The sequence below is a fragment of the Falco rusticolus genome, chromosome 4, assembly GCF_015220075.1.
Source record: "Falco rusticolus isolate bFalRus1 chromosome 4, bFalRus1.pri, whole genome shotgun sequence".
Taxonomy (NCBI): Eukaryota; Metazoa; Chordata; class Aves; order Falconiformes; family Falconidae; genus Falco; species Falco rusticolus.
The window spans coordinates 100980649-101124827 of NC_051190.1; the positions used below are offsets into that span (position 1 = coordinate 100980649).

Genomic DNA, 144179 nt, shown 5'->3' on the forward strand with positions numbered 1-144179 from the left:
TTTACATTTAAAATGTAAACTATGCTGCTTTAAAATAATCAAAATGGTCTGCAAGCAGGGCTTGGACTTCTTGTGCATTGTGCTGGCAGCAAGGCGTGTTGCCGTAGTGGTTTCTTTCGATATTGCACTTCACAACAGAAGGGCCAGTGCGGGAAGGAGGGAGAGGGGTTAATTCCTTGCAGCACATCTAGGCCATCCCCTGAAATCACAGGAGCAAAACCAGCTAGGCGGTGAATCAGGCCACTCTGCCTCTCCAGGACAGGAATAGCAAGCATCAGAAATCTTGCCCTCAGCTGTGCAGGCGTGCAGAGGAAAGGCACGGGGAATTACTCACCTCTGAGTTTCAGGTCTTTTCCATTACACCCAACCAGTATCTATGGTTTTGCAGTTCCAATACTGAGAGTAAAACATGGTCCCCCATACTTTCAGTCTGAGTTCGAGTAGTTGGCCTCCCAAGATGTATTTCTGGGGCAACACCCCATCTCCCCTTAAATTTTACATCCTAGGTACCGGTTGGTTTTCCATATGGGCAACTCAATTTCATTTCTGTCGTGCCCTCTTTACATTAACCTCTCTCACAACAGAAATGGTGTTCCCCTCGTCTCTGCTCGGTTGCGATGCAGTGCTCATGCCCAGCCCATTCAGACAAGGAAAATCTGGATGTACGTTTCTGTACTGACATGCTTCTTCGGGAGGGGATGGCAGTGATGGGCTGGGACCACCAAATATTTGTTGAAGGGGGAGTGGGGGGGTGGATTACAGCTAATAAAAGTTGGGCTTGGAGGGTTCCAGCGGATTGAGTCACAAACTCAGCAGCACTATTGCATGTCTTTATGATACCTCTCAAAACTGCCTGTCAAGATCTCCCATTAAGGAGCATCACAGATTAGTAATTATGCGCATCTATTAGCTAAGCATCCATTCTTTCTCTCAAAGGCTTTGTGGCAATATCTCTCCAAAGGAGTGCATATCTCATCTAGGTGTCTGCTAGATGGCCGTAACACCTCCCCGAGGGAGAGGCCTCTGATAACACTACATTAAAGGCAGGGCTTGGTTTTGTCTTTTAAACCGCTATCACACAAGCCAGTGCACAAGGAAAGACACCTATTATAATTTTGTAGACAAACGCTAACAAAAGCTGCCTGCACACATGCACCACGGAGAAAAACTCAATGTTAACATTGCAGGAGGCCGTGATGATGACAGGAGTACTTTTATTGTCAGCTCTGCTGAGGAAGAGAGGGAAAAAAAAAAAAAAAAAAAACCAAACCCAAAAAACAACCCACAACTTATTTGTGCAAATAACCCCAGTTTAGCTTCGTTCCCGAGCATCCTGTTTGCACATGTGAGTATGTTTTGTCAGCTATGTCTTTAGGTACAGAGCCTCATCTTTGGGTACTTGTGCTTGTTTGTGTTAAACAAATCACACAAACCCATAGAGACATGAATATTGTATGGTAAGTATCCTAAATACATGGTGGTCTTGGGGTTTTGATGTGAATTTGTTGTTGGTAAAAAAAAAAAAAATACACGCTTAATTGAACTCAAGTTTTTCTGAGTACATTTTGTTCATTAATGGAGAGCAAGTCTGAAAAAGAATTAAGAGCAAAACTGGAGGCGGACGCCAATGAAATCGATTGCTATTAATTAAGCTGAAATCCTCGAACATGCCCCACCTCCAAGTTGTTATCTTCCAGATCCTAGATTACTTCATTTTTTCTGTGACTACTGCTAGACAGACGCATCCTGTTGTGATAAAGGAGACCAGCTGGATTTTGGACTGTAGCTTTGCATTTGTGGTACAACTGACCATATGTGATTCTCTGTCAAGTTTGCAGCTTTAATGGGAAATCTCTGAAGTATTTACACTTTGATTCATGTTTCTTTGCTGGTTTGGTAACAAAAGAGGGGATGGCTTTGTGCAGCTGGCTTGCACTAACATAAGTTGCAGTGTGGTCTTTGTAAAGGAAAGGGAAGCTCTTGCATACTTAGGAGTTGCTTTGAGCTGCTTTTTTGTTTTGGTTTGTTTGGGGATGTTTTAGTTTGGGTGTTTTTATTTTTGGTTGGTTTTATTTTTATTTATTTTTTTTTTAGGAAAAAATAGCTGGAACCAGAAAGTACATTTCATTAGGGATATAATTTTGAATTCTTATGCTGATTGTGGTTTTTATTTGGCTTCAACATAACTGAATAATTCTGTTAATGGTTACTGTCTTCCTGATGGCTTTGAGAAATGTTTCTCTTCAGCCTCTGTAGCATGACACAGCAGATAGAATTTGGAGGAGTTTGGGGTCTTTTTTTTTTCCTAAGAAGGAGCACTGTCAGACCCTTGGTCAACTTTTCTGACATTTCTGATCTCAATTTATTGGAAAGTGTATAAAGAACGTGCTTTCCATCCTTTTATCCATGTAAAGCTCAACCATGTCTAACTCCCTTTTTCCTAAACAACTTGTATTTGTAAAAGTTCATAGACCTGAATTTTTCATTTATGTCTTTTGATGCATATATGTTGTTTTCTTGCTGATACGGTAATGGACAGCTAGTATCTCTGGCTGGAGGGAGAAATGGTATGTTGTGCAAACCTTGCCCACTAAACTCTGCTGGTGTGTGTCTCTCCTGACACACAGAGAACATCCTTGCTGATCTCTGAGGTCCTGTCCCAAATGCTGAGTATCCTTTCCATCCACTGAAGACTGCAGCAGTGTTCCCCTAGGAAAGGTACGCAACACTGAAGAAAATGTCATATTCTTACAGCTTTGTTATACCTTCTGTTAACCTGGTCATCATGTTATGTTAGCTCTCCCTAACCCCAAACTACAAGTTGACCATTAAAGATGTGGTGGACGAGAGCCGAAGATACCTGTGGCATTTGGCTGCAGGCAGAAGGGAGGAACTAGCAATAATACTAGTTTTCAATTTGTTAAAGAAGAGAGATAAGAACCTTCTCTTCAGCCATCGAGATTAAGAAAGTAGATGCAGCCTGCAGAATGGTTTCCATTTGTTGGTCTTACAGACTTGAGAGCGGTACACATAGAAGCAAAGAACAGTGATGGTCACGCAGGTACGGAGGAAATAAGAATAGGAAAATTCCCTTTCTTTTGCACTCTACACAAGTTTTACTCGCAACGTGCAGTGAGTGCATTATCATTTGTAACAGGTTACTTTCAGGTCCATTCTGTCTGCTCCTCTGAGCTCTCTGGGCTTCAGGCAGAATAGTTAAATGCCACAAGAAGATCTCATCTTGTAAGACTTGCGGCCTGAAGGCAGCTGGTGAGGCATCAGAACTTCCAAGTCAGCCAAGTGTCTTGAAGTCCTCTGTTAAGCAGGTGCAGAGCAAAAGCGTAGGTTAACGCTCAGTACTCAGCCTTGGGCTTACCATTTGTCCTTTAGTCAAATACTTACCATGCTTGTATTTTATATTGCCAGTGGCTTGTGGCCGGACTGTATCTTCTCTGCACCTTGTCAAACACTGAACGTTTGAACAGCGCCTTCATTTTAGCCATCAGTGTTTGCAAACAGCATCTTTTAAGAGGAGGACCAGCTCAAATTATTTTTTTTGACATCTCCTCTCCATCTTGGGTTTTTTTGACAAACCCCAAGGACTGAGCAAAGCAGGAAAAGTGGGGAGCAGCTCCTTCCTCCATCAGTGTGGATGACACTTAGCAGTGCTGTGTTACAGAAGATGGGGGAGGTGGGATGCTTCTTACTGAATTGCTGCACCTTTACACTTTGCATCCAGGGCTTCTGTGAGAAGGAGGGGAAGAGAAGAGGCATCTGAAGAGCAACACAGGCATCCGAGCCTCTCCTTACCTCGTGGCTGTGGAAATCTCTGTGCCTGTGGTAAGGGAGGATGCCCTTGGCTGTGGCCAGCAAGGAGGAAGAGGTGAGGGTCTGGGTACCCAAATGCTCTTCCTGAAGTGCCCATCATTTTGGGTTAGGGGCCAGCACTGTCAGCCCAGGGACTGTGCCTCTGTTGTGCAGGGAGTGGGTGAATAGAGGCAGAAAGAATCGAGCTGGTGATTTGTCACTTGGTTTTGCTGGTAATTTCTCTGAACAGCGAACAGGCAATCTGGTAATGGGCCATAGATTTCCCAGATGAAAGCCAGCTCATTATGACATAGATGTATTTTCTGATACAGGGTTTCTAAAATGGATGCGTTGGTATCCTGTTCTTTATGAAAATCGTGTACATACATATCTAAGTGAAGGCTGCGTTATTTAAGTGCACTGAAAGAAAATGGTACACAAGTATTTTGTGCACATTTGAGATCCTTCTTCCTTTGAGGCAAAGCTTTAATTTTTCTAGAGCTAAAAGATACTTGAATTAAAAAGGAGCAGTACAAAATAAAAATGATCAGCCTCTGTCCCTGAAGAGGCTGTACTGCAGCGGAGCATTTAGCAAGGACCATGTTGTTACCTGCTCCAACAGTGGGATGCTGGTGGGCAGAAGGATGCTTCCAGGTCTTCACAGGCCCTGCTGATGCGGCTTTAGTGTTGGCAGTCGGGTAGATAATACCACACTTGCATTTTATTTTAAAGTGCTGTTTTACTTATGCTGTTCTCTATTGCTGTAAATCAGTTTCCTAAAATGTATGGGGGGGGGTGTTTCTCCTCCTCCCAGACATGTACAGTTCAGTACTTCTGAATATTTGAACATACAAGCATTAGGCATTAATCTTCAAGCCTATAAAGCAGGTTGTATGAAGTTCTACCATGTTAGCAGCCCAGTCCTGCTGCTACTCAGGTAATGGGGGGAAAGGCTCCGACTTGTTTCAATATTGCATTCAGCAAGCAAATCTTCCTATTCGTCCTTTAAATCAAAATGGGCAGTGACATACTAGACTAGTACAGTACCTATCAGAAGCATATGTTTCATCTAAACAGGTCTCGGAGACTTATTTATTTTCTCATTGTAAAGAATGTGCTGGCCCAGTATAGATGGCAGTGAGTTTGAGTGCATTTTGTGTGATGAAACAGACATAAAACAGCAGCAAGAGTCAGGCCTGGGACCTAGGAACTGCTGAAGAGCGCTTGCTTTCCCTTCTGCTTTTTTATAAGCATTTGAGTCCCTCTACCCACTAGTTTGAGTCTCTGTTGGCCTCAGAAGGGCAGTAACTTTGCACACTCCTCTTTCCCTGAGAAGAGCAAGAAGTTGTCCTTCATGAAGTGGATAGATGATCTAGCAGGTTGTAGTATGGAGGTTTGGGGTTGTTTTTTAACAAATATTTCCTTAGTCTGAATTTTAAACATTCCTAATACACAGTAAGGAAAAAGTGAATGGGATGTCCTTTATGAGCAGATGTGTTGGTGGGAGGGAGTCTCACGTGTACAAACAGGGCACTGTACAACCATGTGGTGTTCGGTTTTGTTGTCTGCAACCGATAACATTTAGCAAGAGGCAGTAAAGCAGCTGGAAGATGATTTTTAAGTACACGTTTATTGTTTAGGTGAAAAACATCAGAAACAAGTCAGAAAATCCTTTTGAATTTCGCTGTCGTGAAACTAAGTCCCTCTATCAGGACATCTAAAAGCAATCCTGAAGTCCCCGGTGTTAATGATCAACATTGATTGTAGCCTGATTTTTCCAGCAGAAAATCAGCACACTAAAAAAGCATCTTGCTGTGCATATATGGCACGTACCAGCCTTTATAAGGGATCAGCTGATTATTATTCTGCTACCAGCTTTTATTTTCTTCTGCTACTCCCTCTCTTGCAGGAAGGCTGCATACAAATATAGCAATCGATTGAGAGGAGATGTTCTTCCTTTACGAGATTAATTACAAACATAGGGATGCTGTGTCTAGCCCACATGTATAATTGATCTTGTAGGAGGAAATGCAATAGGAAACTAATGCTTCCTTTTATCCAGTAAGCAAAGTTCAGAGATGTTTACATTCTGCTAGGTAAGCACAGCTGTCTAAAGACGTGAAGACGGATGGACTGTCCTGTCAGCACAAATTCATGCCGAGGTAACAGGCTATGCCATCTCTGCAGACCTCTCTCTGGCCAGGAGGCTGTAGGGCCAGAATTGCTAATTTAGCCAACAGCTTAATTGTTTCATGTTTTAATTAGTGGGGAGATTCAGACAGAGCAGATGCGCTACAAGGGGCAGCAAGGGAGAAGGTGTTGGTGGACCATGCTGGTGGGGCTGTGGGGCGAGGAGGAAGGCTCCCGGTGATGCCAAGCATGGGACAGCGGTTGCAAGGCAGCTTTTCAGAAATTGCAAGGTTTTTTTTTCCTTTAAAACCTGGCTGGCATAAGGGGCGATCTGAGTATTCTCTCTCAGTAGCTCACAGCATGTAACTGTAGCTGTGGAAGCATCTGCAAAAAAGTGCAGCGCTTAGCTGCCCTTGTTTCTATTTGTATATAAATATAATCTTACAAGCCCTGGAATTGGCTCAGGGTCCTTCTGAAAAGGTTCATTTCATTCTTGGGCATAGGCTGGCGCTTGTATTTAGGCTGAGAAAGAATGTCAAGAGGTGGCAGATCCAGCTTAGTGACTCAGCCTTCTTCCTCACGGTATTTTAAATAATGGATGTGCTACTGCTGATATTTAACTCCTGCCAGAGCTGCTGAAATATATGGTGTGTTTAAAATACCAATACAACGCTGAATCTCTGCTCAGGCGGAGGAGAAGATCTTCACCTGGAATTGGTTTTCGCAAAAGGAAAAAGAAATCAGATGGATGAAGAGGGGGGAGCCCAAGCTGTAATCTTGTAACAGTGTAAAAATGCCCTTCACCTGTGGCAGTAAAGCAGTCAGCTCTAGCAAGCACATTGACGGAGCATCCTGAAATCGATGCTGCAGTCTGTGTTATATTTATACAAGCATATGCACTGCGCTGATGACGAGGGAGAGAAAGGGCTGTTCCCTGCGTTAAAATAATTAGTGTAATAAATACAGCCTGGCGAGCGCCAGAGGAAGTAGGGATCCCTTTGTTCAGTTCACATCTCGCCACTTAGAGCTGGGTAAGCAGGTCTTGTGGAGTTAAGCGCAGAATTTACCCTTTTATTCTCTGTCTAGAGGTCTGGAGCAGGATGCTCCACTGATGCCAGAATTAACAAGTGATGCTGGATCTCTGCTGTCTTAGAGCAGCATTGAGGATTTTGGGGGTCTTTTCTTTTTCTTCTTTATGTCCATGCAAATCCTGCCTGATAAACATGGATCCGTTTGCTGTTTAGCAGTCAGTTTGCTAGGCTTGACAAAGGTTATTGCAATAATTGATGTTCCTCTTCTAATAATTAATGTTAATGAGTCCACTAAACAGTAAACAAGACAACAAAGAACTGTTAATGAGACAGTCTTTACTCATTTGTTTAATCTTTTAGTAAGATAATGGGCGATAAATATATCGCTATTCAGCCATCTTCAAGTCCTTAATGCATGAAGAGGGTTTTAAAAAGAGATTTGAGCTGATTTTTTACACTTGCATTTAGTAAATTCAGCTGACTGGGTAGGTGGGGCGCCTGGAAGAATTGGGAGACCTATATAATTAAGTGCCTTGACATTCTGCTTCTGAAGGACATTGGCGGATATCCAAATGCTATGTTCTGCTCTCAAACCATTTAATTGAAACCATGCAAGGGGGGGGGGGGGGGGGGGGATTGACACACGCAAAAGAGAGAGATCTTGGCAAAAAACCTTATGTGCAGTTTTTTGCTATTGGATTGACCAGACAGGGCAACAAAGCTGATAAAACAGGATTAGCAAAATTGCATTGTTGGATATTATATGCTGTGTGACATGTACTACAGCAAAGGAATTTGGCAGGATTAACCTGCAGAGGATAAAGATGTACCAGACAAGAGCGCTGAATTAATAAACTGCTGTGACCAAAGCAAGGAAATCTATTTGCATGGGATATTAAGGGTGGTAATAACCTTGTAGGATGGGGTTGGAGTTGATGTCCCGAGTCCTGTGGTGACCCTGCACTCGAGTCCTGCTTACCACCTGGAAACTTGGCATACAAAACCCAGCTTGTTGGCACGGTTCCTCGTTACGCTTTCCTGTTTCTAAATATTAAAAAAAAAAAAAGCTCATTCCTAGGCAAGATTATCTGTGTTACTGTTGGGTGGGGTTTTTCCCCCAAAACTGAGAAGTTTTTTTTCCTATTTCTAGGAGATGAGATTCTTCTCCTAATGCACTAGTGTCATCCTAAAGTAAATATTTGGTTTTGGTGGTTTTCCTCAGGGCTTCTAGATCCTGCCAGCCGGACGGCACGGGGGAGTGCAGTTCCCTAGCTGCTGGTTACTCAGCTGTTTAGGAGATTGTACGCTTACATATGTGTAATCTAGCATCGTAAGAAAGCTTTCAAACCATGTAGCGTTAAAGAACATGAAAGCTATTTCCAATAGATGAATGAATAAAATCATATGAAGTAAAAATGAAAGAATATTAAAATTTCAGCTCAGATGTACTCTAAGACTATGTTGGACTATTTGACTGAGGGGGTATAGAAGCAGAAAACCAGCTTCCATCTCTGGTACATTAAGAGGAGAGAAAGTAGATTAAGTGTTCATTTCTCACTTGTACAACATGTAATACTGTTTTTTACTTGAAAAGGCTTTTAAATTGGCTTCTTCCAGGGAACAGGCAACGCATATACAGTAGCCTGCTTTTTATAAGTAGTCTGATATACTTCAGCACAGATTGCATGGATGGTTTCAGAAAGATTTAAACAACCTTGAAAAAAGCTCATATCGTTTGTTTTTCTTTTCCCACCCACAGTACTAGTGGCAGACTTTAGTGTTCCCAGGGAGCAGAGAACGTACAAGAAGTATTTGGCATTACTCTGTGTGTGACACAATGTGCTTCGTCAAGTGTGCTCAGTGCCATCACACGCAGTGAAAGATCTGCTCAGGGGAGATGATTCACCTTCATCCGGCATTATCATGTCACCATTGATCAGCACCAGCCACAACACAAGTTCAGCTTTCAGGCTCTTCCTTTCAGGATTGAAGGCTGAATAATAGATACACATAAAATATAAATACATTGGGGTTTTTGCAATGTGTTAAAATGCCAGAAACTGCTCTTTAAATAAAAGCTCTGTTAATACAACACGACTGAGACTTTACAAGTGTGCACACATGCACAGGTGTCAAGAAATTTAGCTTCATTTCCAACAGTGACTAAATCGTATAACCTGTCTCTCTTGGGGTATCTTCCGTTTGTGTGTATGTTAATTGCTCTTCTGCCCAGGGACTAAACATGGCCATGTCTCCTTCTCTGCAGGGGAAAGACGACGCATGATGTTTCCTTTGGATTAAATTGGGCGCTGGGCATGGGCTGGGGGGGGGAACGCTTCCTTTGTCAGCAGGGTTGGAAGTTTTTCCTCCACATCTAACCTATTTCAGGAGAACTATTAAAACCCAGCAGTTCCTCCCTGGAGGTTTGCTAGGCTTCACGCAGCTTTCTGTCTGGTTTGCTTAAGGACTCCTGCAATGGGTCCTCATCACAGAGATAGCCCTGAGCCGATTGGCAGAAACTCGGCTTTCTTTTGGGTTTTGTTTGCTGAGGCAAGTCTGTAATACACAGGATGAAGTTTATTATTTTTTGCGTGTGCCTAGACGAGCCCAATAAGGAGCTGTGCATAACCCCTTAAGAACAACCCAACCATGTCAAGCAAGTCATTGTACCACCAGCGCAGCATTTTGAGGGGGGTCGGGGAGAAGCACATGTCTGTTTCCGCCCTGGTTTTTGTCTGCTTGAAAAGCTGCAGGAGCACCTGGCCCCGTGCCCTCTCGGAGGCCATTCCTGCAGTGCTGCAGCATTGCAACACCGCCCCGGTGCCGCCCAAGGGCCAGGCTGCCCGCAGTTTCCACAGCCAGCGTGCTCACCAGCGGCAGCCCCGCGCAGGTGAGGGAGATTCCTTTTCCCTTGAGCGATATGGAAGTCCCAGAATCCATAACTCCTCGTGTGGTTTGAAAAGAAGATCCACTTTCCTGGTCGGCAGTGGGTTGTGTCCTTCAGCTTCCATGAGCTCCTGAGGGATGGGCACTTCAGGGGGGAGCGCTGGGCCTGCAAACTGGGATGTTCCTGGGGCCCAGCAGTAATTATGTGTAGTGGAGGCACCTTCCTGAATACCTCCAACATGCTGAGCAGCTTCTGGGAAGGGCCATGTGCACATTGGCATCTTGCTCACCTCAGAGGAGCAGCTGGGCTACAGGCGTGAGGGTTAATGGCGGCAGCACGCTCAGGAAGCTGCACAGTCCCTACAGCACCGTTCGCCAATTGACAATGTCCTGGGATCTGTGAAAAAGCGGCCCGTTTCTCCTGTGTCTCTGAGGGCTTGGCTGAGTTTCTAGGTTGCTTCCCCTGCCTGCCAGCCTCTGAGCCTCCCCAGAGGAGCGCAGGAAACGAGCAGCAGGAGTGCAGCTGTACGCGTTACTGGCATTGCATTGCAGGGCCACCTCTGTGGCGTGGTAGGTCTTCAGTGCAGAGGCAGTTTGCCACTCTTACTTCTTTCTTTTCTTGGAGACAGACACCCTTCACACTTTCGTATTTTAAGGAGGTAAGAGTATATACCCCGTGGGTTCAACAGACCTAACCCTGTCGCTTTGTTTTCCAGCACACAGCGATGCAGAAGATGGAGCGTGGAGGAGCCCAGCAGTGGGGAGCCCGGCTGGGACCCCCTCGGGTGCCGTGCGGCAGCTGGTGTTGTGAATCAGGCCGTCACCAGTTGGAGAACGGCTACTTCACAACACCAGGGTTGCACCGCACCACAGTTCGACCACCGGCCACAGCGGAGCTTCCATGGGCAGGCAGGGGATGTGGAGCACGTCCCGGCTGCCTCTGCCCAAGCCCAGACCTGCAAAGGTAATCAGGTGCTCAACTCCTATTTAGGTACCGGCCTCCCACTGAAGTCTGAAATAGAAGTTAGGCCCCTAAATATCTCTGTGGGTCTGGCCCCGAGACCCTGGCTTGCTGTGCAGTGCAGAGCAGTGCTTCAGCAGGCACAGGGCAGTGCTGACAGCAGCACGGTCACTGCCTCTTTGCACGCCCTGTGAATGTTAAGGATCGGGTAACTTTTATTAAGTTGTGGCAAACAGGAGAAAAAAAACACCAAAAAACCTTCTGCATGCTCCCTGACAGTCATGTCTGTGGTCCTTGCCTGTGACTAGTCCTGATCCCTTCCCTGTCTGAACACCTGATCACACGTTCTCTGTAAAAGATGCTGCATGTACCAGGAAAGAAGCCAGACCCCTTGGAAATGATACTAAAACAGCCCTAGAAGTGTTGTAATGAATGAAAAAGCACCAAAAATAAACAGTGGCATTATCCAGGGGTGGTGCCAACAGCTGCTGTCCTTACAATAGAGAAAACATTTGATTTTGCGTTGCTTAAGCAACACCTCATAAATTATTAGGTGTAGAGGGATGGCAAAGCACACTCAAATCGACCCTGTCCGCAGTGGCTGTAACACGGGCCATGCGTTTCAGGTCTGCAATTCAGGCTCTTCCCTGCCTCCTCCCTTGTACTGCAGCACCGGCGTGATGTTAGTTTGAGGGGAGTGGGTTACAGCAGAGTGCTTTCCACCCAAAACTGGGTCATGTTCACGGAGGTCAGCACAAAGCTGATGGCCATTATACAATCCCTTAAGTCAAACTGAAATGCTGATCAGTTTTGATCTCTGAAAGCAGCCATCTGCTCTCAGGCTCAGGATGGGCTTTTCTCTGGTGGGTTTTCCCTTCCTCTCCCGCCCTCCAGGATAGACTGTCTATATGCTCTTAGTTGTTGGCTGGCTGATCTCTTGTGTGACGTAAAACACTGGGTATATCTGAAAGCAAAGAGTGAAGATAGGCAGAGGGCAAACAATCAAGGTAATTTAGAGCTGATGAAGTATTTTTTTGAAAGTTTTCTTTGTTATCTTAACTCATTTGATTGAAGTCGGCAGTAAAAATTACTTAAATCCCATCCTGGATGTATGATTGCTAGCAGGGAGATAGACATAGGGGAGAGTCAGGATATACATAAGACCAGAAATAGCATGGGACAGCCTGGAAATATAAATGAAAGGAGACAAAGGTGGCTACATTAGACCCGTCCTAATCTTTGTGTTCAGGTGGGCTTCCTATGGGAGTAACCCTGAATTCCTTTCATAGCAAAAAGCCTACAACTAACACCATGAACAATGAAAGTGATGTATGGGAAGCTCACTCGTAGGTTAGGAGAGAGCAACCTGTTGTTGTAGGCTAGCATTGGCTTTTTTTCATTGATGGGAGGAAAAGCAAGACCATGTTTCTGGTTCAGGCACTATGGCACGGAGGAGTGTGAATTTGTCAACCCAACACGCAAGAAGCCTGTTTTATTAAACGTATCCTCTGCTGACACAAACTGTGTGCTCTGTGTGGTAGTCTTATGGTTCATTATAACCTTGTCTTAAAGCTTGATACCTTTCACTGCGGGGTTTGTTCCGTGGAGTAAAATAACACAATTCTTTAGAAACAGGAGGCAACAATGAAATAGCCCCACCAACGTTTATGCACACACACCGACTTGCATGAGCAGCTATTCATTTATAGAACTAAACACCATTTCGTCTTCTATTGTGAGCCATAAACCTGTTTGACCTATTCGGTTTCTGTCTGTAAATACGCATAACATTTGAAATAGGTTAATCGTAGAATCGTTTAGGTTGGAAAAGACCTTTAAGATCATCGAGTCCGGCCATTAACGCTTAATATTTGCTGCTGGGTGACCCAGTAGACTATCTCCATACTTAGCCAAGTATGATATGTGGAGACAAGTCATTTTCAGTCTCATTGTTAAAGAATTTTTCAGGATCACACTTCAGAGGTACCTTTGGGGCGTGTATTGTACTCCCTGTTTCTAACTTGACTCCATCACAGTTCATGCTCTTCTAAAGTGATTTCCTAGCAAATTAATGCATGCCATAATGTAGCACTGCTGCTGAAAATGAAGCACTCCTGCTGATCATTAAGGAGCCTGATCGTGTCATCTCACGAGGTGGATCACAGGCTGAATAGCCAACTGTCAGCTTCAGGTGATGGAACAATTTCTGTTTGCTCTCTTCAGTAGTTAGAAGTAATTGATGTTAGCATGTGCTGTAGTGAAAGGTGAATGCAAAAAATAAATAGTGGGGTTTATGCGTTTTCAATTTGTTGTGAGTGTTATTCTTAAATAAGCGCCTACAGTTCGTGTTCGTGCCAACCCCATTTCTGTCTGCTGAGTTGGAAAAACAGGGGCTCACCGGGTTTCTGGGTAGCCCCCAGTCTGTGGGTATGCCTGGAGAGCTTTCTGGTGCTTTCCAGATCTGTCCTCCTACTGGTGTGCTATTATAAAAAATGGTAGCTTACCAAAAAAACCAATACCCCCTATGTGAATTATTGAAAGGCCTAATTTTATAATCTTTATAAAACACTGTGCTCGGGGGGGGGGGGGGCGACAGGGGAGAAGAGCGAAGTCTGTCAAAGCTGAAATGCCGGGCTGTATTCTTGTGAATTTTTTTTTTATTTTTAAGGCATTGTTATTCCAAAAGTGCTTTTTGTATTTAAGCAAATAATATTTCATTTCACTCTTTAACTCTTCAAAGTCTAAATCTGATGGGGTTTATGTTCTCAGCACATGCACTTAGTACTATGGCTGTTCTTCAGTTATTTTGAATGGCTGTCTTTGTTTCCTCCCCAGGATCGCCAGCAGTGCACGTAGCACTTCAGAGAGTAGCATCCTTGTAAAATTTGTTCTCTTTTCCCCTGCATGCAAAAGCCAAGCTGACAGGCACAGTAGGGCTCAGCATCTCTCACTTTCCCTGTTCACATGCACGCTGCTTTTTACTGAGGATGTTCCTCATGAAAAGTGCCATTAGCAGGTTTCCTTTTTGTCTGTTTAATTGGGCTGCTTCTTTGGCAAACAACTCACATGAAATTAAAATGGTATTTCAGGCAGTATTGCAAAGCAAACGGTAGGTGGGACTGAATTTTGGTACCCACAAACCTGAGTCAGATTTTATTTCAGTGCTATAAAAGCATCTCAGTAGGAGGAAGAAAACACAGAAACAGGTCTCCAGGTATCTTAACACGGCGAGCAAGAGGTGACACTAAGGAAGAAGAGACAAGGCTTGTTCACAGCTACCATTTTGAAAAACAAAGTAGGATTTTGATAGGAAGGCTAATCAGATTAAATAACATACCCAAACTCCCATCTCTTTATTCTGTGTTCTTTTCTGTGGGCCTTGTGCTTTAACCAGCACATGGCGAAAAGATGGCTGATAGTAAAGAAAGCAGGAAAACAGGAAGAAAAAGGCAAAATGAACAAACAAAAAAGGAGTTGGCAGGGAAGGGGATGGCGTCCCTGCAGCAGACATTGAGGCTGAGCTGCCTCACCACAGCTGCCCACCCCAGCAGCAGCAGCAGCAAGGCAGGCAATGGGAAAACTGCAAGCCAGAGAGCAAGCACTGCTCAGCTGACAGCACCAGCACTGAGTGGACATTACCTCGCTGTGTGTGAAACAGCTGTGAAATGTAGGTCTTGGGCAGCAGAGACATCGTGCTACTTCAGCACTTGACTTCCATAGCCCTGGATGCATTGCTGCAAGGTGATTGCTCTGCAGCACCGTGTGCCTGGTGATGCCCAGCTTTGTCACCCCTGTGGTAAGTGATTGACAGTGATTTTTACAGTTCACAAATGCAAGTGTATATATGATATGCATTTTTAGAAAAATCAAGAGTCCTCACTGTATATGGTCAGGCCCCAAAATGCACATAAAACGCGCCAGAACCTCCCCATTGTGCAGTGAGCTGGCTCCACAAAGAGCATACAAATCACAAAGTAAGGCTATATAACTGTTTCGCTCAAAGGTTGGTGTAAACAACAGAAGAGAGTAAGCAGTCTCTGAAGATCACGTAAACTACAGAGAAGTTTTAAAACCCATCCTCTAAGGAGATTCTCCCTGCTTAAAAGCCAAAGCAGTGGAGACTTTGCTGCGTCATACTCCTTGTCTTCATGTATATGGGAAGTTCCAAGAATAATGATGGTGCTTTGGCAAAGTTGCCTCTGTTCTTTAACAAGAGTCATTACGTGTGCCACAATAAATGTGTTTTTACATTGCATTTGATTAGACCTAGTCCTCCAACCATGCATTAGCAGGAAAGAGCTGCCCACACATGCAAGCTTAATGCACGCAGCTCTCGCCACCACAGGGACCGTTTTGAGAAAGATGTGCAAAACAGCCCAGCCAGCCACTCTCTGATGCCCACTTCACGCCAGGAAAACTCCTCTGCTCTCAGGGAACACGGGTACCATGCTGGGTGCCAGGAGGGAGGCTGGGACCAGGCACCCACCCCAGTGCCACTGCAGCTTTTTATCCCCCTGCTGCTCTGTTGGTAGAGTGTAAGGCAGGGGCTTAGGATGAGCTGGTTCGTTCCTGGGTTGGGACAGCACAAAAAAAGCAGAATTGAGAAGAGACCTGAAGTCTGTATTAGTATTTTGAGTGTGTGGCATCTCCATGATTCAGCTAAAGATTTTGGTGATTTGGGAAGAAAAGCCCAATTCTAGAGAACTCTTTGGCATATGTCAAAAACTCAACATCCAAAGACACCGTCCCATGTGTGCCTTTAAGTGAAGTGGTTATTAAGATGACTAAACTTTGCATAGGGGTCTCGTGCCCTGAACTCTTCCCACCCTGGTCTCCCTGCAGTTTGGGATGTGTAGCCGTGGCAGCGCTTGTGTTCCTGGGCTCTCTACAAGAGCCGGCAGCTCCTCTGTGAATAGCAGCTGTGGACTGAAGTGGCTGCTAACGCTGTAAATCGCGTTTCATTTCCAAATCTCTGGCTGAACTTCACCACCAGATCTGTGGAGGTCTGAGGAGGCAGCACTTTGTGCCGGTTTTACCTCGCCCTGCTGAGGCACGTGTCTGCAGGAGGCGGATAGTGATGGGCACCCACCCACCCAGCTGCTCCCCTCCCCAAAGCCTCCCCTGATGGCTGGAATAGGAGTAGGTGCCCATCGATGGATAAAGAGCAGGACAGTCTTCTGGAAAAGACTGCTTTCCCCATACGCCCGACAGCCCTATTCCTTGCCAAATGGCAAAAGGTTTTAGCACTGACAGCCTACAGGGGTTTTACATGGCTATTTTTTATGATGTAAAAATACTGGTTTCCATAGTGACAGCCACGTGGGCCGGCACTTACCCCAACTCTGGAGATATGTTGCAGAAGACTCTTGGAGAAAAATAATCCCCGTGTGCCCCAGGAACTGCTGCACGTCCCAGGGTGTTTCCAGGAAAGGTACTCCTGCATTCTCCCTTCACTAGATTTCAATGTAACTAGTTGATTATTTTACTGTTCCAAATAAACTTCTGTTGTTCTGCCATAGGGACCTCCAGAGAGACCTGTCACACAATGGCAGCATCTCCCACGTCAGCTGCAGTGTGTGATAACTCTCTGGTGAGAAGCAGCAGTTCTTTTCCTCCAGGAATGGGTTTTGATCTCTTCCCACTTGCAGCTAGTCTAAACCCAGAAGTATTGAGTCGCGTTCTGGCAGCTGTGTTGCTGAAAAAGCCCTTCTAGTTTTATTACTTGAATTAAAAGCGTACTGTCTACAAGCCTCGAATTAAAAATGGCAACGTCTTCGCTGCTTAATGACACGGTAAGGGAAGGGGAGCTGGTGACTGCTTTGAACAGCAGGTGCCCGGGGAACAGCATCAGTCATCCTGTCATGGGGGAGATGTGTCTGCTGTCAGGGAAAAGTAACTTAGAGATGCACCCCACACACACCCCCCACACCCCAGCAATGAGGCCAGGGCGTGCAGGCAGCTGCCGTGCCTGAGGCAAGAATAACCCCAGGGCCAGGTCGGTCACATCAGTGGTGGGCAGCTTTGGGTGGAGTTGGCTTGTTCTGACTGTGTGAAAGACAGCCCGCCTAGGTGGGGTTGGTTTTTCTGCCTTTGTAAACAAAGCAGTTCTATTTGTGATAATAATAATAATAATAATAAAGTAATAATAACGAAAAGGAAGTTGTTCAGCAAAAAGTCTCCCCAGCCCTGCTAGGATGAGCAAGCAAATTTTGAATAGCTAAATACTGTTAACATCGATGCCTCCAGCACGGTGCAGCCAAGCCCCCTGCCCAGCCCCTGTCCTTGGCTGCCCATGTCCCAGGCCTGCCACAAATTCCGGCACCTTCAGTCACAGGAACTTGCTTGCTCCCTCAAAGCCAAGACCTAGAAAAATAGCAGATTGCAAAGCACAGATGTTTGCAGTGACTGAAACACTCGGTGACCAAGAAAACCTTCACATGAGCTTTCTTTTTTAATAAAGCAAACTGCACTGCCTTGTCATGTGAATTAATATCCCCGCAGCATGGCTTTGTGTATTTATTCCTTGCTGATGTTGCTTTTGATCACTACTAGATGAAAATGAAATCTTGGATGCTTCGGGGCTGCTGTTAGGACAGATTCAATGAGATGAAAACACATTTCAGGAAATACCACAGAAGCCAGTTTTTGTTTTAATTTCCGGGGACACGCAGGGCTCCAGTTCCCCAGAGACAGGAGGAATTGCAGTCAGAGAACTGCAATGCTGAAAACACACATCAAAAGTCTGTCCTTCCAACCCACTGAAGCAAATGGCACTCAGAGGCATTGCTGTTAACCTCCTCAATCACAGGACTCTTTTCTTTGGAGGGCAATATTTGGGGAATCCAAATCCCTTTCTTCACAGGCTTTTTGAACATGAAGTGTCCCTGCGCACAGACAGTGGCCAGGGCTGTAGCCCCCTGGCATGCCCTCAGCGTGGCACTCCCACAGCCTCTGGCCATCGGTCCAGCATCTGCCCATCAGTCCTGTATGCACGTTACTCAAAACCCCACTTTGGTGCCTGACTTTCTGCCCGGCTTGTGGCCTCGCAGGCAGGTCCCCAGCTGAAGGCATCACCCTGTACTTGAGGAGCATGGGGACTTTGTCCCCTGTTAAGGTCCTCATCTGACTCTGTTACGGGATAACCTCTTTTCTGTTCTTGAGTTTATATCCCCGAATCTCTGCCTGGGAGGTGGGGAGGTGGTATGAACATCAGGTAACATCCACTTACTCAACACTTGTAATTGCACAACTGGCCTAAGATAAATAGTGCCAGACCAGATGATTTACACTGTGTAAATCACTGCTTTTCACAGTCCACTTGGTTCAAACCCCACACGATTCGGTTTAACCTACATCTGAAGAATCTAGTCTCTTCTAATTTAAGCACATGACTGGAGTCCACCAAGTCTCATAGTTAGATCTGGTCAGGGAAAAAAATTTTACTTTTCCCCATATGTTCATAGAAGGAAAACTCCGTATCTGGAAACAGTTTAATTGGAAAAGTCAGGTGCTCTGTTATTGAACATAACCCAGATTAACAGTGACAAACTGGGATTTTCTCAGAGGGAAAAAAAAATTAAAATGGAATTTTTCCTGTAAAAATTAACATGAAATAGAGGAGAGCAAAACTCCTGCCCACACCGGCCTCCCCCTGCACTGCTGTGGCCAGGGTCTGGGTGCCCTGAGCCTCCTCTGCAGGGCAGGGGTTCAGGGTGGGCGGGCATGGCTCTCTCCTCCTGCCACTCCTGCTGTGCCAAGGAGGCTTAAAAAGCCAAGAAACTTGGCCCCTTTCAGATTTTCTTTCAGCATTTCCCCGGCTTTCTCTGTATATGCATTGCGCACAACACAGTGGGGTTATGACACACAGCAGGGTTTTCTAAACACTCGTACAAGTAATAATAAAAAGTCCTGACCATCCCCATCTGTGTGTCTCACAGAAACAGATGTAAAGACCTCGTGGTCTTTAAATAGTGTGCTAAGGCAGGCAGAGCCTACAAAGAAGCTGACAAAGTCCCACTGCCCTGTTGCAAGGTGGGGAGGAGACCTCTGATGCTCTACAGGCCAAAACTGGCTCTCAGCCAACCCCTTTCACCACTTTAGCCCAGTTTAGATCTTGATACCCTCACCTTTCCAAAGGCTTCCAGATTAGAGAAATGAACAATTGAAGTCTGCTGCTACATCAGCCAAAAAACTTCATAGCAAGGAAACGGACCTTGGACCTGACGCTCTTAGCAAGACCTAGTGAAACCTGCTGCCATGCGTGAGGCTTGCTGGGGCCCTGTTTCTGAACACAGACCAGCATCAGTCATCTGCAGTATGAATATAGAAATGCAAATATACTGGTGAAGTGATTCAAGAATGAAGGCATAAAAAACTTGTACCTTCCTCCTGTCCAAAACTGTAGGCTGGGAGGGGGGGAGATGGTGGATAAGAGTCCCAGTGCCTTTGCAAAGCAAAAGAAGTTACACCGTGTTCATTTTAATTGCCCTGTGAGGGAGCTCAGCAGCCTGGGGGAGTCTCCTGCCATCCCACGGTTGTGTTGGCTCAGCATAGTAAAATACAGCAGAACAAATACCGACCCAGATGGGAGTTTCTAAAACTCCATCAAGTCTTTCCTCTTTCCCCATATAACTCAAGCTCTCTTACATGGCCACGACACAGTAATTTCACCTTTGTTTAGAGCAGAAGACACTGAAATGGAAACTTGGGGGGGAAAAAAACCCTTCCAGATTGAAATCAAAACAAATCAAATTTTTTGCATATTAATAAGGCTCCTGATTGAAAGTATTCTAGCTGTTCACAGAGGAATATCAACAGTAGATGCTGCTAATTTAAGCCTGGCTAATTAAAAGCAAAAAGAAAAAAATCACTCCCCTAGAAACAGCCACACGCAAGACACACTCACCGACCACATTTCATCAAGCTCCACTTATTATATCTGGGTTTAGGGAAACAACCCCGTGGCTTTTCTTTCCCTCACTGGATGGGGTTTTCCCACCGCATGCTGCCTCCAGCAGCCTGCCCCTCTGCAGAGCCGGCGGCAGTGGCCAGCGGGACCTGCAGGGACATCCGTGCCTGCCGCCCCTTTGGGGTTCGGCGAGGCATCACCAGTGGTGCGGGGCATTAGAGGTGGCTGAGCTGGGACCTTGCCCGTGGCACAGCCTGTAAAGACTGACTGCCAGAGTGCCATGAGGAACGTGTCACAGGTGTGCTCTGTCCTCTTGCCCACCTTACCGGTAAAAACACTAAACTGTACCAGCCCCAGGACTGACCCCCTAACAACTAAACCACATCTCACCAGTTTGGCTACGGGGATACTATGGGATATTGTGGCCTTAACCCCACTAAAGTAGGGACAAATGGCATCCACCGCCATCCCCCAGGCCACCAAGGCCCAAGGAGGGCTGTATCCTTGACTGCAGAGCGCTGGTGGTGTCCAGCGGGATTTGGGAGGCCGGGTGGCAGTGAGATGCCACTTCCCCCAAGCAGCAGTTTTGAAGCAGAGCTATTGCAGGAAAGGCTGCTGACGGGCTCTCAAAAAGCTACCATGAGCTTTGCATTAACAGCTCGGAGCCGTATGGGCTGGGCAGCACAGATGCTTATGTTCACTGGTTCGAAAGGGATGAGGGATCTGTAACCATCGGTTCCGCACAGACTGAGAGCACCTGCTGTCGGGCAGTGCCCATCCACAGCTGCTCTGCAAGGCGGCAGCAGACAGACCCATTTTCTCAGTACTCCTTCAGCAAGCATCCCTCTTCTCCCTGCGAGGGGCCTGGGCTCTGCAGCCTGAGTAGAGAGGAGAAATGTCTCTGCAAGCCTGCTGTCAATCAGGAAATTCTCACTGAAATGGGAAACGGGGTTTTGTGCTTTTTTAAAATTTATTTTATGGTTATTTATTGTGCCTCTTTGAATTTGCATCCCAGGGGCTCGCGTATGACAGAACGTAATAGTATTAGTCACCATTTTACACATTAGGGAACAAAATACTTAGCACTCATAACAATTTCTAGCTTCAAAGTGCCACACAAACATTAAAAATACACTGTATTTTCCCCTGTTTTTTTCAGGGATAGCTTGTTCTTGCCTGAAGCCGTACAACTTCTCTTTGTATTAACCCTCATGAGAAATGGGGCTTTTCTGTCACCCTCTCCGTCACCCCAGAGGATGCCAGTTTTCTGCCCTCTCACTCAGAGCAGCTCTGAACAAAGGGGACTTCCCTGGCTTGCCCTTTATCCCCATCCATCTACAGATCTCACCCACATACCATATTCCTGGCTGCAGAAGTCCAAGCCCAGCATTAGACAGCACCAGCAGTGGTCAATCAGTCCTTCCTTCAGCAGCTTGTCCCATTGCTTGTAGGATAAAAACTATAAATTGTTACATTTATTTCTTCTTTTCTGCTGATGCTTTTCTCATGCTGCCAATAAGCTCATTCTCCATACGGGACTAGAGTCATGTGCTGTAACCCACCTCATCACCCCACGGTCTGAGTCTTGACAACAACCCAGATGACTTGCCACAGGCACATTTGAGCAGTGGTGGTCTGCAGAGCCCATGGAGGTAGTGGTGAGGCTGCTCTGTGGTGGCCTGGGGATCAAGAAGACCTTGTCTGGTAAATCTGTACTTTGAGAGACATGCTGAATGCATCTTACAGAAAAGTAGCATCTTTCATGTTTATGTAGGAATATCCAACTTGTGATATATTCTCATAGCTGCCACTTGTGTATTTGTTAGACCAGAAGAAATACCATTTATGTAAACGGTGACATAATGTTTTACATGCTGTGACACATTATGACTTCTTGGTCCCATACAGCAGTATATGAAGTGGGGTTAAGAGTTTAAAATCTGTTCTCTTAACATCAGTGATTTTGCCACTGAACACATGAACATGAACACATGAAGTTCCTTCAAGTTTCCTGCAAAAGACAACTAAGATAAATGAGCTTGCCCGGTATTCAGTACATGTCTGCCTGTATTACATTTCCACTGGGCTCTGCACCTCTGCTGGAAAATACTTGGGATCCCCAAATCAAAAAACACCTCTTAATGTTATGTCTCAAGAAACATTTTCTGATCCTTTGTGTAACAGGTCTTAATCTTGCCTTCAATTTTACTGTGTTTAGACAACTGAGAAAGGAGGATTAAAAATACTGTCTCAGTTGGAGACATCAGACATTATTTGTATTCATTCCCAAACTGTGATTTGTAGTGTGATGAATTCTCAAGAAATGTCTTGGCTTGGCAAGTGTATTCCCGGAAAAGAATGATTCAGGCTGGAAGGGATCTCTCTTGGGTCATCTAGCCCATCGTCCAGTAGTCATGGCTATGCTGCGACACTGGTTGCATCAAAAGGTCTTCAGTGAAAGAGAAAAAAAGCCTGTCACGGTATGTATGTCACACACGCTAGATTTGACAAACAGAAAATCCCAACTCTAAGAACAATGAAGCATATAAATATGCCAATTCAGAAGTCATAACAATCCACAGTTTCCACAAATTGCACGCATTTTTCTTCCACCAGCCCCAGCCTTACACGCTGCACGCATTTTAATGCACACTTGCAATGCAAATGAGTTTCCAGTAACTCCTGTTTGTCAGCTGAACAAAACCCAGAAGTCTCAACCAGAAAAATTTTCTCCAGACTCAACAGATGATCAGCTGTGCTTCCAGCCGCAGCCTCTGCAGGCGAGTCAGTACCTGAGCTTTGGGGAAGAGAGGGCTGGGATGCTAGTCCTCCAGCATGCTGCTTTGGGACAAGGGAAAAACCGTTGGGCGTTTGTTCTCTCAAATTAAATTCCCTGCCTATGTGCAATTGCCAGCTAAAATGAATACTGTAGCCCACTTTAAAAGAGGAATAAAACTTCCTGCCTCTTAAAACCACTACAGAAGCATCCGTAGTTTCTACAGTGCTCAACTGCAAGCCTGTAGACATCTCAGCTGAGCAGGAACTGGGGACCAGGGCTCATTTAAGTCCATGCAGCCCCAGGCCCTCACCTCATTCCTTAGTGCAGGCAGCCAGCAGCCAGTTACTTCCCACATATTTCAGCTGGTTACTTCTACCACTCCCTTAATCTTATTTCACGATGTGTGGGGGAGAAAAAATCAGGGCTTATATTTCACCAGGTGTTTCACACAATCTCTCATTTGCAACAGATGTAAGCATAGGTGGATTTAGCACAACTTCTTAACCACACATAAAAAACTCCCCAGCCTGATCACAGAGGCACCAAGTTTCATGCACTCTTGTGCACATCCCTCCTCTTTTCCTGATTGTCTGCAGGGACAGAGCTCTGCGGTGTGTCATCATAACTCTCCTGCATCTCCAGGGCTCAGCTACTGACCAGCTGTCTGTCACTTGCCCCAGTAAGGCCAGTACCCACTCTCAAACTCTCTTTTCTCCTGTCAGATTTAAGCAGTGTGTTCTCAAACTAATATGTGTATTTGATCACCTGCAAACAGAGAATAAGGATATAGGAAGGAAAGAATACCTCTAGTTAGCTTTCATAGACTAGCATGAAGTGCGTGTCAGTGTGCACTGGTGTAACACATGACAGGAACAGCGTACGGTCCAAACCAGCTGTTTTCTGGGTCTTCATGGGGCTCTGCTTCTGAACCTGCAAAGCTGGAAGCTCTGTTTTGCAGGATGATTGAGCCTACCATCACAGAAGATAAAAACAGTTTGGTGCAAATCATGCCTTGCGTTCTCCCTGTTTAAACTGGTTTTTAGCACATCTACTACAGAGCTGCCTCCAGCCTAACTAGCCAGTGGTCTTTGTTCCCAGGCTGGAGGAGATGTGGCAAAGTCAAGTCTCTGTGCCAGCATCGTTTCCAAACTCCTCCCAAGCTTTGCTCTTTTCTCCAGTCACCCAGGAAGCTCCCAGGAGGCAACGCGATCACCTTGGCTCCAATTCACAACTTCTTCAGCAAAAGGCAAAAGAATGGTGCAAAGCACAGCCACATCCCATCAGTGTGAGAGTACAGAGGATTTCTGTGGAGAGGACCATTGGAGCTTTGATGTGTGGAATAAGATCCATTCATATGTGGGCCATGAAAAGATCAGGTATCTGCACAGTCCTCATCTTGGGCTACATCTACCAAGCCCATGTGGTACGGACTTGACCCTGGGAACCAGAGGCCCATTGCAAGGTCACAGTTTTGAACAGTCTTACCAGCTGGCCTTGCACACTTGTCCCAGAAACCGGTCACGGAGTCCTTAAGGTTTTGAAGAGCTCAGTGTAGCTTACCAATATTTAGCTGGAGATCTTTAATGTATTTATTTATTTGCAACAGGTCAGAACTGAAATAGGGCGGATGATAGATACTGAAACACAAATCTGAGACTTCTCCACTTCGGGGACAGACATTTTCTAAAGACTTATCTGGATGCCTGCACGCACTCAGTACCCAGCACTCTCCATATTAACATTTGTAAATGATGCTTTGAAACCTTCCAGGTTTTTTAGGGCACAGAGATTTCTCTGAAAGGAAAAAGCAAATCAGCTAGGATACAATGCTCTGCCTCTTCCCTCAGCAGCTCTCTGCAGAATCTGGATGTTGCATTGACAGGCAGCTGGTGAACTGCAGGCAGAAGTAACAGCCAGCTTTTAAGCAGCATCAGGTTGCTGATTCTCATATGCAAAAACTGGGTGCATGGAGGCATATGAGGTTAAATTGGGGTCCTAACCTTGCCCAGGCTCACAGCAGAAGCAAGTAATTCAAGGGTTATTGTCAAGAGGCTTTGCTCCAGGCACACACTTACAGAGCAGCTGGGAGAGGGTGAATCTTCCCTGTGCTGCCTCCTCTGCCTAACAGCAACAGGGTTGTCCAGGTTTACACTGCACTTCTTAAAAAGATGGTAGAAACTGCTCAATTTCTGTTCCTCCGCCCAACCCACAAACCTAAAATAGACTGTGGATGAAGCCATGGCCTCGTGACCCCCTCTTGTGCAGACTGAATTAAAGCTATTGCTGAAGGTGCTTTATTGGCAAAGCTAAATGGCTCTACGTACTGCATTTGGACAATGCAAAGAACTTGATAAAAGGCCGTGAAAAGCTTTAGAACTATTGGAAGATGTCACCTTCTTCTCCACCTGAAGAAGGAGGCATTCAACCAGAGCCTGTTCATTCTCTGTGACCCAAAAACCAGATGCAGGGCCACTAACTGAGCAAACCAAGCAGAAGTAGGCAGCAAAGAGAATTTGGAGTGACTGAAGATCAGGATCGGGAGAGAGGTCATAAAATAAGTAATGAGATAAAGAGCCAGACGTGAGGCAGAGACATCATGCAGAGCATCAAAATGAGCAATTGCCAGTGGGCAAAGCATCCATCACAGAGACATAGTACCTCGGAGGAATCTCACAGGTGATGTGGAGAAGCAGAAAAAAGCCCTGCACTGCTACAGGACCCACTCCAGGCAGGGGGCTGTCACTCCTCCAGCAGAAAATAGGAGTATAGGTGAGCAAGAACCTTTTTCTGGGAGACAGTTAATTTAATGCTGCTCACAGCATAACTGCAGAAAGAATGCAGAATTTCAAGTGTCAAGGAAGTAAATTTGTATTAAAGTAACAGCAATTATACACAGCCTGCACTCACTCCCACGGGAGGCTGTGGCAGGTTTGTGATGGACTTCACTGGAAGCAGAATTAGGATGATAATCGATACAAGCACAGCCATCATTTTGCATTTTCTTGTAGCTGCCAAAGCCTACGATAGCAAAAAGCAAAGGGCTTTTTAGATTACAGAGCAAAGGCCTGCAGAAATTTCAGCTACTCTCTGAATAATGGCATGTGATCAAGTCCTTTTGTGAACAAAAAAAAAAAAGAATTTCCCACTACGTGCATGTAATTCCAATGCTGTGATAAGTTATTTGTTTCAGTGCTAGTTAGACCACTGCACAGTGTTCAGTGCCACAGAAGGTTTTGGTCAATCGATGCATTTTTCATCTCTCATATAAATACTGGTTTGTGCCCTAACTGTGTTAGTGGCAAATGGATCTCTGGTCTAACAAAAGCAAAACTAATTTTAGTGCTGTGAATAACCCACTGTGCTCAGAAATTAACCAGTTCCTTCAATTACACACACAATCAGGTAGCTGAAAAAGTCAGTCAATGTATTAGGAGTTTGATTGCTTTTTTTTTTTTTTTTTTGGGGGGGGGGGGGGTGGGAAGGCAATAATGGAAAGAGCAGCAGTTTGCCCATCCAAATGGTGGGAGCCCAGAGGGGATTAATGGGAAGCAACCAGTGCTGCAGGTGGGTACCAGAGGTTGCTCCCTTGGTACATCTGAAGTTAGTTGGGAAGAGAAAGGCTTGCTGAGCACTGCTACCACAGAAAAGCTGAGGACTGTGAGGGTGAAGGTGTGGTTACACCGAGGGGTGGCCAGTTTAAAATATGATCATCCCTTCCAAGATAACTGCAGCTTATTCCATACTTCTGCTCTGAAGATTATGAGGAAAATCCTCATTTGTCTGCTGTGCTCGGCTTACATAAAGGAATAACAAGTTCTCTAAAAGAATTTATTTTCCAAGCAGACACCTTGACCTGCTTCAGGATGAGCCCAGACAATTCCCATGGACTGCATGCAGGGTGGACTGACTCCCCATCTCTTCCAAAAGCCCGCCTGCCTCAGAGCAACCTGATACTCCAAAAGAAACAGATGGGAGAAAGGGAAGAGCTAAGCACCTGCTATTCTTCCCGGGACACTAACCTTCTATTGATGAGACCTCTACATTTCAGAGGGTACCTACAGAAGCGCAGTGTGAACGACTTGCAAGGAGCCAGAAACTCTTCTTTGCATCCCAAAGCAGAAATTCACAGTTCACTTTGCTCTTGTTTGGGGCCAGTGATGTCAGTTGCCAGAAAACCTCAGTGGTTATCACAGAAACAGACTCAGACAAATATGAGACAAGAAAAAGAGGCAGCAGTTCCGCAGATCAGCCAGACCAAAATGATGCAACCATCACACAAGTCACTGCTCAGGGAGCTAGGGCCAAGCTTGGTGTGCACTGCCAGCCCACCGCCACCTCCTGCAATTCCCTTCCGAGCAGGCTTGGGTAGTGCTGCTGGTTTTGGGGGAGGGGAAATACAGGGCACACTTCGGCTTTCAGATGCCAAGAGGAGCTCGAAGACCTGAAGGAGCTTGTAATGGAGAAGAAGCTCTATCCACCGGCTGGGTGTGCAGAGACCTGGTTCCAGGCAGGGTTAAAATCCATTTTGCACAGCACTGGAATTTGAGAAATATATATATGCACGTGCACAAAGTGTCTCTTGTACAGATCGGCCAAGAGCATGTGGAGACAGGGAGAGGACAGGGGACAGATGGTAGGACAGTGGCAGAGTGTAGAGGAATGAAGCTGGGTTAATTAGCATTGATAATATACAGCTGTGGGTTGGCTTCAGGGGCGGCGGGTTGGCTGATGTAGATAAGGTGCAGCTGTGGCTGGTTCTGTTAAGGGGTTGAGAGCCAACGAAGAGAGAGCAGCCGAGGAAGAAGCAAGAGGAGAAAGAGTGGGTGCTGGATGAGACAAGGAGAGAGGGAAAAAAAAAAAAAAAGCAAGAGGAGAAAGCACACGTGCCCTGGACGAGACGAGGAGAGAAGAAGCAAGAGGAGAGAGAACACATGCCCTGGATGAGACGAGGCAAAGGCAGCAGAGGGACTGGCGTGAAGAGTATGCTGGTATGAGATGGTAAAATACCTTGTTGCAGCTTGATAGTTTGGAGAGTGCTGTGACAACAGAGGAAAAACCTTACCTTAAGCTGCCATGTGGAAACTGTTCAAAAAGAAGAGAAAGAAGGTAATGATGATGACATGAGGCCTTAGGCCAGGGAATAGGCAGATTTTTTTACCTCTGCTGTATGCTGAAGCTCATGGGAGCTGCCAGCCTACTCCCTGCTGCCCGTTGGGTGCACACAGGTGAGAAATGGGGGAGCACACCTTCATGGTGGCAGTTTATGGCAAGAGGAAGTGGGAGACAGAACAAGCGGATCCAGCTCCCTGGGTTCTTAACAGTCCCAAGGCAATTACCCTGCCCTCTAACAGCAAAATCCTTTCACTGAGGGCTGGCAGGATTTCTGTGGGTTTCCTATACAGGCTTGGGGAGATCTTTCCTAAATTAACCTCTTCACAGCTGTCTTGGTTTAACCACAGCCAGTAACTCAGCCCCACGCAGCTGCTCACTCACTCCCCCATGTCAGGATGGGGGAGAGAATCAGAAAAGTAAAAGTGAGAAAACTCATGGGCTGAGATAAAGACAGTTTAATAGGCAAAGCAAAAGCCACACACGCAAGCAAAGCAAAACGAGGAATTCATTCACCACTCCCCATGGGCAGGCAGGTGTTCGGCCATAGCCAGGAAGACAGGGCTCCATCATGCATAACGGTTACTTGGGAAGACAAGCTCCATCGCTCCAAACATCCCCCCCACTTCCTTCTTCTTCCCCCGGATTTGGACATTGAGCATGACATTCTATGGTATGGAAAATCTCTTTGGCTAGTTCAGGTCACCTGTCCTGGCTGTGTCCCCTCCCAGTTTCTTGTGCCCCTCCACCCTTCTTGCTGGCAGGGCCTGAGAAAGTGAAAAGTCCTTGACTTGGTATAAATACTACTTAGCAACAGCTAAAATATGTTACCAACATTATTCTCACACCAAATCCAATATACAGCATTGCATCCACTATTAAGAAGAAAATTAACTCTATCCCAGCTGAAACCAGGATGGCTGTAGAGCAAGCCATGTCTCTTTCCTCTGCAGCCCAAGTTAGAGGCAGTTGCTGCCCCCTCAGAACCAGAGGGCAGAAGGGACACGTCCTCCCTGGCTGCTACATCTTCTTGGATTTCTCCTCAGGAAGACTGTGAGCAGCAAGAGTTGTTTGTGCTCACTTCTTCTCTGACCCTGTGAGGGTGCAACAGAGATGCAGGGCTGGCACTTGCAACTTCTCCTAAACGTTGCTCCTCTACACAAAAGATGCCAGAGCCTGGGAGGATGCACTTTTCTCCCCTTCCCATCTGCTTTCACCTGCATGCAGTCAGAAGGAAGGATATATCTGAAAACTGGTTTTACAGTTCTCTTAGTAGCAAGTCCTGATACAACTCAACATGATCACTGGGTTTGAAAGGGTTTCAATTTTCAGCACTTTCATCTGTGTATGCTTTGTTTTGATGACACTATGCCCTATTGCAGCTATTTTGCAAATCTTTTAGCTATCTGGGAGAGAGGTGGATGGACAGATTTGGCTATTGCCTTGTGCCCTCAGACAGGGCACAAGGATAAGGAGAGTCATAGCTGATCTCAGCCTTCCCCCAGTTGCCCTGGGGTCAGCCAGATTTAACATTTGCATTTTGTTTGATTCATTCACCACACTATCAGCGTAACCCAAGACAACATGGGTGACATTTGTTGTGAGCTGGCCCCTTTTTCATTAAGAATTGGCCTAAATCCACACACATTTAATGGTAATTGCTAGGCAGGCAGCACAGAGCAAATACCTTTTATTTCAAATCCAAGACAAGTCAGTGCTGGCTGATAGTTTGTTGGCGCTTTCCTACATTAATTAAGTACCTCTCATCTAATATTACACATGGTCTTTCTGAAAACCTCTAGTGAAAAGTCTATTTGTTAAAAGTGCCAGTTGAAGTCAAAACAACGTCCAACATTGCAAATTAGGATTCCAGATTCCAGGATGAGATCTATTAGTCTTTCCCTGTTTAACTAATTAAAAACATGGAGGGACAGAATTTGTTTTGTCATTCTGTCCGTAGGACTCCTTACAGCAGTTAAGAAAAGAAAACAAAATTCCCTTCATTTATCTTAAGATATTGGCTGGCTTACCCATCTGTGAGCAAAGAATGTTTTTGCTTAGCTTGCTTAACTAAATGAATCTTGGTTCACTTGCTTGCAGCTGAAGACAAATTAGGCTGATTATATACAAAAGGGCATACAGTACATCTAGGAATTAAACTGTGACTGGGTATTTAGGATGAATGAAATGAATAGGCAGCAACAGCTTTGCGTTGCTGTGAACAATCAGCAGTCCCCTTCTCTCACAATCTTTTTAAAGCACTTTCAAAATAATCCTTGGTGTTATTCTTGTGTGTAAGTTGCTGGTTTGCAAGTATGGATTTTTAAAGAAACAAAATCCCCATGCAAACTTTTTCCCCTTTGGTGTGGGAAGCTTTACCAAGCTCAGCAGCTCGCTGCGATGCTGCCTTTCATACTCAGCTGAGAAATTCCTGCTACACCACGCTGCTCCACATACAAATCACAGAGGCAAGCAATAGCATCACATCCTCCAGCACTTTTATTTCCCACATCTCTCTTACTCCATAGGATGCCGCAGAACATATAGTGTATGTACTGCAAGTGCTTGACAGGTGGTATTTCACATTCACTGCTCTTGGTGGTATGGGGAGTAGGCTCAAATACTGAGTTCTTCACGTGTCGATGGTTTTCATTAATGAGCATATTTCAGCCCAAATCACAAACATCCTCCCTTGAAAAGAATGATAATTGGTGACAAAATCCGTGGCATGCAGTTTCATCAAATGCAAATTTGGGCTAATAAGACACTAGGCTGCACTAGCAGAATAAAATGCACCATAATTTTGGTTAAAAAGTAATTTTTGCTAACATTTTGGACATAATGATTTTTGAGAGGACATTTTTTATTTTAGTGTTTACGTGATAAAAGTGGAGATTTGAATACGCTGATAAAAAGTCTTATAGGACTTGCAGCATACCATGGAGCATCCTCTGTACAACTGCATTTCAGTATGACCATGAAAGATCATCTCAGACAAACTGGAGCTTAGGTGTCCAGATCCTCTTTGAAAAACACATCCTCATCTGTGCTATTCCAGGTACTTGCTGAGATGCAGGAATTCCAGTTTTGTGCACTCTTCCCTTGGTATGGATGTAAAAGAGAGGTGGAAGGCTGCCTTTCTGGTTGTTTGAGTCAACACAGGCTTAGGTTGGTGCTAGCTCCTTTGCAGTGCTGGTTTTGCAGCTTCATAACCTGAGCACAGGGTCAGGAAGATGTTTGCTGCTGTGATCAATGTCAATAGAAGAAAGAAAAGCAATCCCTCCAGCAACAGAAAGCATATATTTCTTCAGTAGTGGATGTTGTCCATATACTGCAATCAGATGAACACTGAAAGGCAAATATTTGTGCTTTCTTTTGAAAGCAACACACAGCTTCTGGGAAAGGTGGTAGAGGCTTGAACTGGCCAGAATCCTTCCAGAGAAACTCCCAGGGAAATACCTCTAAACAAAGAACTACACTAAGGTGTTTGAGCTTGTTGTCCCAAAGTCTTTTTACATTTTGATCATCTTAAGGAGAGATGGTCTGGAGGGGCACCTTGATGTGTAACTACATGTAACTCCTCATCCATTTGGTATAGCAGATACACTGCTACCTTGCGGGTACCCAGGCATGACTGAAAGACAGAAATACTGAAGTTGTTTTACCCACCATGACACAAAGAGCCCAAGCCAAAGCGAATACTGAACCCAGGTCCTCAGGGTCTCAGCTCACGAATTCAGCTAAAGCCATTGTTTCTTCCCATCACTTTTTTCTGGAGTCTTCTTCCCATCTGCAGCTGCTTTCCTGAAGCTTGGTCATCCTCTCTCCCTGCTGACCCCTACCTGTACCCCCGTGACCATCCTCCCTCCCTAGTGAGCCATGACTCAAATCGCTACGGATGCAATACCTAGTGCCTACAACGGCTGGTGTGTTTTCTGCATGCCGCTTTAGCAGCACGGATGGTCATGGTAGGCTGACTCTCTGTCTTCTCATTTCAGCTGCTCTAACACATATTCAGGCTATGGAGAAGCAACAGAGCACTTTCTAGACCGCAGGCACAAGCTTTTTTCTCTTACTAAAAATACCCAAACTACTGCAGAATTGCAGACCCAGCCACTCTCTGTTGACCGAAACGTGATTCTCATCTCAGTAAGAAATCTGAAAAAAAGTTTTGTTTCAAAGACTTTGTGACTGCAAAAACATGGGAAGCAAATATAACAAGTCAAATCCCCAGCCTGAGATAACATAGTCGATAGAAGGCAGAATATGGCTTTTGGTCTGAATTGGATGCTGTCTTATTAAATGCTGATAGGTGCTCATGAATATAAGTTAGCAGTTTCCTTTTATCTAATTTTTTTTTCCTCTGATATGACAGGCTCTTGGTTTAGTATATAAACTTGCTTTTGATGTATTGATGCACCAAGAATTTATCAATCATGGGGAAAGCAAGACAAACGATCATAATATTGGGGGTTTTGTAACACAATTGCTGAGCTTTCATGATATAAGCATCATAGTAAAATGATTAACTACATACAGGAGTGCACATCCAGCTTGCTTTTGAAAAATCACATTCCGAGCACACACACATATATTCCTGTAACAGCCATATAAACAGATACTCAGTCATATCCTAACTTACAAAACATACATTAATGGCAATCGGAGAGATAAACCCTTGTCTAACACTGAACAGCTTTGTCTCTTCCCTCGCTACAATTCTCTACCATGTTGAAAACAATTTTGCATCTACTGCTGAATCCAGGCTCTGAAATCTGAAGACTGTTATATCACCATGTTGTACGATCACCAAATGCCAGATTAAAATATACACAGGCTCCATATTATTCCGTTATCGGGAGAGCACAAATACATCTCTTTTCAGGTATTATTTATATGGTTTTAAGAAGCTGCATTTCTTTCCAAAAAAGACTGTTTGAGAATTTCCATCTTTATCATATAGTAACGTTACAGGTATTTAAAGGACAAAATCAAATGCAGCAATTTGTTTTACACATATTTTGATTACAATGATTAGCTCCTTGAAAATAAGGATGAAGTTACACCCGTCAGAGATGTGCATTTCACAAAACAGCAGTGCTTTTCTTGGTGTCATGAAGGATGAAATTTAATTAGAATTTTACATTACTGCTGAAACATTTAATGTAACAAAAAAAATATACTCTTAGTAATGTTAATAGCTAGCTTGCTTTAACAGCCATCAATAACGGATCCTCACAATGACTTCATGGGGCACAGAAAGCTGCAGTATCCCCAGAAGCCTACATGCAGGGAAATTTTAAAAAGCAGTCACACAGTGAGAGATAAACCAGGATCAGAACAAAAGTAACCCCAGAAACTCCATTTTTTTTTCAGCCCTAGAGGCGTGCCAGTCCTTCTCTAATCTGCAGCATCAACATTTCCACGGGGAGCCATGTCAGTGAGATCTCAGGCAGCTCAGGGAGCAGGCACTCCTGGGACTCAGCGTGCGTCAGGCAATTCCTCCTCTTTCCCACTAGCTGGGCTGCAGTTACTGCACCGGCAGTGCAGTCTGGGGAGCAGAGGGGGATGCGCTGCACGGTCTGGGGAGGTGGGGAGCACCTGGGAATAACCCAAGCCACACTGGCCTTCTGCCTCGCAAGCATTTGCAGGAGTTTCTGAGGAAAAAATCCAATTTACAGACAAGCCAGAAAGCATCCTTTTTCTATAGCGTGCAGAATCAGGCTACATGGCATACATGTGAAATTAAACCTGCCTACACGTGATGGAACTGCAGCTTTGATTCAGCTGCATCCTTTCCATTGCTGCTTTATAAAGAATAGCATTTAAAACCTGACATCAGCCCTTTTAGACATACAGGACTTCTCCAGACAGATGACTAAACAAATGGCCAGGTAAGAGGTATTATTAGTATTTTTGGGACTATCTTTGTCTAGAAAAGACCTCTGTGCACAGGTATGAGCTGTGGCCAGAATTTTTAAGCTATTCACAAAAGGCTAATTGTTAATAATCTAAGATTTCTCACGTAAGGTTTTCTTTTCCACCAAAAAAGCAGAGGGATTAATAAATTAAATATTTTTAAAAAGATTGAAAACTGCGGAATTGGCATCCACTAAGATGTGCAGACAAACAGCAGGAAAGGACATGTCATTAACCTGAAAGATTGGCTGCACCAGCTGCTTTCACCAGCCTGACCAGCGTGTAACTGGGAGGCTTCTCTGGGGGACTAGCTCATAGAAACAACAGCAGGTTCGTCATGCAATGCATGGAAGAAGAACAAAGCCAGAGTTCAGCCTTAATTTGAATAAGATTTATCTCCACGATGTGTGTTCAGACATCAGGAGGCACCAAACCTCTCCTGAGCCTAGCATCTGTGTGTCCCTAACACTGAGCATAAACGCTGCTGATGTGTGAGCCACAGCTGGCAGTTTGTACAAGCCCATCACAAGGAACAGCAAGCCATCCTGGAATGAGTCAGTACAAAACTTTTCCCAGGATAAAACTGGTTTTCCTCCATTTAGGTTTCCTACTTTTCCTCAGTACTTCTTGGTTTTACGTGCACTGATATTTCCCAGTTCTGAGTGAAACTGGACATAAATGCCAGCTCTCTCCCACAGAAGCAGGAAAGCACAGACCACTCACAATGCTCCTGACCAAACTTGCAGACTCACTCCTTTCCCAAAGCATCTAAAATATTTGGTTGCTAATGCCAATCTACCCAGAAAAGCCTCCATCCAGGATTTCCTGGAAACGACCAAGCTATTTAGGATACCCAGCAACCCTCTTTTCTGGGAGGTTTAAAAGCTAGGAAAATAAATGTGTCAAATGAGGATTTTAAAGGAATAATTAAGATAGCAGGAAACATGAGCCAAAAACGGAGCCTGTACCTACTATCCTCTAATATTTTCCCTTTCATATTATGAAAAGATCAAGTCCTTAAGCCTGCTGAACTTCAATGGCTATGAAAACCTGAGCTCAAACAGAAGCTGCTAATGAGAGGCATTTCCTAAAGCTGCTTTAGCAGGTGTTTCCTGCTGAAATAGGGAGGGTCACAAATGTAAATCTCATTTGGAAAGTTTCTAACCCTGGGGATAATATTCAGTGGTGCTGCCACTCTCACTGCCATCTGCACTAGAAAGTGGTTCAAACTGAACTAGATAGCAGTTGATCCCACTGAGTGAGCCCAATTGTTTGCATTCTTGCACAAATGTGTGAATGGCAGCCTTCCGGCGAAGCAAATGCTGGGTCTGCTCCCTTCAAAGGCTTTGCCAGTGATCCTTGCCCTGCTGGCTTCATCCTTAATTGGCCTACACGGTGGGGAGCAATTAAAAATAAATGGTAGCTTGCTGAGATGCTGTAAGGGGAAGTTTTGCGACTCCAGGCATGAGTGCAGCTACCTTAGTCGATTGCATATGCCATGCACGGGGAACTGCAAGAGGGAAAGGAGAAAGACCTGGCTATCCTGCGTAAGCGCCAGGGGAAAAAAATCACATTGTAGGCTGCAACGAATCATCATTAGCCTTGGGATTAAAGGTTTGAAGATGGTATGAAAAATCCCATTTCTGGACTACAGCATCTCCTGTTACGCATGTAGTCCAAAAATGGGATTTTTCATACCATCTTCACAAGGCAGTATGCGTCCCCTTCCATACAGTCTCAACAGAGAGGGCAGAATGGCTCTTATCCACATGGAAAATTGAGGTTTCTTCAAATGAAATATCCAATACCAGAAGCTGTAAAACTGGTCTTTAACGAAAGACTAATCTCAAAGAAAATCGGTATCCCGTAACTGTGTCATCAGGCTTTCTGAAACTTTAATCATAGGAGGGGGAATTTTGAACCAGCAATTAACTCACCATAATGATCTGTATCAAGCAATGGAGTTTCTCGCAAAATTTCCTACAACTTTTTACTGAAAGTCCGCTATAAGGATGAACTGAAAATCCTGATCATTTATTAAAACTGAATTAAAATACAAACTTTTGCTACAGACCAACCCATATTTCTATTGCATTCAGAAGTGGATTAAAGCACAAAAAAAAAAAAGAAAGACCTGAGAGTCACTTGATTTTCCTTTGTTCCCTGAGGATATCTGACACTGAAGGTGTTCAGCTTCACTCAGGAACCAACCAGGTAACGCACATCAGCCACTGCCATTTTATAAACACCACGTGTATGTCATCTCCTAATGACAGGGTTGCACATCATTTTTTGCATATTGCTGTTTTACTATAAAGCATCACAATGCTTCCTGTGCCAGAGATGTGTGGTACCTTCAGGGCACTTTCTTCATTTCATGGTGGAATAAAAATGGATGAAGACTGCACTGGAGAATCTCCAGGACATCCTTTTCTCGTCTCTCTTTGTTGATACTAAACTGAGCTAACAAAAGACTTTACTGTGATGATATCCTAAACAGTCTGTGCAGTTTTTAGAGCTCACCGTCTCTGAAAAAAAGCTACCACTTTTAAAGCAGATTCAGTGAGCATGGGATAGAGCTAGTACATGGGCATGCGCTTCTTGCTGCACTCATTTTTATGCCCAGTGTTTGGAATGCAAATCTAGACGTACCTCTAAAAATTACTTCTCCTGTAGCTGATGTGTGGTGTTCCAGTGTCTGCAACATATGTTCGGAGTGGGCCAGAAAGGTGTATTGGTTATGTACCAGCCCAGTTCAACTTCTGTGATTATAGACAGCTCCCCTCTCCCAGGAAATTACCTACAAGAAGCAGTAAAGAAAGATTTTTGGCAGTAGATTTCATCTTCAGAGGGGAAATAGGTTATATAAATTGGATCTCTGCGTAGAAATATCTTGTGTCTTGCGCTGTAGTGTAGCAAACTATCTGAATTGCATTGACAGCAATTGAATTACTCAACTGCTGAACTAGAACATTTACGTGCAAGCACGTACATTTGATACACTGTTTGTAGGCACCTCCACAATTCACCTTCTCCAAAACCACAAGATTTCAACAGCAGTAGGATGCTGTGGGGGCTGTGGAGACGCTTTTCATGTTCTCATCATAGAGAGCTGGAGAAGATAATGTTATTCACAATTCTTCAACAAAGAACTGTCACTCATCCAAGGCACTTTCCTTTTAGTCCATTAATTTGTGATACAGTTTCTAGAAAAGAGAAAGTTTGAAATGATGCAAATCTCTCTAAACCAGTTCTGAGCAGAGAAACAGTGAGGGGCCAGTTGCTTAGTGATAATCACAAAGGCAAGGAAGAAAATACTGCAAGCTCTGCTATATCTGCACAGTCGACGTGATGAAAAGGCCATGGCCTTGCAAGGGAAACAACATTAAACTGCTTTGTTGTGTTGCTTGTGAAGATTTCTTACACGCTCATTCTACTTGATTACACTCAAGTTTGATAATCAGGTGTTTTGAATTCAGGGTTAAAAATTTCCTACTAAATAATGCTAAGGGTTCCAATATACTGTTACTATGACTTTTGTAATAAGGTCTTTAAAAATCAGGTGATATTTCAAAACACAGGGTAATCCATAGCATTTTGCATATACTTTGTGCTCTTCCCACATACTTACAGCACTACGAAATACACTTATGTGAGGCACAAAATACGCCAATGATACCAAGGCTGCCCTAAAAAGTTTCCTCAGATGATTAGACAAATTCTGAGGGAAGAATTCGATATTAAAAAGTTACTAATGCTAGGGCTGGCCTTATCAGCCATGAGGTCACTTATGGGGTCCCTTCCTCCTTGCTCAGGTACCTTGATCCCCTATTAGTCATTCCATGGGCCACAGGCAGTCTGTCCTCCATAAGGCAGGGGGACATCAGCAAAATAATTTCTGACAGCTGCCAGTGTCTTCCTGTTCAGGAAATACAAGCCAGAGCTTAGTGAACACTCACATTTTTTAGTGTCAGTTCCTGGGTACAGTGCCGGTGATTACAACAGCAAAAATCTGATTTTATAAAACAAACATAAAAATCGCAGTCTTGCTTACCTAACTGCTAAGTGTTTTTCACAGTTACAAATCACTGCAAAATAGTAGAATATGAGGTGATCCAAAGACTTTTTTTTACCAAACAGGTCAATAATTCTTTAATTAAGAATGAAAGGGTAGCACTGCCCTGGCCCATTTGAAAGGACTAATGAAATGAGGATGCACATTATTTCTAGCCTCAGAAGTATGCTGTATATTTATACAAATGATGCAAACCTTGAGGCAATACAATACGAAGCCAAAAGTACAAATGAACTAAAGATTAATGCAAACATAATGAAACACCACAAGGGGAAATTCAGATTGCACAGCACCTATGCATAGCTGCAAACAGACGGCTTCCACATTGTACGATGGCAATTTCCAGTGTCCTCAGGATCCCTTTGCCTCTACAAACTTTGCATCTCAAGTTGCACATCACAAAGTGCTGGACAAAAGCTGGTACCTAGGGGCAGTCCTAGGCACATACCTCTCTCATGGCCACCAGCGCAGCACCATCTGCTGGGAACACACACAATCTGGACAAATCTTTCCAGCACCAGTGTTTGTCAGCACCCATCTTCCTAAACATAAGACACACTGAAAATTTCCATTTCCCTGGTTCTTCGCTCTTCTTTTCAGCAAAGATGAAGCAACTAATCTCTGCAAGTTAATCAGATTGTTACTTGAGCAATTGGCAGCCCGGAGGGCTTGGCAAAAAGCACAGTACAGCCTGCAGAAAGTTTGCATTTTAAGGTCCTATCCAAGAAGTCATTTCCGTACAGTGGCCTCTAATCTCTGCAGGCTAACTTCACAGGCAGGCATTTCCAAAAGACTGGTACAGGCTAGTGATGCCAAAATGAAGCTGGGAACCTGAGGCAGGGCCCCTTAGACTGAGCAATGTTTCTGGATGTTCATCCCTTCCTAGGAGACAGGTTTCAGACATTCAAAAGTGAGACAGAAAAGGCAAGAGTTAATTCATCAGAAAGTGCTGGTAGGTGAGAGATCTAAGCTAGTGAACATAGCACTGACTATGTTATTTTGCTAGCATTAAATCTGTGGAAGAATTAGTCACATTTTAACAGTCTAAACTAAGCTTCATTATAAAGGAGGACATCAGCATCTTTATTAGCTATGAAAAACACCATGTATCCTCCCCACATCAACAGCAAGGTCCAGCTGAAAAATTTTAGCAGGCTTTTTTTTCTGGCTCAGAAATGTTTTTCTGCTCAGAAAGACATCCGCTGGAGGAGCTGGAACCTTTGATGAAAATCAGAAAGCTTGCACCCTGAAAGGGTACTCCAGGACAGAATTTCTGCAACCTCAGAAGGGCTGGTCAGTGGTATGGACAACACGCTGAGACAACTGTACTGCTGCTACTGTGGGAAATACCTCTATTTGTCCTTCCTCAGGGATCTCCTCACCCCATCCCATTGTGTGGCACAGGCTAGGCCAGAAAGGCATTACTGAAAAATGTCCAAATGTTTTGTTTGCAGAAGGAAATGCTCCATTCAGCAATACTACTGAGGGTTTTGCGGTGGGGCTGTTTTAGCAAAACCTTAATTCTTTGATCTCCTTTAAAAGCAACACCGAGCCTCCAAGAACTAAGGATCCTTAGTAAGATGTAGGTAAAAGTGAGTTGAACTAAATGATACTATTTTAAGGTATAAACTTTACATTGAGTAAGAGATATAGGAAAGACGCCCAGGAACTCCTGACGGAGTTGTAGGCATTATTCCGTATTAGCTAACCAGTTGTGCATGCTGTAAAGTGGTTCAAGATGACAAAACATATCAGAGATTTAGAAACCAGCTGCACTTAGGAGAGCAAATTCATCGAGTTTGTTAAAGAAACTCTTTTCTTATTTGTAATCCCAGTGGCCCGAGTTAGCACAAGTAATCCACTTGTGTATTCAGACTTTCAGTGAGAACTAACTTTTTATTCACCAAACAAGAAAGGGTCATCCATTATGTTTTTCAAATAAACGCTTTCTGTTTACAGTTAATAACATATCAAAATATTACTAGGTTTTCATCACTATCTGTCCACAGCTTTGCAAATTCACTACACCACTCTGTCATTTGCCACACGATGGTATTTGCAAGCACTTCTGAAAAATCCAATCTACTACCCACAATCTATATTTCTCCTAAAACATTTTATGAGTCTGGAAAACAATTTCTATCATGAGAATTTCATAAAATAGCAGGGAAAATTGAGCATATAAATCTACATAAATATCTAACCGTAACAACCTCTGGCACTTTAATTCAACATAGCTTAGTTTCCTCCTCATAAAAATGGTTTCATTTCATAAAAGATACATTTTAACGTAAAGATTACTATAGTTCGAATAATCTGAATGACATTCCTGATTAATTCTTTTTTCCAATTATTTTTAGTAATAAAAATTTAACAGGAGGGAAGGTCACTGTGACCAACAATGTTCTCTGAATCCAGCTGGAGACTGCTAGCAGTAGCTGCTTACAGTTTTAGTAGGCAAATCCACAAGCCCCAAATATTTTTCAAGTGCTAAATCAATTAGTCAATATTAAAAGGCCATATATAATAAAATTCTTCCTTCAGTTGCCCCTGTAAACGTCATTGCTGTTATCTCACATGTACAGGGCACAGTGGCAACTTGCAGGCTCCACTAGTTGGTGCCTCACCATGCAAGTCAGAGATGCCCAAAATAACGGTCCCTGACCCAAAAGCCTGCAGTTTAAATGGCAAGTCTCCTCAAAAGGATGGCATAAATGAGGGGTTATATGAGAGAGGATTTTTATTAAACGTATAGGTTGTGCATTCTAGTGAATACTATTGCAGTGCATATAATTCCTTTTCAGAACAGTATCTCTGAATCTCCACCAGACTAATGAGGCATGCTCTTTTAGTTTGCTTTTATTTCAGATAGGCTACATACTAATTCATACTATATAGCTTGAAGCCTTCATGCATGATGGAGCAACAGCCAGAGGAGGGAAATGAAATGGCAGTCTCCTCACAGAGCATGCCACTATTTCTCTCTCCTGCTTCTCCTTTTTCTTCTGCTCCCAAAATGCAGAGGTTTGTATGTGTGTGAGGTCTGGCCGTGGTGGCAGAGCACAAACTCCAGCTCACGGGGCCAGCTCACGCTGGTCGAGGAGGTTAGTTGTCACTCTGAAAGAGCACAACAGATACAAAACCCGAGGTGAGGGTTTAAGCGTACTGGGGTCTGGATGGAGGGATGAATACTAGTTTTTATTCAGCCCAGGGTATGCCCTTAGCATCCACTTGCATATAAAAGAGGAAGATGTAGGTGTCAGGGAAATTGTTTGCTGGCCATTGATTTCAAACAGCTTTCAGGCCATCTTTAAATCCTTACATCACTGTATTGAAACCAAAACATGATCACATGCCAGGAACATGGGCAGTCACTCAAACTGAAGGGTCAGCTAAAGGATCGGCTAAGGCTTCAAAGCCCAAGGCCAGAGCTCTGCAGCAGCGAGAGCAGAGCTTCCTAGCAGCCCCCAGGCTAGCACGGGAGGGCAGTGCCTGCCAGAAACAGATGCTGGAGGGTCCTGCCTCATTTTCATGTTTTAGCAACACTTACATTGTTTTTTGTCCTGCTAGTATCTGCTTGAATCCAACTGAAATTACAGTCGCTGCCTAGCACTCGCTGCTCAGGACTGCTGGGTACAAAAGGGCATATCGGTGTGCAAAGGTGTTTTACTAAGAGATCAAGCAGTAACTTGCACAGGACCATCTCATTACTATTTTGCTGGAGTTAAGCAATACCAAAACCCGCGGTGGTAGCCTCTCAGCAGTGCAGTATGTCCAGCTGCACTGACAAGTTCCAAAGAGAACGTAAGGACTCAGCACAGCCCCTGAACTACTTACAATAACCTCCATTCCACCTTAATTCACAGAAAACATTTATTTAGGCAAAGAGATGATGAGGAGGAAGGTATCAGAAAACAGGTCTCTGAAAAAGCAGCGGCAAAAATAAATGCTGTACATAGTGCCTGACTTTTTAAATGAGGGAACAATTTGTTAATTCATCTTTGGTTTTAATAAATACAGCCTATAAAGTGAGGGAGCATAATGTATTCACAAAAGTCTGTAACTACACCAAAGGAAAGACACTAGTTAAAAAATATCCAAACAGATTCCTGATTAGAAATAATTATTTGTCTTTGGTTACATCTTTTTGTTTCCTCAATGGCCAGGAACAAGAAGATAACACCCCCAAGGAAGACCACAACGTAGATTTACGTGATGAATGACTACTAAAGATGAAATGTAAATGTTATAGGATGATGGGAAAAAGACAAGGTACCAAGTAAATCCTGCGCCACAGGCAGAGGTTTCAGTTCAGCATTTGTCTGGCCCTGATCATCTAAATCCCTGAAGGTATCATTCTTAGCCCACATAAGGCAACAGATTTCACTTGTCTCTTTTCAGACTGAGCACGCAAAATGAATATAAATTATTACCTGGTTCCTTTCAAGGTTCAAAACAGAATAGAAAACTCAGACTCAAATAACTATTTGCATATTTACAAAAGCAACTTATATACTTTTAATGTAAATAAATATATTGTTTATTTACATTTATTTATAGTTCTATTACACAACATAAAGTATATATTAAAATCATTTTGCTGTAAATTCACATGGGCCAAGGAAGAGGCTTATGTATTGGAACAGTCCTGAAAAATCATTCAGATGCGTCACACATGGAAGCATTAATCCACATATGGATTAATACTGCTTTGTAGCTACTAGTCTGTGTGCCCTAACTTTAGGAAACCCTCAAGAACAACATTTAGGGCCTTCTGGTCATGAAGCTCTGCCAGCAAGTGTAATTCCTGTGGAAGCTCTCTCCCTTCCAGCACGTCTTCTCATAAGCAAGATGTCCCCTGACAGCAAGTCCTGCCCAAAACCCTGTTCAAGAGCTTATAATCATCAGCAGTGTAAGCAGTTGGAAAGGACCTGGTATCTGACATCTCTTTTTCCTGTGGATTCTCTGATGTTTGATAAAGGGTGAGCCTTTCTTTCTATGGATTACTTCTCATCTACATGGATGTCCATCTTCATGAAATATGCAGGAACTTAATAGCTCTGTGGTCTCGATTCCACCACAGTCAAATTCAGACAAAATTGCCCAATGTTGGATACTTACTCAGAGGCCAGGAATGACTGACATAAGCAGGCACACAAACAACAAGTGCAACGCCACCATTGCAGCCAAGAAGGAAATAGACTACCTTGCTGTTCTGACTTGTCTGTTGAACAGTGACAACCACATTGCTATTAATTGAGAATTATCACTTACTGCCAGCCTTATTACAGGTGAGTAAGTTTTTGAAAGAGAGGCTCCTGAAGTGCAAGGAAGGTACTTCTGCATATATACAGTAACATCAGAGAAGATCTCTTCCTGATTTCTGTACCCTATGCTATGCAAATGTGTAACTTCACTCCTCACCTGATTGTCACAATATGATTAATGCAAAGCACTCCAATTCTCACGCTGAGCAACATGGCAAATAAGCAGAGAAACTACAGTTTTAATTACCAGCATGAACAAAAGTTCTTAAACCATCCATGTATAGTCTGTGTTCAGAAACTCTTTATGAAACTAGCACTTGAGATGGCTCATTCAACCGTTCTCAGCTGACTGGCCTGGGCACCAGGAACATAAATACTCACTTTAGGATTCTACCAATATAATAGTAATAGTAGTATTATGCAGAAAGCCTACAGTGGAGTCATGACTCAACAGGATTCCAGAGCTGTTGTGAGCATTGTATCATTAAAGGAGGTTTTTGTTATTTGGAGTCAAAGGAGATGGTCTAGAAAGCAGCAAGGCTGAAAGGCAGTCCAGCAAGTAATTCCTCCTTTAACAGTGAAACATCTAATTTCTTCAGTAATTACATATTTGTCTACAGCTGACAGGTACAGAAACATTCTGATCAGCTCTCTGCAGTCACAGAGTTGCAACGACTCCAGAAATAACACTTTCCTTAATTACTTGGGTGCTCAGTCTGACCACTGGATGACAGCCAAGCAGAACAGTGGACACGCAGTTAACACAGTATGGAACCTGGGCCATCACAAACAGATCAACTATCAACAATCCTCTTGCTGATTAGGAAAATATTTATCTAGGTGAAGAGATGAAAAAGAAATTATCCATCCCCAAATGCTGGTTAAGGAGCAGAGCATACAGGCAAGGAGTATTTAGATTTTAAATGGACCTGTCTTCTTAGGCAGAATACAAATAGCTGAGACAACACTTAGACATTATGACCCAGACACTCAGCTCATCAAAGTATGAAGATATGCAAGTGATGTTGATATTAACTGAAGAATTTATGCTGGATGCAACTCCCAGCTGAATGGTTGCCTTGCTTTGACTTAGCATCAATGAATTTTACCTCAGACCCTCACTACAGCCCCCTAGTATGTGCCTGGTTTATCCGAAGATCATTTTCTGTTGCTTTCAAATACCCAAATTAATTACATATGAGGAAGTAAGCAGATGAATGCAAAAGTAGGTAAATGTCTGGTGTCATCTTCCCTTTCCTACACAGCAAGTTGTTGCACACATGCACCAGTACTATCAACTTTCATGCAGTTCTTCCCGTAGATTATCCTGGATATACCAGTGGGAAAATGTTCAATGGTAAAGTCAGCAAATGTTTAAAATGCTTGTATGCTGCTTTAGCCAGAGGAAGCTTTATAGTCAGTCCATTGCTCAATACAGTCAGCATGTCTGAAACACTTATGCTTCATCAACTGTAAAAGGTACTTCCATTGCTAGAGAGTAATCACACAGAATCACAGAATGGTCAGGTTTGGAAAGGACCTCTGGAGATCATCTAGTCCAACCCCCTGCTAAAGCAGGTTCGCCCAGAGCAGGTTGCACAGAATTGTATCCAGGTGGGTTTTGAACGTCTCCACAACCTCTCTGGGCAGCCTGTGCCAGTGCTGCATCACCCTCAAGGTAAAGAAGTTCTTCCTCACATTCAGAAGGAATTTCCCGTGTTGCAGTTTGTGTCTGTTGCCCCTTGTCCTGTCACTGGGCACCACTGAAAAGAATCTGCCCCATCCTTTTGGCACTCGCCCTTAAGATATTTGTATACATTGATAAGATCCTGTCTCAAAAAAAAGAAAAAAAGAAGAAAAAAAAAAGAGGTAAGCAGCAGCCATTTCCTAGGTCTGCAGTCAAAAAAACTCACATTCAAGTTCTGAAAACATACACTAACTGCAAATACACTCCTCAGGTTCAAAACTATATACACAAACTATATAATATATTGGAGGATGTGGAGTGATCTGATGCTTATGGATGAATCACCCAGGGAAGAAAAGACATGGCAAGTTATTCTGAGGCTCCACACATTCTGTCATCCACCCTGAAACTATAAAGCAGAGATATAAGGCCTTAATGGATGACCACAGCACAAGAAATTGAACCTAGGAGCCAGTCACTGTTCAATGCCCAACAGCAGGATAAATTGGGATTCAGATTGGGATTCTAGTTTGCAATTGATCACTGTCACCATTCAAAGTTCAAGGCTCTCCTTACTTTTCCTGGGAGCACTGCTGAAGGTGATCCTCCACTGTTTCTTCAGTCAGTCTGAACCAAAAAGAAGTTTCCCATTACTGTGTTTTGTCTTCACATCTCCTTCCTTTTTTTTCAAGGGTGATTTTCTGAAGCAATTTGCCAATTTTTTTGTTTGATTCCTGTCTAGCACTGTTTTCCCTGTTTATCTACTGTTTTATTACACTCTGTCTATACCTTAACCGACCCCTACTGTTTCTAATCCTATGCCTTTTTTAGCTCCGATTTACTGAACTTCCATTTCCTCTTTTCCTTTCTTTTTTAATTTTCTCATTTAGAAATCACATTTCGTAATCCTTTTTGGCAGCAAGATAGAGGTGTCATGTACTTGCTGGTGTGCAGATGCTTTCCTCATAAGCCCAAGATCTTTTTCATCCAGATACTAAAAGAAGTTGATTCTAAAGGCAGACTTAGAGGTAGGTACATGGTTATGTACTACCTAGTTAAAGCAACGATACGCTTTATTTAGAGAATTTTGAAATAAATTGAGACTGAATGGGTAGTCTCCTATCTGACTACTTAATCCTCTACTGCATCTGTATTTTTTGAATCTCAAATTCCAGCTAGCTAGTTATATTATTTCTTAAAGTCCTGGCAGTGGAAGTTCAAAAAAAGCCATAAGTGAAAGGGAATAAAACAGAATATGAACCCAACACAGGAGTTCCCTTGTGGAACCTTAAAACTGATTAGTGCCACTTTCTGTAAGGTTCAGATCAGATGCGATCATCTGTAAAGTCAGTCTTCCAGAATAAATGTCAAACAGCATGATTACCAGAAAAAGGCCAAATGGTATAAGACTTTCAAGCTTTGCAAAGCTCAGTGTGAGAGGCCCTTATCCCTCCAATGACTATCCATTGACAGAAACTGAAGGAGCACAAAATGTGCCAGAGGGAAACACTGATTCCACACAATCAATAATTTTGATTTTCATGCTGTCACAATTCAGTAGTAAATTAGGAATCAGAGGATCTACCAAGAAATGCCAGATGGTTCATTATGAAATACACCAGCTGTCCTTTTTCCTCCAATGTCTCATTTTAAACTGGTGGAAAATTAAGTTACTTTAATCTACAATAAAAACAGACACCAAAATAAAGGTTCAAAAGGATTCACCTAGTCTGCCAGCATGATGCCATGTAGTGTAATCACTCAGCCATTTCACAAAACAGATCACATATTTCCACTGAGGTACCTCTGCTTTCAACACCATACTGGCCCTTGTGTAACAGAGATCATAGTGTCAGGCTAGAAAAACTGACAAACAGCTGTTAGTGTAAACTGGATGAACACCTATACAGTTAAGCTACCAAGGACGAGTCAAATGCATACATCATACCTGAAGTCTTAACAGGGCAGTTAGCACGATTCTCATTAGATGTCATGTCAAAGGTGGCTCCTGCAGTAAGTCCCTGGGAATAGAAAGCAAAGGCAGTTTTAGAGGGATATACATGAATGGCTTGAGATGAAACTTCCTAGTTCAACAGCAATACACTTATTTCCAAAACACCCGTGTATTTGAACGGAAGGCAGGGGGTAAAGAAGTTACTTAAAAATCATATCTACATTCACTATATTTGGGTGCTACCTTTGCAAAACCAGTAACTCAGAACTGTTAATAAATAAATCCTTGGGGTTATAAAAGGATACCTTCTCAGACATACTGGACTAAAACTCTCCTATTTCATTTTAGTTGTATTACTTAAGGGATTAATTTGGCATGTTTTAAGAATATAACAGACTATGCATATTCTTCAGAGCTCAGTCCCAGTTATTACAGCACAGCCAAACTCTTTCCACTAAGGTTTGCTAGATAACAAATCTATCCTTCAGCCAAGCATGAAGATGTAAGCCATGCAAAAAGAAGTGGTCCAGGGGGACATTTTTCACATTGCCTCACAAAAAAACCAATTAATTTTCAAGTTAATTCTTCTCAGCTCCCTAGCTAAAAAAGACGACTTAATTTCTGTTGCTAACGTGAGTGTTAGCAAAGTCTAAATTACAGCCCAGTGAAAAATGTGTATGATTTGCTCACCTACGTAGCTGGTTTATGTGTTTATAAATTTCAATCCTTCAAAAACTTTTGGAAGGTTACTCAAATGTATCATTGTTAGACCTGCAGCCACAATTCCTCCACACTAGTAATGCAAACTACAGTAGTTGGGGGGGTTAAGTACACACAGTTACTCCTCTGAGAGAAGAAATAAAAAATTATTTCATGGACTTTACATAAATGTAGTCACACAAGTTCCTTTTTCTTTCTTGGAAATTGCCAGGCATCTCTGAGTATACTGGTTATTCTAGGAAAAAATGGGTTTAGGCACCAGGATTCCCTTTATACTTTCAGATACTTGGTACCTCATACTTCTATGACTAAGTGTCTAGGATGAACAAGAAACAGTGAAACAAAGTGAAAGATCAGCAAAAGATGAACCAGTTCTAAAATTTAGATATGGCATTGAGATACAGCGCTTAAAAAACTCAAGAGAAACAAACATTTATCTTTATTTCCAAACAAGATAGAATTTTAAAATAAAGTTTAAACATTTCCTTGTAGTATTACTAATACAAATATTGTTGGAATGTGAAAAGAACTTGTTTTCCCCCCTTAAGCTGCTTACGTGATTTTTTTAAAGTTATTTCTCCTTTAATAACCAACAGTTTTAATAAGCACTTGACACATAATTTTTTTTAAATAATACATCTATGTATTAAAAGTCTCTCCTCTTTCAAGTGTTTTTAAAAGATAAATTGATCCACTTTGGAAGACAATGTTTATACTACCTCTTTTTAGCAGTATTGTAAACAATGCAATCTGTTTTTTAACATAATCCACAGCTTCTTCAAAGTGTCCTTTTGGAGGCTGTAGCCCTTTTTTCAAAGGACCTTCAAGAAGAATGTCTTTAATCAGTATTCATTTCAAGTAGATTTTTTAGTAATTTCATAAAAAATCCAGTCTGAGAAGTGTTCTCATAATTGTAAATAACTAAATACTCAAATTGTAAAAACTATACTAGAGAGCAGTTAGATAATTCATACGCTGTTCTTCCAGATTTCCTTTACTACTGCTTTTGGCATATCTTTTTCTTTCTTGTCTTGCTATCAAAAGATTACGTTACATACTGGAGAAGGTTAAATTTTGCCAGAACGGAATGTTTTATGTAATACTAGCCTTGTGCTGAACACTGACAATGATAAATGCTGTGCAGTTAACTTCCTATTATTGCGTCCTTTATGTCCCAAGGACCTGAAGCGCAATACCGAGCCAGGGGAGAAACTGCCTAAGAAATCTGTATTTTCTGCTTTGATTAGCTTTAGCTAGCCACTTGCTGACTTTTTTGTTGTGCTTAAGCACCTACATGCAATCTAAGAGGTTGATAAGCAAAAGAAAATTAATGGCTTCCCAGCCTGCCTGTGCTTCCCTCACCTATGGAGAGGTTTTGCCAAAAATCCAGTGTTCTCTGTCTTTCTTTGGACAGCAAGGTATTACCTCTGCCTATAGATGGAGAAACAGAGATAAAGTGAGTAATGTGAGCTGAAGTCACGCAGCGAGCCAACATCAGTTAGTAAAATATAATTTTATTCTTAAACCACCCTTTTACATCCATAGTATCGCACTTCTGGAAAGTAACGACACAAAACCCATTATTTCTGTGCACGGGTCTGAAACTATGATGTGTGAAATGTGACCACCACCAAACACTGAGCCAGGGTGAAATTAATTTGAATAAAGGGCTTCAGCCCTCAGGAACCACCTGCGAGCGGAAAGGGACCACGGGCAGGACACAGCTATTTACCAACCACGTCTGGTTTTGCTGATGGCATTGCTAGCACTACCAGCGTAAGTATCTACCAGTGAGCATCACCTTATTAAATTTAATCATTTGTGATTTTCATAGCACTCTCCACTTAGATTCAATCTTTGTACAATGCTGTTTTTGTAAGCTAACTTCTACGTGTTCACGTTACCACACAGTGAGTGTTCCTGAGGCTTTGGTGTCCCCCATTTGTGTTGAAACTATCACCACATTTGAAGCCCAAACACCAATTTCGGCTGTTTTCTGACTACATAGCCTAACCGTTCAAGCTGTTTTTCCTAACTCCTGAGAAACTACTTTATTTGAAATACGAAGTTTCCATAAGCCATGGTTATGGAAACAAGCGTATTGCCCCTCTATTTTAGGGAGCTTCCGAAGTGCTGTGGGCAAAGGAAGCAACGCTGCTTCATGGAGGTGGATAACACCTGAGGGGAGCAGGGCAGCTGGGCTGTTCTGTACCCGACTCAGCCCTGGGCGAGCCGAACGGCTGCCACCACTCGGCGCGGAGCGGGGTCCGGTAGCTCCACGCCGGGCCCCACCACCTCGGGCCGCGCCCGCCGCCGCCTGGCCGCCCCTCGGGCCGCAGCCGCTGCAGCACGGGGCTCAGCCACGGGGGCGGCACGACGGCTCCGCAGCCGAAACCAGCGCCCGGCCGAGCTCCGCCGCCCGGGGCAGCAGCGTTTGCCACCCCGGTGCTCGGCCCCGCCTCAGGAGAGGAGCTTCCATGCGGCAGAAGGACGAGGGCGGCGAGCCGGTAGCGGCGCTGCCCCGCTGCTCCCCGAGCCTCGCCCCGCGCCCCGCCTCGGAGACACCCTCACGCCGCCGCCCACCGCCGCCTCCCGCCCTTGCGCCTGCCCCGGCCACGCCGCCATTACCGGCCGCAGCGGGCGCTCGTCCGTCGCAGTGAGCGGCGCGTTGCAGGCAGGCGGCGCTGGCGGGGCTCCGGCGAACCGTCGAGGGACAGATCGGTGGACGACAGAAGCGGGGAGCGGGCTTGGCTTGGGCGGCTGCTGCGGCCGCAGGGGTGGCGAGGGAGGCGGCGGGCGGCGCGGCACGGGAGGCCGCGGCGCGGCCCGTGAGGCGGGAGGGGTGCGGGGCCGCTGCTTCCACCCCGCGCTGCCGTGAGGGGTTGCTCCAGGCTGTGGGGGCGTGGGCTTTCCCCAGGCGGCCCGTGCATGCTTTCTGTCAGGCTGGTGCCCCCCGGGTGACCCCTGAGGCAGTTGCCTGAGCGAGGTTGTGCTCCCTGCCTGGCCTGGCCTGTGCCTGTCTTGGGTGCTGGGCTAGCTGCGGTGCTATTAAACATGCTCTAGTGAGTGGATTTGGTGGATTTTATTGCTTTCTCAAGGCTGCTATGATGCCACAGTTAAGATCAGGGAAGGTGGTAACAGCTAGCAAGGGGAAGTCAGCCGACAGAATGGTCACCAGCTCGGGCTCTCTGGGTGCGGGGGTAGGACATGAGCCGGCGAAAAAATCAGTAGTCAAGCAGAGTCCTTGCCTGGCACCAAAGGGAAAACCTGAGCAGCTCTTGTCATCCCATCTGCAACCTGCCCTGCTCTCCAGCATTTCCTGTGAGCAGTTTGCTTGTCTTGTGCCCGTGCAAAAGAAGCAAGGCAGGAGTAGCCAGAGATTCCCAGGTAAAAGCAAGGGAATACAGTGCAGGAGGGCTGCCAGAAGCAGCAAGGATGTAGCTTTGGCAATTTCAGATGCTCTATGTGAAGATGGGCAGGCAGTGACCACAGCTGCAGCAGCGTGTTGGGAAGAGCCTGTAAGGAGTGAGACAGGACAGGGTCAACAGGTTTTTTTCTTAGGAACTACTTTGCAAAATAAATTCTCAGCAGGGATTGGAGGGAAAGAACATAGTTCAGAAGGAGTGAACCTCTCAGGTTTTCAGGAGAGTTCAGGGAAAAATGACAAATATTCCTTTATGGAAATAAAACCACAAATTCCACCCTCAGAGGAGGAAATTAAGGGCACAGAGAGACATGGTGTTTCCTATTTGCCAGTACCAGAGGTGTTGCAACCCAGCAAGGGCACATGTAGTACTGAAATGAAAAGCCCTGACTCCATGATGATACCGAAGGTGCAAATCCCAGATCATCATCAGAGTTTGGCGACTCGGGAATCCTTGCCTGAACCAAAACCCCATGAAGAGGTAGATATGCCAGAGAAGTTGGGTGGGTGTTCTTTAATTGGATCAAGAAAGCCAGGGACACAGCAGAAACAAAAGAGATGCTTGAGGAAGAAAGAAGGGGCATCTTTGGTGAAACCAAAACAACAAGGTTCCAGAGGGAGTGGCACATCTGCCTTGCTAGAACTGTATACACAGTGTTCAGAGTGCAAGAAAGGAGCTGGGAGCCTGAGGAAGAGGGCACTGGTGTCACAGCAGCTACAGCATCTAAGTGGCCAAGAGCAACCAACACCCCAAGGAAAGATGCACGAGCATTGCATGAAGGAGGAACAGCAGAGCTCAAACCCTCAGAAAGGAGCAGGCAGCCTTGGAGAGAGTGGTGAGTACTTGTGCCCCATTGTAGAAGTACAGGTGCAGAATTTGGGCTCCCAGGTCAAGGGACTGGTGCTGCATTAAGACCCCATTAAAAAGTGGAAAAACAGGAGGTAATTTTTTCTTTTGCAGGTGTGTCTGTGTGGGACAAAGTCATGGGGGCAGGAAAGAGTGGCCTCTACATAAGTCAAAGTGGCTGCTAACTTAGCTCAAGAAGTGTAGACGTAAGAGCTAAGGTCTGCTTTACAGTACTGTACAGTACAAGAAGACAGACTTTAGGAAGAGGAAGAGCTTTTCTTGAAGGAGAAAAGCAGTACTATAGCGCAAAGGAGAGGAAACCACATACCCTTTGGGAGGTGGGGAGAGGAAGGGATATTGGCAGCAGCAGGCTCCAAGTGAGAAATTATTTTCTTTTTCCCTCAAAAATGATCAGTTCATTTATGTGTAGAAGGTCAGGCACAAACAGGAAAGGAGGCAGTAGTTTCAGCAAAGCCAACATAAAAACAGTCAATTCTTCATCCATCTGTGTATTTGATTATGTTTTAATATGTATCATGCTATTTTGTTTTAGTGCTTGCCTTTATAGGATGCTGGGTTTTGTTTCCAGAACTTTTTGCCTTTTAGTTACTATTCTCTGCAAAATCCTAAAAGATGTAGCAACAAAGATTGTATTTTGGTGTATTAAGAGAGCATTGTATCAAACTGGAACAATTTTGAAAGGATGTTTGTAAAAGTCTCATTTTCATGAAAGTTGTCTAAAAGGCATTCTTTTTACTTTCAAAATGGGTACATTCAAATGAAAAATACTTGCTGTAGGCTGTTATTAAGAAATATTATATCTAGGAACCATATTCTGAGAAAGTTTGGTATTAAAATTGTATCTTATTTACTTTGAAAACTAAGATCTTAAAAAAATCCATCATTCTACCAGTACATTCTTTAGTCCATTTCCAGAAAAAAAATTCAGAGGTACAGTTTTTCACATAATCTGTATTTGCTTTTAATTAAAAAATTAAAAAAAAAAAACCTTTATAAAAATGCAAGCCCTGCAGTTTTCCTAATCTTCTTCAACAGTCTGATGCATTTGGTTGGACTATATATCTGGAATAAATTACTACATTCTTATGAACAAGCTTTCCTGTTACAGAGCACCTACTGTGTAAACAAAAGATTTTAAGACCAAGTGTGCAAACAGCACCTGCATGGTTTTTTGCCAGACTTGCTCTAATTTGTTTTCCACCTATGTTTTAAATCTACAACTTCCTATGTCCTTGTTACACCTTAAAGTTTTGTTCATCTTCACATTTGTTTCTGAAGACAAAATATCATTTGTTACTGCAAGTCTGCTAATAGTGGTCGCTTAAAAAAAAGCAGCTGCTAAAACTACAGAAACGTTTTAGCCTTGTACACTATCTTGTTCTTTGATAGCCTTGAATGTTTTTTGTTCTCGTTATAAAATAATGTAGTACTAGGATGGTCATTCTCCCTTAGCATATTCTTTAATGACATTCTTTATTTTTTAATCAGCAAAGGAAAAATGGAAAGCAATTGAGCAGGAGTTCGGTACACGAGCTGTGAAGAAGCTTAAGACAAATCAAAACAAATCAGAAGATTCTGAGCAAAAGGAACCTCACTACTATGAATTTCCTACGGTTACTACTTCAGGTGGGACTCGAAGCAAGAGCTTTCGATGTCATCCTGTAACAAAATCTGGCATCCAGCGTAAAAAAAGGAAACCCAGAACTGATCAAATTGGGTGCTTGCAAAGTGTTAGTGTGACTGCAGCTGAAAATGTGAGAAATGTATCTGCAAAATGTGATGCTGAACATTGCAAAAATGTCCTAAACCACAGTAATGGCTTGCTCTGTGCAACAGAAAAGAATCCTTTTGTGAGGCTAGAGGTCTGTAGTTATATCAATACATTTGTGAAGTCTTCAGCTAGTGAAAGTAGCAGCCATTATAAATTAAGTGGGTTCTTCCATGTAGCCCAGGATAAAAGCAAGCATGTTTTTCCTGACAGTGGTGTAGAACAGAGTGATATGAATTGCAGTGCTAGTAGAATGCGAAGTGAGAGATCACCTATAAAATGTAGTTTATTGTTTAATAAAGAAACACCTCAAAATGTAGAAGGGTGTTGTTCATGCTGTCAGAGTGAAAACGCTAAGTGTTTAAGGGGAAAAAGGTGGAGTATTGGTAGAAGGCATAGAAAAAAGATGAAAATCACTGAAAAATCGGCAGTGCAGAATGTTTTCACAGCCATAGCTCATGAATGCAGTGAGTGTGAGCTACAAACAGAAGCACCAGTTGCCACATCAAGCTCCCTTGCCGTTTTAGGAATAAATCATAAGGAAACTACTCTTTCAGCTTCATATGATCATACATCAAATCTTCATATAAGAAGACCTACTCATGAAGTACAAAATATATCAGTCTGGAGAAAGGATAGTACCAAACCACTTGCATTTGAAGATGGCTTTAAGACATCTGAGCTCTCCATGATAGCAGTAGGAGAAAACTCAAACAGTATGGCACATCGTTCTGCTGCCTCAGGTAGCCTGAGAGTGCTAGCTCAGGTCCGTGATGTTCCCAGTTGTCACAAAAGCAAGACAGATGAAAAATTGAGTAAAGTTAATAAGAAACTGCAGCAGTTTACCTGTCAAAGAACAATACCTATGACTGGTAAAAAAGTTTGGCCTTTCGAATCATGTGCCAGGACTTACAAGTGGGTTCAAAAAAATCATGGATCCATCTCGGAAGGAAAAAAGCTTTCAAGGGCTGCTTTCCAGGAGTCCTCTAGTAAAAGTAGTGTTGAAGCTGTAGGAAGCAGTGCTGTGACTGGGAATTTGAGGCTGTTGGAGTTGCATATGTCATCAGCAGAAATTAACAAAGCATCTACACATAAAATAAAGGATCCAAATACTGAATGTCTGACTTCACTTGAAACACCAGAATCCTCTTCCGTGAATATTTATGAGGCTTTGAGAAGGAGCAGTGAAAATGTGGAATCAGCAGTTAGTATGGACAGAAGTGCTGTGGCTTTTAACCATGATGATGTGCAAAAAGTTAAAACAACCTTGAATTTTACAACAAAACAGAAAGGTAAAAATAAAGAAGCTGTAACAAAGAGAGACCTGTCTGTGACAGTCCAGACAGGTAACACACACAGAGCAAACTTCAGCCATAAAGCATCAGTAGTGAACCAGACATTTTCTGATTTAAAGGGAATGAAAGGATTAAGCACTGGAAACTTGACAAAGTTCAAAATTCCTTTATGCAGAAATAAAACTGAATTCAGAAAATTGAAATCTGTCCATTCATTTGAAAGAAAAACATGTAGTCCAGTAGAAGTTCTTGACAGCATTAGTGTTTCGAGGAGGCAGCAATCAGGTGAACAGACTTTTCTGCTTAATTCTGAGGAGCAGTCTCTTACTGTCACAAGTGATGCTATGTCTACAGCTTCCATGAAGAAAGAAGTAGGTGAGATCAACAGTAAGGACTTTCAGAACGATGGCTCTGAAAACCTTTCAAATGAGATGTCTGTGCTCCCTGAGCAGTTTTCTTTATATCCACATCCTTTTCTCAATGGGCAACTAGCAGCATCTGTGCCTGATTTCCATGATACTAAATGCATACTAAAATCTAATTTTCCCAATCATTCTTGGAAAACCATTGACTGCTCTGTTTCATTAGAAATAAATGATGATAGAAAATCAAGAGAGAATCTTTCACAACACGAAAGTCAACATTTTCCAGATATTCTTGAAGCTTACGAAAAAGATGTTCTTGTCATTGATGTGATTCAAGATGACCCTGACCTTTTTGGAACAAATAATGAAAAGGAATTTGCACTTGCAGAGTGTGAAAATTGTCCTGTGAAGGCGTCCTGTACTAGCAGATGCATTGAAGACAAAAAGCAGGATGTTAAGCCTGTTATCTCAGAAAATAGAGACTCAGTAGATGATAATTTTAGGTATGCATATAATTCTTTTTATTATAGTAATTCTAAGTAATTTGTTCTCATATCAGTATACTTTGGTTGTAGTGGTCAGTCTTCCTTACAGAATTTCAGTAATTTCTGGGTTGATTTTAAATGTCAAAATTTGATTGAGGTAAGGCAGTATTCTGAATGCAAATACATTAATTGGTTCTTCGTAAGAACTAAGATAAACTCTGAATCAAAGGAAATCATGGTCCTAAAGAATTGGTTTAAACCAAGTGAAGTGGAATGTGAAAGTATAAACAAATTAAGAATATTATTTTTAATAAATAATATATTTAAATATCTGACTTGATTTGAGATAGCATGTATCCCTTTGATGGGAGATTTTTAGTTGTAAAGTTGTATAATACAGAGAAATATTTTTTACTTTCTAGGTGCAGCTTATTTTTCTGCTGGATCTGTATGAGTAAATGGTTGTCTGTACAGTAACATTCCATTCTGTCATCCTCTTTCCCTGCTTTTCTCCTATCCCCAGACATGTAAATCGTTTTCAAATCTGTAATTTGGCTGACACAATATAGATGTTTATGATTCTGCATCTTCATTCAGCAAGTTCCTGGTGTAAATTATGGGTATTAATTTTTTATGGGTTTTGAGATGATAATGAAAGTCACTGAAAGGGGAAGAGAGGTTTAAAGTAGAAACAAACTTTTGTAAAAGAGGTAGTAGTCCTTTGAGGGATAGAGGAACTAGTTAACTGTCTAGTCTGTTTTCTCTCTTAAGCTTTGATACTTGTGTTTAATTAAGGAGTTTTAAGATTAATTTTTTCATCTTACAAAGTAAACCATAAAGCTTAGATAGAAATAGTACAAGATTTTCCACTGAAGATTAGGGTTGTTTTATTGGGAGGAGTGTTTTAATTTTCTTCCTGTGCTCTTTCTGGGAGGTGTTATGTTATCCTTATTTTAAATAATGTTTTAATTATTTTCAACGTTGTACCTCCTTATAACTGCATTCACTTTTTTTACTCTTTACTCTCCTTATTCTTTCTCCTTCACTAAGCCCATGTGCCAAAGAGGAAAGGAATCTTCTTTGAGGTGCTAAACAAGTTTTTTAGACATGAGAATATAAAACTTGCAGATGTTAATAGAATAAAATTTCTACCAAAACAAGCCTCTCAAGAACAGGGCAAGTCTTTAGTAGGAGCATGCAGCTTAAGAAGCAACTAGGCTGCCTCACAGTAAATTTTTTAGTATGAGTATTCATGTTGTGTACATTTCTGTATATTATATACACTGTATAACAGAATTGAGTATTTGCTTTGTATTACCCAGGGTAATAATGGCTGTTCAGAGATGGTTTCCCACAGACTGTCCTGACAGCTCTTTCACAGAATGGAAGGCCAGAACATCTGAGCCCTTTACACTCGTGTATTAGTTATGATAGTAAAGTTTGCTATTTATATGAATACTAACTGAAAATTACTGGCTTTTGTAAGTGCTTTGTAGGGAGGACAAATATTCCCTTTAATTAGTAATGACATTGAGTTAGAGTAACATTATCACAACCATTAGATGAAAACTGAACTTGTTTGAAGTCGTATTTCAGCTTTCTTCCTGGTACCTGCTGAATTTGCTTGTCATCAGCCAAGACAAATAAAAATGCATGGTTCCTATTTCTTAAAATTTCCACTTAATCTGGTAAAGAAGCAAGCAAAATTGTCTGGTTTTGCTTTTTACCTTCCATAGTTTGATGCAAAGATCATTAGACAGTGACTGATTATAGTTGGTAACAGTCAGGAACATATTCATGTAATGACTACAAGAATATTAAAGTAGGGCAATAGACTATACCACAGCGTTATCAGGTGGCTTATGGTATAACCAGATAATGGCCATTTCATGCTATTGATTTTTTATTTTGTTGTTATTTACCAGATACAACTGGGACTTCAGCTTTGTTTGGCCAACCAAAAAAGTGATTATGCTGGTAGAGTTAGGCTCACATTGTACTACATATTTTGAAATAAAATACTGTTTTTGTTAATGTCCTTTGTTTTGTTTTGGGGTTTTTTTTTGTGTGTGGTTTGTTGGGGTTTTTTTCTTTCTTTCCAGGTGTTCTAGACTATTGTCTATATTTTCTTGTCTGGCTTCTGATTTTATACATGCTCGGTTTTGCTTCATTGCAGTATTAGTTTGTAACACCACTTCAGCCTGTCCATGTGGAACAATGAGTCAGAACTGCACTGTTGTAAACCAACTCTAATTAGTTTGTATGCATGTTTTGTTTAACCTTTGGTTACTGTTAGCCATTATACTCTAGATGAATGTAATCTAGGTAGAAGAGCAATGCAAGCACTTAATGGCTGCACAAGGTGGTTTTTGCTGAATGTTTTCGTTAACTGTATCAATACATAGCTTTTATTATCATTTTTTCAGATTAATGTTTCAGATTAGCAAGAACAGGCAGATGATGACAGAAAGAATCAGGATCTTTGCTAATACAGTTTTAGTGCATGTATGCATGGGGATAGACTTCAGAACATTACTTCTTGTGTACTGATATTTTAGTCTGGCATTGGTACAGAGCAGTAAGAACTGTATTTCTGCTAGCAGCAGGTTATTCTGAAAGTGTAGCTGGGTTGTTAAAAAGCTTTTTAAAATGTGTTCAGTGTTACTTATGAGTTCAATAGCATTTAAATTGTAATTGTAAAGGAAACGATTGGTGCCTTAATTTGTAGTTTTCTTCCAACTACAAAAATCTGAGATCTAGCAGCTTGTCAAAATGACAGTTGCTGTAATGAAGTAATACTTTTTATTGACATTTCATAGTGAAACAGTGTGAAGGATGTACCAGCTTGATTCAGGAACTGACAAGTGTTCAGTGGCAACTATTAGCCACTGTGGGTTTGTAGCTATTAGCGTGGATCCATGTTTTTGTTTGAGTTTTGAATTTAAACACCAAGACATGTTTAGCCAATGACACTTTTTATCTTTGACTGTTTGTGACCTTAAAAGCCATAGGGGTATTTTTAGTTATGAAAATTCAAGGATAGTAATTTTTGGCTTCCAAATTTCAGATAATGTGGGCACCTGTTCTTCAAAAGCAGAACATAATGGTCACAACAGTGATTGAGATACAAAATTCAAATAAGTCTTGGGGGGTTGCTATTGGTTGATTAGTTGGATTTTTTTAAGCGAACTAACCAAGCAGCCAGCAACCACAGATGCATCTAATATTGCTACACATCTGTGACCTAAAGTTTCCTACTTAACTAATTGTGCTTGTTCATGCGCCCAGAACTGATGTCTCTGACCAAGTAGTTTTAAGTAGGACAAGCAGGTTGTGTTCTTTAGTCCAGGAAGATTCAGAAAAGGCTCTGCTTGTGAATGTCATGAATGGTTTGATTCAGTTAGCATGCTCTGCCTTTTAGGGTAAGGTTATTCCTCTGGTGGTTGCATTTTAAGAAGAGAATAGTGAGTGCTGGTCACTTCCAGGCATTAGTTGCTAGTCATCAGGAAAGGATTCTGGATCTGCAGCCTGAATGGGGCTGTGAAAACTCAGGTTTCGCATATAGTTATGTTTGCCATTTTCTATTGCATACCCCCGAGTGACTCCCAACAGTGCAGGTTTTTGAATCAATCATCTGAGGTGTTTCTTTTCTCTAATGTAGGGATTTTAACTCTTAAGTGGCATCCAGTATATCTCTTCATCCCAACAGAACTAGGATGATACCTTTGAAAGCACATCAGCAGCCATTCTTGCTCTTAGGAGACTTCTGCATTTTACTCTTTTGAATAAAAAGCCTAAACTTGAATCCATTTTTCATATGCAAAATAGCAAAGTGAACACTGTGGGTTCTGTAACTTGTGCTGTAAAGAGAGATTTGCTTAAACTTAATCAGCATCATGCAAGAGCATCCCACATTCTGACATGGTCTAGTCTCTCTCCATTTCTAGATCTCTAAAAGGTGTTGACTACTTCTGATTCTGTCAGTGCTCCTAGATTTGTCAGGTTGGTGAGCAAATGCCAAGTACGGTAATAAATGTAGTTTTCTGTATGTGTTTTAGGCACCTTCTTTATGAGGGCTTACAAGGCGCTTCTGTAAATATTTCACACTACACAATTGGCAGAATCTGGTAAAGATTTGGAAGTGGGTTTTGACCTGAACATGAAGACTTTGGTCTCTTGATGCTGCTAAATATTTTCAGTTTTCAGCAATGTTTATGAAAATGACAGCTTTCTGGAACTGTCTGCACTGCAATTTTACAAAAAAGAAAGTCTGTTGTTGTTGTAGGCAAAATCACTCAAACTTTGCATTTCACATAAAATTGGGGGGGGGGGGGAGAGCCTGCAGAGAGCCTGCCTCTAATAAAAATCACTCTCATCACTGCAAAATTGCTGTAACTTATTTAACTCTGCTTCGTAATGAATCTCATGCATATACATAGGTATCTGTGCCTGAATGTTTGTGTAGTTCCAAGTTATGTGTATTGGGAAGCTTTCATTTCCACTAGGTTGTTGCAAATTTTCATTATTCCATTTTGCTAGGCAGCTTGCTGTCACTATACTTGGTGTCATTCTCCAGGTACGAGCTTCCAAAAAATCTGTGATGATGAAGTTGTTTTATGTAGTCTATATATAATGTTTTAATATCAGTGCATATAAATATCTTAAGGGGGGGGTGGCAGGAGGACGGGGCCAGGCTAGTTTCAGTGATGCCCACTGACAGGACAAGGGGCCATGGATACAAACTGCAACACAGGAACTTCCATCTGAATATGAGGAAAAACTTGTTTACTTTGAGAGCAACAGAGCCCTGGCACAGGCTGCCCGGAGAGGTTGTGGAGTCTCCTTCTCTGGAGATAGTAAAAAAAACCCTGGATGTAATTCTGTGCAACCTGCTGTAGGTGAACCGGCTATAGCAGAGGGTTGGACCAGATAATCTCCAGAGGTCCCTTCCAACCCTGACCATTCTGCGAGTCTGACTTTTCTAAAGAGGACTACTTACTTTTTAACCAATTTATCTTCAAAATAGGTGAAGTTAGTGTCTTTCTGTGAACAAATGTTTTTGTTAATCTCTTTGAGATTCATTATTATGCAAATTGTCTCAAATATAAAATTACTATAAATCATCTTTTGTAGAAACTGATGAATTGGCTTGTTAGCACAGTATTTCCATAATTTGCTATACAGAGAATCATAAAAGATTTCCCTTCTCAGTATTCTAGGCAAAAGTGAAGTGAGATAATGAGCTTTTACTGACAGATATTGGGACTTGAAATGTCTTGGTTTTACTTAGCATGTTTAGGTGTGTATCTGTAAGGATGGGCATAAGAAAGCCAAAAGAGAAGAGTTAATAACAGTCTTACAACAGTGTATTTTACGGAAGGATTCTGTCAATAGCTAAAAGTATTACTGAGATCTTTAATTTTACATAACTGGTTAGATTAATTCTGCTTTTGTGCAAGATGGAAATCTTAAATATGCGTTTTGTTCCAAACAGACACATTACCATAAAAGAATCTGGAATGTCAAATGATACTGAAAATTCCTGTGGTTGGATGCTAAAAGGTAAGAGTCTTTGGAGATTTTTTAATGCATAATCAAGAGGAGAAAGTAACCACAAAGATGTTCAGTGGCAAAACCTAGGCTTTCTACTTTCCCATAAAGTAAGAACTTGTCAGTTCAGTAGTATCTTTTTATTCTAACAGCAGCTTGTTTCCTAATGCGTATAAAATGGATGTCTTTTGAAATGGTACCAACCTGAGCCTTACAGTGAGCATCTATTTCTCTGTAGTGCTTGTCTGTTGGTAGTACTAGGTTGGGTTTTTGTTTGGTTTTGATTGTGGGTGTTTTTCCATCTCTGGTACTTTAGGCAAGGAATTCTGTTGATAAGATGATAGTAACACACCGAGTACTGTGGTAGTGCTTTGGGAGTCAGTTGGTTGTTCTCTTGTGTTCATCAGAAGACAAAATTTTATAATAAGTTTTTTTTTCCAGGTTGTACGTTTGGTTTTTCTGGATGCTATGCCCCTCTTCTGACAAACTTGGTTTTTAAGGGTGCTTATTTTTTTTAGAGAAAGATAACTTCTGACTTAACGTTTTTTTCTTCCTATTTTAAGTAGAACAGTCCAGCTAGGTAGCATGTGAATGTGATTTGTTTTGTTTTCTACAGCTTGCATACAGACCTACTACGCATGTGTCTGATGTGAAAAGTATTTCTTAGGCTGGAGGACCAGGATTTTGACTTTTAACAGAATCCCATTACTGACACTGCAGAAAGCACAGAGTGCTGAGACTGGTTTTGAAAGTTCTTGGTGTTTCTCTTTCTGGAGGCAGTTTGCTGTTAATGTAGCACTCTGCCATTATGTGTTGATTTTGCTGCAGGCTTGAAAAGTGTCTGTGACAGTACCTCTTGTGGGTTTTTTTCATATTAATGTGTTATATTTAGGTAGAAAAAGTGAGTGATTTGGGCAGTGATTTGTAGCCTCCTGGAGAAAAAGGAGTGAATAGTGACTGACTGGGGGAGAGTTACAGGCTTCAGTGATTAGAAGGCAAAATAAAAGGTAATGAGGATTTAAGAGCTCAGACACCAAGAAATAGATGCAAGTTCCCTCCCTGAGGTGTTCGGGGGCAGTACACAGTGAGGCCACTGGTGTGTAAGGAGCGAGAGGGGCCTGTGCCATGGCATCTGCAGTGCTGAGGTAATTGAAACCAAATGTGGGAGCAAGTCTTGTACTATTTAGTAACTTCTGCATTTTCTTAGACTGCTTGTTGTTTTACTTCATGCTGTAATGAAGTTTGAGGCTAAAAGTCATTTGAGTCTGTGGTGCTCGAAATAAAGAAAAAGGCTTAAGTCAGTCCTTCCCAGATAAGAGGAATTTAGGATCACATCACACTCTTAGATTAATATGCACATGGTAACTTATGTTTGGTATATGACTTTTTAAAAAGACCTGTACAGAACACAAGAAACATGCCAGGTTTTGGTAATTACTGACAATTTATGTATTTATTTAGAAATACATGTTACTGCTTTGATGTCTTGTGTTATGTAGTGAAGTCATGGCTGCTTGTCTCAGTGGCTTCAGTCTTAAGGGGCAGCAAATGCTATAGTTAAGGTATTCTAGATTACGTCAATCCTCTTCATCTTTCAAATGGAAGTGTTATGTACATTGACTTCAAGTAGATGTGTCTTGTACTGATGGTCATACAGAGACCAGTGACTGTAAGATAAAAGCCTTTCCAATAATTGATCTTTCTTCCTGTATCTGGACAATGCAGTGCAGTTGAAATTCATTCATGTGATCCGATGAAATAGCAAATTTATTTTCTATTCAGAACACTTCTATTGTACATAAACAGCTGCTTCAGAAAACCTCAGTCAGGTGTGCTGTTCATTTCCTGTGGCATCTGCAAAAGATGCTGAAGTTTCCAGACACTGAATTAATTCTCATTGCGTTTACTGTTTTACAGGAATTTGGAGTTTCTCAGAACTATCTATATTTAGTTCAGGTTTGCATCATGTCATTATGATTAACTTATCCCTTTCTCCAGCAAAGACTAACTTTCTACCTGCTTAGCAAATTACCGTACATATCTTTGGCTGTGTTTTAATAACAAAGCTTGACTGAGTTAATTTCTAAAATATTGAATTCAGTATTGTATAAATAAACCTGTTGTACTGTTCCACAGGGACTATTACAGAACATACAGCTTGGATAGAATTTTAATTGCAGATTCAGTTTAATACTTATTTGCAATGGTTGTGCTTTAAAGGTGAAATAATTTTACCTATAAATTTCACATTTAGGAAGTCCTAGGAGTTCTTAAATGTCATTAGTATTAAGGCTTTGTAATATTTAGGAAATAAAAGCTTTGTTGTCTTGTAGCATGGGAAGCATATAAAGTAATATGTTTATACATTTTCAGCTGAAGATATTAAAACCCGCAACTCCTCCAGAGGAAGTAGTCCTTTGGGAGGCATTACTGAGGACTGTCTTGAAGATGGGCAACCAAGAAAACTAGATGAACTTTTAAAGAGTTTTGACATGGGTGAAAAGGTACTGAGCAAGCATGCTTCTGTCACTAAATAGTTTAAGAAATGATAGTCCATGTAGTTGGATAATTTTAATTACTAATGCTGTTTTATCAACAAAATTCTTAATTTCCTGTAATAAAAAGAATATTAGTGTTTCATAGAATGCTGTGCTGACAGTGTAGGCTTTGCTTGACAGAACTTGATTTTTTTGTGTTGTCACTAATAATTCATCTTCAAATTTGAAATGAAACAAGGTATTGTTATATCAGTTGTTACAATAATTCTGTATTACCAATTGTATGAAAATTACTGTTCCTGGTGAACACCGAAGAGTACTACTGCGCATATGTGACATTTTTACATAACATACCTAGATTTAAAAGTCTCAGTCTCAGAAGGACAGGATGGTGTTGGAAATCTGGGAAGCTGCACAGCCATTGTGCGTCCATGGAAGATCAGTCTGTGGCTCATTACTCGGGCAGAAGGGCCATTACATTAACATACTGACTTCCTGGCTGTTCAGAGGGAAGTTAAGCCATTTTCATGCTCACAGACTTTATCTGACCTTCATACTCTCTCTGTCCTTCCTCTAGATAGTAAGTCTAGGTCTTTAAAGACTTGCTGAAGTATTCTACTATTTACTTTGATAATGGCTTGGAATTTACGACTCTCTGCCACAGAGGCATAGGTGCTGATAACATTTACTGTTTTCCACTACTTCAAGAGTGGATAATGGTTTTAACTGGGTAAGTTAAACTGTAAAATATACATGGCTAAAAACTGGTAAGTAATTGCTAAGGTAATCAAACAGCAGGGAATCAGTTTCCCTGGCAAAATCATTATTTAAAAGCAGAATAGAAACATATCCTTCAGCAAATGGAATTGGGGCTGTTAACATCTGATTCACAAAGTGAACAGCACCATTTTGTTCCCTGACCTCTTGGAGAGGGTAAAAGGGTCTGTCAAATAGTATAGGTTACTGGACATGTAGTACTTGTTGCAATATTGCCAAGTCAATCCCAATTGGTTGTGGCTTTATAAAATCAGTATCTGAATGTTTGCTTTTCTGTGCTGTGTTGGACAGCAGTAAATACATACAACTAAAGTCACCAAAGCCTCAAACTTAAGCCATAAAATACATGTTACAGCCCTTCATGTATTCCTGTATGTGGATGGAAAACTAGCTGTGTTTGGGGTGATCTTGAGTTTTGTTGTTTTGATGGCTTTTCCAACTAATAATGCTGTGAGAAGGACAAAAACTAACCATGAAAAAACCCTAAAAATATTTGGGTAACCGGTGAAGTTCGGAAATCCAATGGGAGAATATCCATCCCTAATTCTTTGGCTATCGTATATTTGTGATATAATGTGAAGTTCAAGTTACTTCACTAATAATGGATAAAACAAAGCCAGGATTCCATGACTTTGTTCTGTATCAGTCCTGTCAGATTCTCACCCCCAAATATGTTACAGGCTCTTTTTTCTCCGTATCTTTGGGGATTTTTTACCTATACACCATGGTGTGCAGCTGAGCAAAAGCCTTAGATCTCTCCTCAATACAGCTTTAAATTTTCATTAAACTTGATAGAATGTCTCTTGTGGGTTTCTACGTATCAGTCAGGTGAGTTAAAATTGGGCAGTGGGCCTAAAAATTGCTGGGCTTACCAGTGGGTGCAAAGACAAGTGAAGACAATCATGTCACCTATTTTCCAATTAAAAATCACTATTAAGATCACAGTATAATGGTAGAGTGTCCATTTAAAAAGATGATGTAAGAGTAACCTTACAGTTTTTACAGTCAGAGCTATATTATCACACCTTCCAAAAATCACAAACAGTTGTAACTCTGTAGTGTAAAGTGTAACAGGCTTAGGAGTGCTTTGTGGTATCTGAAAGTATATTTTAAATATCTTCACAGTTCAGGTTTGCAGATGGAGTGCCTGATGTTAAACAAGGAAAAAAAGGTGAAGCTGTGAACAGGTATATATATACTGTGTCCTTCATGTAACCTGTGATATTCCCCAGTTACTGTACAAACGAAATGCAGTGTTTTTACCAAAACACCATCAGCATTTTCATTCCATTTTCCTATGTTATTGTGACTATGTGATGAAGAAAATAAATATGTGAAATAATACAGTTTCACTGTGCAGAGTACAAGACAAGTATAGTCATAGCCTGACAGGAAGATAGAGGCTATTTTGTCTTTTGGCTGGTGATGAAATATGTCCAGTTCATGCCAGTGTCCCACCTTGGCATCTTGGTGTGAATGCGGCATAAAATACATTTCCAGCCACAGTAGCACTTACCAGAACTTTAAAAAAAACCAAAACAGTCAATGAAATTTTCAGCTTTCTTTTCTGCTTTTTGGACTTTCTAAACTGATGGAAGAAGTGAAAGATCTCATTCAGAGTCAGGCTGACAAATATCTGAACAGCAGTAGAAAAAAGGCTCTTAAAAACGTGGCATGTAGAGTTAAGCATGTGCTTTACTCTTTCGCTAGCTTCAAGCTGTGCTTAACAGTGTTTATTGTATGTACAACCTGAAGTGTCAGACTAAGAAACTTCCGTTCAACATCAACCCAAAAATGAAGCAGAGTAAGACTTTGTAGAAAAAAGTATACTTAACTGATGGAATACTTGAAGTAATTAGAAGAGAAATAACAGATATTTCTGAGTCATTTTCACAATAATCAGGAAACCTTAGCTGGCATAGAAGAGGGTATTGCTCTTGTGCAGCACCACTCACATTTCTGTGACAGACTTGAAGTGTATTAGAGGTCTGTTATGTGGAGAATATTGCATCTTTTTATTAATCCACTAGAGAGCTCCAAGCTCCTCCTTCTGCTAAAACACCCATTTAAATGTACCTTAGTAGCATAAGTAGTTCTTTATGCTATAGAATAAGTAGATTATGCTGGATAAAATATGTTTGTGCAAGTGATGCTGCATTACTTCACTTCCTTAGTTGAAATGCAGCACTCTGCCGTTAGAGCAGAGGCATTTATTCCTTCATTTGGAGGCAAACTGTTTTCTCTAGTTTTAGTCAAAATGTTACTATTGCAAAGGTTCATGTAGAAGAAAGCGTAGGTACTGTTCTTATTTGGCAAACTCTGCTTCTAGTGATGCTGTTACTCAAAAGAAATTTCTTGTAGAGCTATATAGTTCACAGTTCCTGGCACAACTGTGTGTAGTTTCATGTCTAGATTAAAAAGAGAGCTGAGATTGTTATTCTGAAGGTAAACTGCTGTGTAAATCCTGTTGTGTCAGATCTGAGGTTGGCATCACAAGGAAACATAAAAAAACCTTTGCATGGTAACTTGAACATTCTGAGTAACTAGATCTGCAGATTCTTTTCCTCTAGAGACCAATACAATACATTGACTAGAATAAAAACAAAGATTGATATTGAAGAATTTAGGTTTATTAGGTAAAATTTATTCCTCTCTTCTGTAAAATTTTTATTTCAAACTGGATTAAAAACAGCCTGCAATTTAGGAAAGATTTGAATTATCCTGGCTATGAGAAGTATTAAATAGCTAGAATTTGCCCCTCACAGGGGATAGCAAGTCTGTTTCTGTCTGCAAACCTCAAACAGGCTGAAATGTCCTTTATACTGAACCTAGATTCTTAATTGAAGGGGGAGGGGAGGAAGATCTCATGAAAGGGGATTATTTTTTGCTGTGGCTTTATTTACAAATAAAGAGATAACATTAAGTATTTTGCTAGCAAAATTTGTAGCTGATTTTGGAAAATGTCACATTTTAGTAGTTTAATTATCCAGAATGTACATATTTGGGAATAGTTAAAGGCAGAAGGGTCTTTAACTGGAGTTTTCTTTGAAATCACCTAAATCATCTGCTGAGTAGAGTCAGTTATTAGGAAAGAAAACAGTTGGCTCTTCAAATGTAAGTTGAAAAGCTTTGTGGATTACTCCTTTGGCAGATACTACATAACATACTAGTGAAAAGTAGATGCTTCTTCAGAGGTGACAGAAATCATCTCAATCTTCCTGTCAGCATAGTGGGGAAAAAACGTGGAAGTGTTTTTCATATAGTTATACTTTAGGACAGAATAATCTCAGTTAAGAACATAATCAGATTGGACCAGGTAGTGAGAGTAATGAAAGTAAAGTTGGTGGGACTGTTAGCTATTTAAATTTACAAGAAGTTTTGAGGTGTTGTGTAAATTGTTGAAGAAATTCTCACCTTTTATACACATAATCCCCCTTTTCAGGCTTCACTATATGGGAGAAGCACCTTTTTAATTTGATTAAACAAATTTATTGTTTTTTAATACTCAACAGTGGCTGTAAATACAAAGATCTTGTGAGCTGTGAATTACTACCAGGATCGTCATTGCATGCCCCGAAAGTAAATGTCCTCAGTGAAGCTACAGTGATGAAATCCCGGACAACCCTGGATGGTATCATGTGCTGTATTGGTGAACCCTACAGAATTTATTTTTACATGTGTTTTCCTATAAAATCTTAAGGAATTTATTCAATTCCTGAAGGCATTGTCTGGATTTTGGTTTAGTTTGCATACATAGAAGCAGAAATGCAAGCTCTCATATGATAGGTTAGTGAGGTTTTGGGGGTTATGTTGGGGTTTTTAGCAGAACCCTATTTGGTAGGATCAAGTAGCAATCATTCTGTCTTGATGTTTATGGTTCTCAGATACTTTAATGGTACAGCTGTGCCTGCGTTCTTAGTCTTCTGACACGTTATGTTTGAACCATGTTGTTGGCAAGTAACATGGTTTTCTCTGTTTGTGGTCAGAGAATGTAAGTGCAGATTGTCTTGATTGTTTGTTACCTGTTACCTACCCACCCTGCTGAAGGTCAGAATTTTGTTGTTTATGCCAATTCAAATGTTTGTGAGGCATTTGCTAGACAGGATCAAGGAAATATCTAGATTTAATAAGCAGCACTTCATTTTGACCTGGTAAATTTCACACCTGGGACAGATACCTCTTAAGTGTGTCTGCTGCCAGAGAAATTGTAATATAATAGAACTGTAGTTGGTTTCCTTCTCTTTGTCTCTGCACATAACAACTCTGGCATTTAGCTTTACATAAATGCATTGTTTTATTTGGCATTGCAGATAGAGAAAACCAGGAATTGATTACTTATGGATAGATGCTTCATTCTGTTTCTTTGCAACAGCTGTTTTGGGAATTATGTTTTTAGAATTATTGGTTAGTATGGATGTTTATAAACGTAGATTTCCAGAATTGAGATCAGACGTTCTTGCTTAGTTTCATATTATACTCCCAGTCTGAGCTTGCCAGAACAATTTTATCATCATGTAGTTTACCAATATTTTCAGGAAGTGCAAGAAACATAGATGCTATAAAACACAACTGTAAAATACGTCTCTAGACTACACTTGTTTGAAATTGCTCATGTCTTTGGCCTTAGAAGTGTTGTATACACCTTCTGAAGAGTTCTCCTAAATCTTCCTCCCTAAATCATTTGAAACTGTTGCCAAAGCGAGAGTTCCTGGGCTAGGAGAGGGCAAGCCAGCCTTTTTTTTCCCCCAGAACTGTGCCAGTAGGATGGGCTATTTCACTTTAGTGCCTGCTCCCCTGCAAATTTCATATACAATCGGCAGGGAGAGTACAAACTTTTGAAAGGACCTGGTCAGAAACTCTGTGCTGTGGCGACGGCAAGAATCTGGAGGAAAGAATTCTGAGCTCAATTTCCCAGTGGCATTTTTCTGCAGCTAATGGTTGACTGTTTCCTCAAGTCTTTTCCTATCACTAAATGTATCCAGTCCTGAATCTACCAAATTGCCCACCATCACTGCACAAAATTATGCAGCTGTGATTGTACGTAACACTTAGATATTTAATTGTTTTGTGTTGTATTTCTCCTTCCTATCTTGTGATAGTCATATCTGTTAGAAAGACATGCACGTTAAGAACCATGTAGGTAGGGCAGGTCTCTAGTAGAACACAGATCGTTACTGGATGCTCTTCTGCACTCTGACTAGTTTGTCAGAAAGAGCTAAGCACCCTGCCTTTTGAATACACAGTTCTTTAAAGGGGCCAGAGGGAACCCTAGAAAGCAAAGCATTTAAAAGCGCTCCTTTCTCTTTAGATATGGAGTTGAATATTCAAACTTTTATGTTCCATTAACACTATTCATTTTTCAGAGAAATAAATCTGGTATCAGTAATAATTAAAAGTTCTAAAACAAAGTTTCATGGTTAAGAGACCAGTAACTTACATTGGGCTTAAGCTTGATATTGCACTGCTTAAAAGAGAGCAGGAAATGTTTTATTTCAGTTCTGGAAAAATAGCTATTTATAGCTAGTGATGTGGGAATGCAAAGATTACTAATATAGATGCGGTGGGGTCCTTTTGAAATTAAAACTTCAGGATATTTTAATTCCATTTCTTATCTCTGTAAGTTAGATTAAAAACCTTTGATAAAGTAGTGAAGTTTTTAAAATAAACGTTCTTACTCTTGAAGTTTCTGTGGAGTCTCAGTTTTAAGATAATTAAGAAAACTAACTTAAATTACTGGCTTTAGATTGTATTAATCAAATTTTCATCCATAATTTCTGTGACTTGAAGGAACTGTAAATATAAAGGAAAACAAGATAAATGAGAGTGGTTTCAGTATGATTTGTTTTATTACATGATACATTTATTGCCCTCGTCCCAATTTTTAGATTACAGATTTTCAGGAAGAAGTCCTATACTGCCATTGCAAAAGTATGGAGATTCTGAGCCATGGAAGATGGAAAAAAATGCAGTTGTGAGTAGTTAAATCCTTAATGGTTTCTGATCCTTTGCCACTAATTTTTTTTATGGACATTCAGACAGTTCTCCATATATCTAGTCAGAAATTACGAATCTGTGTATGTTTATGTTGCTACTGCTCTAAAGATGTTATCACTGAGTAAAGACAATTTCTGAGAACAAAATCAATGAGGGGACAGCTGTTCACTGGAGATTTGTTGATTTCTATTTCCAGCTTAAGCAGTATCAAATAATGCTTTTGGCTTTATTGTTTTTGTAGAACTGAAAAGCAGACAAGGTTTCATGTGTTTAAGACAGACTGCATTATCCATTATGCTGGGCACTGAAAAAGGGTAAAGGAAATTGATGCCCCAGAATTCTCAGACTGTTACACAGAGCCATGCAAGAGTTAGTCACCTTTCTTCCTCCCCTCTACTCATTGTCTGTCTCATTTAGCAGTTCTTGCATTCTCGCTGTGGTCTTCAACACAGATTTTTGTCACATTGGACGCTAACATGACATGACAAGGGATTGATCTGGGTCCGCTTTGAAATGCTGCACATATAGTATAGAAATGAGGGTTGTTTCAAAGGTTGAATTATAGATCATGTATTCTTTGCTTTTGTTTATAATTTGTAGGTATTTTGAAATTCTGAAAAAAAAAATGAGTATGTTTGCTTTCAAAAATATTACCTGTTAGTTTTTTTCTGCTTGTTCCAATTTTATTTTATTTTAGGCTTCTCATTCAGTCCAGCAGATCCTCGAGATGATTGAATTGCCCCGTAAATATTGCAGATTTTATTTCATGACTTTGCGTGGGTGTGAAAGAAGAAAATGTTGGTTTGGGCATGTTCCTCAACAAGGGGATGAAAAGGTAAAGAAATATAATGAAGAAAGGAACGGATTGTAAGTGTGAACGCTTTTTAAATGCAAAATGACATCTCCTCTGTTCATTTATATACAGAAAGGGAATAAAGTTCAGAGATTGATGGATCAAAAGCATGTTCAGCAATTCTTCCTCTCAAGTTTGTTTAAAAGAAAATGGTAGAATTTTGAACTAGTAGATTTTTTTAAGAGAACAGACATCAGCAAAAGAGCAAGAATTAGGCTGTATGAATGTAGAGTAGTAAAACAGGGAAGTTCTGAGACATTTCTATGCCAAGCATACAGAGACCTGTAAGCAAACCCAGACTTTGTATGTATTCTTAAAGTCAAAAGCCACCTATGGTATATTACTTTCTGCAAATCTTCTGCAACAGGGAAGTGTTTGTTTAAAGATGCTGTAATCTCCTTAAATGGAGCAACAATTCTCATAATACTTGCAGGCAAAAATACTTTTCCTGTGGTGGGCAAACTAGATGTGTTTTCAAATGATTTGGCAAAGAAATTATGAGTCTGTAAAACTTGCAGGAACTGTGCAGGGCAAGCTAATTGTGCTGTCATGTAATAACATTTTGGAACTGGCTGTATGAATCCAAGACTTACATGGTTCTGTAAGTCACTCAGAAGCAAACAAAAACATTAAAACAAGTAAACAAAGTCAAATGCCTAAACTTGTCACCATCAGGTCTTACACAATTGATTTCTTGTCTGTCATCTTATTGGTATGAGTACAATTTTAATCATCGATGTCAGTAAGTAAGAAATTACAGAATCAAAACATAAAAAATTGTTGGTGAACCTGTTAGACATAAATACTAAAAAAAAAGTATCTAAAGGAGCTTATCCATCTCTTTGATATCTTAAATACACTGTGTCAGAATTTTTAAAATACATCAGTGTAATTTGGTTTTATTTTTCTTAATGTTTTCTCTTTTCCTTTTTATGTCTCAAAAAGACCTGTTGCTTTTTTCTAATGCTTTGTAACCCCTTTGAAAATTTATATGACAGCTTAAAAATACTAAGATAATGCAAGAGTAATTTTGCATGGGATGTTTTCCCTTTTCCTCAATTGTTGAATATCTTTGGCAGGCTGTAGTGCATATCAGTAATTTTGAGCCAGTTTGTATGAATTACTGTGATTTGTAGTGCTTCATTATATACAAACACATTAAAGAATTAAATTATTTGTCTAAAACTATTAAATTCCATCAGATTTTAGTTGTGCTGCAGCACTCCAGCACACTTACTGTTCTGCCCACCAAACCTAGCCTGATTTTCTTGGTAGTCTGGAAGTTTACTTAGGGATTTGTTTGTTTGTGTATTTATTTAATTTTTTAGAAATGTCCATGTAAAAATTAAAATAGGCCAAGCACCTCACGGTGGCACCAAAGTACATAAATGGAAGACAGGTAAAGCCGCAACAAAGTCATCTATTCAAATACAGGGGAGCTAAATTTTTTCAGGAACTGTTACACAGACTGGTAGTCTGCTTGCTTAGTACTATGCTTTCAGTGATGATCTTTAACAGAGTTCTTGGAGAGAAGTGCCTTTCCCTGGAATGGATGTTCCTTCCTTCTCATTAAGTAACTGGCTGATGATTTAACACTTCACAGTTGTGGCTGGTCACACAACACAGCAGTGATTTAATTCATAAAAACATCTTCTGTTTTGAAAAGAATACTCTTGAGCTCAGCCAGTTCAAGTTACCAGGTTGGGGTGTTTTTTTTAAGTTCCCTATAATTGCAACAGTGAAATCTCTTTTGCGTTATGAAAAGTAAACAAAACTATTAAAACGGTGTTTTAAATACTCCCCAAAGTATTTAAGGGGGGTTGAATATGCAGGGATGTAGGGGAGGGATCTTAACAATGTGTATGTATATGAGGGTTGGAGGGGATAAAGAAGGTGAAGCCGCACTCTTCTCAGTGGTTCGAGAGGAAGAGACAGCGGCCATAAATTGAAATTACAGGAAATTGTTTGGCTTGAATGATGCTTCAGACTGTAGCTTAGATAATAATTGCACAGTTAGATAACTGGTTTGAAAATCTGGTTTTATGCAAACTGTATTTCTCTGATTTTATTTTAGTTTTTTGCACCTTACTCATTAACTTTTTTGGACTTCTTTCCACTAAAGAAATGTTCACTTGTAGTGACTTCTTACTCTCTTTTTCCTTGATCCTGTGAACCTCTAACTGGAAACAAACAGGATATAGAATAGGAAGATTTCTTTCTTCATTAGTGTCATCTTGCAACTTCAGGGCCTTGGGCTGTGTTTTTTTTTAACCTGGCTTCCTAAAGAAATGAGACTGAAGGCTGTACTGTCCTTTTGTTACTGTCTCTAACTGCCTTTAAATAATTTTTGAACCTCTTGGTCAGTTTCAGCCACATTTAATGTGGAGTGTGTGTCTCAAAAATGCCACAGGTTTTATAAACAAAAACTCTTGTGAAAAGGTTCCTGGTTTTGATCTCGCTGAGTGAGGTATGGGATTTCCCTCCTTACTAAACATCAGAGTGCACACTGAGTGGGAGATGCTGAAGGATTTCCTAAATTCTGGTGCTTGTTTTTCTAATTTAAGCACCTCTGTATTACTGTAGCAGAACTGTGTTTTACTGGACAGTTGGTTGCTTGTATAAGATACATTGCCCTTTATTACAGTTTTTTATTAAATTATCGTGTTAAATGAGTTGTGGAATCAACTGATAAGGGACAGAATGGTGTGATCTACACTATCTTTTGAAAATGGGAATTGTTACTGTTAGGTACCTTCATTTGAAATCTATTATGGTTAACTCAAAATTTAGAGATTCTCACATTTTTACATGGTTTGTAGGTTCAGTTACACCTTTTAAAATTGAAACAACTAAATCAACTGAAGCTTCCCAGAAGCTATAAATGAGTAACACATTTAGTTTCTTTTATGAATGTAAAGTAACATGTCCCATGATCAAATACTACTATGACTGGATTTTCCAAGCAATTTCACTAATACTTGGAACAGTCAGAGCTCCAGATGCAGTCTTGGCTTTTTTTGGGAGTCAGTCCAAAGAAGAAGGAAAACAGATTCCAAAAGAAAGCAAACTAATTTACATACTGTAAGCATGTGCTAAAGTTTGTTTTGGAAATGCCCTCAGCCACCTGGGGTTGTAGATTTGGATTACATGAGTGCCATTCATATATATTAATGATCAAAAATTCTAATGATTTTCTGAAGTATATCTTAGACTATAGTTCAAAAGCATTATGACACTGTTTCAGAATAAAACCAATAAGCTTTATTTATACTCAACATACAGATACTGGTTTTATGTTCTTTGACTTGATGATCTGAACAGGTTAATGGTTTTTAAAAAACAATGATGTCTTGGCCACAAGCCAGTGTCTTCTGCTTTGATGATATTTCATTTGCTGTGTAACAAACTTCATTAGCGTGTCCTGTTTCATTTTGAAGTTGCATGTAAAAATTAACCTGACTCCATTCTATCATAACATGACTACTATTTTAGGGTGGTCTCCATCTCTTGATTTTTCATTATTTCACTAAATAGTATTAAATATGACCCAGTTACATTGCTGTGAGAAAGACTGTAAATGTTCCAGAAGTGACAGAGGGTATCTGAAAGGGTGGGTGTTTTTTCCTGACTTAGAATTCTAAGATTGAATCTCAGCAGTCTTTATTTCTTCATAAGTATCACAAAGCTGACAGCTTAAGATTTTAAGACAAGAATGATCCAATACCAAATAACATATTAAAATATCTAGGTGTGGATTTTTTTTTTTGATCAAGTAGGTCTGGGGTGAAGTGGTTCACTAAATCAAGTTAGTTCTGAGGTTTTTATTCTGTGTCCTTACAAGTGATTCTCTATTACCAAAGGATGAGTGTTACCAACTTGATTTCTAGATGATTTTTGACTACTTGGTACATTCACATAACTTTTGTTTATCATGTTTTCACTTTCAGCTTTTTGCTTCCCTTTCTCTGTTTACAGTCTGCTACATTTATACAAATTCCAAAGTAACTGTATTTTCAGATTTTTTTTTGTTTGTTTGCTGTGAGTGTATACACACATACATGCAGCTGTGGTTACAGCAGATCCTTTCCCACACATTTTGTCTACACTATTTTTCTATTTGATTTGCTGTCCTTTTGACAGCACCTTTGCCTATGGACCCAGTTCCCTTCTTATGCGATTTGTCAGTACGTATGGGTTAAAGAGAAGCAATGTAAAGCTTGTTTCCTTACAGAACTCATGTTTGTGGGTAGTTCTTGTTTGGCATAAACAGAGGTAACATTTTACTATGGTGGGTTTTTTTATCTTTTTCTAGATTTGCATGGCAATACTTAGGACATACATTAGTATCAAAGAATCAAGCCTTCTAAAACGTGCAGGTATGATACAGTAGAAGCTTTTGATGTATCTTTGTTACTTAGATTATTTAAAGCAAATAGTCTGTCATTTGCTTTATGAGAGAAATGAGTGCCACTTCAACAGTAAATAAGAAGTTCTGATTTTGAAGGAATACATCCAATCGACGTGTTTTCATATTCCAATTTCCCATTGAGGCTAGGTATTTAGATATGCAGTTACCCCAGGAGGCTGTTATAAATGGTACTTCCACGGAAGATGAACTTAGCCTGAATGGAACTAGCCTTGAGAGTAGAAATGAACTGTAGAAGAGTAGAAATGGAGAGTAGAAAAGTAACTGGGGCAGGAGAGAGGTTTAACAAAACCAAAATTTTGTTAAGGCACTCTTAAACACTCTGGCCAAGCATTACAAATCCAAAAACTTTAGATTTAAGCTCTTGAAATGAAGTGCTGTTACAGTACCCAAACAGCTGTAGTTTAGTCCTTTCACATTACCATATATGCAAACAGTTATGATTTATGCATTTTAGGGGCTGTATTTGATTCAGATCCATCTGAGCTTTTGAGTTCAGTCAGAAAGGGCTAAATTTTACCCCGGACAGTCATTTCTTTTGTACCTGTTCTGAACAGTCCTTAAGTTTTTGAAAGCTTATTAGAGTGTAACACAATGTGAATGAGGGATCCTGCTGCACCCTGTGTAGTAACGTCCTCATGCTGAAATACTGAGCATTCTGATGCAGATAACACTAGTTACCAGCACAGTACATGTCTCTCAAGGTCAGTCTGGAACAGGTTGTAACGTGTTTCCGCTACAGGAAAAGGTATCCACCACAGTAACACTGCACTTCACTTCCTAGAGCTTCATGTCTGGAAAGGCCTTAGCTATCTTCATGCACTTACTGAATCTAACCCGGATTCGTGCATTTTTCTTGTGCTGCACCAAATCAGCTAAGCTTTCTTGAAACCCACAGGGCTTATGATGTTTAGCTGAATGACATGAGATTTCAGAATAGCCAGTCTGCATCTACTAAGATTAACGCTGTATTTAAACTGGATCTTTTCACCTGTTTTTTTCCATATTACTTGTCCCATAATATCCTGGATAGTTAAGGGTTGTTATACTGCATTTAAAATTTAAGGAAATAACTTGTTTAAGTAGTTAGCATCAGTTACCTGGAAGTGAAATTAATTTAATTGCTTTTTCAGTCCAAATATTTGTGAATTACTTCAAAGAAGTTACTCCTGGTGTGGATTTTGCTGTTCAAGTGTTGAATGATCTTCTCTTTGCTTTGCTCAAGAACTGTTTGTTGCAGGAAGTATTTCAGATATTGAATGTAACTGTACAAATCAATACACTGGTAGGTGACCTTGTAATATTTTTTAAATCTTTGATCCATAGTTTCTTAGTTTTTTGAGTATTATACCATTCGTAGTAGTAAATTTGGTTTTGCTCCGGTACCCAAAGCTTGTGGGGGGGAAAGACAATTCAAGAGTTCCCATTATAAAAACTATAAACTTTATAATTGAGTGGCGTTGCAAAACTGATTGTGCTTTTTTTGTCTGAATTAGCCAGCTGTAGAGGTTCTCCTGAAAGCTTTTGATCATGTGGCAGCTTTGAATATAAGAGATGCTGTGCCTACATTAATTAGCACCTTTCATAAGGTATGAGTTTGATTGTACTACTGCTACTCGTTGAAATTTCTGAAATACCTTGCATGGTTTAAAACTCAAATGTATCACTTTAATATTATTTCAGTACTGTTTTTTAGAAGTTATATTGTGACTAGCTGAATTTGTGGTACAGGTTTCCATTTATCCCTTAGTTTATGACTGAGATGCACTGTGATGTGTTTTTCCCACTGTTGTTTGCCACTTGCCTCTGGGAATAGGCAAGTGATCACAATTTTTTTGTATGCTTACTTTTCTTCCCCCTGTTTGATATTGCAGCTCATTGGTGCTGGTATGATCCTTGAGTTTCACCATTTTGATTATATTATTAAGTGCCTTCACCAACTGCGAGTTTCCAGTCAGGAAATAGATACTGTTTTGAACATAAAATCCAGGTACGTATTTAAGGAGCTATTTTATGCTTACCTGTCCAGTTCCTTCCTCAGGTTCTATTTTTATAAATTCATGTAAAAAACTTTAAAAAGCAATTAGAAAATGCAAATGTAGTTATTTGGATGAAAATAGTGTCATGCCATGCCTAATTGTATTTTTTAAGAGCTGTCAATCTACTGTGCTTCAAAGATCAAGGATTATTAAGTCAAAATGTAGGTTCTGACCACAGTTAAGATTTTTTTTTTCCCGTATTGATCATCATTGTACCATCTGTTCCCAGCTGCGCTACAAGTTTATGTAACTGTAGTCAAATTAGAAACATCATGGTTTACTATATCATTTAGGCCTGCATAAGCAAACAGTACTTCTGCACTAAACAACTGTTCTAGCCAGTAAGAGGATTAGTTACAAGCTGAAGTAGTTTTCTGCTTTCATTTACTGTGCAACTGCATAAACACTTGTGCCAACACAACCAGGGAGGAAGGTCATTTTTTTAAGTACTGCTGGATTATACTGGGCAAAATGGGAACTCACAGCCCAGGTCTGTTCCAAAACTGCTGATGTCTCCCCATCACTTGCACAAGATTGTGATCCCCATTTTTTTAATCTGCATCATACATGTACACGTAAATTGAGAAACTAAATTTGCAATTCATAAGGCAGCCTTTGATTCTTAGAGGAAACCAAATTTGCAGCATCTACTGTGTGAAAACAAGCCATCAGTGTTTCAACTGAAAGCACTGTAGAAATTATTTCCTGCTTTTTATACTTTTCCCACAGAGTACCTTTCAGCCACGGATCTCAAGTGTTTTACCAGTGCAACTTACCACACATGTTGTAATTTTTATGACTTTTCAGATCAGGAATCTCATTCACAAAGTAATGACCCCTTCCAGGTTGCCTCAGTATGTATGTTTTCAGTACAAACTGAGAAACAGTCTGTATCTATGAAGACTGAGCAGCTGTGCTGCTTCAACTACATGTATTAGCTCATTCATGTGTAGGTTATGTGTCTCTACATGATAGCATCATACTGGATAGATGCATCCATTGTTTCAGTGGCAGCATCAGAATAAAATATTATGCTCCTAGGTAGGTATTTGAAGCTGAATAGCACTTTCTTTCATGTAATAAACTTTTTTTATTTACTTCTATGTCAGAAATATATACAATACAGTTTTGCATTTACTTAATGGATTGCAAGTCTTATTCATACCTTTCCAGTTACTTTTCTACTAAAACAAGGGAATATTTTCTGTGAAAATAGCTCTGCTTAGTTATTTGCTTAATACATGCACTGGCTTCCCTTGACATGACTGTAAATGCCTGTTTTCAGTGTCCAGGTTGCATAGTGTGTACTAAATAGGATTAAAAATCACATCAACTTTTAGTTCAGATATGATAATTTGTTGATTGCCTTCTGCTAGTGCATAGCTTAGTTCAGTAGGATGGGTTAAAAGGTTAAAATGAAGTAATATTTTTTTCTTCTGAAAGATTTCAGGAAAGACATTTTGAAAAGAACTGGCTTTTTGACTTCAACTTGGTCGTGGCTGAAATTCAGGTACATTGTGCACATTCTTCAAGCCTGCTGGAATACATAAACCATGAGTTCTTTTAAACCTACAAGAAACAGCAAATTTTACATAATGTAAAATTAGTGGGCTTTATTATTAAGTATATTGAGATTATGATAAAATATTTTAATGCAAAGCTGTGTTTGGGAAGGATTAATGTCCAGGGGAAAACTGTCTGGCTTTTCTGTGATGTCTATTTTAATTTACATACCTGCAGTTTTTATCTTGGTTTTGCATCTAATTCAAAGGTTTTATAACTTTCAGCAGTTTTTTCTCATGCCTTACATTTGTTGTGCTTGTAATTGGTAGTGGTACATCATTCCTCACCAAGAAATTATTTAATATATTATCTAGCAGATAGGATTCCTATCTGGTATAAAAAAGCACAATTGTAAAAGGCTGTAATTGGCAACACTAAGCAGGTATTTTAAAGAATAAGAAAATAACATTAAATATTCTTAATAATCAGACACTTTAATCTTACATATTCAAGGGCAGATTACTTATGCAACATTATTGTATAGTTTACATATTATCACATTTACTGTACAGAATCTGAGACCACAATTTAAGAAGGGAAGAACCTGGACTGGTTTTTTTCCTCCTTTAACACCTAAGTCACCAAGTGATCTGGCAAGCCAAAGACTAATGCATATAAAAAGTAAAATACTGAATGAATGCCAGTTCTTGAATAGGATGAATAATTTATGAGTTTCCCCAGATGGGGTCATGACATAAAGGGAAAAAGGATTTTAATTTCTTGGGGGGGAAAAAAGTGATTAGCAGTCCATGCAAGTTAGACAATGTGTAACTGTGCCGTATTGAACATGGAGGTTCTGGCAGTAGCATTTCATCTGCATCTTTTTTCTGCTTTAAGGCTGTTGCAGGTGTATCTCAGATTTCAGTGTATTTTCTGTTTGGTGTTCCGTACGTAGGTTCGCTTGTATTTACCCCTGGCTTTCTTTGCAGCATTGCAATGAAAAAAGTGACTGGAACAAGCTGGGAGCTTTATATGTTAATGCAAGAACTGGATGTGAACATTCAGATGATCTTCAGAAACTGTCTTTATGTATTGCTGAAATACTGACCAGAGATTCTGAGACAGACAGACCAGGAGTTCCTTTTTGTGATTTTGCTGATGCAGGTAAAATTACAGAAGCAAGAACTGCTTGTTGTTCATCCCTATTCTTTGTAGAGTTTTTAAAAGAGGTCAAAACCTAAGTTCGTATACTGTTTTCTGAATATTGGTTAATTTTATATGTTACAATATTCAGGATTTCTTGAAGTGCAAATACAATCAGGTAAAATGCTCAGTAGAAGCCATTTTTTAGTAGAAGTAAAATCCAGTGCTTACACTTAAAAGTCAAAGTTCTGAAGGAAGAATACTTGAGCTTTGTGAAATCAAGAATCAAAACCAAAGTAGGTGATCATTTAATAAGAATGTCCTGTGCTCAGGACAAAGGCAAATATATTTAAGTATTGTCCTGTGAAATGTTACACTCTAAATAGCAGAATAGAGCTGTAGATCCAGCTCTATATATATTTGTATATTTCAAAACACATTGAACAGGGTTACATCATGTATATAATTTGTACTTTTTTTTTAAATAGTAATCAGGATTTCCAGAATTATTTCATTCTCTATAGAACCAAGAATTTCTGCAAGGCCTGGGTCCACAAAACACCGTCTAGATTTTTAATAGTTCTAGCAGCCTTTCTTACCCCTCTCCTCCCTATGCCACTTCATTTACATGTCTGTATCATTCTTCCTAATAAGTTTGCAGAAAACTGAGGCTCACTGAAGTGTCAGTGAAATATTAAAGTGTTCTATAATGGATGACTCATATCTTTTTTCAACCTGTAGTAAGTACTAACATAATTAAGATTTATTCCAGATACTTGACATGATCTTTCTGACCAGACTTTCATATTATAAAGCAGCTATCACAGCAGCCAGTTGTGTCACAGACAGAGATTTTGGTGGGGCTTGGAACTTTGTCTTCCCTAGAGCAGTGGTCTCCAAACTGATAGGCACCTCTAATAGTAAAAAAATTTTTGAGCACTCACCCCCAGTTTATTTATTTAGTTATTTATAAATTATATACATGTACTACTGCATTAATATATTAAGTACATTACAAAAATACACAAAAATAGAAATTTAAAAGAAGAGATAAAGATGGAATAAGCAGTACTTTAAAAAATACTTTATTTATCTATATTTATTTTGTAATGATACAAAAAATGTTTTATTCTCACACCTGAATGGATTGTTGTGCTCACACTCCACTTTGGAGACCACTACTCTAGAATACCAACAGTGCTTCCAAAGTGGTCATATAATATGGTTGGAAAAACTTGTAATTACTCAGTTCTGTAATTGCCAACATTTCTCCATGGTGCTAGAAAACACAAAGCTTCTTTACAAGTAATGATGTTACTAAATTATGCCATTACATGTCCAAGGATCTGTCCAGTGTCCAATGAATTAGACTGCTGTGAAATAGTGCCTGAATAAACTATAGTTATTTACCCTGCTTCTGGTATTACGACTTAGGAAGTTACTACTTCTAATGGCAAATACTTCAGAAAGTGTATTTAGTATTTTCACAATGACCATGTCTTTCAAGTGTGTAATTTCTTTAAAATTGCATTTACTTGTAAAATTAAAAAAAAATATGTTTTTTTCTTTCCAGTAATAAAAAAATCACAACATAATGAAGCAGACAGAGTTTTCATTGGAAGGACTGGGATAAGTGTAATGTATTCTTATCACAGGGCACTGCAGTGGATAAAGGTATACTGGACTATAGGAACCTGACTGAAAGAAAAAGAATGAGTCATTTCTTTTCTAGATGTTAAACTGTGTTTCTCTAATTGAATGGCTGGATGTGCCACCAGCCTCCCCACCATTTTAGTATTTCTTAACTGTCCAGCTGGATTGAAACATTTATTATGCCTTTCTGAGCAGTAGTCTTCTATGAAGCCCATAACTTTGTCTTGCAACCTATCGTTCAGATTCAGCTTTTGACTTTTCTGAGCTAAGGATAAATCTGGATTAGACAGGTCTTCCTGAGATTCTGGGGTGAGGTGCTGATGTCATTGTTTCCCAGAAATGTCACTTTCTTCCATATGGCAATATGGCTGTATTCTGAGACTTCCCAACACAAGAAATATTTAGAGAAGCTTGAGTGGGACCTTCCCTGCACTTATGCTTCTGAATCTGACCTTAAATGGAATTGATAAGGCTGGAAAGAAAGAAGAGACATAACAAGGCTGCTGCTGCAGTTGGTGAACTGCTCATTCCTCAGAATGTCACTAGAAGTGCTTTTCTTCCGGTGCATCTAAGTTCTGTGGATCTTGCAAAGACTCAGCTCTCATAAAGAAATACCCTTTACAGTCCTTTCTTTGCTGCCAAATATTAAAAAGGACTTTTGTATAGAAGTATTACAGGGGTAAGAGACCAGACCTTTCACTGGATGTTTTATACTCTGTAGACCTCATGCAGTATTGGTCATAAGTTCACTGCAGCAAGATCCGTTTCACTGTTATCCTGGAAGGAAGCAGCATATACCAAGTTGGATCTCTCATACAATGCAACATGACCAGTGACAACATAAGAAATAATATAAACCACCATGATTTTGGAGTGTACTTTGGTCAGTGATCATCTGAGCTTACTGTGTGTCAATGGGCCTGATCCTTACAACTAATAATTGTGCTGTACTGGGATGTTCCTCATCCCATACAGAATGATGTTCAGCATGTATTTTTATGAACAAAAGCAAGCACTCTCCTTGTCCCCTTTTGTCTCTGAGGTTTTTTTTTTGTGAATTGAGTTTCTACCCTTTCTAGTTTGCATTAGAGGATTAAAATATCTTATATACTGTGGTCTCTTAAGGGATGACCTTCAGGAATTCTGTTACATAAAACCTCTGTGCACTGCTCATCCAATTTCCAGGGTCAACCCAAGTTCCAGGAGGTATTTGATAGAGGTGCTTCATCTAAAGGCAGTACACCCGTTCTGATGAATCATTTCTCCTAAATCTCCCTTTTCTTCTACCTCTACAACCCTTGTTCTGTGGCCACAATGAATGCGCACACATGACCACAATTTTTGATAAGCCACCTCCTCATTGATACACCCACTAAGCAAGAGCTGAAAAATGTTTGGAGTTGCATTCGTGTTGCTTGACCAGCAAGGTGCAGCTAGACAGAGCAAGTGCTGCATCCTGCCTGTCCTTGCCTTACTGGGGACATTAATTTGATATCCCACCTTGACTTGGATCATCATCTTTTTTTAGATTGGTCAAATCTTAGTTATCCTTGAGACTGCTACCTTTCTTCCATCTTTGACTGAAAAGGCCATCCAAGGAGTTGTTAAGAGGAAACTTCTGGAGAAAACCAGTGTAAACATCAACCTGGAATATGATGATCAAGTTGTTGGTTGTTATGCTGTTGGCCAGATAGAAGCAGCTTTTACTAGCTTAATTGTCTATCTGCGTACAACTATCAGTGTTCTTTTTGGCTTATGCTGGAGTAATTACTTCAGTTTAACGATTATGCCTCTGCTGCAAAATGAAAACTCTCAGTATGAATTTTTTAGAATTTTTTAGGTTGTGTAGTCCTGAATGTAATCAGAAGTGAAAATATTAATGTACTAAAGTAAGCAAATACAAATTAATTACAAAGTATATTAAAAATACTCTGTAAGAACATTATATAGTAGAAATAATGTTATGGGGAATAGTGTGCTCGGAGCTGTTCAACAGTGGGTTGGTGGGGTGGGTTTGCCTACACAGTCAAAAAAATCTACTATTCATTAGAAATTTTAAAATACCATTTCTTTTCCCCAGCTCAGTTTGGATAACTAAATTGATGCCTATAAATCTGTATCACTGAATTACATCTGCTGTATTTTGTGCAAATACGCTGTGTGTTCACCGATATCATTGCTTTCTTTGACCTTTCCACTTTCTCTTCTCCCTTTTATACTAGGGAAGGAAGGTTTTGGATAAGTTGCATGAGTTGCAGATACCTTTTACACTCTTGAAAGGACTTACAGGTGCAGAGGGGTTAGCATCAAGATGTCAAATTGTTAATAAAGCTGCAGAAATTTTTCTTAAAACTGGAAGTTTGGATGGAGCAACATGGGTTTTGAGAGGTAAGCTCATCTATAAAAAAAATTAATTTTGACTTAAATTTGAACAGTCCCCTTCTATGACAGATTTCAGATGAAAGTTACAAGCTGGTCTGTGTTGTTAAATAAAGTTAATAATACTGGGTCAACAAAAACAAAGTGATCCATCTTACTGGTTAGTGTTCTTGATATTTATAAGAAATATTATGATCAATACCAATTTTTTTTGAGAAAAAATTTCACAATAGTCTGCTATGAACACCATTCTACTCAAAAGCCTACCATAATAAGGGAGGGGTGTAGCTGGGAAAGTGACCCTACCCCATGTAGATTTCCTTTGAGCCAGGTGACATTCAGTGTCAAAATTTTCAGGCTTGAGTCAGTGTAGTGTTTCTTTCTTCTCACAGTATAGCCATTTAGTAAAACAGCTTTAGAATTATACCATATTTCCGCAATTAAGGCACACGTAATTACTGGCTTTTTGGAATTCTGATATGCTAAAAAGAGAAGAAACTCAGAAGTATAAACAAGACTAGAAGGTGTTCTATAAAGTAATATGGAGGGTCTAAAATTTGCTATTCAGTTTTATATATGTACATAGATATATACATGTTTATATACACACATATATATGCCACTGACAGTCTGTTTTACTACCATGATACCATGATACTTAATAAAAGAGGTTAAATACAATATAAAGGTTCAGTGAATCCATCTGAGAAGTACTGGTGATAAGGAACGAATTATAAATAACTAGAACTGCATTTTTTGTGAAATTCTGAAATTTGTTTTCTGCTGTGGTTTACAGTGTATTCTTAATGGTCAAAAGTTTTGGCATCCAGTAGTTTCGGTTCACAGAAATAATATTGCACTGTTGTTTGCTGCAGAGTCAGAGTGGACCACAAATGCACCATTGTGGCCCTGTGATAAAATCGACATCCTCAGTCGACATAATCTGTTATGTACACTAGTGCAGAAGTATTTGAGGAAGAGTTTATACAGGCAAGCGTTTGAAGCTCTGCAGAACTTACCAGGTTTTCAAAATAATTTTGGTAAGTAAAGAAAAAGGTACTGCATTAAGAGCTAAAAATTTAACAGATTATTCTGTACTGTTCTTTTTGCTTGTTTTCTCGCTAAAATTTGTTGAAATAAGGTCATTTTTTACAAGCCCATTATTTATTTCCAAAAAGTGTAGTGTCAGTTAAACCAGGTATTGTGCTCTGCACTCATGCCACACATGTGCATGCACACATGCACATACATGCACACACACAGTTTATACACCTGTCTTCTTTTTCCAGTTGGCTTAGTTACACAGGACAAGCGGAAAAACTCACTAAATTGTTAAGGATCATACACAGTCTATACAATAAGATAAAATAGGGATATCATTGGGGCAATTCATTCTATCTTAACTTCAGATAAATGCATTGGGTTTTTTATATAACTGAGCCAACTAACCTAGGCATCTTTTGCATACCATATTAAGAACTGAGTGCTCTTTTGGGCTCAATTTATCTGACAAATTTTGGATGTGTACTTCAAGACGAGATGCATAGTCACGTAGGCTCCACTGAGGACGCCTCAGCTGATTCCTGCGTGAAGGTCTCAGTCCTGTTGCCAGTGTGTGCTTTTAGGTATGTTAGGAGAGCTTAGTTGGAGACCACCTGCTTAAGAGAATCATTTCTTGTCATGTGAGTCATGAAGTGGATAGAAGGCTGCTCAGTCTTGCTGAGAAAGGGACAGTTGAGAGAAAGTGGACAGTTTGGATTAAGAGTAGAAGCAGAACTCGAAGCACTAAGGTGGTTTTTCTTGGTGGAAACTGTAAAGTCTGAGAGATGAGGTGAAGATTCTATTTATAGGCTTGGGCAAGCGATATATGTTTTTATCTAATCCTATTGGTTTGGGCAGCAAATTATTACTTGGTCCTTAACATTTCTCTTTTATGATGTGAATTAACTAACTGTATGAAAAGATTTACAATGAATAAAGCATTATCACAACTTAACCTTGTTCCATTTTGCTGACAGAAGCAAGAGTCCTGATTTAGGTACTGACTGAGAAGCGATTCTTCAGTTAGATTTGCATTTGACTTAATTCAGTAGTTAATATTCTTCATTTCATTTCAGATACTGTAGATGTTTCTCAGTATAGCTGCCTTTTTAATGAGCTGATAAATGCCTGTTTTGAGAGCAAGAACCTTGGGGTCTCGTCTTCTGCAGTAGATTTCATGCTTTCAAAAAACATAGCTATTGATTTATTTTTGCTTAGAGGATTAATCACAGCTTTGGGAAGAAGTTCTTTGTGGTCTAAAGCTAGGACCTATTACAAAAGTAAGTTGCATCTTGAAACAATATCCTTCCCTTATGTTCTTTGGATAACACATGCTTGTAACAGCTCAGTATGTTGAGAAGAAATGTGTAAGAGTATACTTTGTAAGAAGAAAACATTGCTTTCGGTGTCACTATTGGGAATTTATTTATAACCAAAATGTTTATTGTGAAATACGAATTGGTACATACTACCAGGCATGAAATAAACATAATTCTGATTAAACTAATTTACATTCAGTTTCAGAATCTCAAAAATGTGAACCCTGAAATTATTAAAAAGCGCATCATCTTTGCTTTTTCATCGAGGCAAATTAAATTTCTTTGTACTTCTCTTTAGAGCTGTGGTGGTAAAATTACTAATATTTAAGATTTGAGAGGTCTGGCTAAGAAGTTTATCCCAACTAAGAGAAAATCCCTTCCAGCTAAAAGCTAACTGTCTGTGATTGTTTTCAGCTCAACACTTCTGAGCTAAGATAATACGGGGTGTGCCACTCTGATACGATCCACCAAAAGCTATCTGTCCATACAGTCCCATTATTTACTCTTCAATTCTGTCTTAGAATTGTGGTGGTTAGCAAGCTGCTTGAGGAGTCTGTCCCTCCCAGGGTGGATACTTGGCTTTGTTAACATTGAAATGATTGGTTTTCCCCTCCTTTACCACCCCCGCCCCCCTCTTTACCACCACTCCCCCCCTCTTTGCCCCTGCAGCCCCTTTGCCCTCTTCAAATGTCCTCTCACTGTCATCATGGTTAATAAAGCTTCTGTCTGATCTGTCCTAAATTGTACTTGTATTATTACGCACTTGGAGTCCCCAGATTTCTGACAGAGCTTTTTAATCATCACTGATAGTATTCATTGATGAAAAATAACATTTTAGAACAGTGAATATTATGAGTGAATACTATTTGCTGTGTTCTCAAATCAGGCTATTTCACAGGTGAAATAGTAAATTCCATTATGATTTTGGGGTGCTTTTTTTCAACATTCTTTGTCACATACCAAAGAAAACAGATCTGTGTTCGGTATTGGTAATCCTAATTCCTTACGTTTCTGCATTCACTCTCAGGTGCTTTATCATTGGGTTGCTATCCACCACTGCAGGGAAGTTTATGGAACAAACTTTTGATTATTCCGTCTTACTTGTCTGAGGTTGAGATGCTGTTGGCCATTGAAATATTTCTTGTTTCGAATGCTAGTGATATTCAAAGTCCAGTGGCTACTAGTCAGACTCTTCAGATAATACTGAAAAGGTTTGTTGTCAGATATGTACTGTTTTGATTGTATTTATCTGTGTGATCATGTAATTAATAAGAGATCTTGTTTTCCATTGGCTGGGAAAAAGAATGCTTGGGTTTAAAACTAGTTTTTAATCCTTATTTCTAAAGTGGTTATAGAACAGTAGATGTTTGCAGGGTTATTATTTTATTATTTTTAAATATGTATGGCAGAAAAGTAATTGCTCCAGAGTGATACTGGCCTATGTTCCCTAACATCTATGTTCCCTACACACATCTACTGCACTGTGTGTACTGTATTTTCAAAACCAGGATAGCTTGATATCTTGGTATATAAATTCTTGTGTTCTGGTTTAAGCAGTGGGGTAGAAGAACACAGTCAAAATATTACTCCTTTCAAAAAGCAACTCAAACGTTTCTTAGCTTTTTTTTTTCTTTTTTTGAAACAGCATGAAGCCATTTTACTTGATTTGCTTTATAGGGGATGTCACTGTTTGTTCATTTTTTCCCCTTTCTGTGAGACTTAATACCTTCAGATAAAAATGTGTTGGTTTTTTTTTTTTCGTTTTGTCCATAAGCCACCAACCACTGTCACTAGATTATGCCTGTAATTTATTTTTCAAGACTCTGTTTGCTCTGAGATTGACTGGTTCGGCATCAATAAAAGTAAAACTGCATAGAAAAGCTGTATTTGTTAAGAAGGATGAACAGTGGCATCTCAAGCTTGAGAACTTGGTCTTCCTTCCCCTCTACCCTTCCCAAGGAATGCATCTCTTAAATTTGTACTTTTGATAAATGAGAAGATTTTTATATCTTGTTTTTGTGTGTATGCTCTTGTACCTCTGCTTGTTTGCTTAAAAAATAAGTTCTGCTTTTGCAAAAACATAGGCATGTCACTTAGGCACATCCTTATTCCAAAAGTGATTACATGCCAAAGATGAGTAATCCTTTTGGATTCAAGCATGTACATGAATTCTTGCTATATCCAGTTCATAAAACTGTGTACATTCCTTTATTTAATTTCCCAGCCCAGAGTTAAATATTTCATCATTAAACTTGCTGTGAATATTGTAGACCTACTTGGCACGGGCATTAGATCCTATTACTTTTCATCACCTTAAAATATATTAAAAATACACTTTTTCTTAACTTTGATTCTACAGAGTAATCAGCTAAAATTTGTCTAGAAATTAACATAATCTGTTATAAGTGAAGTGAACACAAGGCATTATTTTAATGTTTTGCAGTCTTGTTGCCAGTATAAAGCATCAGGCAAGTGACACAAGGCCTGTATGGTGCCTAATTTTGTATTTGTGAAAATTCACTTACAGATCTGAAGATCAGACAGTTCAGAATAACAGTGACTATCAAAAGGCAGTGGAGAGACTAATCCTGGCTGCTCGTATATCTGATCCGAAGCTTTTTCTTAAGTATATGACAATGAATGTTAGTATGGAAGAAGTTTACAGCTTGGAGCTTATATCTGCTTTAAAGTGGCTTCAGGAGAATATGAAATGGGCTAGGAACGTCTGGCTGTTGCAGTAGTCATTAAATAGTCAAGACTTCTGGGGTTTAGTGGTTAAAGCAATTGTTGTTGAAAATAATATGATAATAAAGGCAGTTCCCATTGTGTTCAGACTTGCCTTCCTGATTTACAGCAAGGCTTCAAACTCAAGTTGTGTTTTTAAATACTTACATTGATGGTAGTAGCACAGAAAGAGTGATTTTTTTTCCCTAACTGTATAGATTGTCAGACTGATTTAGATGTTTTGTGACAGCATCATTAGAAAATGAAGAAGCTGCAGCCTCAGAACCTACATTCTCCCTTCTTATGGAGAATCTAGTACCAACTGTTGCTCTTTTCCTAGCAGTTGATGGTATGTAAGTGCACTGATTGCATATATCGGCTGTTCTTGTGAAACATTTTCCACATTGCTTCATAGTTTGTAGAAGTAATATGTTTCCTTTTGTCTTCCTCACAATATCTTGTGAGGATATTGTCCCATCTGTATGCCCCTCAGCTCTTAATTTCCTTACTCCAAAAACCCAATAGAAAGCACTGAGAATAAAAATAACTTCGGAACTGCTTGAGACATGCCTGACTTAAGGATATCTTCCTTCACAGAACTGAGAGAGTCTACACAAGTTGCTCACAGCTGAAGGTTTAGTTGTGTCTTGATGATAATTTGTATATGGCTTCACATTCATATATATGCATACTTCCACTGAAAAGGAAAACTTGCTTTCTCCCTTGATTGTGGGTTGCCCATTTTTTAGTTTCTGCTGACTGCATGATGAGATGGAGGCTTTAGCAAGCTGGTTCTAGCATTTTGGTTCTTTGGGAATTACTCTTTTTTTTTTTTTTTTTTCCCATCTGCAAATCCTGAATCAGATTCAGAACATTAATTGCTTAAGGCACACTTCATCTACTGATCTGCATCCTGAGCAAGAAGAGCCAAACATTTCATATCAGAAAACTCCTGTGGCAAATCAGTGGGACCTCTCTCAAAGTTGATATGTGCCGGAGCTCCCCACTTCCATAGTGTTCGTTTAGATCTCCAGTACCAACTTACATAAACATGCCAATAATACAGCTCTTCTGATGCTGCTCTCCATCCCCTTTAGAGCTTTTTCTGCTGACAATTTCTGCTCTATTGAGCATAGAAAGAAGTTCATGGAGTTTTTTAAGGCTGTTCCATCATAAGTGAGATCAAGATGGTGGCATAAGGCCTCAATGTTTGAAAAATCTTCCCTTCCTTTGGGGCAGCATGAGTCTGTTCCCAGTCCCAGCAACATCATTGCAGGTGTCCCTTGCGCTTCTGAATCATGAAGGCCATTGTGATCTTAGCACTGGGTGGTTGTGGAGGGTTTTGGAGGGGTACTGGTGTTTTTTTGTTTGGGAGTGTTGCCACTCTAGTCTTGAGATTCATGCCGCTAATCTGCTCTCATTAATCTGATCATCAGTTGTTAGATTCCTGACCCTCTTTGATAGCACTGCTTATCCAGTCTGTCTGGGAGTTACTACTGGAAGAGATAGGATTGTGAATCTGATGACTGCCTAGATCAGTGCCTTCCTCCTGTGCCAGCTGTACAGAAGAATGCAAGGACAGAGGCTCTTATATTTTCACAGGGTATCATTCTTCTGTAGGGATCTCATCTGCTTTCCTTCTACGAAATGGTAGATTCAATGCTAACAATCAGATGGCATTTCTTTAAAAGCCCTTTACCTCAGAATTTCTCTTGAAGAACAGTTGGCATGAGTTCAAACAGACCTAGGGTTCCACCACTTGTCACCAAGATTGTTCTGCCATTTGTAAGGCTATCCACCTGATAAATCCAGTAGCGTTCTGCTGCTTTTGTTTCCTAGTAGCTGAAAGAGTAGATAAGAAGTGATCAGGTTTCAGATGAGGAATCTAAACTGATGTTCTTCCAGCCACTCCAGCATTAGTGGCAAGAGCAATTTGGGAAGGTTTCAACAGACTAAAACTGGCAGTGAGAAACTTAAGTCATTTTTGCTAATTACTTTTTGTAAGATCCTTTGTAGCTTAATCTCCCTTGGAATTAGACAGAGGCTATCTGAACCTCAGCTAAATCCCCTATTTCTGTAAGCAGTACCAGATGTGGCTAATACTATGTCTGAGAGATGCAGAAAGACAAAATTCTCTTAGTACTGTCTATGACTCTAAAGCTTGGGATGTTCTAGAGACAGCATTGTTTTTTCCATTATAAGCAACCTTGAATTGTCACTTAGATTATCCCCAGAAAAAAACCCAAATACTGCTTTTTTTTCAGAGGTTAATCATTGACCTTCTAGCTTAACTTGGAACTGTGTAAAATTTGTGCAATGTTTTGGCTCCATCTCCTGAGTATCATCTTCAGCTGATAGGACGCAATCTCAGCCATGTTTTGTATTAACAAGCAAAGCAAGCTCCCCACATTGTTGCTCAGAAGTTATGTTACAGCTGGTGTTCCTGACAATACAGGGTTTCTCCTATCACCATGATAAACCAGTAGGCAGTTTGAACAACTTAACAGTAAAGTCCTGTGTTTCACATTTTTGTGCTGTCTGGATCCACCTGAAATACCGTACAAATCTGGTCATTTTGATGTGTAACAAAACACCAGAAAGGTTTCTTGAGCAACATACCCCATACCATTTTGGTGACAGAAATTCCATGTGCTAAACAGGACAACACTGCCATGTGGAATGGAAGCGAGCCTGGAAAGATGAAAAAATGTTCCAAAGAATAAAGTTAAATACAACAGAGGCAATGCAGTTCTGCAGAGCCAGCCGCTCAACAGACAATATCCGTATTTTTGCTTTTCCCCAGGTATAAGCTACTGTTTCTTAGTAGCTGAAAGAACTTCTGTGTTAGAGATTAAGCAACTCCTTTGATACATTTAATTTTTCATATGGGAAATAAAATGTGTGTTTATCTGTTTGCAGAGAGAGAGAGAGAGGTGCAAAACCCCCTTCCTGTTCTGCACTCAGTAGCTAGGTCTAGACAATGCCATGCTCCTTTAGTATGTTGTTAGATGCATGAGAAGTTCCCTTGGTGAAAACCTTTCTTCACTTATCACCGATGACAAGGTATGCTCTTAGAAAGCTTGCTTGTGTTAGGTATGGACAGTTTCTTGTAACTAAAACAGAATAACGTTGTTTGGAAGACTTACCACAATTTTATTTCAAAGCATTGATAAATTTTGAGAGTTTCTTAACCCACATCAGGGACGGAGGTGAGAAGCTGGAAATAGAAGCTTGATAGTTCTGCAGTGTTTTATAAAGCAATTGGGGGGATCATTTTGGAGTGGTTGTTAAGATGTTAATAAATGGTTTTTATTCTTTATACGAAGTATCAAAATATCTGAGTCAGTATTGTCATTAAATTGTTTAATTCCATTCAGATCCCTGTAATTCATATTCTTGGGTATGGAGGAGGATAAGCAAATGGCAAAGTAGAGGTGAAGAGTTTAGCATGTTGTAACTACTACAAGAATCTATAGAGTATGAAATGCTGCATGAGGAGTTTAAGACTGTGTGAAATCAGTCAGTATACAGTTTTTCACCAGGCCGTAGCACATAAAGTAGCAAATGCTCATGAATAAATTTGGGCTAAAACTCCCAGCTGTGGATGCGGCCAGCTTCCAGTGTTCAGTACAGACTTGAGCGGAGGCTACAGGCTAGGCTTGGGGGCTATGTTTGATTCGCTGAAGAACTCTCATGGATGTTAGCATTTCATATGAGGAGAAACTAAATGTCCTTGGTGTAGTAATTGAACTTATAATTACCAAGATCTTAATGCCATACTCCTCAGCTTATTAAAATACAGCCACATTAAGATCAATTACTAGTTTATGTTTCTGGCCTTCAACATTCTCGATATGCATCTTGCAGTGTTGCAGGTTTGTTTTGAGGTTGGTTTTTGAGTTTGTTTTGTTTTTGCAAATCCCAGGTCTACATTTTTCAGTCTTAACCCCTCCCGCATTTTCTAAAATGACTGGTACGATGAGTAGTAGCAAAAATTAAATGTTGCCATGATCAGCCTCAGAGCTTCTGTGCCACTGTGGTGAAGGGACTGGAGAAATCTATGCTGCTTTCTGACCACCTGCAGGCCAAGGACCAGAACAGAAACAAAAGCAGCAAGGAGAAAATGACTCAGTTGCTGCATGTAGCAACTTTATTGTGATGCTTAAAATCGTCCTTCTGTTAGGGAACAAGAGGTAGTCAAAATACAAACTTTTTCATTTTGTAGAAACCAGGGACATTTAGTTTTACTATTTCTCCTCATATGAAACGCTAACATCCATGAGATGTTAAATTTATCTGGTATAAAACAATGTTTTCACTCCGAGATGCCTGTGCTGCTCTTGCTGAGCCAGTGGGACAGACCCTGGGAACCGACAGGGAGTGGTGAGACCACATACCAGAGTACTATTCCCATGGAATATTCTGGTGATATTCATAAGCAGCAAGTGTTGAGACCTTCAGCTACAACGTAGGACTTAATTCCTGTGCCTGGGGGGGCGGGGGGGGGACAGTGGTGCTCTGGCTCCATTTGACATGTCCCCTACGCTGTGGAGCGTCCTGGCATGTCCCCCTGGCAGTGTCACCTGCCAATTACCCCTCCCAGTTGATTTTATTCCACACCGAGTTCGAAGAAATCCCTGCTGAAATGAACGGCATGCTTTTCTGTTGAATCGATTAAATTTATTTTTCCATTCGCCCAATTACGCAACCAATTTGCTTACCTAACTGACAGCTGCTATCGGGAAGCGGGAAAACGTGCTGCATGTTACGGAAATCATGCAAATCCCCCGAGGGCAGTGAGAGCGTTAACTTGATTTAAAGCTTCACTGAACTACAGATCTTTCCTGAACCCCGTCCGCCCTCTGTTAACCTGTTCCGCCTGGAAAGGCAGCGGGTCGTACGCACGTAACCCCGGTCCCTAGCAGGGCACCGGACGGCTGGCTCGGCCGCAGCATGCCCCAGCATCAACCACCTGGGAAGAAAACCCGGCGTATAGATGGAGGTATACGCGGAGCGCTACGCTAGGAACGGCAGGGAAAGAGCTCCCGCTCTTCCGCGCTGGCTCCCGCACCCGTCGGGCCGCCCGGGTGCGGGTGAAGCCCCGCCGGCCTGGCCGCGGCGGCCCCTTGCCCGGGGTGCGCCTCCCGCGGCCCCCGTAACACCCGCGGGCACCGCCGCAGCGCGACGGGACCCGCTGCTCCGCGGCCGGCGCTGCGGGGGGGCATTGGCAACGCCTTCAAGGGTCGCAACGATCGCTACAACGGGTTTGTTCCGCCTAATTCTCCGCACGCCGGCCCGTAGCGCTTCCGCAGGGCCCCGCCGGCCGCGCAGCGGGCAGGGCACCAGGCTGCGCCTGCGCGGGGCGAGGCGGGCGGGGCGCGCAGGGCGGGGCGGGGCGGGCGGGGTCGGGAGCGCAGGCGCGCGCTGTTCCCACCGCCCCCGGCCCCGCCCCCGGCGGGAATCCCCCTCGCCCGCCGCGGCGCTGCCCCGCCCCCTCCCGCCGCTCCGGGGCCGTCGGCGGGGGCGGCTGCGCCAGGGGATGGGGGCCGGGTCCCGGCGGGCGCTGTCCGGCCGTGGCGGTAAGCGGGGCCGGGGGCCTCGGGCTCCTCCGCGCGGGGCGACGCCGCGGAGCGGGGAGAAAGGGAGGGGGCGGGGAAGGCGGCGCGACCTCGGAGGACGGCGTGAGGCCGGGAGCGGGCGAGGGGCAGCTCCCGCCTGCCCGTGGCGGGCCCGTGGGCGCGGAGCGGTACGTGCGGGCGCGCACGCGCCGGTGCGGGCCCGGCAGGTAACGGCCGCCCGGCCCGGCCGCCCCCCTCCAGCGGCGCAGCCCCCGAGGCCGCCCTGGCGCGGCAGAGCGCCAGCCCCTGCGCGTGTTCGAGCCCCGGGCACCTGCCCGGCGCCGCGCCCGAGAGCCGCGGCGGGCGGGGGCTCCTTGCCGCGGCGCGGGGGGCCCGTGGCGCCGGAGGCCCTGGCGCACCCCGCTCCCCGCCGGCGCGGGGAAGACCTGCCCTTCCGCGCGTCGGGTGGTTCTGCCAGGGCTGCGTGAGCGGCGGAGCCGCCGGGGCCTGCGGGCCTCCCGCAGCGGGCCGGGCCGGTCGCCTCACGCCAGCCAGCCTGTGCCCTGCGCGCTGGCACCGGGCTCGTCGCCGTGCGGTTTCCCCGCCGCGCCGCGGGGGTCAGCGCGGGTGAACCCCTGAGGTGAACGGTCCGGGGGCGCGGGTGGGGCGGGCGGCGCGTTCCTACCGGCGTCTGCAGGGTGACTGCGGGGCGGCCCGTGTCCTGCGCCGTGCTGGCCAGCCCCTCTGAGCTGGCGGCAGGTGACACGCGAGACCGGAGGCTCTTGTTTACCTCAGCCATGTAACAGTTTCTCGGCGGTTAATAGAGCATTTAAAACAAGAAACAATGGTGGTTTTGTCCGGTTATATAAAGTGCCGCCGTAGATTAGTGAGATTGCTGGGGTTTTCCATCGTCTATCCAAATCCCTGAAGCTAAAATTACAGACGGAGAAATGTTTTATTACCAAAGGGCTTGTTGATGTACTTAAGTTAGCTGATGATTAGGACTGCTGCTAGAGGCGAAATTATTATTGCCTTTCCCACCTAGTTGAAAATCGGAAATTGGAAGACAAAAATTGAAAGGCGTTCTGGGGATATTTTACCTCTGCCTATTTTTTTTTTTCTTCTCACTATTTGCTCACAAATACCTAGTAAAATATTTGGTAAACAGTTTACATTCTTAGTTAAGTATATTTGTAGCAGTAAGATGCAATGCTAAAACTTCCAATGTCTTGGAAAACTGTCATATGAGCTATTGTGCTGTATTGGAACCAGGATGGTATTTCTCTGATAACTGCTCATCTGAGGTGCTTGAAAATGGCAACGTGTGGGCCGTTAGTGGGGGCATGTTATTTTCAAAAATGCAAAGAAAAGTATATTTAAAAATAAAAGTGCATGAAAAACATGAGGAAAACATTGCCAATAGGGGGCTACCCTCATAATCCCTAATAATTAGGTCTAAGTTTGCACTCTGACAGGCTAACTTGGAAAACGCTCAGTTACACTTGCGTAGTGCAGAAGTTACTAGTAAAAATTTTGAATTCATTTTTATGGATGCCAGCAAACTTTTGGTAAAGATTTCAAGGCATTGTTGTGTGGCAGTGCCATTTCCTTTGTTTTTATCTTGCACCCCCATAAAATCATTGGTGTACCTATTTTAAAGTATTATCATTGTTTGAAAGTTTTGGACTCAGGGGAGTGAAAATTTACATGGCATTTACTTGCTCTGTGTTTGTCCTGAAAGCAAGCTGCCTTTTTTTGTTTCTATACTTCAAGACAAAAACTGAACATCAGGAAGAGCAGGAAACATTTGCAATTAGTTATTTCTTAGGGGGATTTTTCTTAACTGGAACATCTTTAATTAATCTTCCAATCCAATTATGGTAACTACTGTTAATATTTGTAAGACACTGTTAGTAGAGGAAACTGAAAACATTCTTACAGAAAGCTTTTAGGTTTTATGTGTGATTTCGCAATTTTGTACTACTGTTGTGACTTTAAAAGTTATCACCTAGGATTTAGAAAATGCACTGATAAGTAACAGGGGAAAATACTCATGTCCGTTACTAAATAGGATTTTTTCTTTTTTTATTTTTTTCCACAGTGAGTTAGTGGATGGCTGAAAGTTGGCTTGACCATTGGAATTGCTGAAATGTTCTGCTGCTTAAGAGCCGTGAGAAGGTATAGCATGTTGCTGACCTAATTTACCTTTAACATATGTTTAAGTGTGTACTTATGGCTTGCATATATGTAAAACTGGTGTGGTCTTCTTGTTTAATGCTTATTCCTTTGGCTTTCTCATCTTTACAGCTTGAAGCTTTCAACAGAACATCCACAGCTGAAAATCCCCAAAGGCATATGCCAGTCCTCGAGTGAGACATTAAAAAGGCTCTCAACAAAACCAGGGTTTTAAAATAGTTTAAGTATGAGAAAAGGGCAGTCTAAATCTGAATATGATATCAAATATATTACTGCATTATTGAGTTATTAAAGCTCAGTGTTTCAAAATGAGTGAATATATCTCTAATAAGGAGCTTAATTTAACAAAGCTTTTCAGTGCCAAAGCTATAAGCCAAAAATTTAAACTTCAGAGAGAAGTGAAGAAAAAGTAAAAAAGAAAGTTGAAGGGAATTATTTAATCAATAAATTAAATCGCTCCTACAGTATGATTGCATAATATGTTCTAGTGGAGATTGTGTTTCATATCTTTCATGAAGTGGAGACGGCTGTTCTCAAAGTGCTTATGACCTTGATTTTAACACAAAGCCTTTCTTGGCCCTTAAAATCTAAATGAAGCTCATGGAAAAATTATTGCTCCTTGTGAGTGAAGCCATAAGCATCTTTCTTGCATTTTTTTTCTCTCTAAATTCATTTTAATTCACTTATTTTGTCACTTCACTTGAAGGATGCCTCAGAGTTCTGTCTTTCACCTTCAGTAAATGAATTCTTCCTTCTGTCACGCAGACTAATTTTGGCCTTTGAGCGTCTCTCTTTTAAGCAAGTTCAAAATAGACTTTTGGCTGGAATCCTGAGCCTTCCTGCTAGCATGGCAGTGTTGTTTAGATACAAAACAAGGGAACTGGAGTTAACCATACTTGGCCATTCGTCTTGTAAAATACCAGATGGAAGTTTATGATTAATAAACTTGCAAGTATGATTAAGAGTTTCCAGGTATGTTGGAACTTTTTTCCCCTAACTACTGGAAGCAGCATGCAGTGTAGTTCGAGAGTGGACGTGGGAAATAACGTATGAATAAGGTGAAGAGAGAAATATGCTTCTTACTTCCTCCAAGCAGTTGGGTCTAGGAGGATGTAGGTTTCTTGCACTGCTGTTAGTCAAAACTGCTATCAGACAGGTAGCTGGTTAATTTACTTTTTTGCCTTTGTTGGAAAATTAGTGTTTTTTTCCCTTTTTACTGCTTTGTACCCACTTGCTACCAAAAAAAAAATTTCTGCTCTTTCTTTTTTTTTTTTTTTTTCCCCTCAGCAGGACAGTTATTTTGGTATTTTTGCAATACAAAATGGTAAAGCATATGATCAGGTGGACTTTTATCCATTGTGCTTCGCTTCGTTTCTTGCCAGGTCACGTAGACTTTTTTTCTGCATCACTGAGCAAATCTAGCGTGTTCTTGTCATTGAGAGCCTTTGCTTTCCGTAAAAATGTGATACTGTGTGGTGCTTCACCATCTCCTGCTATTTTGAGTAGGATCATGGGCTATAGTGATGACTAGTCTCAAAGTCTGAGATGCAGCCAGCAAGGAGGTAGAAATGTTTGCCAGTAATACATTTTATCTTTTTTTTATCTTCCATTTAATCCATGCACATAAATATTTGGTTTAGTCATAACCGTTTGAAATTTCATCAGTCTTCTTACATTACACATTTTCCATCCCACTTTTCTATGAAAACTTCTCATGTTTTCAGCATTCTGACTTTTCAGACCTACTAATTAAATATTTGCCCACCTCTTAGGCAGAAAAAGTTAGCTTTAACTACTTTCATGATTCTAATTGGAGAGTTGGAAATGTTGACAAAAAAAAGGTAAAGTAAGGGTCATTGCATCTGCTTGACAACTCAACTGCTGTCATTTACTGTTTGCCAAAATGAAAAATACTGTTTATTGTGTGAGCACAAATTTGGGGATTTTTTTTTTGGTTGGGTTTTTTATTTTAATTCGTGAAAGCAGTCAAGAAATAGTCTCACATATTTCTGTGTCCAGGATAATTATTTGGTCTAGGATGCTGAACAAATAACTCTTTGTAAAACAGTCTTGTTTACCGTTACTAATAAGGTTGTTAGTTTTATGTGAATTGGAAGTAGCTTTGCCTCCAGTCTGCCATATATTTTCCTATTTGGGGCTTGCAGTTTGAATGGTACTGTGAGGAGTGGAACAGCATTGTATTGATTGACAGAGGGGAATCCCTACCCTTCTGAGCAGCAAACTAAAATGAACATTAATCACAGAGAAAAATGGTTGGACTGTTGGATTTGTTAGCCCATGAAATCAGCTGAAGGAGAAATCTATTATTAAATATTTACCAATTCACATTTTCTTGCTGATTTTATATATACTGTCTCTTGGTAATTAGTTTGCTGACCTGAGTATCAGCTTTGAGCTATGGCAGGAAATTTTGGTGGTCTTTAATTCAGAACTTGTTTTTCCTCCCACTTCAGTCTTCTGTTACGCAAGTGTCCTCATTGCAGAACTGTTGTTTAATGTATGCATAATTGGAGGTTATTTGATCTTTTGTACTTTCTGAACTTCCTAGAACAACTTCAACTTAACTTTTCCTAGCACAAAAAAATTTCTTGTTTTTCTCTATTTCAATGAAGATCAAAGGTCAGAAAGGTACTATGTTTTACTTGATGTCTTCTATAAAGGGAGTATGTCTGGGAAAGTAGATTTTATTTTATTTTTTTAAACAGACACAAGTGTGTGGACATTACAAACTAATGACGAACTTCTTTTGATTGAATTGTGATTATTATTCCTGGGTAAAATTTCATATTCTTTCGGCACTGCTTGAAAAATACTGGTTTTGGCTTTTTAACTTGGAGGTTCAAAAGTATGTAAGGCTTGGCTTTTAAGAGCAGCTTCAGCAGTAGCTATGAAAAATACCACTGAAGCCAGTCTTCATCATTCAGACTACTTGACTGGGGAATTTTTGTTTGAGCCTGCTCCGAGAAAGTACAGTGAAAAGTTATTGTACTTATTTACATGCCTGTAATCAGCCGTTAGCATTCACTATTTCTCAAATTTGTTGGATTTGCTCTATATAAATGCAGCTTTGTGAGTCGCAAGGGGAAAACCCCAGAACTGAGACTTCTAATACCGGTTTAAAATTATTGCAGCTGTGAATGTTTACTCCATTCTGTCACATTCTAATGCCGTTTATATCAGTTTGTCTCTTGGTTGCATCATATATAAACATTTTGTTATTTTATTAGGTTATGTCTGGAGAAGATACTGCTACAGTGCATTCTTCAGTCAAGAACTTTATCAGGAGCTGATGCCATCAATGCTCTCAGACCTTTCTATTTTGCTGTGCATCCAGATTTTTTTGGCCAGCATCCCAAAGAGAGGGTAAAAATCTTTTAGTATGCTTTCTTTGTAAATGTGTCACGTGTCAGGGATGGAAATTTTCGAGTTTTCCTGCAGTCAGAGACACAAAAGTAATATTAGAATTGAATATGGTTGTTACCAGAGAACAAAAAGATGCACTTTATTTTAAGTCCCTTAAAACACCTGTTACTTATTAGTCATATTTTCTGTTTAATTGTTATTAAACAAATATTGAATCCTTCCAGATTAATTTATAATACATATTACTTGCTTTGTCATAGTGAAATGCTCTGCATTATGTTTGAATCAATGGATTTCTTTAAGCTTGAAAGCCTTAAAAGTGGTGTTTTGGAATGTACAGAAAGTGCAAGTATGTACGTCATCCAATTTATTCATGCAAGATAATTCATTTATGCTGAGAATATGAACTATATCACTACTTATTAAGAGCAGCTGGCAGTTTGTAAGAACTAATTCTGCATGTAAGATTAAAAATGTTTAGATGAAAAATGGCCAAATTCATCATCTGTAAGGTTTGTGGGGGTTTGGTTTTTGGTTTGTATTTTTTAAACAGGAAGTGAATGAAAACTCTCTGAAGAGGTTAAATGGCTACTTGGAGAACCTACAGAAACCAGGATTTCGCTCCTTTAAGCCAACTCAGCTTACGTTTTATGTAAGAGAAAGAGAACCAAACTCTTCTAATGTTCAAGAATCCTTCAGTGCTTCAGGTGCTTTTATATCGTGCAGAATGCATCTTCTTTTTCAATCTTGAAACTTTTTCAGACCATAACTTAGCCTTGTGCCGTCATAATGACTTTCCGACTAAATAAAATCCTGTCAAACCATGAAAATATGTATTAAATATGCCAGCTAGAACCATGCAAGTAATTAAACATCTTAAGCTTTAAAAAACATTGAAAGAATAAGAAATGACAAAGTTGAGGCCAAGTTACAGTATGAGAAAGTAAAAAAAAAACCAACTCCTAAGTTGATGTCAGTGATTTTTCTGCTCTTAATACTGTTGTCTTGTCTAGCTGGAACAACAGTTGGGTCCTTGTGTTCATTGCAGATAATGTGTAGTACACAATGTCAGGATGTTTGTAGGGTCAGTAGGAACTTACTGTGTAAGCAGAAGTTGTAGGATATCTGAAGCTTCAATTTACCACATTGTCTCTTAGCTTTGAGACTACAGAAAATATTGCTGAGTTTGGATTACTGGTTTTGATTAATTTTATTCTATGTATTTGGTCTGATGTACCAATATGCCTTACCTAACAGATGAGTTTTATGTTCTGTATACTGCTCATAAAAACACTTGAGCAAATTGTGAGGGACTCTAGTGCTAGAAAACAGTCATACCATTTTTCAAGAAAATAGTAGTGTTTTGTCCAGTGTACTTAAAATAAGAGTTGAACTGGCAGCTGTTACACTCTTGAGTCTACTTGCTTGCTGTCTAATGGGGCAGTTAGGCCTAATATCTAAGTGATGGGACTTAATTTTAGCCAGTGTGCAAGTGTAATGTTTTGTTCTGAAGCTGCTGTTGCTAGCCTGTGAAGAGCTGTTGTAGTGTGGCGTTTCTACAGTAAATTATATCCAAAGTGATGATCAGTAATAACATGAGTTGTGTAGAGCTGTTGGACAAAACTGCCAGTGCTAAAGCAAAAGCATCCATTCTTGGGTTATGCTGCATCTGTAGCTAGTTTTCCAATTTGTCCAGTGATTCAGGTAGTTAAAACAGCTCTATTTATAATTTTGGACACATAACAGTTTTAAATGTTAAACTGCACATGAATTTTGCAGCGAGTATTGAAATGACGATATCATAATTTCTGACTGTGTACGTCTTGTTTGGGCTCTTGTAAGATGAGAGAGATGTGGATGCATTTAACATAATTTCAATTAAATAATACTAATTGTGGGACTTGTATTTTATAGGATTTCGAGCAGTCAGTTTTACATTACATACTAGGGATCTCCTGAGCACAGTATTAGATATTCTCAACTCCTGCAGTTTATCTACGGAGCATATTCAAAGTTTGAATGTGAACTCTCAGCCCCACAAGGAATCAAAAAGCACAGTGAACAGACCTATCAAATGGGATAAGACTTACTATTCATTTACTGGATTCAAGGATCCTGAGGAGGAACTAGAACAAGCCCAGAGAGTGGAAACAACTTTAATGTATGTAAAGCTTTTATTTAACTGGTATTTTGTAACCTAAATTGGTCTTATACTAATGCTAAGGGTTTTTAGATGCTACTGATAAACATTCTGAAAACAACACAAAACCTTATTGCCCAACATGTAATTCTGTTCACGCTTTTTATAATTAAAGAGAGTTCAGGTGAGCTCCTGGGATAACTAGTGCCAGCTAAGCTGAGGCATTCTTGCGTTTTCGCACATCATTAATGTTTGGTCAATCTGGTTTTGGTTGATCTTCGCTTTTCAATGTTGTGGAATATTGGTGGCGATTCAGTAGAAGGCAGAGGTTCCACTTGCTTCAAACCTTAGTGCTGTGCTCCTGATTTGTTGTTCAGTATACCAACATTAATATTTAAATTGAGGCAATTAAAAATTCTGAAATTGCATTAAATGCAGCATATTGTGCATTAGAAGTCGGTTGTTTATAAAATCTTATGTGCATATTTTGTGGAAGGGTGAAAAATACTGCCTTGAAAAATTTTGTAACAATGAGACTTAGGTGCCATTTGAAATAAATGCAGAACTGTGGTGGTAGTATCTTCAGAGCATCATACTGCCTAGCACCTCTCAAATAAAGCTACTATAATATATGCTACTGTAAAACACTTAACTGAGATTTAACATACTAGAAAATATTTTTACTTATTTCTACACGTTTACAGGAAATGCCACAAACAGTTACATATTAACAGTCTGGTTTTAATACCTAGCCGTTTGGCACTGGGCCTCTCTTCTTCTGAGTTTGAATTTTTTTGCTTAGAATACAGTGTGAGAATGGAAGTATTTCTTTGTTAAAATACAAGTATGAAAATAAGTTTATGATACGAACAAAGGCTAAATCTCTTAAAGTAGCATTTTCCTAGAAATAGAATGATCTACTTATTGAAAGTTTTAGATATACTCCATGAATCATGTTTGCCTGGTTGTGATTATTGACAGAAGAACTGTAAAACTTTGACCTGCTTTATCTATGTTCATCCCAGCTCTGTAAGAGTTACCTAACTTAGCCCCTCAGTACCATCTCCCTTATTTGATAGTCGACTATAATCACTTTGGTGGTTTGGTTTTTTTGAAGATGCCCCCCTAAATCACATTAATCTGCTGCTCTACACCTTTCACAGCCCTAAGTCTTACAGCTGGAATGTTGTCAGTGTCTTTTGGTTCAATTTGATTCCCTAGTCCCCCTCAAAAACATTAAGCACCAGGTATTCCTTTGCAGATATCTTAAGGTAAACCATTGCAATTTCAGTTTTTGTCCTCTACCTTTAAAAACCCCTTTACCTAGTAAACTGAAATAAAATCTTAATGTTAACAGTAAGAATTCAGTTAGTTGTACTGTTTTCATGACAGATAATACAGCATGCCTCTAATGTTAGTTTTTTCCTCTTCTTTCAGATCCTGGCTAGATGATAATGAAGCAAGTGCGGTAAAAAAACTGAAAAAGAGTTTGCCACTTAGAAAAGAACTAGAACGTTTAAAATTTGAGCTCTCTCATCAACTCCAGCTCTCAGATATCAGGTAATAAGTTAGATCAGTCGGACTCGGATTAAGACAGTCAAAGCCAGGAAGTATTGTGTAATACTATGCCATGAGCTGTAGAAGCCTATTCCAGCAAAACAGCTACATTTCATATATGTAAAAGTGTTATTGCACTGAATATTTTTCTAGAAGAATTCTATGGGGACAAAAGTTTCCTGTTACAATCTGCTCAAAAAGACCTAGTGTTTGTAACTAATAACATAGGCTCCAGTTGAGACAAACACCTAAACACTTGAAAATAGGACCTCTGTCTGTGCATTAGTTTGGGTGTTTTCCTCAATGAAATTGCTTTTGCTGAATTCAGGTGAATATCTACAAAGGTAACTAGATTAGCAGTGAAATGCAGCTTTGCACATGGTACCTATTGACATCCTGTGAAGGCTTAATAAAAATGTTGTTCTTTTTAGTGTCTCGTTCCCCACACTCCAGAGGAGGAGGATATTTGCCTGAAGGGGCTGAGTACAGTTGGTAATCTTGATTCTTCAGAATATTTTCCAGAAAATAATTTATGATCCTTCTTTAAATTTTGTCCCTTCGATTGAGGATGTTCTGAAGTGGAATATTCAGGATGGGAAATGACAGTGAGGGTATTCAATAATGGAAAAATAAACTTTGCGGATTATTTCAAGGAGTAGTCTGTTAAGTTCTTCTTTTAACCAGGAAAAGGGAGAGTTGGAGCTTCTGAAATCATGCTTTTGTCCTTTCACTCTGTAAAAAGACCCTGATTTCCTTTAAGCTGAAGCAGTGTTTTTTAATGCAATTTCTAATTATCTGCAACTGTGCTTTGGTGGGAGTTTTAAGGTTTCTGAAACAGTCTTCGGTATTAGAGGCATAGGTTTGGTTCTGTTCATGGCTTGAATTTAATTTTCTTATAATTTGTGCTTTTAAAATGCACTAAAACTATTGTGTTCCAATGAGGCGTTACTAACCTTCCAAGAGTTACATTGTCATAATTCAAAAAGGAATGTGAGTGTAGAAATCTGACAAGCTAGTGTCTTAATAGGAAACTATATTTGCAATCCTGCAGCCTAATGCTAGTTTTCACAGAGGTTTAAAAAAGTAATAGGGTCACTGGCTTTACTCCATGTATAAGTTTAGGATGGCTGAAGAGAAGGTAGGATCTATAAGCCACCTTTTTTGCTCTCAGCAGCACCAGACAGGAATTTTAAGTGATACTGACTTGGGTTACAATAGACTGAGTTGCCTCCTAAGTGCCGTGGCACAGTGCCATTCTCTGCATCCCAAAGAGTGGTTCTTTGCCAATTAGGTTTCCCTAAATGAGATGATGTGGGTTGACCTCAGCTAGCAGCTAAGTACCTACCCACACAGCTGCTCACTCATACACCCCCATCGGGATGGGAGGAAGAGAATAGGAAGAGCAAAAGCAAGAGAACTCATGGAGCAAGGTAGAAGTTTTAATAGGTGAAGTGTAGCAAAGCTGCATGTTCAAGCAAAGCAAAAGGAGGAATTAATTCATTACTCCCTGTTGGCAGGCAGGTGTTCTTCTGGAAAGCAGGGCACCAGCATGTGTAGTGCTTGCCTGGGAATACAAACACCATAACCATGAGGGTCCCCCCTTAGTCCTCCTTTCCCTGAGCATTTATTGCTGAGCACAACATCATACGGTCTGGAGTATCCCTTTGGTCAGTTGGAGTCACCTATCCCAGCTGTGTCCCCTCCCAGCTTCTTGCCCGCTCCAGCCTACTTGCCAGTGGAGGGGGCAGAGTAGGAAGAAAAAGCGAGAACCTGGACACTGTGTCAGTGCTGCACAGTAGCCAAAACAGTGGTATGTTATCAACCTTGTTTTAGTAAAAAATACAAAACACGGGACTGTTAATGAAGAAAATTAACTCCATCCCAGACAGGCCCAGTACAATAAGGAAATGGTAATTTCCCATTTTCAGACAGTTTTATGTCAGCTAGAAGTTTGTTAAAGGGTGTAATTTTTCAATACGCTGGGACAATTTTACAGTTTAAATGCTTCTTGAAATTGTTAGGAGTTTGTCTTACCTTTCTGGTGGAAGAGATGTCAAAGCTATTGTATATTGAAGTCAGCAATGTGACACCTGGCTCCTGTAAGGTTTAACGAAAATTATTCCACTGTGAAATATGAATATATAGGCAGCAACTTGCTGCTGGAATCTTAATAATGTTCTGGGCTAGGAACTCGAAGAAAAAGAAAAAAAAGAGATGGTCCTTATATACGGTATTTGCTCCTCTAGACAAACATTACACAGTGTACAACAAACTGCATGCCACATGACAGCTGAATACTGTTGCTGTTTACTTACAAATCCCTTATTGGGAGAGAGATTTCCAAGTTGTGTTCTGTCTACTGGGTTTTATATTTATTTTTTCATATGTCTGATTTTATTCCTTTGGAGGGAGGGGTGTTGGTTGGTTGGGCTTTTGGCACTCACTTTAAGAAAGATTGAAATTTTATTTAGGTGTTTTATCTGTCCAAATAGCATATGATGCAGACAGCTTTTCAGTAGGCCTTTGCTTTTATTACAGTTGGAGTGCTATTTTGTTTGAGTTATAAAGTTTTCAGCTGCTCTCGAGTTCTGTGAATTATTTTTTTTTAATAATGTTGAGAATGAAATGCTTTCAATTATATTTTTATGTAGGTGGCAGAGAAGCTGGGGTATTGCTCACCGCTGTAGCCAACTACACAGTCTAGGTCGATTAGTCCAACAGAGACCTGAAGTATTAAAGAATGTTAAAGGTATTTCTGTTGCTTGTTTCATATATCCTAATACAGTATTGATTCAGAGATGAGCATGAGTCTTCTGTGACAAGGGAGCTCCAGTTCTTTTCATGAATGCTTTTGATAACTGCAAAAACAAGCCTGCCAGCCTTACTGAAAAGCTGGTAAGAACTGACATTTTAAGCTACTGGGTATTTTTTAAAGTGACCTTTCCTTACAGTGTGTTTGCTACATCCAGCTTCTATTTTACACCTTAATAAATGCAAACTGAGCGAGTTGAAGGCACTAGACTTAGTACTAGCAATGATAGTAAAAAAACCCTCTGAAAGGGTGGAGGTAGCGGTAGCTTCTTACCCATGTGAGTAACATGAGTAGCTCTCTGAAGAGTCAATATAAGGAGGGCTTCCTAGAATACCTTTAAAATCTATTTTGTCTTCTCTTATCATGCATGTTCTGTAAAATACCTATATTAAAGTTAGTATTTTCTCAGGAAAAACTGAAATACTCTGTAAACCTGACCTACCATTCTTCTCATGCAGCTGTTTGACCTGTGGCAGTAGCTGTTTGCTCTAATTGTAACTCCACATTTTATGCCTGTCTGCAGATACTCAGTTTTGAGTGGCTTTCAGTTGAGGGTTCACCTAATCCTTTGTCAAAAGACAGAGTGGGTAGGACAATAAGTAGTTGTTGTAAATTGTATCAAGTTTCAAATTAGTTTCTTTACCTGAGCATGCTAAGGATTTAAAGTGCTAGAAAAGTCTGTCTTGTGAATCTGTTGTAGTCTCCACCTTTGAAGATCTTTAATAATATACTGGACAAATACACAGGTACCGTTGATCTTGCCTTGGGGTACAAGGATGGACTAGATGCCTTCAAGTCAGTGTTGCTCGCTCTTAAGGATTTTGGAAGACTGATTTCTGAAAGCAAGAGCTTCTGTTTAAGCCTTGTCTTGTAGATTAATACATCCCACTGAAGACTTTTTTTGTGGAAGTTTATTTTAATAAACAGTTGCCTGTGCTTTTACCCTAAAGAATTCTTGAGGATATTTGTACTTTGCTTAAAAAAACCATACTCAGACTCAAAGCTGACTTGTCCCCCCAGAAGTAAACCTAGTATTATCCTTTTGTTGTCTCTATTATTTCTTTTAAAAAAGAGCAAAAACCTAATGTGAAAGCATTTCTTGCAGCTTGCATGTTGCAGAGAGTTCTGTGGAAGCAGTAGTTCTCTGACCAACTTTTACCTTATTTATATATACTTTAAGTGTACAGCATGTATTTCCTACTGCATACGTGATTTGTACAGTTTCTTTGACTATGCTGTCTGCTGAGATTTTCTATTTTAAAAGTAGTCTTTGTAAGAAAAAAAGTCCAGTTAACTGAAAAAAAATCTATTGAGTTTAAACAGGGACAAGGCAATGCTAAGTAAAGTTTGTGTGAAAAAATTCTTGAGCTGGAGTTTTCAAGAATCACTCTTTCAAATCTTGAGAATAACAAAAACACCTGCTTGTGTGTCTTTGTGCTGTAGAAATGTGTTGTTCATGACAAGTTACTAGCTTAGCTAAGCCTTAAATAGTGATAGGAATAATTGCAATAACCTAAATTAGTAAAGAGTTTTGTTCAATCTTCAGGGCGCACGGTGGTATTTACAGACCGTTCAGGTATGAGTGCAGCAGGCCACGTAATGCTGGGAACCATGGATGTTCACCATCACTGGACCAAAGTAAGAAGATTTCCAAGTAAATGATACTGCCTCTTGTTATGACATCCTCTTTTACGCTATAACCAAAATATTAATTGGTGCAGATAACTGATGAGTAATTTAAAGCAAAGACATAGCTAGTATGTTTAGCATAACTGTGTACATTGCATTCTAAATTTAATCCTGTGATATACTGTTACTAACAGCAATCTTTGTCAGGTTTTTGCTGCTGCTTTCACAAACCAATCAGTCCTACCCCTGATTAGGTACAAAGAAAAATAATGTTATGCAGCGTTCCAGTGCAGTGAGCACCGGCAGAATATTTCATGATCCATAAAGAGCTCATTCCCATGAAGAATGTAAAAATTTTATTCAGATTTTTTGTAAAAATGGATTTAAAGGGAGTTGTGAAGTGATCATTTCAGTCAATGGCTGCTAACCAACCCTGTCACTCCAATTTGTTCTTTTAGGCAGGTAATGTGTGCGTTGCAGAAATCTAGTGACTATGTGAATTCTGCTGCTGCTTGGGTAAAGTTCAGAGTTGACAAGCTTTCTGGCACCCTGAATGATAAAGTATTATATGCAAAGGACCACAAATAAAATATGTAATGATGTCAGCGTGTCCATGCAGGAAATTTTCTGGAATCTGGTTGCTGAAATATTATTGATAGTTCTACAAAAAAAATATTCCTTTGTAAAGGAGATAACTGGTGGCATTTCACAGTTGGGAATTTCACCTAGCTAGAGTATTGGAATATTCTATTTCTGTATTCCAATCAATGAATAATACGAAAATTTAGCTCTCAATCCAAAGCTTCCTCTGGTGGTTGCTTGAACTTTTGCCTGTGTGTGTTTCACTGAGGGAGAAGATAAACCATGGTTTGTTAATGTGAATGATTTACAGAGAACTTAAACTGAGAAACTAGAATTTAATGCAAAACTTTCTACTCTGAGACTTGAGAGTGTTGATAGTAATTGGAATAAAAGTGTTCTAATTATAAAGACTGTATCCCTTGAAAAGAGAATTTATTCCTCTTTCAAACCTTTGCTGAGGGGTTTTCTGAAGGGGTCGTGTTTCTGTACAAAGTGTTGTGCAGATGGGATGATGTGGTGATGGTGTTTGCTTTGGAAGACAGAAGGGTATGTATTTGAACCTGAAATCAAAGGCTTTTATTTTCAAATGCACTGAGGATCAGGTTAAATGAGACACAGAAAAAGTCTGTGAAAACCTTTTTGAGGTTGGTTAGCTGCTTGGTTTTTAGAGAGCAGAATTTTTTTTTGTCTAATATTAATGTACCGATATTTTTGAAAGCAGTCCTAACGGCTGTTACTTTTGTTACTAATTATTAGAAGAAGGAAGCAGCAGAATAGTGTTCAAGTCAGCCTGTAGAATGCTTGGTCAGAGGTGCAATATTCAGAGGATTTTTGCAGGTTTTCTCTGTAACAAATGCAAATGCTGAACCAATGGATTTTACTGTGGCAAAAGCTGTTCTGATTCTGCTTCTCTTGGGTTTCCAAGGAGATTATTCTGAAATCACTTGAGGTGTTCCAGCAGCAGTATTTTTTGGGATGGAAAACTACGTTGTAGTAATAACTAGGTAGAAGATAAGTAGTGACTACTACTACAGACTTTTCACTTGTTGCCCTGTTCCAACCTTCTCCCTGTCACACCTTCTGTGTCTTTACTCACAAGTCTGATCACTTCTTAACCTTTTCTCGTATAGATTTTGTAGATGAGAAATCTGGGACCTTTCTCCTCTCCCTTCAGACTCAAGATGATCCAAACCCTTGGAAAAAACTTGTTTCAGTAACAGAGACTTCTCTTTTTTAGGAGTTCATATAAATTACACCGGCAAAACCACTTTTGACTGTATGTGGAATAGCTCTACTACTATAACTGCGGTGATAAACATTTTATGTAGGCCTCAGATTATAAACTTTTTTTATCTGGGGCTATTAATTTCTCTCTATAGAGAGAGAAAGAGGACATCTGTCAGTTTTGTTAGGGCCTTTTGGTGCCTTTATAGTATAAAGTAAATACTCAGAATAATTACAGTCTTATTCCACTATGTCTTGCCCTAAAATGTATATACTCTATATTTCTGATTTTTGGTGTTCTTTGAATTTTATTTTTCCCCCTTCCTTGGGTTCCATGTTTACTTTAAGACACTCTTCCTTTATAGTTTCACGGGGATGGGGGTAGTTCCTTAATTTTAAGTTTTATGCTTTGTAACATAGAAGATGTTCGTTTGTGTGTGCACAGATTTTTGAGAGATTGCCAAATTATTATAAACTTCAGAAAAGGCTGCTCTTCTTGGAAGACCGGATAAGCCAACTTCTGGGAGGCATACAAGTAATATATATTGAAGAACTGCAACCCCTATTGACTCTAGAAGAGTACTACGAGACTCTAGATTCTTTCTATAATAAATTACGTGACAGTAGACTACCTTTTCATCCTCGCAGTCTGCGAGGCTTGCAGATGGTTCTGGAGAGGTAGGTATTTGCAGGAAAGTTTCTTCCTTTTAGAGCTTTAGTCTTCTTTTTTATGGTTACACTGATTATTACTCTCACTATGAAGAAAACTAATATAATAACGGATTTTCGTTATGTCGAAGTCTTTTTGTTTGTAAAGGTTTTAAGTGCCTTTTTATGGGTTAAGAAGGAATCAAACTGAAGAAAATCCTGCTTAATTTCATGCAAGTTAGAGTCAAAGTTCTGTCTTTATCTTAGCAGTGTTCTGCTGTGTTAAATCAAAGGTTTTATGCTGTCAGGTCAACACACAGCTGTGTATGATGGTGCTGCTGTTTATATTTTTTTTAGTATTGTTAAGAGTTAATTTTGACATGTAATTTTTAAAAAGCTTTATTTATGATGCTTATGTATTCTCATGAATCAAACTTGATTTTCTACCACTTATTCTGATTGTAATTAACCGATACTCTTTTTATCTTCAGAATTTGTTCTGAAAGTAATTCACGTAAATACTTGCATAAGAGAAAAAATGATACCTTGTTTTTTACTTCCGTCATGTTTCATTAGTGACAGGTATGCACCAAGCTTACATGAATTTGGACACTTTATGATCCCAACGGTCTGTGATCCAGCAACCCTTCAATGGTTTTTTTTTGCCAAAGCACAGGAGGCAAGGCATAATCTGAAAAGAAAGGAGGAGTAAGTGTTCATGTGTCTCAATATGTTTAGCTCATGAAAATCTTTGTATGTCATGTTTTATTTGGAGGAGGAGAACTCTGAAGAATGTATTCATGCTCTTGTAGTGGGGAAAAAACTTCTGCTTATAAAACAGAACCTTACCCATCAGCTTTACTAATTCAAAAATTTTAGCCTTCAGTGAACGCAAACAGTTATTGGAAAATACCCATCCTTCACCTTGTAGAAATAGTTGTACTTTATTCAGAAATAAGAGATCTTTGCTTACAAGATAAAATTACATAATTTTTTTACAATTAATTCCCCAAAGGGGAGGGGTTGGAATTTTTAAGGAAGAGACCTTTTTACTGAATAATAACAGCAGCAACCTCCTATTGACGTTACTTACATTGTGGCAAGAAAGCAGTAAAATCTAAAAATAACTTGAGACTGATTATAGAATTAATATTTCTAATTGTCAGTTAGTTGAGGAAAAGATTAATTAGTACCTAACAAGGGGAAGGAAAAAAATGGGGTAGAACGATGAGACAAATACCTCCTTGGTACTCTTTCACAGATGCGAGAGAGACAACAGTAGTGAGTCATAGTACCATACTTCAGTATTAAAGTTCATGACTTGTACTATCCATCAGAACTGTAATTTTTTTTCTTGTTCTTATATGTTGTATGTGTCTTTGAGGATTAAGAGCATGAAGTAGAAACAGTGGTTTTATTTTGAATAAAATACTGTGATAGATAACTGGGTATTATGTCCTTTTAGAGGTTGTTACTGCAAGTTTATTTTCTGCTTAGGAAAGCTTTTAATGAATTATTGAAGTATCACACTGTCATGAGTGTATACCTGATATATTGATTCAGATTTTTTTTGTGAAGGTGTTTTAGGCACGAGTCTTACTGAAGGCTGTAATATTTTAGCTCCGTTAAGACCTGATTACTTGGGAGGATGTGTTTTGGAGATAAACTTTGGTAAAACATGGAGGGTTTTTGGAATTTTTCCATAACCCTAGTCTAGCTTTGAAGTTAGATTATTTTTGCCATATAAGTTATAACTGCTGAATAGCTCTCTATGTAGCCGTCCATATGTGACAGCTGGGAAAGTATTGTCAGTAGAGATTGGGAGGGATGTTGTAGCCAGCGTATGCATTTGTGTCTGGGTTAACTCACTCTCCAAAAACCTCGCATTGCCCTACGTTATAAAGGCACTAATCCAGGAAAAATGTGGGGCTTCCCTCAGAGTGGAAGCAGCTGTGTTGTAAGAGCCAAGCTATGTATCTCAGCTTTTGTTGTGTGTTGGATGACTGCTGGTTTGTGTAACATAGTAAAGAACAACTATACTAGGTCATATTGAAGGTCTGTCTCCATCATCCATTAGCTTATGGAAAGTCTGTGTGAATGGGGCAAAAATGGTGGGTTTTTGTACTCTGTACTCCTTTCCAATTTCTGACTGACTGCACTTCAGAAAACTGAAGCTGGAAACATTGTCATGTTAAGAGCATTTAACAGATCATCTTTCCCCCCTGCCCCCCTTAGATGTTTAATCATTTATTGAGCTGATTTATACTTGTGCCATGGGGTATTTTGGAGCCACAAAACTGCAGCTGAATTACATGTAGCATATGTGTATGAAGGAGGGAAGAGGTGTTCTGTTTTATAGACCTACAGCCTGATGATTTAATTTGTCATTCTCTCTTGTTCTTGTGCTCTAGGAAATATAAAACCAGTCATTCTGTATTTATCACCTTTACTTTTTTGTGGATATGTCATATTTTGCCTTAATTGTCTCTTTGAGGCTGAAATCTCCTTTTCTACTTAATACTTCCTTGAACAGAACACATTCTGTACTTCTGACTTTCCTTAGCCTCCTGTGGTTGTTAAAGGGGCCCTGAGATAAAGGAAAATACTTTGAGATGTACTGGATTTACTTTGCACATGCAGATGAATGTTTTACATGCGGTAAATAGCACCGTGTAGCTGGAATTCTGTATGACCTGATGTACTGGGGAGTTTAAATGCTGCTGTTCTAGCAAGTTGTCTTATCTGTGTGGATAATGTCAGTCTTCTAGTAATGCAGGATTTAGTATGACTCTACTTCTTCCCTTGCTTTTGCAACCTATCAGTTTTGTATTGTGATAGAGGTGTAAACCTCCTTGTGGAAGTGACTAAAAATAAACCCACAGTTCTCACTGTGTGCAGCTAACTTTATGTCCTTCAGGGCAGCCTAAGGTTTCACGGAAGAGGAAAGCTTGGTGCTCAGCTGTTTGGGAAAGTGCTCAGGAGGGTGGCGTGAATACAGTCAGTAGGCAGGGTAGGCTTGCTCCAGGTTAACTCACTGGCTCAGTTCACCCCTGACCGCCAGGGCTGGGCTGGCTCTTGTACAGCCATCCGAACGCCTCAGCAGGGCGCAGTGCCTCGCAGGTACATGGAGATCCCGCACTGAGCTGTGTAAAGGGGGGTGTTAAGCCCCTACGGCACTGTTTTCACCTGAGTCAGATAGTCTCGGTAGCTGTTCCACCACGCTTAGCTTGGGCTGATTCCCGTCCCAGTGGCCCTGCAAACGTGCTCCTCTCCTGTTCAGCACAGAGTCTCTTGTAGAGCAGCACCGGTGCTGTTCCCCTAAGCAAGCTGGCTCTGGAAGTATGGCGATGTTAATGTGGCACAGTGCCTGAGCTAGGAAGGCTGGCTGAACCTGAACTGTCTCTACATTAGACGATCAGCCACCGTTCCAGTGACTCTTAATTAATTCTGCACATTAACTTTATTTCTGAGTAGTTTGAGTTTGCCATGTGGTGTCTTACCACTCTGTCTGGGGTGAATGGAAAAAATCATCTACGAGCTACGAATTCAGTATTCATAGAATCATTTAGGTTGGAAAAGACCTTTAATAGTTCTGCAATTAGTAAGTTATTGACACATTTAATATACATCAGGTAGCTGTACCTGTCATCTGTTGGTTTTGATGACGTGCAGAGTACGGATCTCAGTTAAAAAGACAGAGTAATTCCTAACATGATTTTATTCTTAAAGCTTACACTTTCAAGGTTGCTTAAGTACTTTCATCCCATACGTTAAAAATGGAGCTTCATAAGACTTCTCTGTTGGTATTTTTCCCTGTTTCCTGGTGACCAAAAAAATGTCATGGGCTTTCAAACATGAATCAGTAGGCATACTGTTGCCCATAGCCGTGAAAGCATGTTCAGTCTAGCCTCTGAGGTAGGCATGTGAGTATCAACCTGTACAAAAATCTCAGCTGTGCCATAGCTGTACATGAAATGACACCTTTGTTTACGTGTATATAACCTACAAATATACTTATTTCAGGGTGTTTCTTTTTTTTTAAGAGATTTAAGTTCTAATTTTGTCACTGTATGTTGTCTTCATTTGCTAGGATGATGATTACAGAAAAAGAGCTGATCGATACTTCCACTGAAAAATTTTCATTGGATCGGCTGTATAAGGAACCCAGTGTTTCCAGTGCACAGATGATAGATTGTTGTAAGCGACTGCTGGAAGAATCATTGCCGTACCTACAAGGCATGCACCTTTGCATATCGCATTTCTACTCTGTGCTGCAGGATGGAGACCTGTGTATACCTTGGAACTGGAAAAACTGAGGACATATCTGATAATCAGATGAATTGTTTATTTTCTGTAAGAGGCTATAAATATGGTTGGTTTTAAAAGTAAATTATTTAAATCTGTATTTTGATATCAGTATTCAACCCACAAATTTTCTTATAACTGCTGCTCAAGAAGTTTGGAGTCCTAGACAATTTGCACAGTACACAGTATTGCTAGTTCTGGGAAAGACATCTGTACATTCTCCATACTACTGTAGGAGTCCTGGTGTATTGTGAAACCACATTTTTGTAGCGAATTATGAAAATACATTAAATTGCAAGTCTGAAAAAATGGGCATGTGTATTTTTAATATACATTAATATCACCGAATAGATTATCATAAATAGTGAGTGCACTACTCAGACCAGGCATTACATGTTATCTTACGGGATTTACTGAATGCAGAAGTTGAGTACCTAAGTTGTCAGGTGGCAGTATTTCATATTGCTACCTATTACTGAATTAAAAAAAAAGACAAGGGGAAAAAACATCAGAGTATTTCTACTGTGTAGGAGAAAGCAGTGCATTGACTTGGCCTCAAGAGTAGAGTTTCATGTGCTGGCCCAGTATTGTTGCCTTAGAATTTTGAAATACGCCAATTGTACTGTCTGCAGTTTCTTTAAAGGAGATGTCATTCTCTTCTTGTTTTCCGGCATTTGCTCAATAAATACAGACAATCCTCTTTACTTATGTTATAACAGATTGCAAATCCCATTCACAACACTTAAAAGCTGAGTAGTTTAATGTGACATCTAAGGAAAGGAAGCATTGGTTTATGTGGGATTGTCTGCAAGAATAAGCACTTCCCGGTGAGGGCAAGGAGTTTGCAGTAAGGCAAATGTGCATGGATTTTTACTGGTATGTTATTCCTTGAAAAAAAATGAAATAAAGTGTGAATGTATATCAACACTTTCCTTGTAATACATGCCAAGATGAATTTTGTATTTTGGGTTACTATTTTGCAAAATCTCTTCTGAGAACAAACTCCTTCACGTTTCTGGACTGGAATTCACCTAAAATAACTGTAGAGGGGAAAAAAAAAATTGTCAAATCCTTACTTGTATTTTATATTTGTATTTAGCAGGGAAACTGTTGTGGGTCTCTGTTTTCTCCAGTTGCAAGGCTCAGTGTCAAGTTCTTTATTATGTTGTGAAACTTAAAAGAAAGACCCTGGCTGCCATCTCGGGCATGTCTGTTTGAAAGCATCAAGACACAAGCTGTGACTTTTATCAGGCCATTTATTCAGGCGAACAACTAGCAATTCCTGTATAGGTTCTGAAGATCAGTTGATAGTCTCTTTAAGTAGTTAACTTCCATTGCACGTTTCTTGCCCTGGCTCTGTCTAGGGCTGATGGTGCTGCCTGTGTCCCAGTTGTGCTAAGCCCATGGGCCAGCCCTGTCGGTTATAGCCTGGCAATATTCCATGCAACAGCTCTTGGAAACTAGGGTGTCTCAGGAATAAAAACTGTGTAGTAATTTTTTTTTTTCCCTTGCTTGAGTTGAATGCCTCCTCACAGGTCCTTAGGCAAGAAGCAGCTGTCCAGTTTGACTGTAGAGGAGATCAAAAAAGTCAGAGAGAAAGTGAGTAGACTCCATTGAGAGCTTGGTGCAATTCTGCGAGGACTGATGCTAACATCACAGAAAGCAGAGACTAAACCTGGGGTCATTCTCCTTGTGTAGAGGAGACCTCTAGAACTGGCTGGAGAAGGAGGTGTAAGCAGTGAAGAGCCTTTTATGAAACAGAGCATGGGACGTTTCCACAAATAAGGTGAGGTAGTGGAGACCTTGACCTGGAATAGGGACCGGAATAGGTAAGGGCAAGAGGGAGTGGGCCTGGGTTTAAATGTGCAAGCAGCAAAAATGGTTGCTGTTAAACATACCCAGTCTGGGATAGGTCTTGAAGATTCTTGCCAATCCTTCGAAGGGGAAGTAGCCAAAACCCTCTTGGGGGGGAAAAAAAAAAAAAAAATCAGGGAAGGGCGGCATGGCAGCCTGCTGTTCTGACAGTTCCCGCTGGGATGGGGTGCCGGGTCTGTGCAATAAGCCGGAGTGCCAGCCCTGCTGCTGTCCCACTGGAGAGGTGGTCAGCTCTGGTGCTGTCGGGGTGGCCCTTCCCTTTTCTGTCAGGCTTTGGGTTCTGCTTCCTGAAGTTCTGCAGCAGATGTATCTCAAACTGCCCAGAAGTTGAGCAATATAAAATCGAAGGTTGCGTATAGGTCGGTAATTCGGCACGGTAAAGTCTGGGTCAGAACAGGGTTACTTTGTAGTGCGCTCCCTAGATCAGTTTTACTGCAGGATGGTTGAATTGACTTTACAAACACGGACCTCCCAACATTTGTTAACGTATTTAGAAAAGCTGTGGAAAAAACCAAAAGGATAAACTTAATGTGCATGTTGCAGATATTTATTTTGACACATTTGACTTATTTTGAAGACTGTCCCAAAGGTGACAGTGAATTGCCTGTTCAGGTAAATGTGTGTGAGTTAAATCTGTCAGAATATTTTGCTTTCTGTCGTTTTAATGAAGTGGGGGCGGGGGGGAAATGGTTTAGAGCTCTGAAAGTGTTTTGTCACAACGGCAGGGTGGAAATGAACAATGATTTGAAACTTTTGTCTGTTCTTAAACTATGTAGAACACCTCAAATCCTGTTCAACAGACTGTGCTATCAGCTCATCGTGGAAATAGATTTGTAAGAATATTAACACGTACTGTCATTTTATTCAGTGCAGAATTCCTCCTTGCTCTGGCCAACAACCAAAACCATGCTTGGTATGAAGTTTCGAAGTGTGTTCTCTTCCAAAACAAATCCTAATGTTAATTTAAGTGGAGCTGGTGTCTTGCTGTTTTAATCACTGTTGCTTGGCTTAGATTTTGAGGTTTTCTTAGAAATCTGCAACAAACATTTGAAAGATAAGTAAGAATCTCTACCAGTGATCAAAGACTTGAAACGTGTGTTGATCATCCGTCATGAGTCAATAAACCGTGGTGCCCAGATCATGTTATTCAGCCTCTGAGAGTGGTTTAGTATTTTAGTGCAGCTGCCAGAAGGAAATTCAATGCTAGATTCAGTGCTAGAATAAAAGAGATGAGGACTTAAGACAAAATTTATCACCTTAACGAGTTATTTTGATGCTATTTAATACTATGACCTTGAGATACATGCATTGGCAAACAGCAATTTCCATTTTGCCAGGGGTCAGTGTAACATTTTACGCTATCAGTTCTGTGTGAGTTCCAGGGTTTCAGGCTCCTGCCTGTGTTTTAACAGCTTTTTTTATTCTTGGAGCTGTATATGAAAATTGTATGAAATTTTGTGAAACAGCGCCCATTTAGTCATTGTTCTTCTGGCTGTTAATTGCTGTCATGCAGGCTCAGGGACTAATAGGCTTCTATTCATGTTTTGTAAGATGTTCAAAATATGATAATGAATCTTGAGAAAGACTTAGAAAGGGAAAATCTTCCATAAGATTAGAGCTTATGTATTAAAGCATATCCAGGCTTCATCAGAACTTTTTGTAGAGAACATAAATCTCGTCTAGTTTGTGGACATTACAGCCAAAAAAACCCTGAGGAAACTGTGACATTTTAAAGCTTATTTAAAGTTGCCTTTCTGAGACTATATAGTATCTGTCTGAACAGGATTGGGGTTGTCTCTGTGATTGCTTGGACATATGCATCTACCGTATGTGTAGTACATGTATTCGAAGATGAGACTTTCCTAATATTTCTTTATAAGCTTAACTTTATACAGATTTGTAACAGAGCAGGGTGGTTTTGTTTGTTTAAAAAAAAAAAAAAAGTCTAGCTAAGAAAGAGAAAACATAGCTGTAAATACAGTAAAAATGTTAATTTAAAAAGTTCAGCTGTGGAGATCATGCTTTTCTGTTGCATATAAATGCTAGAATAATTTGACTTAAAAATATGAGATTAAAAGCTGGGATCTTGATTCTGTGCATGGAAAAAAGGTTTAGATACCTCCCTGGAAGGCCCTGTTAAAACTACGGTGTATACTAAAGTAACAGAAAAATATTCTTGTTTTGCAGTTTGTGCTTTTCAGCTATGTATTCCTTACACAACTGCTGAAATGCTGAATAATTTAGTACGTCATTTTTGCTAAATCCTCCGATGGGGCACTGTGTGTCTAAGTAGCCAGACTGATTGATTATGATCTCAGTGATGTCTTTTAAAACAAAAAAGCTTTTGAAGATACTTTAGTAGAGCTGAAATTTAATATTTTGTTGCCAGCTTTTACATTCTGAAAGTGTCTTGTGATCTTCTATTTCTATAGCCTTTGGCTGTTGTGTGGCTCCATATTTTAGCAAGTTTAAATTTAATTTTTTAATGCTTTTGCTTTTCCTAACATGTTTACCAAATCAGCACAGGTTTAAATTGGCTCCGTCTCTGCTGTGGACTATACTAACCACAGATCCCCCAAACATGCCTCAGACTGAGCTGACTAACCTCCTTGTAAACTTCTCTGGGCTTTTAACAGGGAGTAACATTTCAGAAAAGTGAGAGTGGCCAAAGTTTGTGCCAAATGTAACAGTTGCGACAATACGAAATGGTGTTTAACATCAAGGTTAGATAAAAAGAGCAGGGTTACAATTTTCTTCCTAATTTAATTCCAACATCTCTACCTCACTGCTCAGGAGGATGCTAGGCAATTTGTTGTAGCTTAAGGTACCAGTCAGCCTTAATTTCTTTTTGATTGTTTCTCTTTAATCATCTGCTTTGTCATTTGATTTTTATGTGTTGCAGGGGCATAGCTGAGCAGTCAGCTGGTGCCTGTGGTAGCCGTGTGCACCCTCTCGCTGTAATGGGATATTCTGGGACCATTTACTAAAAGCAGCAATTGGATGAGAACCTGATGTCCTCACTCAGGACCGCTCTGTGATCTGGCGGCCACAGTTCAAGATCAAGGTGTTTCCTTAATAGTGCTTTGGCCAACCCACTCGTTATTTTACCCTCAGTTCGTCACACTCTTGGGAACCTCTCATTCCGGGTTAGGTTTTTTTGGTGGGATTTTTCAAGTCCATTGAGTCAGCGGGTGGTAGTTGTGGACCGAGTTTTTGAATCCTGCTGGTGGTTACAATCCAAGGGTATGGGTAACTCCTGTTTGCAGCTTGCACTGATATCAGACAGTCCACCAAGACAGAGCTGTAACTTCTACATAATCACACAATGCTAAAAAAAAAATAAAAATATTAAGACTAAATGCAAATCCCTCAATTTAACACTCAATTAAAATTACTGGAGAGTACTTAACAAGGAGCACTATATCTAACTTTAATTTGCTTTCTCCCACCAATCTGCAGCCAGGGCAGTGTTGTACAGAGCCCGCGTGACCTGGGGCTCACCCTGCCTGCAGGGCTCTGCGAAGGCGACGTTGGCTCGGAGGAGCAGGGTGACCAAGGGTGAGTCAAGGCTGTCTGCAGCAGCCCCAGGGAGGGCATCCAGTCGCAGCCATCTCTGGTGGGGTGCTCCTTATAAAAAGAGGAAAGGGGGGGGGGGGGGGAACCAAAAAAACCAAAACCACCAAAACCTCCACAAAAACAAAAGTGAGGAATGACCTTTCTGAAACCGTTACTTGGTTGTATAGCAGCATTGGGAGAGTAATGGCTCATGGTATTACGAGCCAATTCTCTGGTGCAGTTTTGCACATTTCAAATAAGGGAAGATGGCTGGAGGATGCTGCTGCTGTCTTCACAATACCACCTCTAGCCAGGTGATACTCAAACATGCAGCCATTGGTGTATTGCTTGATCACATGCACATTCCTCTCTGTTTCATCTTTGAGCTTCTGAGACCTTTCTCCAAAGGTCACAAAGCATTAATCTAAATGTGACTGACCAGTTCACATAGGTTCTAGCAACAGAGAATCTTGTCTTGGTCAGTATTTGTATGATGCCTGAAATAGCTGGGTCTCTTGCATTCTATATTGCCACCAAAAAAATTAATTAATTGGAATTTAGAAGTCTGTATGGTTGCAAATGCTTTTACACGGCTCAGATCTTTGCCGTCCTGGTATGAACAGACTTCGGAGGGAAAAGAAACTGTACTGTAAACTGGGGGGATGTACATGCATTCTGCTTTTAGCCAGAAATCTGCTCTGAAGCACAAGGTCCCCTGTCTCCGCTTTGAGATGGTGAAAAGTGAGTGGGACAAAAGGCCTTGCAGGTTTGAACCACTCCTGGCCAAGATCAAGACTTAAAATGTATATATATACATGTATGTGTGTGTATATATATACACATATTAAAAAAATTTTTCTCACTACTGTATGGTTATTACCATCTTTGCTGAGTATAGCAACCATAACTGTCATCTGGCAAGAACCACATTTCATCTACAATTTGCGCTCTGGTCTAAAAATTAGAAAAAGGAGCAACAAGGTTTAGGATTGCTGCAGCTTGGCACTTAGATTTTGTCCACTTCCTTCCTAATGCAGTTTGTCATGGCCAGCAATGAACGGCAGATCTTAAGAGCAGGTTCCAGCTGAGATTTCTAGGTATGATTTAGCAGTGTGTCACTGCCTGGGTGGCAGCCCTTAGAAAGCCGTGGAGGCCTTACTGCATTTGCAGGTACCTTCAGATGTCTTCAGTGAGTCCTAACAGACCTCACAGGTCTCTTAATTATGTCTTAATTGAAAAATCACTTGTGAAAAGATACTTCCTCATCCAAGTAAAGCTGTATAAGGTGTGTATGGCGAGTACAGTATGTCTGCACAGCTGGCTGGCACTAGAAGCTTCTTTCAGAGAAAAGGACTGCTGTTCTGGCTAGGTATGTGTGTCCTGAATTTCTCCTTCATTGGATTATTCTGGGTAGGTAAAAATGACAGACTGCTTTATTCTAAATCTCTGCGTTCAAAAGTGGTTAAGAAGAGAGCGTGAAGGGATTAGGTGTTGAGCATGTCTGTCTCCCTCCTTCCTCGCCTCCATTTGTCATGTCAAGCACTGGTGCCATGGGGCAAAGGCTTCTCCACCTGGAGTGAACACAGACCTCATTGGCTGCAGCGGTGACAGACTTTGTCAAGAAATTACAAACCAGGGTTTCCAAAACTGCTTTCTGCTTCTGGTGGAAGCTTCACCGGGTACAGGCTGTCACTCTGTGTCTTAAACCCTCATGCTCCATCACAGCGTTACAAAACATACTGTACCTGCACTCCAATACGCTTTAGCACGCTGCTCATCTTGGTGGTAGGCTGCAGAGATTCTATATGAATACAGAGTCATTCGTGGCATGGGATATTTGGTAACTCTGTTCTTTTGGGGTTTAAAGTTTGTGCCGGTTTTGTCATTCTCTCATTGTTGCCTTCTTTTATTATGTTTTTGTACTCTGAAGATAAACCAGCTAGGTGAAACACTATTACGCAGCAATGAATAGAAGCCTAGGTGCAGTTACCAATTACTTAAAATGGGCAGGACTTCCTAATGATTACGTTGACTTGTGCAAATTCATTTTGCAGACAATTTATTATACTGAATTCTTGCATAATGAATTTGTGAAACATTTTCAACATCACTCTGAGGCTCTAGCAGAAATTGCCTCCTCATTGAACACGTAGGATAGATAAATAACTAAAAAGGGTAGGATCTTGCACAGACCCTGCACGCTTCCTAGTTTCTAGGGGGGAAAAAAATAACTGTGTGAGGAGAACTGCACTGGAGAATCTGAATGTTATCATCATGCTGCACTGTTAGTCATGGAATATGACTTTAAGTAAGAGGCATAAACAAATGATATGTGAAAAACAAATTGGAGTAGCTGTAAGCTCTCCTAATGTTTCCCTTTTTGCTTTATTAGTCATTGTAAACCTCCTGCTTACTCAGGCTATAACCTTGGGATTATTCTTTATACGATGAGCGTATTTAGAGTGAAATTTTGCGTCCCATAACCTTAACCATAGCATATAGTATTAAAAATTAATTTAATGGTCCTCTAGGATCCGACTCTGGAGGTAGCAAACAAGCATCTCAGTTTTATATTGTCTTCAATTATTCATTAAGAACTATGGGGATTTTCTAGAACATATCTCAAAGCTGTTCTAATGCCAGCAACAAGGCTCTGCTACTTAGTTTAACAGAAATGGACATGATTTCCCTGTTGGGTTTCTCTGTTTGAACTGTGTAATATTTTATCACATTTAATAAAGTTTATTACAAACATGACTTGGTATGAGAAGAATCCTGGCAGTAAGGCTAAAGCATCATTTAATTTCGAATGGACGCTTTGCCAACAAGAATTTTAATATATCACCATGTGTGTGGGCATAATGAATAGTTCAACACATAGATTACACAGCATCAGTATGGATAATTTCTTGTATACTAGAGCCGTTTTCTCAGGAGTTTGAGCTCTCAGTTACATTTCTTCTATCTTCAGTGTTATCCTGGTTTGGACTCTGTAGTTGTTACTGATCCTTTGTTCTTTTAAAGCAAACCTGTTTTCCTCAAAGCAACTGCTTAATTATGGAGCTGCAAGTGCTGCATCCTTGCTCTGGGAGAGGGACTTACTCAGCCTCGTGCACCAGATGTAGAGTTGTGCAAACGTACAAGGGTCTGTGGGAAGGGTGTATCTGGGAAAATGTCAGGGGTTCGAGAGCCAGAGTTGAATTCAGGGTGGTTAAAACAGCATAACCTCTTGTGTGGATACTTGTTCTAGTATTTCGTGGGGTTTCGCAGGGGTGGTTGTATTTCCTTAAACATATACTCTTAGCCATAAGTAAATTTTATATTAACTGTTCCAGAATTGAGTTCCCAGTGGAGAATTACACCAGAGTTACCATAAGTCAAATGTATGCTTATAATGCTATCACTTTTGTGATGACAAGCCCTTGCGTGGCTTCAGTGAAGCTGTTTCTGATTTACGCCGCAGCTGATGTGTTTTAAAATACTTCCCCATTCCTAAAGGATTACATTGGAGTTCGCTGTTTCTGTAATCCCTGTTGGATGCTTTGCGTCCAGAAATCGCTGTTCAAACAATAGTGCACTAAGTGTCCTGGATTTCTTTTTGTAGATTTTTGATTCCTGCTATGAACAGGTCAAACGCACAGATTTGAGGGGGGACGAATCTTTTCCCTTATCTTATTTTGAGGAAGGGTAGAACTTGCTTTGCCTGTAATTTTACTGCTCTAACAGGAGAGCAGAGCACAGGGAGAGATATGTAGGGAGAAGATAGATTGGTACAATTTTCAATGCAATTATAACTGAACTTTCAACAAAAGCAATATGACTTTTGCCTCCCACTGTAAGAAGTTTCAGAAGGAATACCATCCCATAAACCACACTGGCAAATTCCCTCTGCAATGGCAGGCGCTGGTGTTGGAAGCCTTGGAAGTCGCTTAACTCTGCGTTTTCATTGTGCAGAGATGTGGCTTTCCTGCAGGATTCCTCTTGGAGAAAGGTCCTGGCCGCTCGTGTTCCCAGTGATGTGCTGCTTCTGTGGCAGAGGAGCTTGCAGTCACCAAGCGCTGAACCCAGCCCTTCCCCTTCAGCCCTGCTCTGGCTGTCTGCTCGCCGATGCCTCCAAAACCAGCTTGGCTGCAGCCCTGCTGACGTGTGCCAGCAGCCACGCATCTCCCAGTGGCATGTGTGTGGCCTGGAGGTGGGCAGCTGGCCACACTGCGGTGCAGGCTTGAGGGGAGCTCCTCAGCCACTGTCCGCATGGATTCCATGCAGAGGCAGGAGGCTTGAGTCAATGGCAGGGTGCAGCCTCCCCCAGCAGCCGGCGCGGGGGGAACCTTGAGTCACTACAGGTAAAGCTGCTGTGCTTCCTCATTAACTTGCTTAGGTGCATTTGCTGGGGGAAGCTCTGGATCTCTGGACCCATATTTTCTTTAATAAGCCAGATTCGTATTTGACGCTGGTATGATGCAAGCCCACCCCCACCTCCCATGTGCATCTTTTCAAAACTGGGGGAGTTCATCTTCCTGGCCTGACTCTGTCCCTTCCAGCTTTAGGAATGCTCCTGCCCTTAAGAGGCACTCCATCACCTCCTGGGCTGGTGAGTGTCCTGCTAATGGTAGTTCCTGTATTTGCTTTACTTGTGACTAATTCATTAACCTGTTCTGACATTAAAATGGCATTTTTAAACCAAGTGAAGGTTGGTGCTAAAGCAAGTACTGCTTTTCCACACACACTTTCTCCAGATGTGCCTTTGTATTCTAGGCATGCATGAATATGTGTGTATTTATTTGCCAGTTGCACCTTACAAAGCCATGCAACCGGGGCAATGCATGCATGCAGCATGTTCCTGTCCCCCAGGTGAGGAAAGCTGCTGAGCAGCCTCTGGGGACAGCAAAGCTGGGTTAAGTGAACATCTAGTCCAGTCCCCATGTATGCCCTGCCTGTGACTCGTTTCCAGGCCTTCTGATTTTTAAATAGCTGGATCCTCTGCTAAATTTCCAGCAAATGAAAGACAAACAATGGTATTATGTGATACAGCAGCTCAGAACAGCTCAGCAGGCTCCAGCCCAGAGCTGGAGGGAAGGGCTGTGAGTTTGTCCCAAATCTGGGTTCTTCACCCAGTGTGCAATAAGCCAACTGACACAGAGTCGAGATACTTGTTTTATTGCAGTTCTACAGAACTGGGTCTAGGCATCTAACACAGCCAGCGTGCCTTTTAGGAAACATGCAGAGTCTTTTATACAAAATGGTAACCAGAAAAAAATGACATCAAAATAGCTGATTGGTCACTTGTGTAACAGCACGTTTGTGCATGTCCTAATCTCTGTCTAGCTTATCATACTAAGGTGGTCCTACATTTTCATATAAAATCTCCTCCTAGAGGTGTGGGTTTTAGTATTATAATTACCTAAGGTAACTAGAGGTTATATCTTTATCCTATTAGCTACTGCAAAGTTATTGTTTGTTCCTACATTCCATTGCAGCTCCTGTTCAGACAATAGTTGACCATGAAGTAGCTGCTAGCAACATCTTGCTTCTAAGGTCTTTCCGCTCCTGCACTCTCATTGCTAGAGTTTCAAGACTGACCATCATGTTTGCTCACTTCGTGAACTTTTAACCCCTTTCTACATCATACAGCCTGCACTGGAACCACGGGCATCCCTAGTCCTCCTTCCCTGGCACCACCTTTCTTGCTGCAAGAAGAAGGTTTTGATGATCCTTCAGTCTGGTCCTTGTGGGAGGAGATCCATGCACATTATTGGATTATCCAGACTGTCATCTCTGCCACCTTTGGGAACAGCATGAACCAGCATCTGAGGGACCCATTGATCTGCACAGAAAGATTAATAAAGCAAAAGCATTGCCAGCAGCTTCTGACCACCATTCAGGTCATGATCTTTGGGAAGAAACAGCACTTGGCCCTGTGATGTACATACGGTGGAGACCAGGCGAGGGTCAGAGTCTGCCTGCAGGACTTGTGGAGACCTCAGCAAAAAGGAGAGCATTTCAGTCATCCCTGCACTGGTTTGTTTGCAGGCCCTTGTCAGAGAGCCTGGCTGTGAGGGACGGTGCTGTTTGCTGGTCATGTTGGTGATCTGCAATTAAGATGCTACATCTGACACTGAGAGTCACGGGCCAGCGAGCACAGAGAGCACAGGAGCCCAGGGACCTGCAGTGAGTAGGTATGTCTTGGTGGGATCAGGGGCTTCCTGGTGTGAAACCTCTTGCCCAGAGCCGGGGCTCCCCGTATGGGGGAAGATGGTTGTCCTCTGAAGGAAGCCCAGCCAGGAGAGCTGGAGGCTGCCTGGAGTTGGGGCAAGGGCTGCTGCAGGCAGGGAGCGCAGCATGGCTACAGGCAGGAGGGCTACGGGCAGCTGCTTTGCACCGTGCAGTGTGAGTGGCAGAACTGTGGCCCTGATGAAGCTGAGGGCTGTGGCCCTGATGAAGCTGAGGGCTGTGGACCAGTGCCAGGGATGCTGACCCTTTGCTAAGGGTGATGCAGGGCAGACGGGGTGGCAGGTCTCCTCCTGCTCACCACTTGTAAAACCCACGTGTTGGTCTCCTGGAAATGCTTCTTGTAATGGAAATGCTGAGGTTTGGTGGGGATAACTGTGGGAATTATAGTCGTTCTGGTATGGAGGGATCACACTTGAAAACACCACACAACCCTCATCAGGCTGAGGCTGCCCCAAGCTCTGGGGATGGGCTACTCACGGGGCTGAAGGGGGTGAGAGGCTCCCCCTCTTCACTCACACTTTATGTCCACAGGTTTGCCTTATCTCCAGACCTTACAGATTGCTTTTCCTTCCTAAAAGGAGTAAGTCAGCAATAAGTCAGCCAGCAGCATCCCTATGGGGCTCCCAGTGCAGGACAGAAGGGTTTCAGAGAAAGCGTGCTATAGCAGCGAAGCTGGCCATAGAGACCCTGCCACACTCCCCTGCTGCCTAGGGTGGGCTGGACGCCCCACTTCTCCGTCACCGCCACATGCTGCCCTCCTCAAACGCGAGGCAGCAGCTCCCCGGTGCTCGGTGGGGCACGGCACCGTCCTCTCAGTGCCATTGTGCCCCCACGGCATGGCCAGGCCCCGCGGCTCCAGCCCCTTCAGTTGCAGCGTGGGACACGCTGTTCCGGGCTCCATTAGCCAGTGAAACAAATTATATTCTGTCCTTTTTTTATAGCACACTCAAAGACAGAAATATCCAGGTTATTTGTATATCTTGAGAGTTGCATTCGATTTGTCCAGGTGAACTCTTTGTGTCTTCTTTTAAGTATGAAATAGAAAAATGTCTATTTTTAATTTATTTTAAAGATAAACCTACTGTGAGGTACGGTCTAATGCAGAATGAATCTCCAAAATGTTTTAATGAAGAAAAGGAGGGTGTGTGAGACCTGGAGCTCTGTCCTGCCAGAGGAGCAGCCCTGCCAGTGCGATGAAAGATATTCCACTGGGGGATTTCTGACACACGCTGCCCCTACATTTCTGGTATTTATTATAGAGGGAAGGGAAGACAAAAGCTCAAGGGAAAACAAAAATCTAGGTCTGCCTCAGGTTATTATAAACTGAGAATTGATAGGCAGTCTCAATTGCCTGTTGCTAAGCAGCCAAGAGAATTGGTTGACCATACCCTGGGCCTTTTAAAAAAAAAAAACAAGGCAGAAAGCTCTGTCTCTGTGTGTGTGTGTGTGTGACGGGTATATGAAATAACGTGTAAATCATATTAGAATACAGAGCCCAAATTGTCATTGTTGAATGTGTTTGTGAGACACCGCTGCATGGGTGTGAAACAACTCAGGCCTTGGGTGGACAGGATAACCCTTGCTTTGAAATAAAAAGGAAGAGAGGGAGAAAGAGAGAGATTCTGCCATGTCAGCAGGGCCAAGCAGCACTTTCTTGGGTTTTGAAGGGTCCCTTTAGAGTATGATTTTACATCCCCATGAAAAGCTGCATGTTGATGGTCATGGGAACCGATTCCTGGGGATCCAAGTCTCTCTTCTCCCAGCCACTGTCATCACAGTGCCTTTCAGCATTAATTTCTTTTTAAAATGACAATGTATAAAACAGCACGAAGCACTGGAGAGCCCCCACCCCTCATTCCCACTGGTGCTGGTCCTGGCTTGCTTTGGCCGGAGCTATGGGAAAGACAGGATGCCAAACTCATACTGGGTGAAGAAACACCCACTGGCCAGGTCCCAGCTGCCCCTGGGGAGGGCAGGGAGAGCCCAGTCCTGCTGAGGGACACCCCCATGCCCACAGGTCCTGCTCAGCTCCAACTTTCCCCCTTCCCGTTCCTGGTCGGGTAGCTGGAGTGTGAAAAAAACGCTGTCTGCCTGGCAGAACAGTCTGCCAGAAGGTTATGGAGTCCTTTTGTTATTTTCTTATTGCTCAGCTAAGCTGAAGTATTAAAATAAAATAGACATTATGCTTGGTGAAAGGCGGTGTTGTCTTGGGAGCCAGCTTCATTATCACCACCCATGATTATTTCACCCCTTTTCCTTGTTTCTGCAAGCATGATTTTTGCCTCTACATTGGTTTGTAATAATAAGTCTCCAAATTGATGATTTCTGTGTCCTGCCTCTGCCATCCCCAAGAACCCCCCTCTACCCCGGCACCTTCCCGGGAGCCCTCGCTCGCCAGCTGCACACGGTGGGGACCAGGTGTCAGCAGCAGCCACGCTCCTTTGCACCAGCCTTGTCCTTCCCCACCACCCCAGAGCGAATCCCCTCGGAGGCTGCTCCCTGTCTGAACCAGCTGTAGCATGGGCTCCTCTTCCTCGCACACACCAGGGTGGATGTCAGTCTGCAGGGCATTCAGGGGGCTGAAAGTGCCCCAGTAGAAACCCGGCTCGCTCGGTGGCTCAAAGTGTGCCGTGGGCACACGGGGCCATTGCTGCAGCGTGCTAACAGGGCACACAGGGGAGGGAAAGCGGCAGAGCCGTGCTATCGGGCAGGGCCAGGCCACCCCTGCCCCCCCTCCTTCCCCAAGCATGGGCTTAAAAATAGACATAATCAGGTTTCAAAGAGGAAAAGAAATGAAAAGGTCGAGTGTCACGACCTTAGACATGCTCTGAGGCAGCTTTTCTCCCCGCGTGGCTTGCCTTCGCTGGGCCTCCTGCCGGCGTTTCCGGACCAGCAGTGGCCGGGGCGTGTGCCCTGGGCACGGCCATCAGCTGTGGCCTCTGGTCGGGGGGGGTCTTCCTTTTCATCCCTCCTCTGCTGCCTGCGACCGGGCTCCTTCCTTACCTGGGGGTAAGTACTGGCAGGCACCTGGGGCTCCATCCCCAGCTCCTTGCTGCAGTCTCCGCATGGGACCAACCCACTCTGCTGGTGTACCTGCCAGAGCTGCGCTGATTTTGGGGTGCTCGAGCCCCACTATGTACCGAGTGGGTGCAGGGAGGCACTCAGCGGTTTCCCTTCACGAGCTCACAAGTGCTGGGTTTCCATGGCTGGCCCCCATGGCCACGCTGCTCCATCTAATCTTATTCAAATCATAATATAGTAACGTAGTGTGTTTCATGCTGGGAACTCAAGACCCAAAGCAGGGAAGGCAGAGGATACGGTGTCTTCACAATTACAGTCTCACATTTCCCAGCTGGTGAGAAATCCCTCCATCCTCCTTTGCTTTTGCTCTGCTTGAATAATATCTGAAAATTTTGGATAACTGTTTGTAGTGCATGTGTGCTCTGTGCAGGAGTCGGGACTCATGCTTTGCCTTCTCCTTCCTTTTGGTGCACTGAGGAGCACACAATCCACCCTCCGGGTCCAACCAAAGAGCCACACAGGCCACTCTCTGCCTCTGCCAGCAGTGAGTCTGTCCCCACAGTCCCCGTTTATGAAAGCTGCAGTAGAAGACACCATATTTCACCATCTATCAGTGTGCACTGGGCAAGTAGCAAAACCTTTCCTGTGTTTTCCATTTGCACATCTTTCTGCTTCCTATCGGGAGCATTTTACTCAGTGGATTGCTTTTTACTGCAGCAGGAGAATGTCATAGCACAGCAAAACCAATCCTTGGGTGCTTTCAGCAAAGTGCATCCCGGGGCAGACGAAATCTGCACTGCGAACTGGCTGGTGCCTGAGGATGCAGGAGCTGGTGAAGCGTGATTGCTGCAGGCAAAGCTCTGATAACACTTTTCTTCTGCAGAGGAGGGGTATGTGTGTGTCTGGGTTTCTGGGGATGCCATGCAGCATCAGTGTGGGAGGACAGCCCCTCATTCTTCACCAGGCGCGCAGTGCTGCTCCTCCCTCCTCTCCGGGGCTGGGGGCAACGGAGCAAAAAGATGACAGATTAAATAAATTTCAGCATTTCCGAGGTGTGAATCGTTATTCTAACCACTTGAAATATTCAGCACTGTAGCTTTCTGTATTCAGTGCTTTGCTGTCCCCTCGCTTTGTACTTGTCCCCTGCTTTTATCCTAAAAAGCTCCAGCCACTGCGCTCGCAGCGCTGCCCTCTCACTCGTTGCACCTGAGCCCTCCTCCTGCACCCCGCATACCTGGAAACCTTCCGTATAAAGCGCAGTGGCAGATTTCAAAGCCAGCCATCTCCATACCAGTCCACCCAACATTGCCCAAAATAACCACAGCACACAGGGAGGTGGTGGCTGTTGTACAGAAATTAAGTGTTTTGCAGGAGCAGCAAGTAGCTGTGTGCACGCTCTGCAGCCGCCGTCCTGCCAGCAGCTACTGTCCTGGACAGGTGTGCGGGGGCTTGCCACAATTCCCCTGTTGCTTGCTCCTGCCAGGGCTCAGCTCCCCACACAAATCCCTTTCCCCCCTCCAAGGCCTCAGCTCCACTTTTGCACCCTATCAGCTGTCCTCATCCTCTCCTGCCACTGTGCTAAAGCTGAATGAAGTTCTGCATAAAGTTTATCATGAAAATAAGTAAATAAAGCAGTGACATAAGAAGAGGAAGTGGAAAACCAGAATTAAAAACAGTGAAGAAGCTGGTGAGTCAGAACTGAATTTGCAGCTGATGAGCACCAGAATGGTTTGTTTGCTTTTCAACTAAATATGTTTATTATATTGATACAGTGGATCAGTATATCAATATAAATATCATATATTAGATATCAACAATATAGTTGATACTTGTTTCAAATCCAAAATGTTAATACCAGAAAAATCACTCTGAAAGGGTGTATTCAAATTAATACCCTTTTTTCTTTACACAAGCTGAAATACCTACTAAACAGGCATATTCTCTGCTTTAAAATGTTCATTACTGCTGCATTTTATGCTTCTGTACATTTTAAATCTATTTTGGGCATGTGCCTCCCTCTGTATTGATGTGTGGAAAACCTGGTGCCTGACATTTTATTGGGTATTTGCTTCATCTGCAATACCAGGATCCACCGTCCGAGGCAGGATGTGCCTCAGGATCCTTAAAAAACTTGAGCTCAGCAAATAAATCAAAGAGCTGCTTTAAAAAGATTAAAACCAAGCCCTAACAGTAGGAAGTTTACTTGTCCCAGGTGGGATCTGCTGTGCAAACTGATGAAAATGTTTTTGTAGGACGCTGTCTCAGCCCTGGCTGGTGGTGCCAAGTGGTACCCGATGACTTTGGGTGTTGCGTGAGCTCTTAGCGCTCCCGGTTGAGCACAAGAAAATTCATGGCTATGGGTATCTTCAAACCTGTAAGGTGTCTCCAGGCAGCAGGTACCCCTGCTCGTAGGCCAAAAGGATGCATGTGGGCCATCATCTCTGAAACATTGTACGTAACCTGATGGAGGAAAGGTGAGGCAGTGTTACGACACCACAAATTTAATGCACTTGCACCCTCTTGACCTGCATTTTGTAAAATGGGATCCCTTGATTGAGTTTTTTATCCTTCATACTGATCAATTCTTGCTAGATCTATAAATGCCGATGCACCTCCCCCTTACTCCCCCAGATCCACCTCTGGGACATAAGAAATGAAACTGCTCGGTGCCAGACCACAAGCAGCCCCAGGGAAGGATGTGGGGGCTCAGGGGGTGCTGTTCCCACAGGGCTCACACAGACCATGCCTCAGCTGATGGGGACACTGGCAGCAAGGCCCCGGTGGGCTCCCGGACCTTCCAGGGAGCAGCACCCCAAGGACTTTGACAAATGGTTTTATGGTCTTGAGCATTATGTGTGCTGGCTTAGCACGCCCTGGCACAGCAAACCCTCACTGCTGGTGGGCGGGGAATGCTGTTTTGGAGATTGAAATCTTGCTTTTACTGAACTGGCAGGGGGCTGTCACAGGCTTACTTTTCCCACTGGAGTTGGGGGGTGTCATCCACCGAGCTGCATCTTATCAGCCACATGACTGCCAAAGTGCGTGGGGCTTATGACAGTGCTGGGAGTCATGGGACTACCTTGTGTACAGTCCAAAAAAAATCTATGTGTTTGTATAAGCAAAGATTTTAACTTCTCCTAAAAGCTGATGAAAACTTTTCCCAAAAACTGACTTGCTTGTGTAAGGAAAACTTGTCTCTACAACCATCTTAACTGAGCATCTCGAGCAGCTTGAACAGGGGCAGCAAGCCTACCCAAAGAGACTGGACCCACACCTTGTGATGTGCAGCATGACCTCTCCGGGAAGATGAGCCATGCTGGCGAGCCAAGCTCCAGCTCTTTCTCTCGAGATTTTTTTTCCACAGCGTTGGCTGACCTTGGCCAGACCCTCAGGCATTTACGCACAAGCAGCAGCAGCAAGCACTGCAGAGTGCATGGCAGGGGAACAAGAGCAAGGCAGCATGCTGTGTTCTGGTACACGAAGCACATGCCCACAGCACACACCAGTGCAAAACCTGTGTCAGGGCTTCCTGAGAGAAGCCTGGTGTAGACAAGACTGAAAGTACTGAGGAACAGATCACACTGGCTCAAGGAGAATTGGGCTCACTTCAACATATATCTTGTGAAAAACACCAGTTCCTCATGGCATTTTGGCATGGACTCCTTAAGCTCCACCAGATTTCCAAAGTATGAGTGCTGCATCAGGGGTCCTTGAGAAACTTCATATCCCAGCAGCCGAGTGGTGCTGCACAACGTACGGCTGTCGCTGTCACAGATGGAGTTCAATTAGTTGACATGTTTCAACCATGATTTTCAGGTCCTGCTGCCTCACACCTCGAGCAGGAGGAGGGTCGGGAGCGATCAGCCTGGGTGCAGTTTCCCTACCAAGCTGTTTGCGCTTGTATAGCAGAAAATCAAAAGCAAATCCCCCAGGTCCAGAGGTTTGTCTTCTGAGGTTGTGCCTACACAAAGAGCAGTGACCAGTTGAATTCGTCCCAGCTTGTCAATTATGCTGCTAATCCCTCTATGCCTGGATTACCCACAGCAAATACAAAGTATCGTTCTTCCCAGCTCTTGGCTAGTTTTCTCCCTGGGGGGGGTGTGAGACATGTCCGTGGGAAGTTACCAAGCGGTGATAACCTGCACGGGTAGTCTGGCCATGTTTTCAAGCCCTCCTGAAGGTAATTCAGCTTTCTCATGTACCTATATTCTTGCTCAGCAAATTGAAATGGGACTGAGCGTACCTAGCTGCTCATGTTGGACCACTGGTTGGAGGCTGGAAAGGATCTGGTAGTGAACGGTGCTTGAGAGAGGAACCAGGGCCAAGTACCTGTTTGGCATGGGTAACTCTTCCCAAAGCTTGACGGGGGGAGCGTGATGCCTCTGAGATATGGAGCTCATGTTTCTTTCTGCTGTTTTGCCGTTTGGCTTAGACACAAGGGGACTTTCTTCCAGGCTGCAGAAGTGGGATTATGTCCCCTAATGTCAAGCTCCCAGAGGACGGCACTGGTTACCTGAGACCAAAAAACAGTGGAGGAATCCACTCTTTCGAGTTACTGTTCCTCAGGACCTGAGACCTTTGCTAAAACTGAGAACGAAAACAGGGTCATCATGCTCGGGCTTTCTGACACGGACATATTTGTAATGCACGATGCAGCAAAGTAATGCCTCCAAGGTGTGTTCCATCCAGCAAGACAGACCTGACATATTTTAAGAAAAGCTTTTTAATTACCCTTTGGGAAATGCCAATGAATTATCAGGAGGAAAACTTCTCAGCTGGGCCTTCTCAGAAGGTGCAGAGCAGCTCCCAAGGAAGATGGTGGACGAGCCTCGCTGAGCTGTTCGAAGTTAACTGGGGTTAAAAAATGAACGCTACATAGCAGAAAGCAAAAGAATTATGACAGTGGGTCAGAGATGGTGTGCCTCCTCTTTCCAAACCTCTCTCTAGCAAAAACGAGTAGCAGATGTTCAAGGAAAGATGAGAAACAGGGTAAATGCAAAGTGATCTTTCCCTTATACCTCCTCCTGGCTTTTGGCACGTAGTGGTTTTGACAAATCCGTAAGTCCCAGGGAAAAATCATATATAAGATCTTTTTTAATTCTTATTTCTGCGATGCATGACTACGGGATTTTTTCCCCCGAATCCACATGAGCTCATTCAGCCACTGCACAGGCTTTTCAGAAAGACAGCATTATCGCAACAGCCAAATCTTCTCTGTGGCTTTCCCCGTGACTGCTGTGGAAGGGCAGCCTGCCAGGTGATCTAAATCCAGACAGGAAGCCTACCAAATGCCGCTCAACAAGTCATGTCAGCTCCAGTTTCCTACTGGTTACATTAATGGTTGCAACTCTGACCACAGGGGTAATGGTGCGTACTCCTCTCCAGCGTGAAAGCAAGGCCACAACGTTGTGTTGCTCAGTCCTCCGGGGCTAAAGGGCCATTAAGGTCTGCCGGGATGGCTGCAGATTTCTCTGCAGCTTGGTGGAACGTCCCAAAAGTTTTGTGGAGAAGGGAAATGCCTAAAAACACAGGGGAGAGCATTTTGCCTGTGCAGGGGGCTCTACCCACGGTCTGATGGATGGGTTTTGAATAAGATGAGCTCCAGTTACCGCGCACCCTGCACACAGGGTGGGGAGGACCACGCTGCAAAGTGCTCCGTTTCGGCCCCAAGCTTTGCACGGCAGAGGACAGGGTGGGCGGCGAGGTGTAACCCCAAGGGTCTCCCGAGCTTCCAGGGCACCCCCAGGTGCACCCCCAGGCATCGGCTGCCTCAAGATGCTTGGAGAGGCAGCGGGGCTGTGGGTCAAGGAGAGGACGTGGCCACCCCGAGGGGCAGCCCCAGGCTGTAACCCACACCGGAGACCGCCTGCTTCCATGGGCTGAGCTGGTGGTAGGAGAAAAAGGGAAAATCTGGGGCAACCTAATCCAGCATTAAAGTCTTGCTAATTCTCTCCTTCCTGAGGACACCTGAGCCACAGGGCTGGTGTGTGGGGGCCGGCGGCTGCTGTCCCAGTTGGCTTGAGCAGCTGCAGCCATCTGCAGTACTTGTCTCTGGCAAGGTACAGTTTCTGTGGGGTGGATGCCCCAGGGTTGGATTTCTACTCCTCAGGAGTCACCCCAGACCTGGGGGGAGAGGGATACGGCTTTCTGGACAAAAGGAGAGGGGATGTGTCACACAAACATTTCTGGTGCCAGATGCTAGACCTCTGTGTCTCTCCACTAACGTTGCTTGGGAGGAAGGGGAAGTGATTGCATGGAGCAGAGCTCTCCCCTTACCCCAGCAGTCTGACCTGCTGGGAGCCAGGAGAAACATGGATGCTATACTGAAAGCTCTGCAAAGGGCAGGCAGAGAGAAGGCAGGGAAGTCCTGTCCTGTGGAGGGAATGGGGCAGGTGATGGTGTAGGCAGTTCATCCAGGGATTTTATCCCCAGCTGCTGCCAGTGACATGGGAAATTGCTTAGTCTGTGAAAAGATGAGATGAAAAAACTCAGAGTCGTTCTTAAATGTGTGCTTATAAAGTAGCAATGATCTGTGAATTGTGGCTTTCCAGCTTTGGATCTTTATAATGTGGTGATACACACATAGAGATCCAAACTAACAGTAATATAAACTGACCTGAAAAAAACTGAGACTGATGCAAAACCTAAAAAGGAGAAAAGATAAGAACAAAGTGCTTCACATTTTCCTGTCCTCTTGGGTTGTTAGACCCACTGAGGCTGGAGCAACTTTCAAAATGCATAAACAAATCAAAAAACTAAGAATAACACCAAATTATTAACTCATCCAGACTTACGTTCACGAGTGATGCTTACTTTTAAAGTGAAAGGATCAAAATTGGATTTTAAAAATCCTTGCTACGTTACTTAAGTACGCCATAGACTGTGGTGAGTATACATAGCTATATCCTTCACTGACTTTGCTTTCTACCCTTCGCACAGATCTTTTTTTTTCTCTCCCTTATCTTTATTTTCTGCTGCTTGGAGAATGAAATCAACCCGGCCAGAGAAGCTTGCTGGTTCTTCTGCCCTCACACAAAGCAGCTGGGACAGTCTTCACCAGGGCACGAACATCCATCCAGGGGATCTCATCAGCTCGAGGGGCAGGGGTCCAGCCTGGAGGATGCTGGTGTAGGGCAAGGAAGGTGAGCAGGGCATGGGGGGTGACTCCCACAAGTTTTGCTACTGGCTCAGCTGCAGGATTGCTGAGTGCTGACCTCCAGGAGGTCCTGGGCCAAGTCCTGGGCTACAGTCCCACATCTGTAAAACGGAGATAATGTTTTCAAAGCTTACATGGCTTTTGGGAGGGTCATGACTATTAATGGTCATGAAAAGCTCCACCATGGCAGAGATGTGGCCCTTATAAGGGCTGCTGTCTCTCTTGAGAGAAAAAGCTTAATTCAAATCAGCTGTCCCCACTGGTATTAAAATTGTTAGCACCGTTCATCTTTTGGCTGTCTTTGTGCAATCTTTCTCCTTTTAGAACTAAAATTGCATTTTAAGGCTTTAAACTGCAATTTGATCTCCACAGCTTGGCTGGATTCCTTGAAAATAGGGGCTGGAGCTTGCTTTTGATTTTCTCCTCACACTCCTGGCCAGGCCTGGGCTTGAAAGCATAAATACCAACCATCAGCATTCAAATAAAAATTATTCTAGAGTCCGAGCAAAAATGGTACCGTTATTTGGAAGCCATACTACAAACTGCCAGCTACCCTGCTTTGGAGTCATAAAACACAGATAGTTTTAGTGAAGAAGTAAAATTAGTTCCTGAGTTTCTGGCCTGACTTTCCTACCCCTGACTGCTATTCCAGACCGCAGTTTAATTCAGCTGTTTATGTGAAGATGCCCTATTGGAATAAGGCAGTGAATCTAGCCAATGTTGCAGAGATGAATGCCTTTATTCTTCTTGAAATAAAAATGGTGTCATGGGATCTTTCATGCCTCCCCAAAGACAGAAGCTTGATTTAAAATGTCATCTGAGGGATCACATCACTAGAAGCACATATTACTTCCTAGCTCAGTGCTAGGGTGTTGACAGAAAGCAATAAAGTGTCTTCAGCCATGACGTGCAGTTAGACATCGTGCTCCAAAGTGCGGCTCAGCACCCAGACAGCTGTGCCACAACGAGGGACAACTGGGCTCTTCAGTCTCTGGACCATGATGGCAGGATTGCACCCCTTCGCTGGAGATATTTTGCTATTTGATTCGGTATAAGTATGGCTTTGTAAAGAGCTAATGAACTTGAAACCTCCCCATTGCAGCATTTAATCAGCTTGGCTTTTGACAGTGTAATTTATTTTTCCCCATCCACACTGCTATTTTCAAACATAGTTAGTACTGATTTCACTATTTCAAGTGTAAAGACCTGCTAAGCAGAAGCTTCTCTGTAATTTATCTATTATTTAAACCATGCCTTGAAATGTGTTTGCTTAGTGGTGTCAACAACCTCCAGCTGACATCACTGGACATCGTGGACCCCCACCACGCTCCAAGGAGGGCTGGAGCCTGGAGCACTGGCAAACAGAGGTAGCCGATCCTGCCATCAACTGGGAAAGATGGAACAGCAGGTACCACAACACCTTCCTCTACCCACTGCTGCGGGACCACCTCTGAGTTCAAGCCTCCTGACCCAGCAGAGCTACAGAATCTCCAGGGTTCGTTTGTTTTTGCCACGGTCCCCACAAGGTTTCTCAGAGAAGGGGTGAATTGTTTTGTGACTGAGAAAAAGGGAAAGGGGGAAGCTGTGTGGAGGAGTGAGGCTTCACTGGCTGGAGTGGGATTGCCCCGAGGAGACCCAAGTCTGTGATAGGCTTCCAGACCATGCCTGGTGGTGGAGGACAGCCCAGGTGTGGCCCACTTGGAGAAGCACTTTGAGATGAAAAGCACTGCTGTTAGCAGTTCGTAACTCCCCAGGCTTTGGAAAACAGCCAGCCTCAGGGAATGGAGTGCATTGCATGGCCAGGTACACTTACAGAAGGCGTGAAATTTTCACGGAAGTTGCTAAAACGTGATTTTTCAGCCTGGCTTGATGTCCTGCCCTTCTCATTGCCAGGTGTGTTTAGGAGAGGCAGGCAACAGGCAGTCAGGGCACTGCTTAACAAATACTTGGCCAGGAGGAAAAAACTACTTTAGCCACAACACGGACATCTTGACTACACTGAGGTTACTACCAAGAGTAGAGCTGTCTCCCCACCACACGGCATGCTTGGCTTTCTGCCTTGGGAGCCCATGTCCACCCGAGCAAATCCCTTCTCCATTCCTGCATCCGTCTCCAGTCTGCTCGTGGGAATTTGCTGTGTTGCACACCAGCTCGGGGCTAATTGGCATGGGGGAGTCAGGGCTGACAGTCCTGTGATGGCTTCTTCAGGTATCCTCAAGAGATGTTTTCAAGACAGTGAGTGGGCTGAACAGGCAGATTCTCCTGAAAATAAATGTGTTCTTTGACTTGCTGTCTTCAAGGCAAGAAGTAGATAAAATAAGCAAATAAGCATATTTGTGAGGCCATTAACCTGAGAGGGAAGAAGCTGAGCTGACGGGGGAATGACAACTCTGCAAGCGTTCATCACGTGCAAGCATTTAATGCATGGCACTAGCTCCTCAGCACATGAGGTCTGGTCAATTTCTTGCACTGCTCAAATCACTGCGATGGTAGCCACGGGCCTGCATCACTGCTGACTGTTTCTGCAAGCAGGGAAAGCTGCTGGGCAGCAAGCTCTCGTGTTTGTCTGCAGCCAAGCTAAGAGACACCTTTCGTGTTCCTGTGCAGCATCACTCGGTCTGCAGGAGTGAAAAGGTAGCTTTTCCTCCAGGTCTGGTCCCAGGAGCATCTTCTGAGTGCAGTCCCAGAAACAACCCTGTGCAAAGTGTGCCTGCAGAGGCCGAGGTGCCAGGCTCCCCACTTGCACTCCTACAACTGCTGCTGCGGAAACACAACCCTCGTTTTAAATCAGCTGCAGTGAAACGGAAGGCTTTGAGAAAACAAACTCCCTCCAAACATATCCTTAACTTCATTTCCTCTGGTGGCCCTCCTTCTTTCTGGGATAGGTTTCATGGGTCACTTTGTATTTTTTTTTTCTTTCTCTAATTTTAATTCTTGTCCCACCAGGGGTTGTTCTTTCATAGGATCCCAACCACGAATTCTCAGATGGCAATAAGAGCTGAGACGAGGACTTGCCTGCCTGCATTCTCTCTGCTTTTTTATTTTCTCTTTTTTCTAGGTTTTAAGCTGAGCTCTAACACGTCCCATATTTTATTCATTTAGGAGGATTCTTTTACACCACAAGAAAAGTAGATCGTCTGCCCGGTCTGTAATCATGCTAAGAAGATTTTAAAACCCAATAAATAACAGTATTTTTCCCAAAGTATTTTTTTCCACCAAATTCCACATCTATTGCAATGCTCTTCCTTCAGCACCAATTTTTTATCACATTTCCAAAACCGCAGTTGGATCATCCTTATCAACAGCCTCCCCTGACACAGACAGCTACGTCCAGTGCCCTGGACAGACCTGGGGGTGAGATGCGCTTGCCCTGGGAGCGCAGCCGGAGTAAAACCAGCCGGCAGAGCCTGGCGCTGGTTCTGTTGGAGCCGTGCTCTGGATCAGGCCCGGAGGAGGCAGGTGAGCGGCGGGCTGGCTCCTGCTCGCCACTCGGCTCTCTCCTGGCTGGAGTGGTGGCCCCGTGGGCTCCCGTGGCTGCGCTGCAGCAGCCACCACCTGTGCTTGCTGTGGGCTTTGGGGCTGGTTCCCACGAGCAGGCAGACCATTGCTTGCTAGGCACAATTAATGGTTACTCTGAGGCAGCGGATTAAATTATTTTTGCCAAAACCCCGTTCTTAAGCGCAGTCCTGCCAAACCAGGCGCTTCGGCGGGCTCCACAGCTGCTGATTGTGACCGGGGTTAAATCGGGCTGGTCTCGGTCTCCTCCTTTGCCTCACGCAACCCAGCCCCGGAGCGCTCCGTCCTGGGGGACTCCTGGGGACAAAGCTGGCGGGCGGAGAGACCCCGGCTTTTGCAGCAGAAGGGTCCCAGGGCGCCTCTCCGTTCTCCCCTCGCCCCGCACCGGCAGCAACGCCAGACCTTCCTCAGGCCCTGCCGCGCCTTCCCGGGTGTGGGCTTTACTGGGGGAAAAACAAGAACCCCAGGTGACAAGTCCCCCCCTGGGCGGGAGCTCGGGGCTGGGGACCCCGCTCCGGCGCGGCCGTGCCCGGGGCCGGGGGCAGCAGGCCTGTGGCGGAGCCGCCAGCCGCTGGGTGCCGCCCTTGTCCCGCCAAACCCCGCCGGGCCGGAGCCGCCGCCGCCGCGGGGCCGCTGCGCCCGCCGCGCCGCGACAGCACGGCCCCGCCGGCCCGCCCGGGGGGGGCAAGGCGGCTCCTCCCGCAGGGGGCGCGGGGGGCGCGGGGGGGCCGTGCGTGCGGCGGGGGGCCCCGCTGTCACTGCGGCGGCCGCGGGCAGCCGGCCCCAGAGCATCGCCGTGCTCCGGCCGTGCTGGGCTGCTCCTGCGTCTGGTTTCTGCCTCCTGCAGCCCCCGGCGGCACCGGGCCGGAGCCCAGGAGCTCCCAGTCCCGCCGCCGGGGAAGGGTCCGGGGCTCTGCCCACCGACCCGCGGCGCTCCCCGCTTTCCCGTCGTTTCCCCGCCGCAGAGGCAGGCGGTGGCGCTGGGCAGCGCCGGTCGGGCGAAGGGGCGACCCGTGTGCCGAAGCGCCGGCGGGGCGGGGCGGGGCGCGGCTGGGGACCCTCGGGCCGAGCCCTCTCTGACTGTGTTTGCCCCGTGGCGCTCGGTGCGAGTTTGGCGCTCGAAGGTCTTCGCGGGTGGGAGCGTTACATGACACGAACAAAAGGTGGAAGAGCGAGAGGAGCGGGCTAGCGGAGGCTTCACAGCTCTTAACCCAGCAGCAACGTTTCAGAACATGTTTTCATAAAAGGGAGTTCATTTTGTCCCTCTAGTAACACTGGCTACTGCGGGTTTTCGTGTTCTTTGTTAAATGGAATGAATCACACAGCATCAGGATAAGACTCTAAATTAACATCTTTTCGTATTACTTGTGGATGTTTATTTTTAAGCTGGCAAACAGCAGATGGGCAACCATCAACAAACACAGGATAGTGGCAAGAGCAGCTGGACAATGCATTAGCTCATCTCTATTTAAAAGTACATAATTGGGACTTCAGTATCAGAAGTCACTTCAAAACGGGAAGCAACTGCAAACACCAAACAAATTTTCCTGCGTTCATCGTTGGTGAAGTTCAGCAACCGGCTGTACTCATGGACATTTCAGTCTATTTACAATATTTACACTGATAGTTTCCAAAGAAAAGAAGAAATAGGACGGGGAACTACTCAGTAGGCACAGACTTCAGATGTTACATCTACTGACAAACGCATTAAGTACCTACCTACCTACCGATCTGTTTGACCCCAGGCCAGTTAATCCCAGAGTGAAAGCTCTGACAGCTACCTCTTGGTGTGGGGTTTCCGAGAGGAGAGGTCTTTCTTCTTGTCCCACACGGTCCCCCCCAGAGGAAGCCCCCATCCTGCACGTGCACAGCAGCGATGTCCCCATATGAATTTTATATCCGCTGGAGACTGATGGACCTGGATCTCCACTGACTTGTGGCCGTTAAGCTCTGAGCTACCTTCCTGTGTGGCTGCCAGCTATGCTTGGTTAGAAGAATTCCTCCTGGAAATGTATGTGTTGAGGGAGTGCAGATTGTATGGGATTTTGTATGCTGTAGGATTAACCTTTACTCAGTCTGTATGCTGGGGGGGGGGAGGATTTAAGTGATGTGCTGGAAAATGTTCCCTGAAGATGCTAATCTTTCCCCCTTCTTTCTTACTTCACTTTAAGCCTTCTTCAGGAAATTACTTGTGGTTTAAAGGTGAGATCTCTGATCTACAAGCAAATACATCTCCCAGGGGCCTGAATCTGCATTTCACACACAAAAACCACTTTAGCCAGCTCAGCTGTCTGTCAAAGCAGCAATGTGTAAACCGAGGCAAAGAAGAGATGCAGAAAATGGAGAAATGTGCTCCTGGAGAGGTGGCAGATGGAAGACCCCGTCTCTAGGACTCAGCAGGAGCTCTGAAAACTGGGATATGGCACTAGCAAAACAGTGTGAACGGCCAAAGAAACAATGATTTACCTGAATGAAAACTTGTTGAGGTTAGGTATGCCTTTTCTTGAGCAAAACTGTACGTTATTTTTTGGGCGGTGTGAATTTCTAAAAGTTGGGTTTCCAATGTAGTCCAAATGTAGCTTGAGTGGGAGTTCAGCCATCTATCACCCTGGGAATATAAATCAGGCCATGTAGTACCCTCAAACTGCTCATTCTTGTAGGGTAATCATGAACGTGAAACAGGTTCATATGCTTCAAAACTGAGCAGCCAGTACTTAGCACAGTAGGCCAAAGAGCATTTATTATCCCAAATCCTGCAATGAGCTGTAAAGATTTCAGTTGTGTCCAAAACATATCATTAGGCCTTCTCTTGATTTTTGGTAATTAGAATCTTCCCAAATATCTCTGAGCATTTTCATTACTTCGTAAATTTTCCCCAAATAGTTGAGACAAATTATTTTCAGCAGATGGCTTGTTATGAATAGCTTGTGAATTTTTCACTTTGACATCTGTACTGTGTTTACTGGGTGGTTTAATCAGTTCCTAGGCTGAATGACTGAAATGTTTGCAAGGGAGGAAAAATGAGCGCAGGATACTAAATAAGAAACGCTGCATTTCAAGGACAAACATATTCAGCTGACTGTATTCACAAACACTCGGGGATTTCCAGCAATTGCTGACTGCCCTGTGGACACTGGGTGCCATGATGCCTGTATGCCTGCAAATCAAACTCATCTTGCTCAGCCAGAAGTGTAATTGTGAACTTCTCATTTCTTAGCAGCCATGTCATGTAGTCAGAACTCACTAGCAGAATTTTTGCTCCAACGAGTTGTATTTTAACTACATGCCAAATCCTGACTGTCTCAGCGCTGATGTGGAGGTATTGTTAAGCAGAGCTGCATGTCCAAACGGGCTACTTTTATCTCCTTGCTTTGTCTTTCTCAAAATAACATGGAAGATAAGGTACACTCTTTCTTTGATCGCTAATCTCCAACTCTTGAATGGTGACCAGGA

General features: G+C 41.9%; 2 protein-coding genes across 6 annotated transcripts; both read left to right on the forward strand.

Moving 5' to 3' along the window:
* Positions 1 to 50096: 50096 nt before the first annotated feature.
* On the forward strand, positions 50097 to 92673 carry TOPAZ1 (testis and ovary specific PAZ domain containing 1). The gene is made up of 18 exons (XM_037383852.1): positions 50097 to 51493; positions 53014 to 55456; positions 60933 to 61000; positions 63362 to 63513; positions 70088 to 70234; positions 70955 to 71092; positions 75423 to 75486; positions 76670 to 76821; positions 77033 to 77125; positions 77411 to 77526; positions 79019 to 79085; positions 80068 to 80242; positions 81795 to 81895; positions 84097 to 84262; positions 85129 to 85293; positions 86371 to 86574; positions 87641 to 87824; positions 89141 to 92673. The coding sequence occupies exons 1-18, from the start codon at positions 50338 to 50340 to the stop codon at positions 89352 to 89354; spliced, it is 5805 nt and encodes a 1934-aa protein (XP_037239749.1). The 5' UTR covers positions 50097 to 50337; the 3' UTR covers positions 89355 to 92673.
* Positions 92674 to 94131: 1458 nt separating this feature from the next.
* Positions 94132 to 116302, forward strand: TCAIM (T cell activation inhibitor, mitochondrial). Of its 5 annotated transcripts, none has more exons than XM_037383818.1 (11): positions 94132 to 94339; positions 96997 to 97073; positions 100340 to 100475; positions 101029 to 101182; positions 102390 to 102636; positions 104053 to 104175; positions 106824 to 106921; positions 108531 to 108622; positions 110865 to 111097; positions 111644 to 111775; positions 115158 to 116302. In XM_037383818.1, exons 2-11 carry the CDS (start codon positions 97045 to 97047, stop codon positions 115381 to 115383), a joined length of 1470 nt encoding a protein of 489 aa, XP_037239715.1. In that variant the 5' UTR covers positions 94132 to 94339; positions 96997 to 97044; the 3' UTR covers positions 115384 to 116302. The 5 variants fall into 5 exon arrangements, with proteins under 5 accessions (XP_037239715.1, XP_037239713.1, XP_037239716.1 ...); XM_037383816.1 differs by lacking the exon at positions 94132 to 94339 and adding an exon at positions 94785 to 94916; XM_037383819.1 differs by lacking the exon at positions 94132 to 94339 and adding an exon at positions 95064 to 95083.
* Positions 116303 to 144179: the final 27877 nt, after the last annotated feature.

Bases quoted from the DNA above. Each gene is read 5' to 3' on its own strand.
- TOPAZ1 (XM_037383852.1), top strand. From the start codon at position 50,338: ATGATGCCACAGTTAAGATCAGGGAAGGTGGTAACAGCTAGCAAGGGG. The intron at 61,001-63,361 runs GTAAGAGTCTTT...ATACATTTTCAG, and splicing joins CTGTGGTTGGATGCTAAAAG to CTGAAGATATTAAAACCCGC. The intron at 77,126-77,410 runs GTATGAGTTTGA...TTGATATTGCAG, and splicing joins TAATTAGCACCTTTCATAAG to CTCATTGGTGCTGGTATGAT.
- TCAIM (XM_037383818.1), top strand. From the start codon at position 97,045: ATGTTCTGCTGCTTAAGAGCCGTGAGAAG. The intron at 100,476-101,028 runs GTAAAAATCTTT...TTTTTTAAACAG, and splicing joins GCCAGCATCCCAAAGAGAGG to GAAGTGAATGAAAACTCTCT. The intron at 104,176-106,823 runs GTAATAAGTTAG...ATTTTTATGTAG, and splicing joins CTCCAGCTCTCAGATATCAG to GTGGCAGAGAAGCTGGGGTA.